Source organism: Watersipora subatra, chromosome 1, assembly GCF_963576615.1.
Source record: "Watersipora subatra chromosome 1, tzWatSuba1.1, whole genome shotgun sequence".
NCBI classification, from domain to species: Eukaryota; Metazoa; Bryozoa; class Gymnolaemata; order Cheilostomatida; family Watersiporidae; genus Watersipora; species Watersipora subatra.
This window is the reverse complement of record NC_088708.1, coordinates 61,510,785-61,647,986: the sequence shown is the minus strand read 5'-3', so window position 1 is coordinate 61,647,986 and position 137,202 is coordinate 61,510,785. Positions and strand designations below refer to the sequence as shown.

Sequence of the window (137,202 nt, the reverse complement as noted above, 5' to 3'; positions counted from 1 at the left end):
GCTAAGTAGCGAGGGATTACTGTACAGTCAAATCTTGACATATGAGCGTAATGCGTTCTGGAAAGGTGCTCATTAGTCAATCTTTTCATATCTCAAAGTAATATTTTATATATAAAACAACTAAAAACAAAATTAATCTGCTTCCATATTATGAAAAACCTCCTAAAAACAATATTACAATGGAAAATGTGTTTTTAATTGTTGTAATAACGACTTGCGCTCATAAAGTAACAGATACCAATTTAGTGGTTATGATCTGCAATAAAATGTAACATCACTATGTACAGTACTGTATGGAGGTGCTACCTTCGAGACAGAGACTTTCAAGAAAGACCTTGCGAGCGAGTCTTTACAGCCCACTTTCGGTACGCTAGATACGCTACATAACGCTACCTAACATAGCATAAACTTTAAATTTAACTGAAATGAATTTAGCTTACTAAGTATGCGCTTAAAGTTAAGTTTTAATCTTCTACAAAACTTGACTCTTAAAGACACATACATACTCTAGGCGATACTATCGCGGGCGTCATGAGGAGCGCAGAGAGTTTGCTGGCGTGTGCCCAGACACAATTGGGCGATTCACCAGTGAGCTATAACGCGGGCATGCTTGCAAACAGCCAATAAAATGCTGTATCAACAGTTTTTTCGGAGCTGTTAATAAATTTAAGTAAATATGGCGCCTTCTAGACAACGGCGTAAACAATTTCTGTTTCCTTTATTAGGCCTGTTTCACTTTCATGAACTGCACACTACAAGAAGACATGAAAAATGACTCTTAAATTTTTAACAATAATATTAATAACTTTATATAAAATTTACTTTATAGTAGTTTTTAATCTTTAATATAATAACTATTTACAATTTTCAAAATGGTCAACTTTCACAAAGCTTGACCCCAAACGTTGGTTTTTAACTGGATATCTTTGTGATGTTTGTGTGTTGTGTCGTACAGGACTGGGTACGCTCTTATTAAATATATGAACTAATCAGTGTTCATTTTGATGATGTTTCGATAGTAACAAAATATCAAAATGTTGTTGATATACATTGGTAAACATTGACAAGAAATAATTAACAGCCAGAATATTGCATTCCGGGAAAAACAACCAATCGAAATGCACCTCCTGCGCGAGAAAGCTCTGATCGAGCGAGTCTAGCGTTATCGCTCAGCATCAGTTCACCCAGAGGAATCTAGCTCAGACTGGCACTGCGCAGCAAGTTATCATACTAAATATCACCTAATGTGTTTGCGCCTCTATTTTATCTTCATCTTAGCTTTCGCCTTATCTTTTTTCAGCTTTGGACTTTGTGTCTCACTTTCGCTATGACTGTTAGCTGATCTTATTTCAAACTGATTCAAAGAGAATGACCAAGTGATGCTGTTCTCAAAAGCAGTCTCTCACATACTTGACCATTTAGTGGGCTGCATCAAGAATCGGCTCATATTCTCATGTCTCAATGATTTTTGTATCTCAAAGCAGAAACTTGCTCAAAATTTTGCAAATATCTCAAATTTTCTCGTACATTAGGGCAATTGTATGTCGAGGTATAAACCGTACAGTAAATGGTCCTACAACGTAAATAATCCATTCCAGAAACGTTTACGCTATAAGGATTTTACATTATACGAACAATAAAATACATGTAAATAGCCTAATCCGTTCCGATATCTTTCCAAATTGACTCCTTTGGCCATACAGCATGAAAAAACTAGACTTAAATTTTTAATTTGTTGGCTGTATCGCAACTGTAATATTATTAGTTTGCATCAACAATTTGTCTTCTTTTTCTGATCAATTTCACTGGTTTTATAGACTTTGATTGTGGTAATTTTACAATAAGTTGACAGGGAATGCACATATTCGATGTCCATTTACAACGATGTTTTTATTTTTTTAGACAGCATAGTCTATTCTTCAAAGCTAAACTCACAGCACATTTTATACGTCTACAACAAAGCAAAACAATAAAATATTTTACTACAAAAAGAGCTGTGCATACCTTTTCGTCGTCTATCTGTATTCAGGGGTCAAGGTTAAGGTAAAAGATAACTTTTGGCAATACTTTTAACTCGTGACATTCAGATTGGTAGACCGACGCTGTAACGCCTACCCAAATTGGTCACCTTCAAGTACGTACACCTTTTATTAGCAATCACGCAGCATACCTGTAGCACTATACAGGTATGCTAGATAGCACTACAGCACTGCTTGCTCTGGTAGCACTGATTGTTGTGGAAGTTGTAGTAACATGGAAGTTGTATCTAAAATATAACTCTATTTGTAGGTCATTTTCGTTGCACAATTGCGGCGAGATATGTTACCATTTAAATCAAACTTGAGAAGTTGCCTCTACTTGCCACTTTACGTCATCTGGAATTTTTTACGTAGTACAAAGCAAAAACTACATAAATTTTTACACTATCTAGAATTTACGTTATAGGAGATATTTGTTATAGGATTGTCTAATGTACTTGCGGGCCATACTTTGGTCTGACCATACTTTCATCTTGTATTACTGCCTTGAACTCTTTTTATAAAGGTTAACGTAAACTGCTCTCTATCACTTAGGCACATACCATCCTGTACCTTGTCAGGGAATGCTGAGATTAATATTGACAGTGTTCATGTCCTTCTATCAGCCACAGATGAGCTGAGCCATCCAGCATCCGCAAAACCCATATAACTCTTCATCATGGCTGGTAGTATTAACCACCTGCTCCAACTTTTCACAAAGGCTATTAGCACAAACCACTTGCTCCAACTTTTCACATTGTTATAAGCACAAACCGAATTAACCAGCACTAACAAGGCTGCTGCATACCACAGCAAAGTATTAATCTTAGAAAATGCTGCTTTGGAACAAGATGTGTGCAATTTATAAATAGTGATATTTTTGGACTGATTTTATAGTTAAACGTTTATATTTTTATTGCAAGCATTCCAGAGCAGTACAACGTGCCAATATATCAGTAGTAATATAATACATATATAACAACCTGCTCAATATTCTGTCTGTTTTGGTAGAATAATTATCATGATTAGTTTCCAACTCAGGAAAGAGACAGAGTAGGAAATCTACAATAGTGCGCTGTCTCAGCGTAGAGTGTTATGTGAATCGTTAGTGTCTGCAGTACTCATTGTGTATAATCTAATGTGTTTAGTTCATACCATGACATTGTCATTGTGAATGAGAGGTGTACTACAACCATTGTTACAGTTCGAGTTATTTGTGTATCAACTGGTAAGACTCTAGTCACAAATTTCTTGGTCTGAATACTGGCATTTCAAATAAAAACTTTTTTAAATTATGTCATGCAAGTATCAATCAAACAAGTAAATAGTTTAACATAAAGTGTTTAAAGTACTTTTCTATGTTAGGAGAATGGATATTAGATTGTTAAAGGAGCTAACAATAATATTTATAATACTAGAAATTCCACTGTCATACAGCCCACGACCAAAGTGATACTGGAAAAAGGAAAGGGTACTGATGGTTGAGAAATGCAATATTAGCAGTCAAATGGCACTGCAGTGCAACAGGATAACTGCAATGGTAGCTGTAATGTACTGGGTATTATAATGTACAACAAACAGCAATTATGAAAGGAAAAGATTCTATGTTTATATCTCTCCCGCTGCAATAGGAGAAATGCAATATTAGAAGTAAAGTGCACTGATATTATTAGAATAACACAATATTATTAATATAGTATAATACAGTAATAATAAAAAACCAATGCACAATTTTGTTTACATTTCAAAACATCGTAGCTAACAATATCAAGAAGTTGGGATATTTTTATAGATTTTTAGAAAATCTATTTAACAAAACTATTTAGAAAAAATAATAACAGTAACGTATTTCCCAACATCGGTCACTATATACTTCGATCTTGTAAATTCGAATGCTTATTCTTATAATTAAATCTTATAAAATCGAATAATTGTTCTTATACTTGAATATTGTAATAATCTCGTAAGAATCGTTAAAAAAATATCATCGTCATTTCCTTTACTTTCACTGCTTTGGACATCAGTTGGAATACCAAAGTATTCATAAATGTCCAAAAAGTCAGTTACTTTGAAATCGGCAAAAAAAGCGATTGCTTTTTCAGTACTTCTACGTTAGCTACAGAAACCTTCGGCAATTCGACAATACTATAGACTGGTGAAATGTGCACATTTTTTTTTCGTGAATGGCGCACGACTTAATGGTTCTATTCTCTGTTGCTCGGCGTTTCATTTGCCGGTCTTAATTTTGATAAAAATAAGGCTTGTCAAGTTTTAATAACGATTTCAGGCCAAATTAATCTGTCTGTTTTTGTATAATCCAATCAGATGGGCAAGGTTTAGGAAATTTTCTACGAATAATAAAGAGTTGGTAACATATTTAAACAGGTTTATATGTGTTTTGTATCGTTATTATACTTAAACGACTCCATAGAAAAATGGTTTAAATTCCTTGATGAGATTTTGGTACAAGAGTTTGCGATGTCCGTTGATGAATAAGTTTCGTGAGTTGTGTGCACATATGCATTTATCATAAATCTCCCAAACAATTGCTTCGCTCGTGTTTGGTCGTGGGATCATAACCTCATCATAGTTTCAGGTTGCTGACTTTTGTGTGCAAGCATCTTAGGGCTATCATGACTGGCTTTTCTAGAGTATGTTGTACTTTTATTGGCTGCTTCAACAGTTAGATTTTCAACAACAACAGCCTGCATTGCATCACTCCATTATTAACTGCTATTGTTGTTTACATTGTTTATGACATTTGCGTTCCTTAAAAATGCCAGCGCATAGAGTTTTCAGTATTTTATCCATTAGTGTAATTACTCCTTGAGAAACTGATCGCTTTATTCAGGCCTTGCACTTGCCTTGCAATGAGTCACTAAGCTAGAGCTGAGAGGTTCATTGATTGAGCATTGAATCTCCCCTCCCTCATACACAAACTGGATGCATTAAACTTTGTTCAAATTTCTCTTGCCCTCAGGAAGTTATGTTCACATGCACGTTCCTTTTACAGTTTTCTAGTGCTCGTACTAATCCAGTCTACAAGTATCATGACATGGTCATATGGTCAGAGCATGAGAAACAATTGATGGCATAGTGGATGTAGGGCCAATGATGAGTTGTAAAGTGCTGATATTAAATGTGTAAATCGATTGATATGATCTTGTGAAGAGATCTTACATGTCTCATAACTCTTACTAGTATACATGTGTGATGTCAGTTCAGTGAGGTAGTCCAGTCCACAGCGTGTGAATAAAAGGGTTACCTCAATCATCAGCAACATAATCACTGAGTGTCCACACTATAAATCCACTTCGCTATAGTAGCTGTTAATAAGTAATTATCATAAGTGGATTTCATTATAGTCAGTGAAGGTTATATATACACTGTAACTTAATTTTGGTTTGTTGCAAGCTGAAGTTAAAGTACGCTAATAGACCAATAAACTGTTCAGCCAAATTTTCAAGATTTGTGACATAATCTGGCAGTTATTAACATTATTGACATTTAAAGTTATTTCTGTTTTAAACTTTTATAGTAGTTGCTGTTTTCAAGTTCGATTTTTATTTAAAATCGGGTTGAATTGGTTTTTTCCCATAGCAAATGGACATAAATGGCTCACACCATGTAAAATTTATTTAGGATGATCCATTCTTAAAAGAATAGACATAAAAAAATCAAGTCCTTAGGGCCTGTAATTTTACACATTTTTAACACTTGATACATGTAGATGCGAACAAAAAAAAAACTTTTTTGTCTCACGGAAACGCATTGGAATAAGTGCTTGCAGGAGTATTAATGAGTCAAATGATCAGATTACAACTAGATGATTAGACCAAGCTGAAACAAAACTGTAAAGTAGCGAGCATCTATATTTAATGAGGGCTTTCCGGTAGAACCCGAAGGGTTTGTCATAAACTAGTGCTTCGAGGCATTTTATATTGAGCTTTCTATTGACCTTTCATTTCACGTGATAACATAACGTGTCAAAACAATAACCAGGTCGAGTTGAGTATATCATCAAAATAAAGAGATTCGAATCTACGACGGTTTTATGATGGCCGCGATTAACTGTTCGTTTTTTAGCTTTTATGAGCTTGTATTCACATTTCCACATATTTTGCATCTACAACACAGCAGAGTAAGGCATGGTAAACCTTTTGATACCAGATAACTGTAATGTGAATTTTGTTGCAAGTAAACCTTTAAGTAAGAAGACGACATCGGATTATCTTTTTTTCTTATATTTTTGGGTAAGGATAAAACAAGCACAGTTATGGCTAATAGATCTACCAAAATATACTGTTTTGTACAAAGAAAAGACTTGGAATGTTTCTAGTACAGCTGTTTTGTACTATCTTATGGCTCAAGCTGAGAATGAGGCAGTAAGATGAAAGTTTTGTGGAGTTTACTCCCTTGTAACCTCTCCTTGAGACTACCTAGTAATACTAACTATGGATGGAGACTACTCGTTGTTGAGTTGGTTGTCTTCACCTCAATTCAGGTTACCAAATGGTTTGCAAACATGTGCTATTGGTACTAAATGTAGCATAAGCATCTTGTATGACCATCTTCATTTAGGAATGACTGCGTACACGGGTTTATTCAGATACATAGACTTTATAGTATTGTACAGCAGGATTTTCTAAGAACTTGAAACTGCCATGATTCGCTGTGGGTATTTACTAGTTACACACATAATTAAAGATATACATTTACATACTAAACAGTAGGAACAGTTGTTGCACATATAGGGTACTCAGTTAAATTAGAGATAAACCTCATAAGTCAGAAGACAAACACTGACAGGTGATATGTATAGTGAGTGGCTGACCACATCTAAAGATTACTTTTTAATAACTTTGCTGATGTAATTGAATTAGAAGTTGCATGCCAGAGATAATAGAGTAAGTTTCGTATTACTTCATTTTTTGTGCAATTTAATTACTGTTACGAAAGTGCTCTCAGAGTCCTTACTACATGGGGTACCCATAATTTATGGTAAAAAATACTAAGATGCAATCATCTTGCTAAATTAGCTTTTTTGTGTAGCCATTTTTGTGTAACCATCTGATCGACCACGAAATAATGATACAAAGATGACACATATTATAGACAAAGAAATACTGGCAGAGTATCAAAACAATGGAATGGACAGTCGTTAGTACTGTTAGCTCATATCTTTAGGTGTCCACTTTTTTCTATTTTTCTGCATGTTCCTCTACACATATATTTTTAGGGTTTGTTACTTGGCAACATTATTACATCAGATTTCTAATGCTATTCCAATTGCATAGAGCGACCATCATCTGTAGAGGCCCTGTTGGCAGTGCAGTCATAGGAAGATGTTGGTGCACTTAGGTATATTTGTGTTTCCATTAGACTGGTATTTGAGACAAAATGCTAGCATATTCTCTGTCATGAGAACAGAATATTCCTATGCACATAAATGATATGGTTCAATAATAATCAAGGAAGACAACTCTTGCTCTTATTATCAACATTATCAGTTTCTAGACTGCTCCTGTTTACCACTATATGCTCTATTATGGTGATATTATTTACTACACTAGAATATTCATACTTCTTATAGTTGCCACTATTCTTGTAATGTCCCTCTTGCTATTGATGCTAGCTAAAAGAACTACATATATTAACGATAAATACAGCCTAATGAATTAATCGGTATCTTCAGTAAGGAAAATGAATTGACCTATTTTCCTGACAGACCCATTGCTGAAAATGGGAGTAGAAGTAAAGCTTGAACTTCTAGATCTGCTCATGACCTGCTTAGCCATAAGTTAGTAGGTCAGCACATTGAACATGAGGGAAATATAGCCTAAGGTAGTCTAGGTAGTCTATTAGGTTGGGTATTAGCTAAGATTTACATATGGATAATCTTGTGCCTAACAGTAGGCCTGCTGATACCAGAGATCTCATGAGACACAAGAAAAGCAAGCTGACCAGATGAATGTATTTCAAGATATAGTGTGACTGTATGCTCTGTTCTGGCCATTGGAATGTTGAAATGTAAAAAATAATGTTTTGATTGCTGATGGCCAATATTTCATGCGAGGGCATATGAGTGCATATCGTAAAAAATACATTGTTTTTACATTTGTGCTCTGACTAAGAGCAGAGATACAGCAAAACCACTATTTGAACACCATGGCACTCTATTTTTCAAACCTTCTCTTGTAGTGGGGGTTTATCAGAGGTGACATTCAAATAGAGGATGTCGTTGTATTTTTCAAGGAGTTCGTTAGAACGTTAGAATTTTGGAAGCTAAATGTAACTCATTTACAGGAGAAGCGAATGTCACCTACATTTTGCACTCCCCTTCGAATGCCACTACATTAACCCTTTTTGGGTGCGATGAATATGCTATAACTTACCTCCAACTTGTGGTAGATCTCTAAATAAATATACAATAGAAAGCTGAGAAATATCTCTATCAGTTGATATATATTGTTTACAGTTAACCTACGATGGTTTTATAGCCTGCGTTGCATCTTTTGGAGCTTCAAATTTTTTTATTTCGATCCAAATTTAAAAGCATAATATTTTTATTTTATAACTATATTTAATAATGTTGCATTAAAGCTCATTGCACCCATAGATATGTTTACTACAGTTTGGGACCAAAACTGGTTTTCTATGTGCGATTGAAGAAGAGTTATGGGCGTCGACCCATTGTAAGCCAAGTTTAGATAACCGCTATGATGTTATCAAATAAGATGCTGTAAGTCTACAAATTTATAAACTGTATAATAATAATCTAGCAAATGCTACAAATATATATTCAAGAACAAGTGACATAATCAAACCATAATTACAATACATGCAGAAACAAAAATATCTGCATCGTTTGTTCGGCAGGTTGCATTCTGGTTGTTGCTGTTGTATAGAACCATTTCATTTTCTGGTTGTTCATTACCTTCCACAGTGTCTGCTGACCACGAATCCTCTGCGCTACTGAACTAGTCGATACCCTTATCCTATAGTGGCAGTCAAATAGAGGTGGCATTCAAACAAATGTGGTGCTAAAATAGAGGTTTTATGGTATTTTGTGAGTTGTGGTTTAAATTTGCATATATAATAAAATATAAAAATCAAAACTATACCAAAACTATATTAAACGTTACTCGGGTTTCATTCATCGAATTATTGATATATTATTGCATGTATTGATTGACAGCCATCTGAAATAGCCTTAAAATTCTTAGCGATGGCTATCACAAGAAATATGTGACATCACAATGAACTAATAATTATAGTCGGGATAAAGTTGGTTTTAATGACTGTTATGATATCGTAGGCCATACATTCAAGACCTCTCTACCAGGAACCGATTAGCTAACTGGTTATGAAAGCTTTTTACTTGAGTGCACAATGCTTCACGTTTGCATGGTTTTCTTGTGTGGCTATTGTGAAGGATCCATATGAATAGAGGGGCCAAATAAATGGTTGTCAGTCTGCAATGGTGGCTCTACAATAAAGCACACCCAGTTTTCCTTTTACAATTTTTATGAACACAACAGCCACCAATACTAGTCTATCTTAAACATGAATTTGCACGAAATTTTTAGTGGATTTTATCAGAAATTGTCGGTATTTTTTATAATTAGCGATTACTTTTAATGTTTGAGGTGATCTGACTGCCAGGATGTTTCAAGATGAAAACCGACAAAACTTGATCTTGGTTAAATCATTCAGACTCAAGCAAAGTGCAATTATGACATCCATAGTTGTGCAAAGGGTCCGACAGAATAGAGATGTGTAACTCTGCTACTTGAACACAACAGCTTATATCAATAATGAGATATACAGGCAGCCACACAAATAGTAACGTAATTTCTGTGTGTATTTTCCTTTTAAGTGTTATAACTATGATCAAGTTCTGTTGATTTTAATCTTGAAACATCCTGGCTGTTAGATCATCTCAAATATAAAAAACAATCAAAAATGATAGAAAAATGTGGATACTTTTTGATAAAATCTACTCGAATTTTGTGTAAGTTCATCTTTAGACAAAGTTCACCAAAATAATACCTCGTCCAGAACAGTAAAAGTTTCAATAGTTATAATAATAAGATTTTGTGTCTCTTATGGACCTGCATTCCTGCTTGTGCCCAACCGTAGTTAACAATCGTTTTGTGGAAAAACTCACTCTTGATCATAATAAAGTTATCTATATCAACTGTTTTCTTATAATGCATAAAATTTGCAGCCGTAACTCTTTCCTACAATGCATGATTGCAGTAATGATAGCACTGAGCTGATTTGCTGTGTTCAATTGAGCACTAAACCAACCAACTTGGTAGTTTGGAAATTCCATGATTCGTTTACCCTTACTAAACAAATTATCTGAATTTACATGTAATGATTGAGCTGTTTTGTTTTGTTTTATTTCATCAAAATATATGAAAACAGAAAAACAACAAAAGAAATAATTTTGAGTCCCAAACTGCGCAGTAGCATTGCTAGTCAAGGCGCTGGGCCACAAGTTAAAAGCGAGCAGCCAGAAACTATTTAGTCACCGCTCAACAAGTACAGCTTGAGGGCACGTTTAAAAGTGGGCCTACTCACAACCCTACGCACGCAGTTCATCAGGCAGAGCGTTCCATTGTGCTGACTGCTGTTGCAACCAACTTTGGTCATGCTGCACGATAATAATACTAACCATCATTATTACTATTATTATAATAAATGAAAGCCAATATACTCACTGCTAGTTATACTATAGCTGTTAATGGTCATTAGTGTTTATGTCATTCTCACTGGTTGGTGCTATGTGTTTGGTGAATTGTTATTTTTTCCAGTTATTCTGTAGTATTCTATCATTTACTATGAGCAAGCTGTTCCATGTTCTGTGAATATAAGTACTGTGGCACAAATGATTTAGAATTATAAAATATTAATAAAACCTTGTATATTCTCATTGTTCATAGCGTGCACCTCGAGAGATGCAACACGTCAAGCCGCTAGCGCAATTCACAGAAAAAGTAATAAACTGATCAACGTGAGACAGTTCACAATAGCTGAAAGCAAAACAGAATTGTACGGGAATTTATGGACATTTTTAGTTTTAATTCCTACCGTATTTGTGACTAATTCACATGTTCATGCTTTGAAAATATCCTTTGTGAGAGTTGATATCCCTTTCAGGAAATAAATACAGTAGGTAGGCTTTCAAACAATCATCATAAGTAACCAGATTTCAAGAACTTCAGATGATTATCATGCTGAAACCACAGTTGGTTTGCTAATTGACAAACTGCACTGAGCATTTGACATGGTAGTAAGCTTTTCCTGATTGTTTACCGCAAACGATGTTCAATGTACATGAGTTATTTTAATCGTTATCGATATTTCAAAGCTTGGTAGTTATGAATTTTAATAGTTTATTTGATTTATTATGAATTTAAACAAACTAAAACTGTTATAGATTGTGATGTGAGAACTGACATGAATGATTTCAATACCGTTTGTGGCAGCTGATCCTCTTTGAAAAGTATCCTTCTTTAAAACAAAATTGCATTATTAAAGCTGCTGTTAAAGGGCCAGATATTAGAAGGTTTGTAATTCTATGTATCTCCGGAGGGTACATATAGCTGCAAGCTTCACTAGCAAAATATATACATGCAGTTATATATGGTGCTAGTAAAGCTTGAACCTACTTCTGCCAAACACTCACATAACTTGTAGAGTTGAAGTGGTCTGGTCCTAACGAGGAGCAATGCTATTTGTAAACATTAGAGAAGAGAGCTTAATAAGCTTTTAGTTTTATGTGTCTATATGACACTCAAATAGATAAATCTTTACTTACGTATATCATTCTCAAAGCTACTCACATTATAGCACAGAACACAAACCAAGAATTTGTAAATACAGTTTGATTACATATTGACATATCATAGTATTTTTTAGGAAGTTTGCAATTCAGTTTGCTTTGTCTGTATTAATATCATGTGAAATTGTGCAGCTTATGCTGAGTTGTTTGGATACATTTATGCTTTACTGAACCATTTGCTTTACCATTTTACTTGTAGTGAACCCAACCAAACAACTTTTAAAATGCCAGGAATCATTATTCATATTAACAAATAATTTTCTGTTGTCAAAAACACAACATGTAATATTATCTTGTCAAACCTTGTCAACGCAATAACAAAATCAGCTTGCTAACGGCTATAATTTTCACTACTAATAACTGTCTTCTCAATTAATATCCAGTAGCAAAACTAGTATGCGCCACGGCAACAGATTAGTTGTCTTGAATACTTTTATGTGATTATATTTGCTAAAGTCATTGATCAACGAGCTGGGTGAAACCATTGAACTAAAGACCTCTGAAATGACCAAAGTCATTCGAGAGTACGGAAATCCGCCGGCGCCATGTTGAGTTAATCATGGGTAAATTTTATTGTGTTCAATCTGAGAAAAGAAATCTAGTTTTTCTATGAAGGATCAGAATACACCTCTAAATCGAAGAGACAAACTACTGAGACTACCACTAATAATTTATGCAATAGACAGAAGGATGTAGGTGCACAGTGCTATTACATCAACTGCAAAAACCACAGGAATGCACTTTCAAAAGAAAAGGGCATAACATTTCACAAGTGAGTCATTTCTACTGCTAGTTCTATTTCTATTGCTACTGCTAAAGTCTACTATTACTACTACTACTAGTAGTTAGTAAGTTACTAGTTAGTGCTACCACTAGTTAGTTATATTACACTAGTCAGTGGGTGAGTCAGAGTCGAATAGTGTCTCTGCTGAGTGTGCGAGTGTGACTGTATGTTGTCAGTGATTAGATGAATTTATCTTCTTCCCCTTCTAGAACGAAGGTTTTTTATTATTTAAATTAAACTTTTTTATTATAATATTAAGGCACTACAAACCATCACATTATTTTTAAATCAATGTATGAAAAGAATGTTTGTAGTGCCTATAATATTATTAATTGTTGTACCTGGATATAGCTAGCTAGCTAGCTAGCAGTAAGGAGGTAAGTGTAATAATACTACTGCTATGACTACTGCTGCTAATTACTACAGTTCCATTTTACTTCCTAGATTTCTAAACAAAGTAGGCCTAACTGCGAACTCTTGTTATTTACCATGGAATAGCAAATGCAGAAGAGTGAATAAGCCTGGTCCTTGGGCACTGGTCTGTAGAGTGAACATTTCAACGATCCATGTTTTGACAGAACAGGTCAAAATGTTCGACTGAAACCAGATGCTGTGCCCACACTGTTTACACTGCCCAGTCATTTAAAGGTTTTTTTTTAATGTTGAATAGTGCTTTTCAATGATTGAATTCAAAACAATATTGTCAAGCACAGTGCTGCTAGGTTGTTCAACTTAAAGTAGATGTATCTAAATTTCTTTTAAAAACCTCAAACAGCACTCAAAACAGCGGCAGCTGCCACAGCAAGTGCTTATGATTATAATGTCTGCAGCTTAGCAGAAGATGTTGATGTGAATGTCTCTAGTGATGCATCTTTGGTAATGATTGGTACTTCTTTGCAGGATTTCTGCAATTTGTTTGTTGTCATTTCTGTTGAAATAATTTCATTGATGCAAATCCATTTGCATGCTTGATAAAGAAATTTCTATTAATTATGTGTGTGGATGACTTCCAGTAAAAATTGCCACATTTTCATTTTACAGAGCGATATGGTAGCATTTAGCCCTATTTTATTTTCAGGATCATGACTACAGTTTTCAGCTGTAGTCATGACCATAGCTGTATTGATTTATCTTAATTGCACTATGTTCTACGTGAATGAGACATTCAATTTTGTTGATTCTATGTAATTGTTATAATTGATTCTTTTGTTTAGGTGGTCTGAATAATAATCTTAATGTTACCCAGTTTAAGGCTACCTTTCGCAAACTTATCAGCAGATGTGGTGCAGAATCAGATGCTGGTAAGCCAGGTAATGTTACTGCTCAATATGAAATTCTCATGATACAGGCTACTCCAGAAGTTGATCAGTTTGTGGAGCACACAATGATTTCAGACGTCAAAACTTCTCTTATAGGTAACAGTATAGCCTATATGGCTGGCTACATTGTGTGAAAGCTAACTAAAGTGCTGTCATGTGACACTTGCCACCAATCGCTGGTTACCACTAAGTCAAGCATCCAGTACCGACATCTCTATACTCTACTTGAGCTACAAAACAATGGAGGATTTGTGCATCCATCAGACGGTGTCATCCGGATCCTTCTAGCTGCCGATCGATACTTTCGTATTAATGCAAAGCCAGATCCATTCCATTGTGCAGTGTATGTTATCAGTAGTGTAGGATCTAGTGATGTGCTATGCCTTGGGAAACACCTTATGGACATAGCAGATGGCATATTCAACCACTGTGCTTCATTGATGAGAAACCTCATTCAGTCGTTTTATGATCTCCAACGGTGTCATTATGCTAAAAATTGTGCATTCAAATTGCAAGGTGCATCTTTTCGGCATAAGAATACTAATTCAGTACGTTTTAAAAGACAGTAACAATGTAATCACTTTGATATTCACCTGTAGCTGTTGTTGTGCCGCTATTTCTAATCTGATTTAGTTCTAAGAAACTCTGAAGCACCTGGTTCAATATCCAGCGATATACAAATATCTTTTTAATAGATTTAATCATTTGATTACTCTAATTCCTGCAGTTTCTTGTTTGCATTATTTTTATTGTCCTCTATTACAACTGTTTTTAATTTTTGTTTTAGTTGTTGCAAAATGTCTTTTACAGATATACTGTATTATACGCTACATATCATACATTGATAAGCTATTATCACTTAAATCTTGAAAACAGTTTCTGTTTTCGCAGTACATGTGTATGTGTTGTTTTTATCGAATTACTTAATGTGCTAAGTTTTTCCATTACGGTTTATGCGTCTGGAATATAATCTGTAATATAATGGAACAATTTTTATTTGCCTGAATACATCATTTACTGGGTTTATGCATCTGTAATACAAATTATAGCGTGTATAAATAGTATGGTCTACTAAAACCTCATTTACGCCCACTTATCATTTATTATATCCTACTCCATTTGTTATAAATAAGTTTTCTTCTATCAGGTACTCTAAACATTGTGTAGGAGGAGTGGTCATTAACAAACAAGGGAATAATAACCATTCAACACTTACATGTACATTCCTGTCATTTTCACAGTTTGTTTACATACGTAGCTAGTACAAAATTAACTCTCCAATATGGCGCATGCATTACTTATCGCTATCAGTGTAAAAGTCACGTGCTCGCCATTCCAGGAGTTTTGAGAGGGTGAAACAGTGTAAGAATAAATAAATCTGGAAACTTATTCCAAACCAAGGCTGCCAAACACAAATGTAGATTAGGTGTAGTTTGTTACTTATAAGTACAATGTTAAGTCAAGGACATCATTGACACCTAATAGTAGCTGCCAGGTATTATTAGGTCATATGTTTTGTAATTGTACATGAAATTCAGTAACAACTGTTTACTGTAAAACCACACAACTATAATTACTTATCCTATTTTGCTGTTGATATTCTAGAAGACATTTCATGATGACTTAGTGTTAGGGAGAAGCTCATGATTCTGAACTTCTTTGTTTCAGGTATGTATTCAGATCATGAGTGTGCTCTAAGTTAGATGACCTTATCAATGAAGTTCGTGGAGTTGCAATACATTCCTGTGCACCTGTGGATATTGAAACTGTGTGTCAGACTGAATTGCACAAGGGTGGAATTCCTTTGCCCATTAGTGTCTATCGGCGTATATAGTAAGACCAATATAGGGCATAAATGTGGCATGATTCTTCAGCTATGACTACCATTTCAAATATCATTGCATTTTCCCTCTACATTTCGTGTTAAACCGGTCTATAGGACTTGGCTAGCCTAGAAACCATTTTCAAGCTTTTAGAAGACCAATGCAAGGAGATTTAATTATTCTTACTGAAGACGTCAGTCAGGCCACAAACCTACCGCAAAAACCGAATGGAAATGACAACATATTTAGCACGGATAAACATAAGCCTGCTAGTGTAATCAGTTGATGAGCTTGTCACAAAAAATCACAATTATGACTAGCCGCTCAGTTCCTTATTGAGTAGCTCCATAAGCTTTGACCAACAGAAGGAAAAGTGGGTCAAAATCTTTTTTAGAGTTAGATTTTTATCATAACAAGTTTAACTTAGCTAGTATAAATAATCTAAAAATAAATTAAATTTATTTAATAGCAGACAAAAAATTATTGTTAAAATCTTTAACTTATCAAAAACTATCAAATAATATCTTTCACAAGTATGAACGTTTTCTCCGGTAAATCTTGAAATACGGCCGTCTTGGGTATAACAGTATTCATTAGAGAATTCAATAAATGCGTTGAACTGAGGAAGTGAAACAGGTAGCGTGGTGTTACTACTTTCCCGTACGCTGGCAACTTGCGCAGACAATCTACTGGCAACCGGGCTATATTACATGTATTTAGACTGCTGATAATTCTGACTTGATGGATTATTACTCTTTTCGACTGAACTTCAAGGTAGGTTATATTAGTCAAACTAAACTTGAGCAACTCAGATTCGGGAGGTTGCTCATGGTTCACAAAATACTATGCATTACACTCTGTGATGTGCCGTGTCAGTTTACTGGGCTGTGTGCCCGTTGCGTATCGTGGACTAGAGTAATAGTATAAGAAACAGACGCTTATTTGCGTCCTTTGCGTTTGTTAAATTTGAAAAAGTAAAGAAGTACTGTTTTATCCACGTGATGTGATCTTAAAACGAGGTTTAACTGTTTTAGTTCACATACTATAATCTGCATCAAAATAGACAAGCTCATTTATGAACAAAGGTTTCATGTATGTTAGCTTCCTGCATTTACATTCATTTCAGTTAAAAGACTAATTACTAATTTGAGGTGGAAACTGTACTAGAAGGCTGTAGAAAGAGTTAATCAACATCTAGGTGACTTAATAAATAGCGTAATAAAATGAAATTTCTTAAAGACTCTTGCTCGAAATTTAATACAACCAGACGTTAATGAAATGGTCATATTTGGAATAGTGAAGTACTCCGCAAGAGATGACTCCTGACTACAACTCTTTCGCAAAAATTTATCCAATTAAGGCAACCGCTGTAGTTAATGGCAACAGTATTAATATAATAGACATATAATATTGCTACTTTGCTAAAGAACGATAATTTAATAAATTGGTTAGAGTTTCCTGGACATATATACGTGCCATGTTGACATCATAACCTTGCACCAATGTCTATAAGGTTTAATAGATCAATCAACTTGTACTTTTATCTATGTTCAGGAGAGTCATGCAAGTTCAAGTGTACAATGAATATTGATACATGGATCTATGTGCCAACTTTTTTCCCATATATGTAATGTAGTCATGGTTGTTTATGTGTACAATGGAGATGAAATTTGGTATCAACCCATGTACTAACTTCTACTCACATATCTGCTCAAGGGTTTGTTGTGCGTACAATAACAAAACAGGTTGATACATCAATCCACATATCAACTTATACTCTCATATATGTTCAAGAAGTCATGCATGTCTGTGTGTATAACATACAATGTACTCCCAGACTTTGTACCACATCTTAATGCATGTGTTGTAGCTATTGCCACAATCGTTGTGTTGTTGTGTTGTTGCGCTGTGGTTAAAATAATTAATAAGCCACTTCTTTGACTTGCCATAAATCACATCTAATTGTTAGTGTTGTAGCATTACTGGTTACTCTGTTCAGAATGTTTCTTCAGTATTATTAAACAAACTGAACTTCAGATTCACCTATCCTCCTCTGACTGTTCAGACATCATGTTACATCTTATTGTTATTGTTATAAGGTTTACTCTGCCTAAATTAACTCATTTCAGGAATATTAAACAAGTCACCTTTTAAATTCACTGATACTTTTCTAGCTGTTTGTAGCTGTAGTAGTGTTAATAGTTACTCTGTTCAAAATGTTTCCTCAGGAATATTGAACAAAATTGTTTTCAAATTCATCAATTCTCCATTGACAGGTGATTGTATTATGAGCCTACATTCTATTAATAGCTACCACTGTTATGTGGAGTATGCATTCCTTAGTCGGGAAATCCTACATGGTGAAAAACTTCATTTTGTGTGTAAAGCTTTGATCGAACATTGTGCCTGACAAGATGGAGCTATTGCTGCCATCAACTGTGAATTACGATCTGCTCTAGCTTATTTGCTATATCAGTGCAGTAGATAGCTTTTTTGATTAGTAGATAAAGGTAAATAATCTATTTTGGGAACCTTTACGTTATATAAGGATTTTACGTCATACGAATAGTAAAATACCTGAAGGCTCTTAAATTGCTTAATCCGTTCTAGGATCTTCGTAAAGTTACTCCTTTGGCCATTCTAAAAGGAAAAACTAGACTTAACTTTGTTAATTTAAAGACTGCGCGGTAACTGTAGTATTAATGGTTTGTATTAGCGATGCCCCAATTCTAAACTCAACTGGCGATTCAGATACCGATCCGATCTACCGATTCATATTGAAAATTAATCATATTCAGATATCGATTCAGATCTTTTGTGTTGAAAATATAAATATGAATGTATTTATTTGTATTTATTTATTCATGAAATTGGACAATCTTGGTGAATCAATAGCGAATCTTACAATAAATATAAGAGCATTAGTAGTAATAGAATTAATGCTATTAACAGTACATTTAGGTTCTGGATGGTTGAAAATGAATAAAACTCTCTCAGTTATATTTACTGGCATCTAAACTGAAATAACAACGCAACGGCACTTGCATAAGAACAGCGGTTTTTTAATTTATAGTGAGCCCTGCAATAGTTTACTCACAGAGAATTTGTTCATTAAATGATTTATAGAACCATAATTATTTAGATAAACTTCTAAAGTTAATGTATAAATAAATAAAATAAAAGAGAAAAAACAGATTACCATCACAACCAAACCAAATGAGATCAACCCAACAAACTATTCATAGTCAGGACTAACAGAGAGATAGATAACTTTATGGATCGTCTGCTCAAATTACTTTTATAACGCAAGGAAATAAAAATATTCCACTGCATTCTTGTTACGTTCTTTGTTACCTTGGTCATGAATGGCTGTAATAAATCCCATAGCTGTAATTAGGAAATATCACACTTTTTTATTACTTCCTGACTAAAGCAAGGGCTTCTCAGCTGTTTTCATGTTGATCAGGCTATGGACATGAAATAAATAGTGTGGTAGGTCTGGAATTAATTGTGTAAGAGTAAGGAACTTTCAGTTGGTGATCTTTATTAGTGTAGCTAAAATACTATTTTCTGCTAAATAGTTGAACTTTAAAAAGTATCTGAAGTTTCAGATTTTTTAAAGTAAAGATTGTCCGATCCAGATACTAAACACCCATATCGACATTGATATCAAAATCAGGGCAACTCTAGTTTGTATTGACAAGTCTTGTTACTTTGTCTAATCAATTTCACTCAGTTTATTGCTCATGACTATGGTAATTTCACAGTAAATTAAAAAGAGCGCACACCTGCAATGTTAATTTATATCAGGTTTTTCATTTTTTCTAGAGAGCAAAGTCTCTTCTGCAAAAGAAAAGAATTGAAAAATATTTGATATGGCTAAAATAAAGTGAAACACAAATATATCTTTACGATAAGTATTAAGAGCAGTGCTTGATATTAGGATAAGAGATAACTTTTGGCGAGACTAAAACTCGTGACATTCAGCTTGGTATATCGGCACTCCAACGACTGTACTACTAGATCACCTTAAGTATTTCTGAATTATCGTGTGGCTACTTGTTTTTTGTGCTTTGTCGACACACCTGATGACCTCTAACAGCAAACTAGATTGCCTTGGTACTAATATAAATGCATAGGAGAACGAGCCTTATATAGGGAGTTTTCTCTCCCGAGTACGGTAAGAGAGAAACCGATATTTTTAAAGCTAGGTATGAGATTCTCGTGATTCAAATCACATTTGAGAATTTGCTCCGTTTTGACCCTTTATACGTTGTATGGAATTTTTTATGCAGTACGAAGCAAGAATTTTACATAAATTCTTTACATTACATGTATGTGGAATTTACATTATAGGAAGTACAGTCGTACCTCAACATATGAGCCTAATGCGTTCTGGGACTGAACTGTAATACAATTTACTAGCATCTCATGGCGCTATTTCCTATCTAAAATCATTAAGTACAAATTAATCTGTTACCATAATATGAAAACATTACCTAAACAGGATATTACAGTGGAAAAACATTTTTTAATTGTAATTAAGTACTTACAATACTAGTTTAGTTGTTATGATCTGCAATAATATGTAACATTATTATGTATACCACTATATGGAGTTTTACCTTCGAGACAGATGTTGTGGATAACGGCTGTCTGAGAAAGACTTGAGTTTAATCCACTAAACTTTTGTGACCCTACGTAATAGAAACTTTGAATTTAGCTTCAACGAAATTACATGTAAGTTACTAAACACACACTTGAAGCTAAGTTTTAATCTTTTACAAGACTCTAATTTTATTGTCGTATTTTTAGTATCGGTTTCCGGTTGAGCAGTTTTTGCGTCCCATTCACTATAACTTTTAGCCAACTTTTTAAAAACTTTTTTCTAATTGTCAAACTGATTTAAGAAGAAAGACCGAGCGATGCTGTTCTCCAAAGTGGCCTCGCGCACACTTGGTCATATAGTGTAGTAGCCATCGAGAACCGGCTCGTATGATCATATCTCAAAGATTACTTGTATCCCAAGAAAGAAACTTGCTAGAAAATCGGCTTGTATCTCGAGTTTCTCATATATTGGGGCACTCATATGTTGGGGCACTCGTATGTTGGAGCACTCGAATGTTGGGGCACTCGTATGTAGAGGTATGACTGTAAACGCTATCGGAGTATCCTGTATCATGAATCTTTGCTTACAGCCAAAATTATGAATACAAAATTAAGTTTTTCTAAACTGAATTTTAATCAAAAGAGCGAATGTTGCTTTATTCCTTACATGACTTCCTTTTTGATGTTAACACAATCTGGTTCAAGCTAAAAGGCAGTGCATGCTAAGTATGTACCAGTGATCTATTTTCTACCAAAGTATGCTTATAGACAGTCATCAGCATGGTATAGTTTGGCACCAAATATATATCCTACATTCTCTGTAGAGCAAACTTTAAAATCGAACAGCAACTCAATATACCAGCTGAACTGAAAACAACCCTGATATATGCATCTACTAATTATGTTAATCAACAATGTCTACTTGCACACTGATATCATCTTTGATTTCCAGGTTTATTCCTAAACTTTCTTATCTGAAGGTGCCTTCTATCCAAAGAACTATGTTGTGGTTATTGTTATCTCTTCTCCCAGCTGTCTCTGGTGGTAAGATCCTACAGTATTTGCTTGTTGTATATCAATTGGTTACTGTATGTTTTAGGTCATCTGATTGTCCAATCACGTTATTAGTGTTTCACGATCTTTATGTTAGTTAGTGTTGGTAGTTCAGATTGACTATGCTAACTGGTCTACTGTGTATCAATACAGCTGATAATTGTACTAATTGGCTCCATATATGTTGATCGAACCATTGTATCACTATATTTGGTTTTAGTTGTTCAATTCTCTATTGTTCCTTTATTCGATAAACAACTATATGTTGTAAGTATTAAAGTGTTACAAGTTTATTTATGTAAAATTGTTTCTCCTTTAATTTTAAACAATCTCATCCTGAAATTAATCTTTTCTTCACTAATTGTTCAGACATAGTACACATAATTGTTAGTATTGTAGCTACTCGTTACTCTTTTTAAAATGTTTCACCCAGTAATATGGTTCACCGAGTAAACCTATTTTGAAATTCACATCGACTTCCCTAACTGTTCATTGTATAATTCTACCATGTCCATCGATAATTATTACTGTTATATGGAACTAGTAGGTAGCAGCGTGTTCCTCTGAGCTACTTAATAGAAAGTTTTTCCATAGCATAAGGGGTGACTCTATATTTTTCTTAAACACATTAGTAAGTTTTTGCTGACATTTCTGCACGAGTGTCCTTAGAATGGTTTCAAAACGTGAGATAAAGCGACGACGAAGTGGATTGACCTATATTCATTGGCAACAAATTATACAATCATCAATCTACTTTAACATGATACCTTTAGAAAATGTAAAAAAAGATATATTTTGCACATCACTAAGCGTCGTGCTCCAATGGAAAGTGTGCAAAAAGTATGAAATTAAAATTACAAAAATTAAGCAGGAAAAGATCACATATTACTATAATGAACAAAATACTTGCTTTTAATTTTGTCTAATTTTATCAATTTTACTTATCAAAGTAAAGCATAGCGTGGTGACCTTGAGGGTTTTACTTGAGTGTTTCAACAAATGAAAATTTTCCTAAATTTTACTGTATTTGAAGTTAAATGCATTTTTATAGTCAGAGTTAGCTAGACTATGCAAAATCAATCAGCCACTCCATCACCATCTTGATAATTCCTTCAATATGAATTTTTTGGAGGTTTTCCATAGATTAGCCAATCAGCAGACTTCACACTTGATAATTAGTTTCGCTCAAACATCTATTTTGTTGAGTCGGGGTAAGCATTATTTTCAATATGACTTAAAGCTTGCTAATGTGTTTATACTTTACAACATGAAGGGGTGCATACGAATTATTGGACGCTCAATGAATTAAAAACGTTCTTGTTTTAAATGCCAGTTCTAAAACGTAGAAACCTTAAACGACCTCAAGTTTTTATACCTGCCGTAAATCCTTGTGTATAATTCAGACCCCAAACTTTGAAGGTTTGAAGGTATTTGGAGCTACTGGTATATAGCAAGTTAAGCCACACATTCCATTTTTCCATTCGTTTAACGCACATAATTCAACCTAGTGAGTCATTCTCCAAATCTACTGTCTCTGTTTGTCGCCCACACACATTGGCTGATGAGGTGGCAATTCACCAATGAGTATTCTCACCTTTATCAGAAAAGAGTTAAGCCTTCAGCAAACCACGGGAGTCAAGTACCAAATCAGTTAGCAAATTTTGTATCTGCAAAATTTGTATTTTGTATTGTATAAAGCTGCATTTAAATTGAAAGTTGTAAAGGTAGCTTTGGAAACTAACTACCGATGAATGCTACAAAACTACCATGAACGAAATGCCTCTGCAGTTTTCGGTATTAAGGAAAAGCAAGTTAGTCAGTGGACAAAGCTCAGAATAGTTTAACCCTTTAGCGACCGCAGGCTTACGGCTGGAAATTCCCCAGCGTACCAGTGCATTTACTGTAGCGATTTGAGCCTTCGACACCACTGCGTAAAAACTGCATCAATTTTCTTCAAACTTGAGGTAGTTACATAAATTAACATGCATCGGAATTCTGAGAAATTTCTCTACAAGCTGATACTTTTTTAATGTAGTTAGCTTGCATTTGCTTACCTGCAAGAGTCGCAATTCGTTGAAGCTACGAGTTTTTTGCGTTAGTACGTCATTTTCAATTGTATTTTATATTCACTGAAAGCAATTGGCAATGTGGTATAAGTAATTCTTGCATGAATTCATATGTTCACAACAATTTGCAAAAAGATTTAGTCGTCCAAGAGCATTGAAAGCGGAGTTATGAGCTCCGATGTATAGCGGGAGCGCCATTGGAAAAGCTCGAGACGCCATGTCCATAAGCAGCGCAAGACAGTCATCCGACAAGGTTGCTCCAACTTTCGTGCAAATTGGTACAAAACTGCAAATGAATATGCATCTGGAAGCTGAGACTTTTTCCTGCAGAATGAGATTTTTTCCTCTACAGTTTGCAAAAACTTTGCAGCTAGACATCTATATATGCGCAGTTACAATTTTTTGCTCTGAATTTTTATGCATTTCTTGAGACTAGATTTATGTAAAAAATTTGCATCTAAAGTCATTGCACAGATTTATGTGTGCTGCAGCAAAGATTAACTGGATGTGTGCAAGAAGAATTGAGTCGTGAGCCTATATTCACACATTTGGTGAAGCAGCAAAAGACAGGAAGCAACATTTATGAGCAGAAACAGCAAATCATGGACTGCTAGATTGCAGAACAAGATGAGAACTGAACTATTTGATTAGACTGCTGCTCTGAAGATGGCAGTGTGGAACAAATACAGCACATCAATGCACAAATAATACAATAGATTAGCAAATGTATGTACAAAAGCTAGCAATACAAATCAGTGAAGCATTTGCAGAAACTAAATAAAATACCATTTCTAAATAAATTTAGCTAGCATGGTAAGGATCAAAACATGACTCGCACAGAGATATTCCAAAAGTGACTCCGCTGCCAGTGCATTCAGCTTGCTCATCGACAATGTATACAGACAATTGGTGCACATAGCCAGAGACAGCAACGGAAAGCAAATAACATAATTCCAAATTTAGATCTTTTAAATGGAATATGCTGTCTGAAGCTGAGCCAGCCTTTCCATGCCAACAAGCTTTCATCTACAAATATAAATTTATCAGATAGAAAAACAGGATAGAACCAGTCGCATGTCATGGCAAAAACATTTTTTAATTTGAACAATTTATTGCCAGCAGGGTCTTCAAAATTGTCAATAAAGTGTAAACTTGCTTCTAATTTTCTTTCAATTTATAAACTGATTAAAAATCAGCATAGATAATAAAGGAATGTGGACCAGTAAGGCAATAGAGTAGGCTTTTTGAAAATACCTATATGCAAAACTAAACAAGCAACTCGCCAAATATTTATCATCAACAGGCTCCGAAGCATCGCAATGTTTTTGAAGGCCATATTTATTCGTTTCGTTAAATAAAACATTTATCATGGCCGATGTTTAAAAAGCTTTGAATAATAAAAACACTTACCTGTTTAAGAATTCAAACTTGTACTCCTGCCAGGCTGTCAGCAAAATGTAATTCTTTTGGTTTTAAATCAGCTCCTCTTTGATATTCGCCATTATTCGCCGTTTCAATGCCGGCCGTTTCAGTCTCACTTTCGCAATCCAAATCATTCTGTTGATTTTCTTTTTTACTTTCATCGTCTTCCTCACATTTTTCTGGTCTAAAATCCTCTTCTTCACTTTCAAACCAGTCGGTATCTTCTTGTAAACGAATCTTTTTAGCAGCGCCTCAAATATCGCGTCCGTTCATGATGATCAGCTTTTCATAAAAAACGTTCAACTTCTAACAACGTGTTCTTTTTGCACATGCGTAGAAGGGACTAATTATTGCCTCAAAATAGTAGTGTGATATCTTTTAAAACTCCTAAAAATATTAATTAAAAATTTAAGTGCCATTTTTAAAATAAATAAATGAATTTAAAAAATACGTATCAAAGACTCAGGTCTGACGGGCAATTACGGGTTTGGTACGCTGAGACTGCGCTCTCAGCCCGTCAGATTACGGGAACGGTATTCAAAAGGTTAAAGATGATTCCACGATTTAAGTGTGCGAGAAGAAAAACAATGTCAGTAGCTAAAACTAGGAGCTTCTTTAGCTTTTTTGGTAACGGAACAAAGAAATGTGGTTTCATGATCACCAGGAACATCATTCGAATCGGTGCTATGAAGTGGTCCAAGAAGAATTGTGAGTTAAGTCAAAATTTCAAAACGTCTCGCGATTGGCAGAGCAGATTTAGTTTTGCATCAAAAATCGAAAGTTGCTCCAAAGTTGCTCCAAAGCTACCCAAAGACTTGGAATGTGACACTAGTTCCTTTCAACAATTCATCATAAAACATTGCAAGTGGCACAATTTATCTCTCAACAATGTTGGAAACATGGATGAAACTCCAATGTTTTTTAATATGGCTAGGAACAAGCTGGTCAACAAAGTCAGAGAAAAAAACCTTCGGGAAATCAACAGGACATGAGAAGCAGCACTTTACGTAATTTTTGTGTGTTCAGACAATGTAACCAAGTTAAAGATAAACTTACACAAAATTTTAGTAGATTTTATCAAATAGTATCGGTATGTTTCTATCGTTTGCGATTGTTTTTGACATTTGAGGTAATCTGACTGCCAGGATGTTTCAAGATTAAAATCGACAAAACTTTAGCTAAATGTTTCACTAAATAATCCCTACAGAGATAGACTGCGAGCAAAGTAGAAAGACTGGATGATATCTGGAGACCACCCAGTTACTCATGGCGGACACCTCAAAGCTCCTTCTTTAGCCACCGTGTGTCAATAGATCCTGCAGGCCTGGAAGGGTTCGAAACCAGATATGATTGCAAACTCCTTCAAGAAATGTTGCATCAGCACTGCAATGGACGGGAGCAGATAAGGATGTTTTATGGGAGCATTAAAATGAAGCTATCTTTTGATTCCGAGGACTTTGATGCGTATAACGACACAATTCTACCTGACGAATGGACTCAAATGTTGGAGATGTAGCATGACAGTGATAATGACTAAGGAAATAATCACGTGAATATAGTAGTACTGCATATTTCCTAGTGTTTTATTGTTGAATAAATTATTGTTAGAAGTTGCTTGCGCATGCTTAAAGGTATTCTAACCCTGAACATAGTGAGAAGTTTACAGGTGTGTATAACTGGCATCCCAAGAAAACACAACTCTAAAACTAAAATTTACTATGAAAACTAAGGATATTTCAACGTGCCCCATAGGGTGTTTCAACTAATTGAAAAGACAAGACAGACAGAAATAATTCATCTGTCAACATGCCCTACCAGGGCATGTTGACAAACCAATTATGCAATTAATACTTTTGTGATATTTTCCAAAGTATACAACCAGCAGAATTGGCATTTGGCACATTTATGTAAAACATATTTCTGCATCCTTTATGATTATCTACATTCCAATATTTTAGGAAAACGTTATACCCAAAAATGCATTTTTTGTTGCAAATTCTCCAGCCTCCCCTACTACATAACCTACCTTGACCTGATGTTATAGAAACCCTCAATTGTGAGTGAGTGTCTTATTATTGCATCAGCTTGCAATCATTTCCTGAAGAATTCAGTCTCAGTCTATGCCTTATTATTATTATCATTATTATTATTATAGTTAGTTAGCTCAGCATGGTTTTAAGCTGTTGCTGGTATCTTTGGAACTCAGATCAGAACAACTAACCTGGGAGATCTAAGACCTTCCTTAGTATTCTAGCCGATCCCAGCAGTGCAGCAAATTGTACTTTTGAAATTTCCTTCTTGTCAACATTAGGTTCGATCAGCTCTTCTTCCAGAAATGATGTTGCATGATAATGTTCTCTTTACATGGCATTGTTTTATGTCATCTGCCTCCATAATTATTATTATTATTATTATTATTATTATTGTTAGTTAGATCAGCGTGGTTTGAAGCTGGTATCTTTGGAACTCGGGTCAGAACAACTAACCTGGGAGATCTAAGACCTTCCTTAGTATTCTAGCCGATCCTAGCAATGCAGCAAATTGCACTTTTGGAATTACATGTACTTTGTCAACATTAGGTTTGGTCAGCTCTTCTTCCAGATTTTTGACTGCACGTAATGCCCCAGCCACGATAGGGATGGGGCACTTAATGCCCCAGCCACTATAGGGGTGGGGCACCTAATGCCCCAACCACGATAGGTACCATCAGCACAGCTGTCTTCTAGATCTTCCTCAACTCTCTCCAGCTTTTCTTACTTCTTCCTTTTCTTCATACTTCTCCACCTTTTCCTGTTCTTTGTCTTTCACTCTCCCATCTCCTGGTACAACCATATAAATCAGCCATGGGTGGTCTAGCTCCTTATCCTGTAATACTATATCTGGTCTTATAGCTTGTGTCACATGATCTGTTTGAATGCTCATCCCATAATAATTTTGCTTTCCCATTCTCTATAACTGTTTTTGGTGGTCGTACCACTTCATAGATGTTTTGAACCCACACTGTCTAGATAGATTCCGATGCACTATTCTTGCTACTCCATTGTGTCATTTCTTGTGCACTGTTGCCGCTATCTTCCCATTTAACAATTTTATATTCCTAGAAAATTTGAGGGAGATTCCGAAAAATTCTAGAGACGTTTTATTGCATCGTTGTCACAATATAATTTGTAAAGACCTTTTAACGTCCCAGCAACGTTGTAGGAAATCCATTGCTGGATCATCCAGCAAATTATCTTGTTGAACATTCCCACCATAGTGGAAGAATGTTACATGATATTCCACAAACACTCCTTCCATGATGTTGCTTCAAAGATATTAGCTAACATTTCAAGAACTTTACATGCAGAAGATAAGTGGGATGTAAATGTGGAGACACTTAAACATTCTGATTATGTTTCACAGAATTCTCCTCTAGTGAATTAAGTACAACATTACTATAATGTCCCGAGCATAACCTTTCTACAACACTTCTTCCTCAAGCTGTACTGTTAGTAAATGCACAAATGGTAGCATGATATAACGACAAGAATAATAATATAGAGAGCAGTTAAAACACGTGTATAGCTATAAAAATCCTTTGTGATTTATAACAAAAGCACTAATGAAACCTAGTCATTAATGGAGTTTCAATAAAGTTTACCTTCGTTGTAACCTAGTTTTCAATGAATTGCTAAAATTGAAATTTGTAATGACCTTTATTTTTCTTTATATATATCGTTTAAAATTAACATAATTTGTCCTAAATTATTTTGCTTAAATATGTATTTGTAATAAAACATAAATAAAACTTTTAATTTGCTTGATTTCATCCAATTTAAAATAATCTTTCATTATCAAAGGGCGACAACTTCAAAAAAGGTCCTATGTTTCTGGCAAAAGTAGTAAAACTAAAGTTAACTTATTTTCTTAAAGATTTGTTGCCAGTGTATTTATTAAGCTATCGAGAGCAGTTCTAAAAGAGCCAGCTAACTAGCAAAATTAAAAGGTTACAATAGAAATGCTATTAAACTACATTAATGGGAAAAGATCGTCAGAAAAATTTTATATTATTCATTTGAGGGTAGAAATTATGTTGCACGATAATGTTCTCTTTACATTGCAAATCACTGTTATTTGGTACATCCATGTAGCAGTGACTTAGATTCTCAAACAGATTCTCAAACAGGTAACAGATTTTTAAACATTAAAAATAACTTTGCTGTAACATTACTGTGACATTCAGTTAAAGGTGAAAATGATGTCGCACCTCATGTTCCCTTTACATTGGATTGTAAGTCAATGTTATATGGATGTTTACACTCCAACATTCCAAAGTAAATTTCCTGTAACTTTGCCTAGACATTAATTTGAGGGTAGAAATGATGCTGCACGATAATGTTCCAGTTACATTGCATGTCAATGTTATATGCACATTTATGCTAAAAAATTCCAAAGTAACTTCATGGAATAATGCTCAGACATTCAATAGCAAAGTTCTTTAAAATCTTTCTGCGAGGTTGTTTTAACAAAATGCAATAGTAATAACCAGATAACATTTATGGAACATTATGAAAAAGTTTTCTTAGAATGTTATTTTACGCTCATTGTTACAGAACATCCCAGTACTATTGTTGTATGTTGGTTACTTTATAAAAAGATAGAAAAAAGTTTCTTCCTTCTTTCCGCATAGTCTACACAATGCGGTGTCTTTCTGCTTTCAATACGTTTCCTTCTTCATCGATTTGATAGTTGGAGAATAATAATAATCATTATTATTATTATTATTTTATTATTATGATTTGTGAATAATAGTTTTGGAACATTTACTGTTGTGCAATTAATTACTGTACTTAAAAACTTCTTGAACCAATGTAATACTATATAATACTTTGTAATACATGTTATAATGTAATGTAATACATGCTTTGCAACGTAATACTGTTTAGTACTTAAAAATATCTTGAACCAGCATGTTTGTTCTTTACAAATATGGAAGCCTGGCACTTTTCAATTTAGTTTGAGTGTATAAATGGTCTAAGTTTTATCATTTCTACAAATATCATTTAGTCATAAATTATTATGTAGGAGCTATTGGAAGATAATAGCAAAAATATTGAGTTGATGAGACATGGAACACCTACAAGCTATGAGTCAATCAATTGAGGGTGGAGACAACTAATTGAATTTTTAAAGCTCATCTGTCATGTTTTCTTTAAAATGATATTAATATTTAGCTATAACATATATTTGGGAGAGTCTTTAATATAATCATTCAAATAATTGTTTTGATGTTAGAGTGTTTGCATGTACTTTGGCTATGACATTTGGCGTACCTTTAAAACATATTATAACCTCACTGTAAGAAGTCGTTCGATGATATCTATATACTTAAACAATAACTGCCATGTACAACTTCTATCGTATATACTAGATAGATTAGACACGCTGATTCCGATTTTGCACTCAAAATAAAGATTGATCCACTAACTTTCAAAGTAATAAAGGCTTTTTTACAGCGTTTTAATATCGGTTTCGAAAACAACACAATCGGGACAACAAGCTCCACCCATAAATATGTGACACATGCTAGCTTTTTAGGAACGGAAGTTAGGGATGTTTAGTCCGATTTAGAATGATATAGAAGGGTATCTTAAAACCCATTATTATCTAATTTCAGCTTTCAAAATAATCTCAGTCTTTTCTGAAAGGTAGATAAGCTATTTAACACTGCATATTTAAAAATGAGCTCAAAAAGTGCGATAACAATGCTAGCTTGTGATAAAATCGAGCTTTTTTGAGCTCATGTTTCTCGGCATTCAGCCTATTAAACATCCTGTAACAAGCTACGAGCAATTATAAATAGTTCATCTACCTTTCATAGAAGACTGAGAAGATTTTGAATGCCGAATTTAAATAGTGATGGATTTTAAGACACCCATCTCTATCATTCTAAATCGGACTAAACATCCCTAACCTCCGTTCCTAAAAAGCTAGCGTACGTTCCATATTTATGGGCTGAGCTTGTTGTGCTGATTGTGTTGTTTTCGAGACCGATATTGAAACGCTGTAAAAAGCCTGCATGACTTTGAAAGTTAGTGGATCAATCTTTATTTTGAGTACAAAATCGGAATCAGCGTGTGTGATTTACCTAGGAGATACGATAAAAGATGTATGTGTCAGTGATGGTTTAATAATAATCGCATTCACATTGCCAACCAGATGTAGAAACTGCTGAGTCAGCAATCCATCATCAATCTATTCTTGTTATTCTACAATAGTTCCTGCTGCCCCTACGGGACTGTCTGTGGACAATAGGACAAGTACAACTGTACGATTGATATGGACTCCCCCTGTCCTGACAGATGCTGACAGCCAAATCACAAACTACCTGGTGATTAATTTACGATAAAAGCCTTTATTGCTATTTTACTCAGTTGTGCTTACAAATGTCTGCTTAATAGAATAAATAATATGCAACAGCGTTATAAAGATACCAACTGTTTTTATGTTTCTCATAACAACTTCAAATATCTTTTCTGTTAACTGGAGGAGCATCGACAAAGAACTATAATACATGTTTGCATATTGAGACAAATTGTTCCAAAATTTCTTTTAAAGTTTTTGCTAATATTTATTTTTATATAATTTTGTTCACAACAATATTTTAAAAACTTAATATCTTCTAATTGTTTTTTGCACAAAAGGTTGTTATCATACACTTTATTAGCCTCTTGCTAGATTGAATGGTAAAAACTAATAACAAAACCATGTCATGTTTACAATATTGATGAGTTGGATATTACAACTTATTAACTCTATCTATATTATTGATCAGTGTACCAAATGATTAGCAAAATTGATAACAAATGGAAAGTGATAAAGAGCAAACCACCCATGTGCAGTTGAAGCGCTTGAAGTATCCGACATGATGTTTGTGATAATATTGATAATTAATGCCTTGAAACTATATGAGCAAGTCAATGATGTTTAATTTTACATTTTAATTAAAATGTTTTAATTTTAAAACATTTTAAATGTTTTATTTAAAATTGTTTCAAATGCAGTATTTTAAGTTTATTCTGTTCAGATAATACATCAAGTATGGTGATGGGCAAAATAGTTTGGACACGATTGTTCACTAGACTAATTCAGACCAAATTTGTTATCTCAACATATTTGTTGTCTCTCATCCGGATACTATGGATACTTATATATCAATGAAATGCTTAGACTCTAAAGAATCCAAATCACCTAGTTTCACAAGAAAATTTGTACCTGCTTAGGGATTTTAGAGAGCTTAAGGAGAATATTTTTTTGTAACTCACATTTCTAGAGGATTGCCAAGTCACTTGCTGGAGGAATGGTTCATTTCGGAGACTCCCTTTCTTAATTTTAATGAACTTAATTTTTTTTTATTTTACCCATGGCATACCGTTTATGATTGTTGCACAACTTGACTACTCGAGTCTGTCAGTTGTGTATAAATTGGCTGTAAACATGCAGTTAATAGAAATAAATGTTGTTCGCAACGGAAACACTTCAAAAAGTTCATGATAGAAAAAAAAACTCAAACAGAGCTGTGCGTTTGAGTATAACTGTATAACCCATGTTAACAACCTTACAGCTATATTTTACTCACTTTGGTTATCAATAATGTTTCTTGTTATACTTGTCTAGCTCTGCTTTTGATACATATCCATAATTAATATACACGCAATGTATGTCTGGTACCTTACATGCACTCACATTATATTGTAGATACCATGTCAGGTCATAAATGATACATACTATCATTCAGCTGGAGTAGATGCTGGACCAGATGAAAGAACAAATGCATCATCAGTAACCCTTGAATCACTGTCCCCTCAAGTACAATACAAATGTTATGTACAGGCATACACATTACAAGAGTATGGAGAGCGGTCTAGTCCTGCCATCTTTTGGACTAAACCAGACAGTAAGTCTCTAGTTGTGAAATACATGTATAAGACTGGCATTTGTAGAGTAACTAAAGGTTTATCCATCATTCTGACTTGCTCAGTCTTGTGTGACTTTTTCAGGCATTACGTGGAGCTACTTAGAATGGCCAACAGTTAGTGACAGGTCGGTGACTTTAACCCTACCAACAGTTACTTACCCCTCCTCACTATCAGGATATGAGAGTATACTAATAGCTGTTCAGATGTCCTCTACCCTCAGTAGTAAACTTACCAGCACTGACATAGAGACCAGTGATGACTCATACATCACAGCTGAGCTTCTTGTTAGTAGACTCTCTGATAAGTTCACAGTTGGAGACAGCATTACATATGGTGGATACATGAACAGACCACTATACATGGGAAGCTATACGTTCTATATTGGACTAAAACCAGTAACTGAGGAGGTGGTTGATTTTATTTCATCTTCCAAGTGGCAGGTCACTATAGGTTAGTTTATATGGAGTACCTTCATTGATCCATGTAATATTTGCCATTTACTAATTATTCATTGATAAGAATGCATCTTTACTATAAGAGCCATTTCCATCCACCCGTCGGTCTGAAACCACTGAGGGCGTTAGGAAGAAAGACTTCACCGTACAGAAATCAAACCCGGGCATTTGTATTTGAAGTTAAGCTCACTACCATCTGTGTGACTCGATCACCTATTCAAGTATAAGAATAATTGTGGAGATACGTATTACTTATTATGCGTGACGAATGGGACTGCCAGCATGATAGTATTGAGTAATTCAGCTTTTCTACGTGCAAATAGATAACATGGCATATGTGAATACATTCTATAAGGTAATTTACTCACGCAATAATTTATGAAGTACTTAGTATACAAGCATTCTGATATACAGTGGACCCCTTCATACGACATTAATTCATTAAGACGAATATGTCATATAGAGAAGTATAGAAACCCATAGCAATTATCTAATGCAAATACCCCTGGTGAAAAAACATCAACATTTCATATACATACTGTACATATTAAAAATTAGTAACAGAACGGTGTATTAACCTTAGTAACTATAGTTACCTACAGTAACTTTAGTGTATTTAGTGGTTATGATCTGCTTATGATTATGATTCTTACCGCTACCTTTAACGTCGTTATTAATTTTAGGACTTGTGGATAATGAATTAAAGTTGTATAGTTTTACAGTGCACCCTCGAGATACGATGTTAATCCGTTCCAAGGTTGGCATCGTATAGTGAAAAAATCGTATGTAGGGGTATAGAAGCCATTGTAATTACACAATGCAAAGAAAAATGGTGAAAATCGTCCAATATTTTATAAAAATGTTGTACATATTATAAATTAGTAACAAAATAATATGTTAATTTTAGTAGCTATAGTTACCTACAGTAGCTGCATTGTATTAAGTGCGCCTAGTGATTATAATCTGCAAAACTGTAAAATGCAATATCATGTGTGTTCGAAATGCAGTATGCACGGTAACGAGTTCTTACTATCAAGACGTACGTACAGCATAAGCTTTTAATTCACTTCAAATATGTTTATCTTACTAAACACACATTCAAAGCTAATTAAAGCTGAGTTTCAGTATGTATTTTTAACTATTTCATTAAATTTTAACTTTTCATCACTAAAATCTTTTCGCTTCCCAGCTTTTACTATAGCCTTTAGCGAGTCTGGTTAAAACCTTTTTAAACCTAACTTGACCGTAAAAGCCGTGCGTTGCAATTCTCAAAAGCGGCCTCTCGTACACTTGACCAAATAATGGTCATCAAAAAATGAAATTTTATTTACTATACAGTAGTGTTCGCGCATACCTTTGGAGTAACGTGACTTGAGCTGTTGATCTAGTTTATTATTTTTGAGTCGTGAAAAGCAGAAATTGCCAGGAAGACACAACTTTGCTGCTGGTACAGAGAGTGCTCGAAGAAAATAAACTAACTTAGTGCGGATTATTACTTATTGAGGATGACGCTTGCTCGTGCACTGTAAATGCTGGTGCAGTGCAGAAAATTGCTAGCTAGCTAAAATTTGTAAAATGATTCAGAGAATGTTGTACAGTAGTTTGTCTTGAATGAAACGTCCACAAAAATCAATGTGCCCATACATACAGAGGTTTGTACGTATTTATACCCTAAACGGCATGGTTTTAGCATCTTCTAGAAAGTAATATGGATGCGTCAACTATCTTTAGTAGCCAGTTATATATGAGTTACATACATACGATGATTTGTATTTACGTAGTAAAAAACAGGCCCATCTGCAAAGACATGGTTAAACAAGAAAATAAAACATGAATTCAAAAATAAATAAATAAAACATAAAATGGATTGAATAAAGCACGAAAAAAAATGCCAAACAAAGAAGATATATAATTATATTCATTGTACAGTAATGTTTTTATGTACCAGTTCGCATCGGTAAATTAACACTTCACACTTTTCTGTCGATGTAGGTTTTTATGTCTCTTCTCTCGTGTGTTGCTTTCAACTCCTTCAAGTCGTCAGTCGTAAGCTCCTCCTTGTGCTTGCTTGCTTTAACGAATTTCTTATTTTTAATAATTGCAATTGTTGACTGGTTGCGAACATATTCCTTGGCAATATTAACAATACAGGTGTCTTCTTCCTATTTTTATTTATGACCTCCAACTCTTTTGTCATGGAAATCATTTTTCCTTTGTCTTGTAGAGGGATTATAACGCTAAAAATGGATACTCGCTCTCGATTATGTACTTTTCACAAAATTTCCCACGTGGATCTCTGACCTGAGAGAAGTCAGTCATCTTGTCTCTTCCAAACGTTGTGAAATGTTTTCGGCAAACCACATTTCGGTGTCTTTGTTATTTCGACCTGCGTTATGAGCACACCGACCGCCAAATTTTAACTCGGGCGAAACTTTTCTCAAATTCGTATGGTGAAATAAAATTTGTATAGCAAGGTGAAGATCTCGCGATGTTCAACTTCGTAAGGTGAAAAAATCGTATATCAGGGTAATCGTATCTCGAAAGTGCACTGTATAGTTATATTTGTATAATGACTTAAAGTTTATAATATATATTATATTAAGCGCTAAAATGTACAATAAATTTTCACTTTCACTTTTCAATAATTTTCGTTTCACCCAATATCAAGCACTTACGAAGTACAAAGAATGCTGAACTGAGAGAGCGAGCATCATATCTCTTTCAGGCAATGTGGGAGGGATTTCAGCAAATAGCATATTTGAGTTTTCGTTATTCCAATGTATTCAGTACACCGACCACTAAATTTGAAATTCGAGAGACATTGTTGTTGTCATATAGCGAAAAATGTGCTTTAAGGAGATGAAAAAACGTCGTGTTCCACATTGTAAGGTGAAAACATCGTCAAACCGGAACGCCGTAACCTGGGGTTGTACACTACATCAGGTTTTTGTAATATATGTTTTTATACAATATAGAGTTATTATAAGAATAATTTTCGCATTGTATAACTTCAAGTAAACCCTTACAGAATTGGTTTTTGCAGCAGCTGCGATCATTATAGACCATCTTATATGACTGTCAAAACTTTGTTGAAGTTAACAACATACTAGTAATGAACCCTTATTTAGGTCATTGTTAAAGTTGTTTATACAGGTATATGAGAATCATTCTTTTTACCACTCATGATACTCTATCTTAGTTCCTGGTCCTCCTACGGGACTGTCTGTACAAGCTCGAGACAGTATCTCAGTCAGACTGACTTGGATTCCTCCAATATGGACAGACGCTACTAATCCCATTACAGGATATGAGGTGATTAACTTTATTTGTATAAGAAACGCTATTACATTATTTCATTTAAAAAATGTTCCTTCTATGATCATGTGCCTGTGATTATTTGAAGTTTATATCAAAGCTGCAAAAACTCATTTGTTGCTAATGCTCTGTTTATAAAAGGCCTAAATTTCTAATGAGTCAGTTCAAAAGAATCCATTCTGAATATATGTAATCCATTTTGACTGTGCTGTGTATTTGTTTGTTGCTCTTTTGACATTCCTCAGTAGATTTCCGTGCTGCTGTAGGGTGTCACAAAATTGCAGGCTCGAAGTAAAATCTTTATTTTTTAAAATAGGGAAAAGCTTTTTTTCACTTTATAAAAAACATGATGTTGTTAACCAGTTAATTTTTCGGTGCAGCTATATTATCATTAGACCTGTAGTGTCCCCCGTAGTTTACCATTGAATACATCAAATTAATTAGAAGTTTGACAAGCCATACACCTGAAACATGCCAAATGAAGTAAGCATCGATTATTAGTCAAGGGAACAGGTGAGGAAATCTTGAGAACGCTTACTTCATGAGGCTTTTGGTTCTCACAAGTTGTTATGACCCGAAGATCTCTCAAACATAAAATAAGTTTTTAGCTTTTGTATTTTATTTTTTATGGAAATGTGAGCAGCACATAAAATTTGGAGTTCATGTCTATGATCAGAGTTGTACAATCTTTTAAGCTCACTAATTAAAAAGTCTAAATGTGAAAATAAATAATTTAGCATGATTATGGTTGTTATTTTGTATGATAATGGTCTTTTGATTGTGTTTCATCAATTATTGCATGAGATTATGCCTTGATAGTTGTGTTTAGCAGTAGTGAAGCTGAAAGCTTATTTTTAGTCAGTATGAAATCAAAAATTTTATTTATAACCTTTTGTGGCAGTGCAGGAACAAGGCACAGTCAAACTTCTTCTGTTTTCAAAAAATTGTGGAAGCGATAATTTAGCAAGTTTTTACAACACTGTTAAAAGCTTTATCCATACGTTGTATTTCATGATTGGGAGACTACTATGTAGTGATCTTTTCTTTTTCTTTTTTTTACAACCCATTTACTGTGAAACCTCTATTTCAAAGCCATGGCGCTCAACCTTTCCTCTATAGTGGCATTTAATTAGAGGTAGCGCTCAATTAAATAAAGGTGACCTTCAGATAGAGGTTTTATGGTAAATGCACTCTTTGTTACATGATTGTGTGATTGTATTTCTAGTTTACTTTTCTAAACCCAGAGCCTATCTGCTACAAATTGTACACCCATAATGTGCACATTAGCCAAGTCTTATGATTTACCTTTACAATATTTATTACAGATATCATGCACTGTCACGAACAGTACATACAATTCATCTGCTAAACCTAAATATTTTCGATCAAGCCAACCTCCAACAACCCTCACACCACTCTCCTATCAAGTTCAGTATAAGTGTTATGTAAAAGTATCATCACCGGGTGGTTCAAACAAATGGTCTAATCCTCTTGCTTTTTGGACCAAACCAGCTGGTAATTTACTCACACTTCATCTACAGCTTCTAATCTAACTTTTTGTTGAAGCTTTTGTAGGTCACAAACTACTAATATCAATATTGGTGTGTGATGGTAACTTTTGTCTAGCGTGGTACTGCCTCTACATGTAATCATACTATGCATGTAATTCCCCAATGTATGTACTACTTATACTTTGCATATTCCATAGCTAAAATACTGTTCTCTCTCCTCTTTCTCTCCTCTCTCTCTCTCTCTCTCTCTCTCTCTCCTATCTCTCCTATCTCTCCTCTCTTTCCTCTCTCTCCTCTCTCTTTCTCGCTCTCCTCTCTCTCTCTCACTCTCCTCCTTCTCTCTCTCTCTTCTCTCTCTCCTCTCCTTTCTTCTCTTTCTCCTCTCTTCTCTATGGCTCTCCTCTCCTCTCTTTCGCTTTCCTTTCCTCTCTCTCGCTCTCCTCTCTTTCGCTCTCCTCTCTCTCGCTCTCCTCTCTTTCGCTCTCCTCTCCTCTCTCTCGCTCTCCTCTCTCTCGCTCTCCTCTCTCTCTCTCGCTCTCCTCTCTCTCGCTCTCCTCTCTCTCGCTCTCCTCTCTCTCGCTCTCCTCTCTCTCGCTCTCCTCTCTCTCGCTCTCCTCTCTCTCGCTCTCCTCTCTCTCGCTCTCCTCTCTCTCGCTCTTCTCTCCTCTCTCTCTCGCTCTTCTCTCCTCTCTCTCGCTCTCCTCTCGCTCTCTCTCGCTCTCCTCTCGCTCTCTCTCGCTCTCCTCTCTCTCGCTCTCCTCTCTCTCGCTCTCCTCTCTCTCGCTCTCCTCTCTCTCTCTCTCTCGCTCTCCTCTCTCTCTCTCTCTCGCTCTCCTCTCTCTCGCTCTCCTCTCTCTCGCTCTCCTCTCTCTCGCTCTCCTCTCTCTCGCTCTCCTCTCTCTCGCTCTCCTCTCTCTCGCTCTCCTCTCTCTCGCTCTCCTCTCTCTCGTTCTCCTCTCTCTCGCTCTCCTCTCTCTCGCTCTCCTCTCTCTCGCTCTCCTCTCTCTCGCTCTCCTCTTTCTCGCTCTCCTCTCTCTCGCTCTCCTCTCTCTCGCTCTCCTCTCTCTCGCTCTCCTCTCTCTCGCTCTCCTCTCTCTCGCTCTCCTCTCTTCTCTTTCGCTCTCCTCTCTTTCGCTCTCCTCTCTTTCGCTCTCCTTTCTTTCGCTCTCCTCTCTCTCTCTCTCTCTCTCTCTCTCTCTCTCTCTCTCTCTCTCTCTCTCTCTCTCTCGCTCTCCTCTCTCTGGCTCTTCTCTCTCGCTCTCCTCTCTCTCTCCTCTCTCTCGCTCTCCTCTTTCTCTGTCTCTCTCGCTCTCCTCATTCTCTCTCTCTTTCTCGCTCTCTTTTCTCTCTCGCTCTCCTCTCTCTCTAAGATCACTGCAACAAATTTATTTCATTAATTACTTTGCTTTGTGAAGACTCATTGCTACCTGATGCAGCTATACAGTTAGAATATAATAAGGTTTATAACCAGTAAGATTTAGCTGCTGACTTGGTGGATGCTGAAAAAAACAAGAGAATATTCTTGCAGTACATCGTATAAAGTATAATGAAATTGTTTCGCAATTCACCTGATGAGGGACTTAAGATGGCAACAAGCAGCACTTTTCAAATTTGTAAATATAACTTCTTCCTTGGTTTTTCTTTTATTTACTTTTCTTGTTAATTAATCACTTTTTTATTCTAGAATTTAAGTGGAGCTTTTCTAATGAGAACTCCAAAGTTAGTGAGAGGCTAGTAACTCTAACCTTACCAACACCTCTTCAACGCTACTCACTAGCAGGATATGAGAGTTTGTTAATAGCTGCTCAGATGTCTTCTAGCATCAGTAGTAAACTTACCAGCTCTGACATTGGGACCCGCGATGACTCATACATCACAGCTGAGCTTCCTGTTAGTGAACTCTCTGAAAAGTTCACAGTTGGAGACAGCATTACATATGGTGGATACGTGAACAGACCTCTACACATGGGCAACTACACATTCTACATTGGACTGAAACCAGTTACTGAGGAGGTGTTTGATTTTACTTCATCTCTCAAATGGCAGGTAGAGATAGGTTAGTATGCATATAGGATATTGTCATTGCTATGACTAGTTCTGGTTCTATTATAAACTTACACTTTTCATGAGAATTGTTGTCATTAATTATAACCCAGCTTGTACACATTCTTTTGGATAACATAAGGTAGGTAAACACATTTAATCATAGCAATATTTAAATCAGTCTATACACAGACTTTTCAGCATATGAATTTGTATATATTCATTACCTACAAAGAAACATTTATCTGTTTACTAAATATTGTTTAGAACCCAATGGTCGATCGTATAAACCAAATTTATGAACCTAATTACTTTCACTACTGCATATTGTTAGACAGGTTCAGATACGGAGTACTCGCTGCTGCCATTACAAACAATCTCATTGCAATGTTGTTATTGTTGAAAACTAATAACTGTGCAGTTTTTAAAGCTGTAGCAGCTATGTTTATGTATTTATATTGCAATTTAATATAATATTGTTTGACATGCTTGAGTATGGAAAGTTGTGCACATCTAACATTGTTTCAATTTGTTCTAGTTGAAGGTTGACTTGCAATAAAATTCACATTACAGTTATTTGGTATCAAAAGATTCACCATGTCTTACTCTGTTGTGTTGTAGGTGCTAAACATGTGGAAATGTGATTACAAGCTCTTAAAAGCTAAAAAACGAACAGTTAATCGCAGCCACATGAGACCGCCGTAGTTTGGATTCTCTTTCCAAAACGGCTCAAATGTGACGTAGTTGTGAGAGATGGTTTCTGTTTACACTTTCATGCAACCTTATTCGTCGAAATATTTTCACAAGTATACTTCAATAAAATTCAATTCAATAAAACCATGTCTATTGTTCTTACGCGTCTGTTTTATCGTCATTGTAATGCTGTCACTTTTAGCGGTGATATCTTATAACTTACCATAAAAATTCATTTAATTTTTTTAACCTTACCTCGAAGGAGTACATATCATTGTCTGATAATCATGACGAGCTTATTGGTCACCTGTGATAATTGAAAAGTGCTGCAAAAATTATTTGCGAAGTATTGGGTCACATGATCAGATTACGACTTGCCGATTAGACCAGACCGAAACAAAACTGTAAAATAGCGAGCATCTATATTTGATACGGGGTCTTCATTAAAACCCGAAGTGTTTGTCATAAACTAGTTCTACGATAAGTTATATATGGAGCTTTTTATTGGCCTTTCAATTCACGTGAGAACATACGTGACAAGACAATAACCAAATTTCATGGCTACGTCATCGAAATAAATAGATTCCAATATACGGCGGCTTTTCGTTTTTGAGCTTTTAAGAGCTTGTAATCACATTTCCACATATTTTGCACCTACAACACAACAGAGTAATACATGGTGAATATTTTGATACCAAACAGCTGTAATGTGAATTTTGTTGCAAGGCAACCTTTAAGTAATTATCTTTTCTTTGTAACCAAAAAGTATGATGCTATGGGTAATATATCTTTACTGCATTGATTTCTTTTTAGGCATTTAACGATTTTTGAATAAGTCTATAAGTAATACAAAAAAGTAAAACAAAAGCTTTTCTAGTTTGAACCAATTTAGTAAAATACAAAAGCTGATTTTTTTTACTTTTAACGGCATTTATTTTGGTCTATTACCCCATGTACAATTACAAAAGTTAGTCAAGGGAAATTGAGTGACATTTGAGTTTTATTTAATTTTAAAGGAAGAATATTACGGGCATCTTATATTATTTTTAACACTTAAACACGCATAATACAAAGTAGCCATTTTGTGAAACCTTTACTGTACCCATAGCTTTCATATATGTTCCTACATTGTTTATGGACTCTTCAGTGGATGATTGTCAGGTTTTCCTAGTCAGATAATTAGGCGTTCTTGTTTCTTTTCATGTTTTTATATCCCGGTGCTATAGCTCTATATTTTAATGCATATTTAATGTTTTGTTTCAAGTTGAACATAAAATATTACGATAGAAATTGTGAAGAAAATTTTGATCTATTATAGATGGGCAGAAGGTTCTTGCTCAATAAAATTACTCATTGTTAAGAGACTTTCAGTTGTGTTTTGATAGTCAACAAACTGAATGACTGCTACTGCCCTTTCAATTCATAAGCTTTTGTAGTTAATGGATGACAAATACTTTACCCTACGTATATTTGATTCATTGAAATGAGTGGTTCTCATTAGACTGATTAAAATTTCCATTATAATTCATTTTATCTAAAGTCAGCTTCATTTGAGATTCGTTTAAAGATACTCACGGATTAATCGTAACTAAAAGGTGACTTTCACATCAATGTGAAATCGTTAGGATTGATAAAATGCTCTATGGATGTCAAAGCTGTTTATTTTTGCATAATAATAGCAGTTGTTTTAAATGTTCCAACATTTTGCTAAATTCTGTATGTGAAATTAATAAGGCGGCTAAATCGTTGGCCAGTATGGTGCTTGAATCCATGCCATTCAGATTAATAGACTAATGCTCTAACCAACTGAGCTAATAGACCACGTTATAACATCTTCTGAAGCCTTAGAATAATTGTGCCAATCAGGGTTTTTCTAGCTGGGGCAAAGGGGCAGACCATCCCGACCATTTTTGACCTGTCTTTTCCGATTGCTTTTGAGATAAATGATGAGGTTTTTTGATTGGAGGAGCTAAAATAAAACTATTTAAATAAATTTATTCAGAGTTCATAAGCTTCCGCACTGCTGCTGCAAGTTTCAGTTTCACTGTTTTACCCATGTCACATTTTTTTGAGTTTCTAAGTTCATCTTCACTGTCTTCTAACGTAAAATCTTTTTCATTGCTGAACTAGTTTGTATCAGCATCAAAATTGTATTTGTAGCAGAGCTAGTATTTAATATGGCCTTGTCGATTGGTTTCACGGGAACTAAGGCGATGTGTTATAAATGGGCACTTCATGCGCATACAAGGAACTTGCCGTAATGACAACTTGTAAACTAAAAGGTTTATATATTTTTGAATTGTTTGGAATTGTCTCGAAGGCGCAAGAGGACAACGCCAAAATTTTGCCCCGGCCTAAACTTTCCTCCTCTAGATACAAATTTTCGGTTGAAAACCGTGGTGCCAATCTATATTCGCTGTGCTTTGTGACTGATAAAGCAAATCAATGAATAGACAGACAGGCAATAGCCAATAATAATGTAGATATGTGAGTGACAGCTGATCAATGTCAGCACTAGAAGATTTAAAATTGTGGCTGTTCTGCCTCTTTTCCCCCAAAGTAGTTGGTATGATAAGGTTGACAACTGTTTACTCGTATGTGGTAGAAAGTATTCTCAGCTTTTCATAAAGATTTGTTTGAAGCAAAACTATATTCTTTAAAAGTAATGTCAGTTTGTGACAATTATATTATCAAGACCAAATTTGTGAATTATGTTAACATTTGAGCATTTATTCATAGCAAAGCTAGAACGATTGTAGCATTTTTTTTTAATTCTTCGAGTTCCAAATTGAAAATAACTTCAGTATAGTTTAAACTTGCTTTAGAACTCAATAAATAAGCACCGCACTAATCATCTTATCATTCTACTATAGTTCCTGCTGGACCTACAGATCTGTATGTGCACGCTAGGGGTAGCACAACAGCACTATTAACATGGACACCTTCGACATGGACAGATGTTCACTATCCAATCATAAGTTATCAGGTAATAAACTCAATAATAAATTGCCTTTATTGATATCTTCTTTGATTGTTTATACAAGTTTAGGCAATATTATTTACGGCGATATACTTTTTAGAAGCTGTATTTTCTTGCATTTCCATGGACCATTATTCACGGAGGAACACATTGGCGAATAAATTAATCCATGAATCCAGCAAGCAATAGAGTGCAAAATCTTCACATGCGGATAGCACTTTTTCAACTTTCTATATGACATTTTTATTCTATACGTAAACGTATCTGCAAATTAAATCATATACATAGCGTAATGTCTAAATCAGAATCATCATTCTCAATGTCATCAACTTCAATATTAGAAGTTTTTGGAGGTGATTTCATAACTGCAAGAGCGAATTTTGACAACTTGCTAAATTTTGAAGAAATTGTGACAGCATTGAATAATTTTGTAAAGAATTGTGATACCTTGGCAATAGGTAGAACTTCAACCCTCGGAGATGGTTACAACAGTATTTGGAACTCAACTATGTTTACTGACTACACCTGGTGACTAGCTTTTAGCTTTAGATAATAGTTCTCTTTTTTTTAAAAGCCAACAACCATTTTAACCATTCCTGGAGTTGTCTACCCACGAATTTGTGATTTTTCAACTTCATTGAATAATATCATTCTGTAAGGTAATTCAATGTTTGAAAAATGTGTTCATTGATAATTTAATTTCTGTCAAAGGTTGCTGTCAGAAGAATTTATTAGCTCAAGTATATAACAGAAGCACAATCATAACTTGAAGTTTTTGTTGCAGCTGCTTTAAAATATAGCGACTAGTAAATGTCACATGTTTTTTTTATATTATGGAACAAATTCTCAAATTTTGCATTTAACAACTTGAAAAATGACAAATAATCTATATATAAGTCCCAAAGTTTGCGTGTTTGTGGATCGGTTTGTCCAGCTATAACTATTAAAATCTTAGAGTGAAGAACCCTTAGCGCAAAAGATTTGATCTCAGAACCTCCCGTTTCTCAGACGATACACTAAACCAGTGAGCTACACAAGATTCATGGATTCTTTGAGTTATTTATCTCGCTATGTCGATGAAAAATGTCATTTTATGCTTGCTCTCACGGCTCCTATTAGTAAGTTTAGCAATAGGTTACTGACTTACTCAACTTAGCCATTGGCAGTGTGCCAGGCTAATGAGAAGTGGCAGGCAACTACATTACCTGTCACTGTTTATAAGCTGATTTTTAATATCCGTGCAACGCTGGATAATCCGCTAGTTTTATATACAAAAGAGTTTGCTAGCTCTCAAGTTTTGTATTGTATTAGTTTTCAAAAAGACTCACATATTCGTAGTCATTCACATGATATTCTGAACGGTAAGATGTTATAGAAAGCTGGATCAACGAACTTTCTTCCATATTTTTTATCTTCTTTGGTATAATAAACATCATTAAATAGAGACTATTTATAGACAAGTCATTTAAGTGTGAATTTTCCCGTTTCGACTGGGTCAACCATATGCAATGACATTTGTTAAACATAATGTGCCTACTTTCTACTAACAGCCATGTGATTAATCTATCATAAGCTTGATTAATTGATCTAGCCTCTTAAGTGATGACCTTGACCTTTTTATCTTATAGGTATTTCCCATTATGATTCTAGTCTACATATTTATTTACTTTTTGATGTTTCATTTTTCATTATTATTGTGTACCAATAACCAGTTCATTCCTATCTGCTGTATATATACACAACAATTGTATACATAGCCCATGTGTTGCATTATATATGTATTCACATTTTGTTGTAGGTAAAATGTGAAGTTCACAACAGAACATACAATCCTTCAGAGACAAGATATTCTCTTCCTCATTTTAACACAAGTCTATCCTCGATAACTCTCACGTCACTCAACCCTCAAGTCCAGTACGGATGCTATGTACAGGCTGTATTATCACAGGGATACGGTGAATTGTCTAGACCTACCACCTTCTGGACTAAACCAGTTGGTAAGCTTGTAGTTAGGTATGTCTGTTATTCATCTGCTGATAAGATATATTAGCTGCTTCGGTGCTATAGTTTCTAGTCTAAAGATCCTTAGAGACTGATAGAGAAAAGTTTAAATTAGGAAATGCTATTTTTAAGTAATCACATTTTTGTTTTAGAAGTTGAGTGGAGTTTCTCCGAAGAGCTAGTAGTTAATGAAAAGCTAGTAACTTTAACTTTACCAAAAGTTACTTATCCTGACTCACTATCAGGATATGAAAATTTGTTAATAGCTGCTCAGATGTCATCTAGCATCAGTAGTAAACTTACTAGCACTGACATAGAAACCCACGATGACTCATACATCACAGCAGAGCTTCCTGTTAGTAGACTCTCTGATAAGTTCACAGTTGGAGACAGTATTACATATGGTGGATACGTGAACAGACCTCTACATCTGGGCAACTACACATTCTATATTGGACTAAAGCCAGTTACCGAGAAGCTGGTTGATTTTACTTCATCTCTCAACTGGCAGGTAGAGATAGGTTAGTATGTATACATTTTCATATAGCTTGCTATTTCTTTAGATAGCATTGTTTCACCTAATTGCTGGCAGCTATAGATAAACATGTATGTGTCCATGTCAAATTGAAAACCATGATCGCGATCCTAAGGTTTTAGAAAATGCAGTTATTGTGCAAACGATGACTTGGTTCCAAAACAAAGTTTTGGGAAAGTTTATCAGGTAGCCAATTGTTTTTAATCAGCTGAGAAATAATTAAATTAATGTATTTTTGGGAAAGTAGTAAATGCCTTTTGTTTAAACATAATTTATATTCTAGCATACTCACGTACTATGTAGCAACTATATTTCTTGCTAGTTTTTGTTGTATTTTTGTCATTACGAAACCCAATTGTCTTTATTCAGCAAGCAAGGATTTAAAATACAATAAAGGAAACTTCTGGTCTCATTTACTCTCCACAAGACAGTCAAGCAACAACTCTGAGTGTTAAACTCTTATGAAATACATACTGAAATAAATAATATACATCAGTGCACATGTAAGATTGATCATAAACCATATGTAAACATGAAGAGTGTGTGCATACAACTCTGCCTTAACGATCGTTTTGTGCTACTTTTATATCGTTTCTTTCTTTTTAGGCTCCGCCCCTTTTCCTTTGCTCTGCATTCGGTTTTTATTACGGTTTTCTTAGTGACCGAACCTTCTCCTGTGGCCGGAAGGCCCGGCTCTGTGACCATGGTGGTCAGGAGGTTGATCGTTACGGCCTTAGTCATGGCGCTCTGCCATAATAATACTATGGGGAGAATTTTAAACATTTTCATTAGCAAACCCCTTATAAAAATTATTTGTACACTTGCGAGGACTGTCATTCTTGCTATTTTTTGTGTTGGCTAGTCCCTACAGAACGTTTGATAGCACCTGTAACATTAAGAAGTCCAGACTCAGCACTTTTGAAGTGGACAAAACCTGATCAGCTAAAGAGAAACTATTCTGTCATTGGCTATGAGGTAGGGCCATTCTTAGTACCATAGGTCTTTCAGATTTATTCATCTTATTGTGTTTTATATGAACTTACTCTCACACCTTTAGAATTGTCATTTACCCATGTTAAACCAAGTTAATATTTATAAAAGCGTTTCCTTATCTAGTGCTACGAGACGTTTTATATTGAGCTTTTTATTGGCCTTTCAATTCACGTGATAACATAATGTGTCAAAACAATAACCGCGTCGAGTTGAGTATACTATTGAAATAAAGGGATTCTAACCTACGTCGTTTTCGTGATGGCTGCAATTAACTGTTCATTTTTGGGCTTTCAAGAGCAAGTAATCACGTTTTCACATATTTTACACCTACAACACAGCATAGTAAGACATGGTGAATATTTTGATACCAAATAACTGTAATGGGAGTTTTGTTGCAAGTCAACATTTAAAGTTTTCAAGCTAGTGCAAGTTTGCATGATGTACATCATTTGTTTATTACTACAGAAATTTACTTTACTTACTGTATATTGCTAGTCTAAAGCAATACTTCTATTTACCAGGTCAGGTTATGTTTTTCACTGTAGGCTGGTTATTCAATAAATTTTGGTCAGTTGTGAGAGAAAATTATAAGTTCATCAATATTTGACATGAGTAGAAGAAATGCTCACCTTCCTTGCAGTGTTAGTATATAATTTTTAAATTAATGATAGAAACCTAAGGTTGTTTTCAAGTTTTACTCTTGTTGCATGCTTTCAACTAAATTTAGTGCCACTTCTCCATCTGTGAGTTTGGTAATATATTTGACAGATTTTATGCTTCATCAGAAACAGTACATACAATCCTGCTGCTAACCGTGCAAGTTTGTATGTGACTGAAAATAACTTGTCAGCAAATGTCACATCACTATCTCCTCAAGTTCAGTACAGTTGTCATGTGAGAGCACATTTTTCGAATGGATATAGACAGTGGTCTGGATATACTGTCTTTTGGACTAAACCAGCAGGTAAAATTTACTATGTACTTCATATATAAAACAATATTAAATAATTTTACACAAAAACGCTTTTCATGCAGTTTTTAAAAATTAGGTAACTTGAATGCGTGCACACTCTTACATTGTGTAATGGTCGCCAGGACAGCTTCCTTCAAAGCTGCTTCCGATCGATTACCACATTTTACTATCAATTATGCTGACTACCAAGTCCACTTATGCAGTCCGGACAATGACCCTACTAATCTAACGTAGTTTGGTTCTGTGTCCTTGAAACAGATAACGGGCCAAGTCCAAGTAGTTTTCGGGTAATCAGGTTCAGTGAATAAGACTGTTTGTTGCGACTAGAATATGTGTATTCATTGTACCAAGGTCCAAAACACAACTGCCATCCATAGAATTTGGGCTCCTTATATCTACAGTCACTACCAGCTAAAGCTCAGGTAAAACTTGCCCCGACACAGATAAAACTAACTAGCGGCTGTGCCAACCATAGTTCATGTTTTGGGTAAAGCACAGTACTACCGTTAATACGATATACAAAAAATAAAGTCTATATAACTTTTTGAGCACAATTTAACATCAATAAACTCAATATACTACTGTTATAGTCAAACAAATACAACACAAATCAAACACTAAAACGAAACTGTCATTGTTTGTTCTTTGACTACGGTTCTTTTTCTTAAATCGGCAGCTATCAGAGTCCACTACAATTGTATATGCATTACAAGACTGTATATTCTTATATCAGCAGCTATCAGAGTCCACTACAATTGTATATGCATTACAAGACTGTATATTCTTATATCAGCAGCTATCAGAGTACACTACAGTTGTATATGCATTACAAGACTGTATATTCTTATATCAGCAGCTATCAGAGTCCACTACAATTGTATATGCATTACAAGACTGTATATTCTTATATCAGCAGCTATCAGAGTCCACTACAATTGTATATGCATTACAAGACTGTATATTCTTATATCAGCAGCTATCAGAGTCCACTACAATTGTATATGCATTACAAGACTGTATATTCTTATATCAGCAGCTATCAGAGTCCACTACAATTGTATATGCATTACAAGACTGTATATTCTTATATCAGCAGCTATCAGAGTCCACTACAGTTGTATATGCATTACAAGACTATATATTCTTAAATCAGCAGCTATCAGAGTCCACTACAATTGTATATGCATTACAAGACTGTATATTCTTATATCAGCAGCTATCAGAGTCCACTACAATTGTATATGCATTACAAGACTGTATATTCTTATATCAGCAGCTATCAGAGTCCACTACAATTGTATATGCATTACAAGACTGTATATTCTTATATCAGCAGCTATCAGAGTCCACTACAATTGTATATGCATTACAAGACTGTATATTCTTATATCAGCAGCTATCAGAGTCCACTACAATTGTATATGCATTACAAGACTGTATATTCTTATATCAGCAGCTATCAGAGTCCACTACAATTGTATATGCATTACAAGACTGTATATTCTTATATCAGCAGCTATCAGAGTCCACTACAATTGTATATGCATTACAAGACTGTATATTCTTATATCAGCAGCTATCAGAGTCCACTACAATTGTATATGCATTACAAGACTGTATATTCTTATATCAGCAGCTATCAGAGTCCACTACAATTGTATATGCATTACAAGACTGTATATTCTTATATCAGCAGCTATCAGAGTCCACTACAGTTGTATATGCATTACAAGACTATATATTCTTAAATCAGCAGCTATCAGAGTCCACTACAATTGTATATGCATTACAAGACTGTATATTCTTATATCAGCAGCTATCAGAGTCCACTACAATTGTATATGCATTACAAGACTGTATATTCTTATATCAGCAGCTATCAGAGTTCACTACAATTGTATATGCATTACAAGACTGTATATTCTTATATCAGCAGCTATCAGAGTCCACTACAATTGTATATGCATTACAAGACTGTATATTCTTATATCAGCAGCTATCAGAGTCCACTACAATTGTATATGCATTACAAGACTGTATATTCTTATATCAGCAGCTATCAGAGTCCACTACAATTGTATATGCATTACAAGACTGTATATTCTTATATCAGCAGCTATCAGAGTCCACTACAATTGTATATGCATTACAAGACTGTATATTCTTATATTAGCAGCTATCAGAGTACACTACAATTGTATATGCATTACAAGACTATATAATCTTATATCAGCAGCTATCAGAGTCCAATACAATTGTATATGCATAACAAGACTGTATATTCTTATATCAGCAGCTATCAGAGTCCACTACAATTGTATATGCATTACAAGACTGTATATTCTTATATCAGCAGCTATCAGAGTACACTACAATTGTATATGCATTACAAGACTGTATATTATTTTTTTCTACAATAAACCTTTACCATTTTTAACAAAGAAGATTTTGGTGCAAAGGCATATTTAGTGCGTTAGCTAGCTCAGCGTGGGTCCTTAGTCAAAGGCATAGGTGGGACAAGCTTTGACACTGGCTTGTCAGATTTGATGCTCACCCACCCTTGTGCGTACTATAAAGTTCCCATCCAATGACACATGCTCTGATGGCCGTTGTCCTGAATAAAGTACCTTCTAACAATATATTCGCTCTCCAAGGCATAAATAGAGTTAAGTTGTTTACTTTTCTGTTGAACCAGTTGATGTTATCTAGCCAAGCCAGTCTGATTGACCTGTTTAAGAAAAAAAAATTTGCTACTCAGTTCATCACATGATAGCCAGTATTACCGCCCAACATAAGTTACATCTATTTATTGAAATTTTCTCATCTGAAAACACAAAAGTGATTTAGAGCGTGCACTGATTTACATACTTCAATTCTTGTTGTTAGTTTTTCAGATTCGTGTACAAATACTATACGTAGAGCTCTCACATATTTTATCAGGTGTCGGGACATTTTATAATTTTAGCAATTGATTGGAGCTTCTCTGAGCAAAAGCCAGTAGTTGATGACACACTAGTAACTCTAGCCCTACCAAAACAACCTTCTACTCTCAACCGCCAATCACCTCCAGGATATGAGAGTTTGTTAATAGCTGTTCAGAAGAAATCCAGGGTCAAGAGGGAGCTGAGCAGTGCTGACATAGAGACCAATGAGGACTACTACATTACAGCAGAGTTACCCGTTTCAAGCTGGTCCAATATATTCACAATAGGAGATAAAAACACATATGGCAGCTACATAAACAAGCCTTTACAATTTGGCAACTATACATTCTATATTGGATTAAAACCAGTTACTGAAGAGGTAGCTGATTTTACTACGTCTCCCTACTGGCAGATTGAAATAGGTGAGTTTTTACCTTTGGTATGGTTAACTTTATACAATATTGTGCTATCAACAGTCAACAGCAGTGTGCACAAATGTGTTACAGCTGCATCAACTATTCCTTACAGTTTCTAGAACTTTTCTTGTATCAGTCTTTAAAATTTTTGCATCAAGCGAGTAGATCTTAGTGAAACCAGTTTTTGCATTAGATGTAAACAGGTATCATTATTAAGTTGTTATCATTTGTTGTTAATTTTTAGTGGCTCCACCTGCAAACTCATTTCAAAATGCAGTTTTCATTGGAGGCACAGGCGGAGGTTTTGCCATTATTCTACTTATTGCTGTCATTCTAGTTGTTTTGCTTCTCCGGAAGCGCTCAAGGTAAGCTGATTAATCTGATATAAAAAGATAAGTTTTCTCTGCTCTTCTTTTAATATTCAGTTTTGAGATGCATACCAGTTTTCACATGCTTGTAATACTTGTTTACATGCTACATTAGGTCACTCGACCGCCTATGCTTCAGCCAAAAATGAATTGTGAACTATTGGTGTTGCTGTGTATCTGATGGTATTACACAATAAGCACTATATGTCAGCGCTGCTGTGTATCTGATGGTATTACACAATACGCACTGTATGTCAGCGCTGCTGTGTATCTGATGGTATTACACAATAAGCACTGTATGTCAGTGCTGCTGTGTATCTGATGGTATTACACAATAGGCACTGCATGTCAGCACTGCTGTGTATCTGATGGTATTACACAATAGGCACTGCATGTCAGCACTGCTGTGTATCTGATGGTATTACACAATAAGCACTGTATGTCAGTGCTGCTGTGTATCTGATGGTATTACACAATAGGCACTGTATGCCAGCGCTGCTGTGTATCTGATGGTATTACACAATAGGCACTGTATGTCAGCGCTGCTGTGTATCTGATGGTATTACACAACAGGCACTGTATGTCAGCGCTGCTGTGTATCTGATGGTATTACACAATAGGCACTGTATGTCAGCACTTCTGTGTATCTGATGGTATTACACAATAGGCACTGTATGTCAGCACTGCTGTGTATCTGATGGTATTACACAATAGGCACTGTATGTCAGCGCTGCTGTGTATCTGATGGTATTACATAATAGGCACTGTAATCAGCGCTGCTGTGTATCTGATGGTATTACACAATAGGCACTGTATGTCAGCGCTGCTGTGTATCTGATGGTATTACACAATAGGCACTGTATGTCAGCGCTGCTGTGTATCTGATGGTATTACACAATAGGCACTGTATGTCAGCGCTGCTGTACATAAACATGATGCACATCTGATGTTGGCAAAATGTGTGATGCATTCAAACTATTATGCAACCCTCCTTAACATCAATCTATTATTATATTGATTTAATCAACTAGCTACAATTTTATTAAACTTTTGCTGTTTTATATTATATTAGGAAGGGAAGTGAAAAGGCAGTTGGGGCACAACATACTGGCCTAGAAATGAGCTCGGCCAATGGTGAGTGCTGAGTTTTTATTATTACCTGTTGTTACCTGTTATTTATATAATTAGTTTCACTGAAAAATCTTTGTCATTTGTCTTTTATCTTATTTATTTCTGGCAACGATGCAGTATCTGACTGAGTAAATAGCCATCATAATTTGTGGTAACTCGGAGTTTTCGGCCCTGTCGTAATGGTAAAGCAATAGATAAGACCTGTATAACCTGTGTAAAGGATCACTCTTTTGTTAGTTCAAAGTTCAGAATGTTAACCAACTCTTAGGCTTGTATAGAGTTATTATTTTTAGTCAAATTGGGGCACAAATGTGTGTTAACAGTCTTCAATCATAGTCTTTATGTGAAAACTCACTTGCCAAAATAACTGACTCTCTGGAGAGATTTGTATTGTGAATACAGAAACGCTCAACACCAATTAACTGTAAAACAAAGCAATTATTACATTATTGTTTAGAACGATATATTTTTGAGCTCTGAAAGAACTTTTATGGGTATGATATAGCGGATGACCACCTTGATATATGGAACTTAGACTGTTTAATGATTGCACTGTTTTACAGCTATGAGGCGGTCCCGTCATATTGAAGAAGAAGCTGCTGAACCTCTACTTCATGCTAATGAGGATAAGAATCTCTATGACAATGTTGGTTTAGGGACTCCCAATACCCCTCCTATCCTTGTCTCTCAACTTCATCTGGTGGTTCAGCAGGCTAAGGAAGACAACCCTGACTCCCCGTTTAATGATGAATTTTCAGTAAGTCGTGGGGGACCTTCAGACAAAGTTTTCAAATATACCTTAACATGATAATAAGGGTTAATTGATATATGCCATGTTAATGTCAGATTTTATATGTCGCTTCAAATGTACTTGAGGTTCACAGATGAGTGTAACTCAAAATTATCTCTATCTAGACAACAAAAGAACATATTAAATACATTAACTATACCCTTCTAATGCCAACTTAACTCAACAGCTTGTAATTACGTCTGATCGAATATATTTTTATTACCAAGAGAGTTTTGCCCATTTGATATTTATTGGTCATTTGTAAGTTTTTTTCATCCGAAGTACCGGATTAACACAGGTTTTTTCTTTTAGAAAATAGGCCATCCAAATATGGCCTGTAACGATGGGAAAAAGACTGAGAATGTGAAAAAGAATCGATTTAAAAACATCATGGCACGTGAGTCCATATTTTTCCGTATCCTCTTTGATTACTAAACATGTATATGCGTGACATCATATAGCATTGCTTGAACCCATGATCTTTGTCACCATGGCTTTCCCCACTGTGTATACCATATTTTATGTTACTTCTCATCTTGAACGTAAAAATTGCTTCTACCGTAACAGACTTGTATATGCATATGGTTCTGGGGAGTTTGCTCATTCTTGTTCAATGGTGCAACATATTAGTTAACCATTATCTTCTGTTATGTGTGACTGTCATACTTAATTTAGTAATGCTGATATCTCTCTCCTCCATGGCTACTTTTATATCTTACTCTCTCTAGTTTTACTTTCCATATCAGTCCCATCTCTTCATATACCTACTCTGTTATTTCTATTTAGAGTGACCTACCCTGTAACACTAGTTTTACCAGGTTTTTGATTTTATCTTAGACATTCTGTTATCCGTCTATGGGATGTTCTTGCTGTGTGTTCATTTTAATGTCTATTCATCACAGTGTATTTATTCAGAATGTAATAGCTCACACATCTGCTCAGCTAAAACTTTTCAACTTTAATTTGATTCAAGCTTACACATTTTATTTCATATTTTAAAGATGAACTTCACACAATTTTAGTAAATTTCATCAGAACACATCAGTATATTTACATCATTTGTGATTGTTTTTGATATTTGAGTTGGTCTGATTGCCAGGATATCTTAAGATTAAGATAGATAAAACCTAATCACGGTTAGAACACTCAGATGAAGTGACAGTGTGATAATGATGTCTATATTTGTAAAGAGACCAACAGAATAGAGACTCATAATGCTGCAACATGAATGCAATAGCCAATATTAACTATCGCAATGATAACAAGAAGTGACATTATTTCACATGGATTTTTCTCCTGAGCGTTTGAATTGTGATCAAGTTTTGTTGGTTTCAATCTTGAAACATCCTGCCATTCAGACCACCTCAAACATAAAAAACAACTGTGAATGATAGAAAAGTACTGATACTTTCTGATAGAATCTACTAAAATTGTGAATAAGTTCATCCTTGAGGTCATGTTCAGTCTATTATTTATCTGGTCGAATTTATTCCTGTTTAACTTTTGTTTACAGCAATATGACTAGTAACAACGCTGGGCTATGTAGCATGTGAAGTTTTTATTTGTGTGTTATCTCTCTATAGTAAAATGTAATTTTCTCACGTTTGAGTGTTTAGTAGGTTTATTGCACGAGTTGGTTGTCACTAGTTGTAAACTCTGGCCTTTCTGCGATTTTTTTGGACACTCCCACTCGGGTGAATCACTTGAAATAAAATACCAGTGCAGAGCACAGTTGTTGTTGGTTTTAAGACTAGATATTAGCCTAACCAACATTATTGTTAGTTGTCCCACTACTGACATAACTATAAAATGGTTTATACTGATCTACTCATCGCTATTAACCTGTTTAATGTAAGAGCGTGTTTTTATATCTCGGGGCTTGTGTGTCAGAATAACCATAGCACTAATGTAAAGGATCTCGTGTGACCCTTCACTCCTCCACACTAAAAGAACCAGCCACTTTGAGTTGTAATGAGCACATATATTCAACTTGTATAATAATAAAATATAATGTAGAGCATGGTAAAATCAACACAATAGTCTGGCTTGAGTGCGCCTTAGATAGCGCCAGGAGTGAGAATCTCGCAAGTTTCTCTTTTAACCTTAAGTCTACCCCTCTGGCTCAGATTGGGCTGGCTGGTCACCTTTCCCCTGGCCGAGTTTTGGCTGGTTGGGCCTTCTCTCGGTTCGGCTAGACTAAAGTCGAGGGATGGTCGGGGTTCGTTATATCGGTCCAAGTCTAAGGCTGGCTGGCATTCGTTATACTAGCATTCCTTTCCATGTTTCTCAAGTATGATAACATATCAGCCTATCGGCATATCGAGGCCTTATGTTGCACAGCAAATCTCTGTGGCATGAGGCTCACCAACTTGTGTTCACTTCAAACTTCATAGCGAATGATCTCTAAAGTTCTGTAAGAACAGTATGTGTAGCCACAGCTAGCCTACAAATTACAAATTGATATGTAGCACAATTTATTTTTATGATGTTTACTTTTAATTGTTTTGTTGCATAGGCTGTTAGGATGTTATAACATCATTTTTCTAAGTCCTTTTTAATGGTTTTGGAGCTCCATAGCCAATAATATCCAGGTTCCATTGCGACTACACAGTTTGCAAATATGGGAATACCTTGAGACTTTAGTTGTCTAAAGAAAAATGAAAAAGCTGCATGTCTTGCATTTAGCACCCTGGTATCGTTGTTAAATAAGTGTGATCCCCATGTGCCACCTGTCATGATTGTGCGAAGAGTATTGAGTAGCCTTGGATACTTTGATGTAGAACCAGACAATGTTTTCCGATGCAATGCTTGTGTGCTTTTCATGTCAAAGGTCTGCTTGAGTTTTTATGTTTGTCGAACAACTGGTTTGCCATTCGTTTCTTCTCACTACCTTCTTCCTGTAGCACGCAGTTCAACTTCTGCACAATGTTATTTCACAGCTCAGAGATCATTTACAACACCTTCATAAATGCTGCGGGTAGTTACACATCACAGTAAAACAAAAGCCGTATCTAAAATTAAATTGATATTTTTTCTTTGGTGCTTCACCTAAGAGACATGTGAACAGAGGTTTTTTCTCAATGATATGTGACTTTAGAGCTAAATATTCTGCGTACTCTATTCTAAATTAAACTTGGTTAAGTTTTAACAAATTATATATGTTTTTGCTATTTACATATTTTTACGCCATAAGTTTTTACTAATTTTTTTTCACTTAAGACATTGTAATAGTTCCAGGGTTTTCAAACCTTTTAAGTTGGAATTACAGCCGGTATGGAACCACATATATGTATTTGCTCATATTTTACATCTTATGTTAGAGACTTCATATGTTGAGGTAATCATTAGTAGAGGTTAGACTGTATATATGCGTACTTGGGTAATCCATAATACTGAGCTGAAATTCTATGAAAACTATTTTCATATTCACCTTCTCTATTTGTTTTGAAGTGTTTAGTCACTCAGGACTCTATCTCTGACATGGTAAAACATCATTTTATTGCCATGTGTTACAGCTGACACTACTAGAGTAAAGCTGACTATAGCCGATGACTCAGACACAGATTATATCAACGCTAACTACATTCAGGTATTATGGTAGACTATTAAAGCTCACTATCCTTATATGGCCAGCTTTTCTAATAACTTATTAGGGATGAGCAGATAGCTCATACAATTTCATAACCTGGTTTTTATGCCTTTACTGAGACTTCACAGGTGAAGAGAGATGAGCGCATTCCTACACAATACAAGTAGTTGTGGGTTCATAAAATCTGATATAACTACCAAGTAGTATGAACCTTGCCGAAACGTGTCATTACAGCCTTTTTAAACCACCAAACCTATGTAAGACATGTGGAAAGCTTATAAACTCTGTAATATTTTTGCTCTACAGTGGTATGATATAAAAACTGTACCGTGATAGTTTCTGTACTTTTACTGTACCCTTGCAGAAACTGTTTAATTCCTTACACAGTTTTCTGTACTTGTTGATTCTGCTTCATCTGTTGCTACTAATACTGCCATTATATCAGATTTCATGATCTGCTCAAGCGTTTTTGATTATCAATGTTTTATATTATATCCTATGTTTTGTCATAAAAAGCTTCCAAAGCTACGTACATTGTCATCTCCTCATGAACTGTAAATAGAAACAATGAGTGTGAAATATTATAGTTTTAGTATATTTCTGTGATTATTTTTATTTATAAGCCTTTTGATTGGACCCTTTCAAAATGGTGACAGTTTTTCTCTAGAGTTGCGCCCTCCTAACAGTAGAGGTGACATAATTTCTAAATTTGCTTTAATGTACGCCATAGTTGTCTGCTAACTTAAAGCTATCAACCGTTTCTATATGATTGCAGGATGCCAAGAAGAGAAATAAATTCATAGCATGCCAAGGTACCCTATCAATTTTAAGCAATATGATTCTTTCCCATATATGTTTGCACATATGTCACACATATCAGATTTGACATTTTACCTCTTATAAAGCATTCTCATGAACTCAATAATATGATATTGACTTGCATTCATTCTACAGCCAAACCTTCATTTTCGACCATAATACATTCCAAAAGCCTGTTTGAAAAGCAAATTGTTCAAAATAAAAAACTATTTTTTTTCGTATTATTTTGTATATAAACTAAATGTATTGGTTCCATTCATCAAGTGCTTTCTTTTTAATGGCAGCCATAATTACATTGGTGTCCGTATATTATTATATTGTTACCAATGAGCTAATATAGTGCTAGCCACTATTGTATTGGTGTCCATATACTATTATATTGTTACCAATAAGCTAATGTAGTACTAGCCACTATTGTATTGGTGACCATATACTATTATATTGTTACCAATGAGCTAATATAGTGCTAGCCACTATTGTATTGGTGTCCATATACTATTATATTGTTACCAAGGAGCTAATTTAGTGCTAGTCACTATTATATGGGTGTCCATATACTATTATATTGTTACCAAGGAGCTAATTTAGTGCTAGTCACTATTATATTGGTGTCCATATACTATTATATTGTTACCAAGGAGCTAATGTAGTACTAGTCACTATTGTATTGGTGTCCATATACTATTATATTGTTACCAAGGAGCTAATATAGTACTAGCCACTATTGTATTGGTGTCCGTATACTATTATATTGTTACCAAGGAGCTAATTTAGTGCTAGTCACTATTGTATTGGTGTCCATATACTACTATATTGTTACCAATGAGCTAATATAGTGCTAACCACTCTTGTATTGGTGTCCATATACTATTATATTGTTACCAATAAGCTAATATAGTACTAGCCACTATTGTATTGGTGTCCATATACTATTATATTGTTACCAATGAGCTAATGTAGTGCTAGTCACTATTGTATTGGTGTCCATATACTATTATATTGTTACCAATAAGCTAATATAGTACTAGCCACTATTGTATTGGTGTCCATATACTATTATATTGTTACCAAGGAGCTAATTTAGTGCTAGTCACTATTGTATTGGTGTCCATATACTACTATATTATTACCAATGAGCTAATATAGTGCTAACCACTCTTGTATTGGTGTCCATATACTATTATATTGTTACCAATAAGCTAATATAGTACTAGCCACTATTGTATTGGTGTCCATATAATATTATATTGTTACCAATGAGCTAATGTAGTACTAGCCACTATTGTATTGGTGTCCATATAATATTATATTGTTACCAATGAGCTAATGTAGTACTAGCCACTATTGTATTGGTGTCCATATACTACTATATTGTTACCAATGAGCTAATATAGTGCTAACCACTCTTGTATTGGTGTCCATATACTATTATATTGTTACCAATAAGCTAATATAGTACTAGCCACTATTGTATTGGTGTCCATATACTATTATATTGTTACCAATGAGCTAATGTAGTGCTAGTCACTATTGTATTGGTATCCATATACTATTATATTGTTACCAATGAGCTAATATAGTACTAGCCACTATTGTATTGGTGTCCATATACTACTATATTGTTACCAATAAGCTAATATAGTACTAGCCACTATTGTATTGGTGTCCATATACTACTATATTGTTACCAATAAGCTAATATAGTACTAGCCACTATTGTATTGGTGTCCATATACTATTATATTGTTACCAATGAGCTAATGTAGTGCTAGTCACTATTGTATTGGTATCCATATACTATTATATTGTTACCAATGAGCTAATATAGTACTAGCCACTATTGTATTGGTGTCCATATATTATTATATTGTTACCAATGAGCTAATGTAGTACTAGCCACTATTGTATTGGTGTCCATATACTATTATATTCTTACCAATGAGCTAATATAGTACTAGCCACTATTGTATTGATGACCATATACTATTATATATTGTTACCAATGAGCTAATGTAGTACTGCTAGCCAATATTGCATTGGCGTCCATATACTATTATATTGTTACCAATGAGCTAATATAGTACTAGCCACTATTGTATTGGTGTCCGTATACTATTATATTGTTACCGATGAGCTAATATAGTACTAGTCACTATTGTATTGGTGTCCATATACTATTATATTGTTACCAATGAGCTAATGTAGTGCTAGCCACTATTTTATTGGTGTCCATATACTATTATATTGTTACCAATGAGCTAATATAGTGCTAGCCACTATTGCATTGGTGTCCATATACTATTATATTGTTACCAATGAGCTAATGTAGTACTAGCCACTATTGAATTGATGACCATATACTATTATATTGTTACCAATGAGCTAATGTAGTAGTGCTAGCCAATATTGTATTCATGTTCATATACTATTATATTGTTACCAATGAGCTAATATAGTACTAGCCACTATTGTATTGGTATCCATATACTATTATATTGTTACCAATGAGCTAATATAGTGCTAGCCACTATTGTATTGGTGACCATATACTATTATATTGTTACCAATGAGCTAATATAGTACTAGCCACTATTGTATCGGTATCCATATACTATTATATTATTACCAATGAGCTAATGTAGTACTAACCACATGTTATTGTATTGGTGTCGATGTAGTGTTTTTGTTAACTATGTGATGTCGTAATTCCGCTCACTCTCTATTATGCTGTTATCTCAACAGCAGGATATGCAGTCAATGACATTTGTTTCTCTTATTTTAGTGATTGTGTTTACACATTTGTGAAACACTTGAATTTAAATGTTGATCAATGTTTCAAAAGCTTGTTTATGTACATAACTTTAGTAGTTGTTTCTCTTGCATGTATTGGCTTCTCTGGTCATCTTACCAGGTCCAATTGACCAGACTATTGAAGACATGTGGAGGATGATTCATGATACCAATTCTTCTACTATTGTTATGTTGACGAATCTAGTGGAGACCAACAAGGTAAGACAGGCAACCTTCAGAATATGCTTTAATTACTGTAGATGAATAATTGGCGTTGCATGTGTAATAAAAAGGTTTTTGCATGGAAAATTATTTTTTATTTAACATACAGCATTTGCCATACTACTGTTTATATGAAGGCATTGGAGCTAGCTGACACATACTATATTGTCATTTCCACACCATCATGAAGTAAACAAATGGCGTCTTATGCATTTTTTAAAAGTGGTGGCTTCAGTAGACATATCAACCCCCAAAATTCCATACAATGTGTAATATCTCAAAGGACTTGATTTTTGTATATGAATTTTGTTATATTAAAGTATAAATCCTTTAAAGTTTTGTATCATGAGAAAGGTGTTTTGCGCAGTTCAAAAAATATACAGAAAAAATAAGACAATAGTCAATGTGTTTAAACGTCAAACAATTAGCAGGCAATGACTAGATCAAGTTTTTTCTACTACAATGATTGCAATAAAAATATTTGATACTGAATAAAAATCATGAATATGCAAAATGAATTAATAGTAATAATCAGTAGGTAGAAGTGTGCGTATAAAAATGATTACTGTTGCTGTAGAGACTATCCAATAAAATTTTGAATGTAGCGATACTGGTACAAATGTAAAAATGAGGTATCGGAATAAAATACATCATTGAGACATGCGAGAGTAACCGATGTTCTTGGTGTGGCCGAGTGAAGAGATAATGTAAATCACAAATTCGTGGAATTTGAAAAAAATGGTGTGAACGAATACATAAAACAAATTCTATTACAAGCTTTTATGATGAACAAACGCAAAGAACTCGATACTCGTCAGTTTAGGAAAGGAAGTTGTGCCTGTTATTGTACTATATCCATATTAGATTAAAAATGGCATTATTTATACAAACAACCATGTTTTAAATGAAATGGGAATATTTATACGAACAACCATGTTTTAAATGAAATGACAATATTTATACAAACAGCCATGTTTTAAATAAAACAACAATATTTATACAAACAACCACGTTTTAAATGAAACGGCAATATTTATACAAACAACCATGTTTTAAATGAAACGGCAATATTTATAGAAACAACCATGTTTTAAATGAAATGGCAATATTTATACAAACAACCATGTTTTAAATGAAATGGCAATATTTATACAAACAACCATGTTTTAAATGAAATGGCAATATTTATACAAACAACCATGTTTTAAATGAAACGGCAATATTTATACAAACAACCATGTTTTAAATGAAATGGCAATATTTATACAAACAACCATGTTTTAAATGAAATGGCAATATTTATACAAACAACCATGTTTTAAATGAAACGGCAATATTTATACAAACAACCATGTTTTAAATGAAATGGCAATATTTATACAAACAACCATGTTTTAAATAAAATGGCAATATTTATACAAACAACCATGTTTTAAATGAAATGGCAATATTTATACAAACAACCATGTTTTAAATGAAACGGCAATATTTATACAAACAACCATGTTTTAAATGAAATGGCAATATTTATACAAACAACCATGTTTTAAATGAAACTGATTAAAGATAGTTATAAAGAAAACTAGTTTTAATTAAAGTAAATAAAGAAATTATGTAAAAGCTGTAGACCTGAATAAAGAAAAGAGGCGAAGTTCTGTTTGTAATCAATGATTGTGGCACGCGAGCTAAGATCCAGGAGTGCTGGTATTTTTGCAAGCGCAGCACAAGTATGTGGCCAAATAAGTCGTGGCACAGCAACCTGGAGGCTCCAAATTCAAATCCTTGTGATGGGCATTTTTAGTTCCTAAGACTTTATGGCTACAGCTTGACAGACGAATGACAGATAAACACTGATATATATATATATATATATATATATATATATATATAGGTATCTTGATAATAAATGGAATGAAACTAGATGAGTGTTTCTTCATAAGTTTTGCTTTGCTGCAATTTAGAGACAACTTGTGTCAAGCCATCGAGAGTAATTGAGTAATATGTTTTTTTCTTTCTGGAATAGCCCAAATGCTCTATCTACTACCCAGAGGGAAAGATTTCTTGTGAAGTATTTGGGAGGTTTGAGGTGAGGCTGGTGGAAGAACAAAGGTTTGCTGAGTACACCATCAGAAAACTCGAATACACTTTTGGAGAAGTAGGTGCCACCGGTCCATTCCCTACTACATCTTAAGCCTGTGTCTCATAGTGTGTTCGGTCGTTCTCTTTTCGCGCTTACGTAAATTCTAGCCTAATAATAAATTCCTGATATATATTTCTCTTCTCATGAAGCCGAGTATATATTGAAATATTTACCTTACAAACAGCAATAATAATTTCTTTGAAACTTTTTTATCCTTACCACTTTTTGCGCAGAATATGTTCAATGAAATGTTTCCAAAATAGAAATACAGGTAATTGCCTAGGAGTGAAAATGAGACTTCTAGGTTGATATACTTAGTTGATTTAGGGTAACAGGTTGTCTGGTGCTAGACGACTAATAATTGCACAAGGGTGCAAACTGCTTTATTTTATGTCTATCTCAAATGTCTCTGCCAAAGTTTTTCTTTACGCTATATTTTGTTTGTCATTCTAACCTTTATCATTGTTTCAGTATAACTTACAGCACTTGCTATTTCAAAGTGACAATTTGATTAACGGTGATGTCTTGCCTTTACATAATAAAACTAACAGAAAGATTAGATGAATCTATAGGTGTATAATGATAACAGTACAGCCATTTTCATCTTTTGCAACTACTGTAGTTATATAGAGCTGCAGTTTGTGAGTTTTTATTTTGGTTACAAGTTCAAACAGGTTAATTTGTCATTTTGTGAATACCTTCTAAAGGAAATGGCTCACTGCGACAATATTTATTGAGTACTTGCATGACATTTTAAGGTTGTATAATTATGCACAACGAATATTATTACAACAAAATATTGAAAAGGTAGGTACAACTGCTTCCAAACTAATCAAATTGAGCTAAATAGATTCAGATGACGGTTACAACAAGGGAAGTCTAAAAGTCTAAAAAAGGTCTCAAGTTCTAGAAAATGACAGAAGATCAGTAGCGTACAGATCATGCTTTTCTCAAAGCAAAATACATTCAACAAGTTGTTTTGGTGTACAACAGCCTGACATGCCGAGCAATTATGTCTTTAGAGAACAAGGACAATCCGACTTTTTCACTTTACCGCATGGCCTGATCATGGAGTTCCAACTACTGCTGGGTTACTGGACTTCAGGCACAGAGTCAAACAGGAAATGGCTATTAACGCGGGTCCTACAATAGTACACTGCAGGTGAGTACGTGTACTAGTACTTTACTAGTCATATCCATCCTCAATATCTTCCTTTTCCACCTGCTGCTAAACTAGTTTACGAACTTGATCTGCTTTTAACCTTTTACCCTCAGAATAAAGCATTTAATTATTTCTAAGGCGCTGTCCACAATCTTAATGTAATCTAATGTAATTCTACTCATATATCTGCTTTTAGTGCTGGTGTTGGAAGAACTGGGACATTCATTGCTTTAGATCTACTGATTGAAGAGGCAATGAACCAATCTAAGAAATCAGAATCAAAAGTGAATGTGGTGGCTTGTGTTCATAGAATAAGATTGCAGAGGCCTAAAATGATACAAACTGCGGTATGGTTTTTCGGAGAACTGAGATGACAATTTTTTTAGTATGGTCAAAAAATATTTGGGGTAATGTGGGGATATATATTGATCACCTCTGGCCAGTTTCAGCATTAGTACCTGCCTACTTGGTTCAACATTAAGACCAGTTACCTTGTGCAAACCTTCATAAGTGTCCCATTTCATTCCTGTCTTTAGGTCTGTAATCACCCAGAATGTCATTCAGACAGTGACATGTCCACCAATTGTAAAATTTGAAAGTGCATAAAACACAGTTAGTCAAGTTTGAGAGTTTTACAAGTGGTATCAGGTGTCAAGGTTAAGGGAAATTAAAAAGTGATTTAGGGTCAAAAAATGATATTTGTTAAAAAATAGTTATTTGTCAACTTTTTATCCTATTTGTTATTATAGCTTAGTCAAGTTCAGTAGTAAGCCAGAGAATTTTATGTCTTACAATTGCAGAATTCATCTAGAATACTTTTCGTTTGAGAGATGCTGTTGTATGATTAGTTAGACTGTTTATTTCATTGCTTGTCATGTTTCACTGTTTTAGCATAATTTAATATTTGCATTGTTTATTTATGGATATCTCTGTGGGTATGTTTTAGGAGCAATACATGTTTCTCTATGAGGTGCTGGTAGAAGCTCTTGTCTGTGGAGAAACTGCTGTAACTTGTGCTCAATTTGATGAGAAACTGGTCAAGTGGAGGAATGTAAGTTTCCAAGCTAAACCCAGTTCACTAATAGCAAATGCTGCTTCCTATAGTTAGAAATTGAGGATGTAGGTGGTGAGTGAATGGGCGTATATACAATACTTCAACGGCAAGACGTGTGATTGGGAAGTTCAACTCTAAAAAAAGAGGAGGCGCATAGGCATAAAGGGTACTTGTAGATCTGAAAATGAGTCAGTGTGCATTGCATTAGGCAGCGTACGACCATACCATGTAGGTGTAAATTTTGACTAGTCAATCCATTTAACTGGTTTCTTTCACAGAGAAATGGTAAGGAGAAATGCACATTGGAACTGATGTTTGATAGAAGCAAGATTACATGCTCTCCCATTACCGATGACCAGTTCTCCGCAGGAAAGGCTCTCGAGAACAGATATCGAAATAGGGATCCGGGCGTGCTACCACGTATGTCAACTCTCACGTTTGTTGTCTATAGTAGTTCTATGTCATCCCTGTTTGTTTGCTTTTAGGTATTCTATTTCCAAAAGAATTAATAGTATTTTTTCATCACTAGCGGTTTATTACTACGAGGGTTGGCGTTTTATTCAGTGCTAATGTAAGTTCATAGTAGTGAGTATGCTAGTAGACCGAAGTGATAGCAGGTTTATGAAAGAGTTCCCGTTTTTCACTGCGTATATAAGTCAACTGTATCTGTCAGCCAGAAACTTTCACCTTTAGAAGTTACTAGGTGAATGCCTGGCGTTGCTCGGGTAATAAAAATCGTTGCACAGAAAACTTATTTTTATTTAACATATCACAGCAGTTACCATTCCGACTTTTAAACTCCATATCATAAGAAAAGTGTTTTTTGCAGTTTAAATAAATTAAGAGCAAAAATAAAATAACTGTAAAGGTTTTCAAACTTTGTCAAACAATCGAAACTTTCCAACTTCATATCATGAGGAAAATTTTTTGTGCAGGTCAAATACTTGTAAGTTAAGAAACAAAATAACAAAACTATAAAAGTGTTTAAATTTAAATGTGAAATAATTGGCAAGTATTAGCTAAGTTGAGTCTGTTTTGCCACGATTACAATAAAATATGATTTGTTAATGATACAATTAATACGAACTGAAAAAACAAAATAGAAATCCTGAAAAGGTTGAACTAATAATAACAATTTGTTTCATAGAAGTGTGTGTATATAAAAAAGGTTACTGTTCCAGCAGAAGATATCAATCAAAATTTTGAATACGACGATACCTGTACCTTTCGATACTGGTACAAATGAGATATTGGCCTGTCTTTGTCTGACCGAACAGAGAGAGAATGTAGAGGCTATTCCTACTTGAGGTAATACAATTGTTCACGTGCAAAGTATTGGCCTTTACCGATTGAGAAACTGAACCTTACGGAAAACCAGAAATAGAAGTTCACAAAAGCCGAAAAAGCATCGTGTTTCATAGAGTTCATAGAGTTTAAATTGATAATTTTATGAAAATGTATCGTGTTTCATAGAGTTTATAGTTTTGATTATTACGTCATTTAGCCTGTAAAATTGGGAAATGGGTGTATAAAGCATATAGTAAAAGCTAGGAATCATAAGATCCTTCATGGGCTCGTGGATAGACAATAGGATTACAAACTCGAGGTTGCAATCGCCGTGAGTTTAAATCTAGCGGGATGCGACATAATTCCAAGATTTTAATAACTACAACTGGACAGACAATCAAACAGACAAAAACAGGCAGACGTCAAACTTTGAGAAATATATATATATATATAGATTGCTGATATTATGGTTTCATTAGCGGAGCAAATGATACATTTGTAACTTCTTGTTTTATGGTTTTGCTGATTTAGAAAATTACATGTACATGAAAAAAGAAACAGTCTACATCCATACCTACAACGTAAATAATTCATTCCGCAAGTGCTTACATTATGCTAAACAATACGAAAAATACTAAACAAGATAGTTGGCATTCTCATTTCTAGTATTAGAGTTTACCATTTTATCTAGTACCACATAAATTTACTAGTCTAATTTGCTGCTTGGAATATTCATTGTAACATGTCCTGGTATTAATAATGGCAAATGGCTCTAAAACCAAATTTTAAAGTATTTTTACTACAGCATGTTTTCAATATGCCGTAGTTATTATTACTTGTAATTGGTTTTCTATTTTAAATACTTTTGTATTAATTAATCAAGTTGTGTGACAGTAAGTTAGGATTATCATCTAAAGGTGCGCTTTTCAGTTTTCAATTAAAAGGGGATGAGCGTATGAGGGACTTGCGAGGCATTCAGATTTCAACTTACCATGCCTCACAACTGCAGAAAAATTGTCGTCGGTTTTTGTAACAACTGAGGGATTTATTTGCAGAGAGTGTATGCCTCAGTAGGTAGCATTAAAACTATAGCTTAAAATCTTTGTAAACCACTAATATTAGTAGTTTGAAATAACTGGTGTGTTCATGGATCATTTAATTATAATTCTGATGTCATTGAAAGTGACATACAAAGGAAAACTCTAACTTGAGGGGTATGTATAGGCGTCAAAAGTTGCTCATCACATAACATATTTAATGGTGTAAATTTTTAACTGCACCTTGAAAGGTTAAAGGCAATACATTTGAAGCCCCCATAAAAGTAGAGGCCAAAATAGTTTGTACTGGTTAGCCCAGTGTATAATGTTGTTCGAATGTTTATGATTGTTGCAAAACTTTGTCATGATTCGTCTACTAAAGTATACAGCCAGGCAGATAGCAATGCAGTTGATAAGACAACTCTATAGTTGTTCAGGTGGAGACAGTTTAGTAGACTCGATTTAGATGAGGGTTTACATGATTTAATGACTGTTTGTTGAACTCTGTTACAGTTGAGTCTCACAGAATCATGTTGCCAGAGAGTCAGATTAACAGAACAGGATATATTAATGCTATCAGTTGTAATGTAAGTGAGCTTTTTGTCTATATATACTATATTACTCTTTAGTCTGTATACTGTATAGTAGCTGTAATATAAGTGACTATCTTGTCTATATACAGTATATTACTCTTTATTCCGTATACTGTATAGTAACTGTAATATAAGGGACCACCTTGTCTATATACTGTATATTACTCTTTAGTCTGTATACTGTATAGTAGCTGTGATATTAGTGACTATCTTGTCTATACACAGTATATTACTTTTCAGTCTGTATACTGTATAGTAGCTGTGATATTAGTGACTATCTTGTCTATACACAGTATATTACTTTTCAGTCTGTATACTGTATAGTAGCTGTAATATATGTGACTATCTTGTCTACATACAGTATATTACTCTTAAGTCTGTATACTGTATAGTAGGTGTAATATAAGAGACTTTCATGTCTATATACATTATATTACTCTTAAGTCTGTATACTGTATAGTAGGTTTAATATAAGTGACCATTTTGTGTACGTACAATACAGCATATCATTCTTTAGTGTGTGTACTGTATAACTTCAAACATGTGAACTAAGTTTTTATATTCTAAATTAATGTTAGGAGAAGGACAGATGTCCTGATATGCATGTAAAAGCTGAAAGCCGCATCTAAATATTGAAATGTATCGAAGCTTCCATTGATTGAGGTTGACCATTGTCCCATGTTTTAAATTTGTTGAAGGTAATCCTTTTCCGGCAAACCTTTTTTCAACCAATAATATCATAAAAAATACTACAAAGAGGTTTATTTTTTGTAGTGCAATTACTATGAGCAATATTCAAGTGAGTTACACAATTGATGTGCCTCAATGTGTACACTTCAGCCTCGTCATTACATTTTAGTTTTCCTAATTTATACTTTTTTTCATTTTGTTTTCGTGTTTCTTAAAAAATGTGGTTGCTGCAAAAGTCTATCACATCTCTTGAGATTCCACTAACTTTTTATCAATAGTTTCCTGTGTACGTCAATTCATTGCAGATTATTTATCCTTTCATTCTAGTAAATAATTTTATTTGCGACCAGTCTAATTTTTTCCTCTTACCATATAGTGAAAATATACACTTTAAATAATACCTGTTTTTGTTCGTTACTGTTCGAGGCTGGCATACCTTCAACATTTTCTTTAACTCTATCAAGGTCAATATCTGTATCATTGTATTTTTTGATGAATCACTAATAGAAAAGTTTTAGGAATTATTTTATGGATTCTTATACAGTTCATCCGTGATTTTACATTACAAACCGTTACGGAAGGCTGTGTGACAACCAAATTTTTCGAATTCCGAAACAATTTTTTTCCATTAAAAACATTTTAAATAATATTAATTTATTTCACAGCTATAAAATAGCTTATAAAAATTTTTTGCATTAATTTATATCAAGGGCATATTAAAAAACCGTCTAATACATAAAGTACACCAATTCTCCTATAAATCTTTTTCCTATGGGGAAGGTTAGGGATGTATTAACACATCTGTAGCCACTTGTATTCTAAAGAATTTTGAGTAAAGTTATTGTAGAATAGTTTATGCATTATATTTTATTAAAATCTAAAACGTTACGCCAATCCACCATGCAAAACACAATTTTTAGTCAACATGTCCTACACTACCGCAAGCATGTCTGTTATATACCGTATTTTATCAAATATAACCAGAGTGTCAATTGGCCACCGGTGATCATTATTGGGCATTTTCAGTTTATTCTATTAATGTTTGTGTCAGAGTTTTTTAAACAGCCAGAACAAAAAATCTTTGAACTTTTTTTCAGTTTTCTATTGCTCAAAATTTATGGAATTCAAAAAGCAATGTGAGATTTTAGTTGGTATTAACACAGAAAAGTTTGTATTTTTGCCGAAGAGGTTAGGTCCAAAGCACTTAACTACAATGCTTGATGCTTTTTAACTTTAACATTTAGTTCATGATTTTACTGCAAATCTGCTAAAATTTGTTTGCCAAACAATATTCAAGACAGGCAATCAAATAGACAGTTTTTAGAATGAGAAGACATCTTTTGGCTCATGATACATAGTGATGTTGCTATGGTTGAGAGGGTGTGGTTAATTTCTAGCTAGATCAAGTTTTATATTTTTGATCAAGTTGTTTGTTAAGTTACGTAGATTGAAGTTTGGTTTTTTTTGTTACGGGCTCTGAATTGGTAGGCCTATTTTATTTTTTTTATTTTAGTATTTTACTTATCTTAAGTTTTATTCTGTATAGGCTCACACATTCCTAACTATACAACTGTGGTCGTGTAAACCACAAAAATTACTAGGCATGTGTTTATCACATTGTGCTATGCTTTTATGTGTTACACTATGCTGCTGTATGCGCAGAGGGTATTATTCTTATTGTGTGAAACCCACATCTTCTGTTATATTGTGGTTGTGTTCATCTAAACTTCATGCATTTCACGAAATGAGATGAGCTCAGCATGAAATTTGGTGGTTATGTATTTTCTTGAACTTTTGTCACAGGTTTACCATACAAAGTCTGGTCTCATTGTCACACAGACACCCCTCGCCCATACGCAGCACGACTTTTGGAATATGCTACTCATGAGAGAGTCTGCTGTAATAGTCCACCTTAACAACAATGTGGTAAACTTTTTTAAAGATAATTGATTGAGCTTGGTTTAAACACACTTAAAATGCTCCTATGATGGTAGTTTCTTGTGCTAATAAACATACTAAATGTTCTATGTTTACTAAACTGGTCAGACATCTGATCACATATAGTTTTTAGTATTGTAGTTAAGCGTTACTCTTTTTAAACGCTTCACCCAGTAATACAAAACAAATTCCTTTATAGATACACAATTATTCCTCTCACTGACCATCATATATTTCACTTTTCATCACTGAACTAAAACTGTACATGTATAAACAGGTGTAGAGATGAATATCTATAGATTATAAACATGTGTAGAGATGAATATCTAGAGACTATAAACAGGTGTAGAGATGAATATCTAGAGACTATAAACATGAGTAGGGATGAATGTGTAGAGACTATAAACAGGTGTAGAGATGAATATATAGAGACTATAAACAGGTGTAGAGATGAATATCTGGAGACTATAAAAAGGTGTAGAGATGAATATCTAGAGACTATAAACAGGTGTAGAGGTGAATACCTATAGATTATAAACAGGTGTAGAGATGATTATCTATAGATTATAAGCAGGTGTAGAAATGAATATCTAGAGACTATAAGCAAGAGTAGAGATGAATTTTAAGAGACTATAAACAGGTGTAGAGATGAATATCTAGAGACGATAAACAGGAGTAGAGATGAATATCTAGAGACTATAAACAGGTATAGAGATGAATATCTAGAGACTATAAACAGGTATAGAGATGAATATCTAGCGACTATAAACAGGTGTAGATATGAATATCTAGAGAGTATAAACAGGTGTAGAGATGAATAGCTAGAGACTATAAACAGGTGTAGAGATGAATATTTAGAGACTATAAACATGTGTAGAGATGAATATCTAGAGACTATAAACAGGTGTAGAGATGAGTATCTAGAGAATATAAGCAGGTGTAGAGATGAATATCTAGAGACTATAAACGCGTGTAGAGATGAATATTTGGAGATCATAACCACGTTTAGAGATAAATTCAGTTTAAATTTTTTATAGTTCAGATCATTTCTACTAAAGATGTTAATGGGTAGCTATCATAGTAGGCTAATTTAGTATTCAGTCAATTTTTCACACAGTGCCAACATCTTGGATTGCTTAAAAGTGATTCCAATGAACAACTTTATTACATTGTTAAACTTTATGTGAAATATTAAATATGATCTATACTTTACTTGTTACGACAGCTTTTACTTATTTTGTTCACTACCCCAAGTAGTGAACAAAATAAGTAAAAGTGAATAACATTTTCTCGAGTTTTTTTTCATAATTTTCAATCATCATTTTTTAAAGCACATAAATTACATAATTCTTTTATTGTACATTTCAATACATCAGAGTCTTGGCTTTTGAATGAGGTATTGTTTGCCATGGTGAGACAGACATTGGTTGGTGTTTATAGGATTTCCCCAGAGCTCTACCGCAGAAATGTTTACTGGCATAGGTTCGGAAATTGTGACATCACAATTTTCATATACCAATGAAGATGGCAAAGGACTCAGTGTCATTAGTTCTCCTGGTACAGATTATTTCTATGATAAATAACTCAGATATCAAGCACCATACTATGTTTTCTCGATGATATTATGCACTAGCCTTCTCATTTTATTGTGATGTTGAGGGTCACGACTGAGACTAAGTAGTTTCCAGCATTGCGTGATCTCGCGAAAGTGCGATTGACATATAGTCCTAGGGCCACGCAACTGCAGGTCACAATTTAATCAATGTGATTTCATTACCTTTATCAACGACAGTATATTTATTGAAGTATGATTAATTAACCCAGAACATGTGTTGGTATTGGTCGGGCGTTAGCACGATCCCGGGCATTGTTGATTATTTAGAATCCTAGTTTATTATTAGCGCTCTCTGGGTTTAACAGCACCGATTGTCACAGGAAAGCGCAGCCTCAATGGCAGCGAAAGGGATCGACTACCTAAGGCTAAATAATAATTGTGACATACCATTTTGAGAACCTGAACCTAGTGGTTTTTTGCAGGACATACATTTGACACCTTGTTTTTCATAGTTCTATTATTCTTTGTGTATTGAATATAGGCTCATTCGAAAGCCAAGACTCTGATGTATTGAAATACAGTGAAACATGGATAACTCGCCCTCGGATATAGCGAACACATGGTTAACTCGACTGGATTTGCTTGGTCCGTTCCCACGCAATGATAAATGGCTCTATATAACTCGAATTCAACACTGTTATAACGAACTGTTTTTTGCCCAACGGCTACCGAAACGGTTGCTATCGCTTTAGAAAATCACTTTATTCCATGCCATAGAGGTAAACCTCAACTTTTCGTAATTCATAAGCGTCGTTATTACCTCCATCGGCAAAATATTTTTGTCAACGACTGTTCTAAAGGTTTAGTGAAATTTGATTTATACTGCTATACGATGAATAGCGCGGACTGGCCCGGCCACGGGCGCAAGGATTTTCGCCACGCACATACAAAACAAAAATCGCATGTTGTTTTGTATGTGCGTGGCGAAAATCCTTGAGTGCGTGACCCGGCTAGCCCGTGACGAATATTTTTCCGAAGTTGATTCCGTGTTGAATCAGCGTCGGAATGTTGAATGTTTAATACGTCTTAAAATTTGTTTTTATTAAACGTATACGTTTTCTTAGCTAAAAAAACTATTCATCGTTTGACCTAAACACAGAATACGTGTGTACATTCAATAAGTATCCATTCAAAAAGCGTGAGTGATATACAATGTACTGTTAAACCTCGTAAAACTTTTAATTGAACTGCCTCGGAGTGTTGCTCTTAACGAATCCCAGGTAAAGTAAGGTAATCTTTCCATAAACTTCAAGAAAGATCGGCAAAATTGATCGTGGGTAAAACGCTCAAAAGAAAAAGATGTCTTTTCTTTGAGCATTTCAGCAACGATCAAGTTTTGCCAATGTCAATCTAAAAAACGTCCTGGCAATAACATCACCTCAAACAACAAACCAATCTCAAGTGATAGAAAAATCTCTATACTTTTTGATAAAAACGTTTTAAACTTTACATTATAAGCATTTAATTTGAAACAAGCCATTTGTGCTTTTGATTTATATTATAGTTTGTATATGTTCATGTATCTACTAATAAATAAGTGAATACATGGACTTGTGACAGTGCTCTGATAACTTGAACACTCTGATAATTCGAACACTTTTGCTCGGTCCCTTGAAGGTTGAGTTATCCGAGTTTCACTGTATATAATAACAAAATTATGTTATTTATGTGCTTTAAAGAGGAAAACTTTAAAATTTAGAAATGGGGTAAGAATGAAATAACACTCTACTTTTTTACAAACATGAACAATAGCTTTTGCATATGTTACCATACCATCTCCTGCATTTTTAGGATGAGCAAGCGTATTGGCCATATAAACCAGGAACCCAGACCGCTATCAGAGACATAACTGTGCAATGTGTAGACCGCATTTTAGGAGCTGATGGCTGTTCAGAAACAGAACTCTGTGTTATGCAACAAAGAGTAAGTTTTTTGGCATTCATAAAGAGATATGGCATTATGGAATTAGAGTTTGTGGGCGGAGTCTCTTATTTGTAGAACACTACTTCAACCTTTCAGTTGTATACAACTTGTGGATTTTACTCCGGAACTACAGGCACTATGATGTTTAAGTTGGCTCCTTTTAACACTGCAGAAGTTAGAATTTCTAAGTAGGTCCCACTTTGAAAGACATTAAAGATCTTGTTCTAGAACCTTAAAGACTCTTTCACAACATTTTGATATGTTATATACCATTTAGATACAAGTTTCATTGCAAGAGTTTGCCTAAATATTAGGTCTGTTATCAAATTACCGGTAAGGACTGACAGTCACTGGTGTCCATTTTATATTGTTTATGGACCTTCATCACTAACATCTACTTCCTTCACTGACTCCTCCCTAATTTTATTTTTACTACTCCTTCCCTCATGTTTATTTATTCTATTTGCTAACCATTTCTTACCTATTCTACTATTTTTTTATAAAGTCTACCATTCTCATTTCTTTACTGACTTCGAGCTTTTTCATTCACTTTTCTATAGATTTTTCTCCGAAACTCTTCTTCCTGACAAAGTCTTCCATGACCTTTTCTATTTATTTTTCTTTAGATTGTCGCTTACCAATGAGCGCAAGCTTTTTGCATTTCTTTTTGTCATTATCGTTTATTTTAATTTGATCTTTCTACTGTGAATGTTTGTTCGATGTTTCTAAAGTGTGCAGATGAGCTTTGAGCAGTTCATTTCACTCTTACTGACTTTGCGTAGATTTTAAGTTTAGCTCTGATTAAACCAGTATTTTGGACTCAACCAGGCACCTTATTTTCCACTCTTGAATGTGTCATAATCGTCTCTCAGCACCCAAAATATTTCATAATACCTGTTGTGTACCATAAATCATTATTTTTAATGAAATTACAGAAGTTTTTTGATGTCCAGCTAATTGAATTGCAAGTGCCAAATGGAGAGCTGCCTAACACCACTCAGCTATTAACCCTGTGTCGCAAGATTGAGAGATATGCTTCCTCTTCTCGATATACTATAACTGTACAGTGCAGGTATTTAACTAGTTCATTCCTTACTCATTACTATACAGTGCAGGTATTTTACTAGTTCATTCCTTACTCATAACTATACAGTGCAGATCTTTTACTAGTTCATTCTTTACTCATTACTATACAGTGCAGGTATTTTACTAGTTCATTCTTTACTCATTACTATACAGTGCAGGTATTTTACTAGTTTATTTCTTACTCATTACTATTCAGTGTAGGTATTTACTAGTTCAGTCCTTACTCATTACTATGCAGTGCAGGTATTTCACTAGTTCATTCTTTACTCATTACTATACAGTGCAGGTATTTTACTAGTTCATTCCTTACTCATTACTATACAGTGCAGGTATTTTACTAGTTCATTCTTTACTCATTACTATACAGTGCAGGTATTTTATTAGTTCAATCCTTACTCATTACTATACAGTGCAGGTATTTTACTAGTTCATTCCTTACTCATTACTATACAGTGCAGGTATTTTACTAGTTCATTCTTTACTCATTACTATACAGTGCAGGTATTTTACTAGTTTATTTCTTACTCATTACTATACACTGCAGGTATTTTACTAGTTCATTCCTTACTCATAACTATACAGTGTAGGTATTTACTAGTTCAGTCCTTACTCATTACTATACAGTGCAGGTATTTTACTAGTTCATTCCTTACTCATAACTATACAGTGTAGGTATTTTACTAGTTCAGTCCTTACTCATTACTATGCAGTGCAGGTATTTCACTAGTTCATTCTTTACTCATTACTATACAGTGCAGGTATTTTACTAGTTCATTTCTTACTCATTACTATACAGTGCAGGTATTTACTAGTTCAGTCCTTACTCATTACTATGCAGTGCAGGTATTTCACTAGTTCATTCTTTACTCATTACTATACAGTGCAGGTATTTTACTAGTTCATTCCTTACTCAATACTATACAGTGCAGGTATTTTACTAGTTCAATTCTTATTCAGTACTATACAGTGCAGGCATTTTACTAGTTCATTCCTTACTCATAACTATATAGTGCAGGTATTTTACTAGTTACTTCCTTATTCATAACTCTACAGTGCAGGTATTTTACTAGTTACTTCCTTATTCATAACTCTACAGTGCAGGTATTTTACTAGTTCATTCCTTACTCATAACTATATAGTGCAGGCATTTTACTAGTTCATTCCTTGCTCATAACTATACAGTGAAGGTATTTTACTAGTTACTTCCTTATTCATAACTCTACAGTGCAGATATTTTACTAGTTCATTCCTTACTCATTACTATACAGTGCAGGTATTTCACTAGTTCAATTCTTACTCAGTACTATACAGTGTAGGTATTTTACTAGTTCATTCCTTACTTATCACTACACAGTGTAGGTATTTTACTAGTTCATTTCTTCCTCATAACTATACAGTGCAGATATTTTACTAGTTCATTCCTTACTCATTACTATACAGTGCAAGTATTTCACTAGTTCATTCTTTAATTCAGCTCTAAAAAGTGCTGGTAATTAACTTAGGTCTTCTTCATTTCAAACAATTACTAGTGTTAACATCCCATATCTATTACATAGTAACAGAATCATCAATTTGTATTTTAGCAATGGTAACAGATTGAGTGGCCTGTTTGTGGTAGCCATGAATCTTTTCTTGAGGGCTCGCATTGAACATGAAGTAGATATTGTTCTGGAAGTTAAGTTAGCTCGGCGGAGTCGACCACAGTTCATAAATGACTTTGTGAGTACCAAATATATTATTTGCCTAATGCAATAATAGAATGCTGTACACAAAACTTATCGTAACGTAATTTTATTTCAGCAAATTAATCTCCCAATGCATCAAGAGAATTTTTGCAAAATAATTGGAGAACCCGTAAAATGTTTTCAATTAAAAAGACTAGCTGGTTTACTGTCTGACTCGTATTCAATGTCATTGACTGGTTCAAAAACCTTCAAATAAATTGTAGGTAAAAATGAACTATTTTTTCTACATTTCAACCTTTAGTTTAAGTGTCGCTGTATGGTGATACCCAAGGACATACTTGCTGTATTGTAAATTCATCTCTCCAACAGTTTAAGTTGTACAGCACATGTGATACACTCTTGAGATTGTTGTCTGATATATTGTTATTGCTGGTCTCATTGTAAATAATTCTTTACTACCTTAAGAACTTTCAAAATGTGTTAAATGTATAACCTTGAATTTGAGTATTACATCTCAAGAAAGACCTATAAATCATTGCATGTATGGTAATTTGCTCGTGTTAACAATTTGCTAAATGTATGAATAGCAATATACTTATTCAGATATGGTAAAAAAAATTTTGCACTCTCCAGCCTGTGCTTTATATCCTGACTTAGAAGTCCTGACTTAGAAGTACAAAATTCACTTACTTGTCATTCACGTCTGTTGCTCTTCTCTACTTCAGGCATCTTTCAACCTCCTCCATGAGTTTGTTACAACTTATCTCTCAGAGTTCAGCGAGTATTCCAACTTTAAATAACATGAGGACATCTAGCCCCTGCTTATAGATGTCAAAGCACTATTATTCCACTTGTATGTGGCACCATTGTACACTTTTGCTTTTTTGTATTTTCCACAAATTGTTGCTGTGTTTTATGGTCATAAATGTGCTCATAATCAGAACTGACTTCTAATAGTGAATATGCATATGAAACAGCAACATGAATAAAATGCTGCTATTTATGCCAATTATCTTCTTACGATCTTTACTAGCAATTTTTAAACCTGTTATGTAGTTCTTGATTTTTATCTAAACGTTCAACTATATATTAGTTAGTTAATTAATAGTCTTACATTAATTAAAATATAGCTATGCATGTCATGCTCATACTCATAGTGTCAATAAATGCCAATGGTGACTAGCTTTATTTGAGAAAGTTTGCAACTTGATTGTAAATAATAAAGTCAGTCGCTGCAGTGAAAATCACTTCTTCTTATGTTATTTAACCATCATAACTTGAAGTATGACATTAAGCATAACAAATTAAATAACATCCTCTATTTATGGAATCTGTCAAACGTCATAAGTTATTTGTGTCAGTTTTGTTTGAATTAAGTTCTAGGTAGTTCACTTTTCTGATTGAGATATTTGTTCATGCAAGCTCAGTGAATATGTTTAGGTTGCACATGTGTTGCAACCTGTGCACATGTGCACAGGTTGCATGTGTAGTGCACTTCACCTTGATCCTGTTTCAGCTCTGACATCAATTGTACTCCTCAGAACTTTCTCAAAAGTTGTGAGAAGTTGTCTGCACAATAAAGCTAACTGCCTTAGCATATTTCAGGTAACCCCGTAAATGTTATTTTCAAACATTTCTATTCCAACGGTTTTCTTTGGCTGTGATGGCTGCGCCAACTGAATAAAGTTGATAACAATGGTTGGATGATATATGTATGTGTACATGTATGTGCCTTGTGGAGCACACTCTACAAATGTATATTAGCGAGAAAGAACAACTAACAGCATAGAAGACATAACTGCTGGTTGGCAGGTTCTGAAATGTTAACTGAGAGGAATTTAAAATCACATCTATTTATAACAATTTACTTATAATATTTATCTTTTTCGCAATGATGTTGATTTAAAAAAAACATAAAACCAGTTTAGGAGACAAAAACACACGTCATACAATCATCAAACAGTGACATAAGGCAGTCATTATTTCAGTCAAACAGGCGTACAGTAAGCAATGTTAATGCTTACGATTGACCTCAGCGTGAGTGTGAGCCAAAAGCGCGCCTGCTGGCTGCCATTCTTATACATGTGTTTTTTTATTTGTGCCTTGCTACATTGTTATGATTACACAACATGACCGGTAATTATAAGGCATACTTGAAGAAGATTGCACAAATACTAAAAAGGTCATATTTATACGTCAAGCCCTAATTTTTAAGCAATGGTTTTAGAATCACACTGATTGGCTTTTGTGAACATCTTATCCGGTGCTCTAGCAAAAAATTTTTCCTTCACAAAAATTTCAAAGTTTATAAAGATTTTCATGCAAATTTGCTATTTCTGAAGTCATATGCTAAAAAACCTTTTAAAGCGTGCTCTACTTTTAAGAATAAAGATTTTGATTACACATGGTTTTTATATAACCTAGTTTAGAAGACAAGTGATTTTAATATAGTTATATAGCATCATAGCGGTTTCTGATCCAAGTATTGCAAAGATCATGTATCCTTCTTTTTATTTTAACAACTTGCAAATGTTGGTAAAATGTCGTACTCGGTTGAAATCACCCTCAATATTATTGAAACGCCAAAATGTAACACTATTTGCTGCTGTCAATGCAATAACATTGGTGCTGCCAGTTAACCTTTAAGACAGCAAGTTCATCTAACTAGAAGAAAAATGTATCTCAAAATTTGAATTTAGCTGATGATGTCATTATCACTGGTAAAATAGAACAGATATGTTAGACTTCGAATTACAGAAATACTAGGATGTAAGAAGGTCAGTTGAAGAATGTCAAGTGAGCAGACATTTATTCACAGGAAACACCGTAAAACCTCTTATTGAACGTCATGGCACTCTATTTTTTTACCCATCCTTTGTAGTGGTGGTCAAATAGAAATGGCATTTGTATAGAGGCTGGAGTTAAATTTTTCAAATGGCTTGTCAGAATTTTGAAAAGATATGGCCCGTTTACGGGCGACGAGAATGTTGCCTATAATTTGCCTTCTTTTTCTGGTGGACCGGCATCAATCTTTTTGGATGCAATAAATCTGCTAACTTATTCCAAACCTCTCAAAGTTCTCTTAATAAATATGCATCGAGAAGCCAAGAAATATCTCTAACAGGTGATAGCTATTGCTTGCAATTAACCTGTGATGATATTATAGCCTGTGTTCTATTTCGCAACTTGTTGGAGCTTTCAATAATTTTTACTTCAATCTAAATTTGAAAAAATACTTTTATTTTTGTACCTATATTTAATTAGGTTGCATAAAAGCCAATTGAACTCATGGATATCTTTGCTCCAGTTTGCAACCAAAGCTTTTTATGGGCAATAGAAGAGGAGTTGCGAGAATCGATCCATTGTAAGATCAGTTTACCACAATGATGCTATCAAATAATATGCTATAAATCTGCAAACTTATAAATTATATAGCAATAATCTATCAAATGCTACAAATATATATTCACGAACAAGTGACATAAACGAATCGTACTTACAATACATGCAGAAACAAAATCAATGTTTTGAAACAAAAATATTCGCATTGTTTGTTCGGCCAGTTGCGTTCTGATTGTTGCTTTCAATGGAGTGAACATCTTCAAGTTGTTCAATACCTTTCACAATATCTTTTCACCTAAACCTTTTTCTGCACTGATGAACTAGTCAATATTAGCGTCCAAACAATTTTTTCTATCAGAGCAAAGCTTTTATTACATTTTGCACAAATACATGTAATGATAAACTTTTCGCTGGCATGCTTGTTAAACACAAGGTTTAGCCTAAAACTAGTCGTTTATATACCATCGTAAACGTAAATTGTTTTCATAGATGTACTTCAAAATATCAAGACTGCATTCAACATGGAACTACTATTAACCTGATACAGTTATTAATTATTTTTATGATGCTGCTTTCAAAGTTTTATCAAAAAAAAAGAAAAAGTGTTGGAGTTGGACAACGAGAGAATTAATTGTTATTGATGTAAATGGTTAATTATTAATACAATTCTTGAGGAAACTTTTCTACTGCTCATTTGCTATTATTGGTTCATAAAGATCAAATGATGTCAAACTGGTGGTCAAATTGAGGCGGCGTTCAATTAAAGGCTGGTGCTCTATATTTTCAACCTTTCTCCCATAGGAGCGGTCAAATAGAGATGGCGTTCAAATAGATGAGGCATTAATTTACAGGTTTTATGGCATGCTCTTTCTTCAGTAATTACTTTGAAAAGCAGCCATCCGAAGACCTTGGTGGCCATTTCAAGTTATTGAATAAAGGTGTTTAATGAAGGAAGTAAATAGGTAGTTCTATGCTACTATATGCTGATTGGAGACATCTTGCATATAACAACTAGTAACAGCTAGCTTATACAGACTGCTGAGTGTTCACATATAGTGGGTTATCATCCTAAGAAAATAAACTTCAAGGTAGCTTATATTTTTCATAAACATGTAGATTTATCTTACTAAGATTCATGAGCTTGCTCATGGTTCACTATGGTTCACATTCAGTATTACCCTGTTTCAGGTCATGGTAGTCACATAAGGCTGGTACATCTAGTAGACTTATGCTGGTCGGTCCGCATTTAGTCGTAAGATGCAATATGGCATACACTGCCTGCTGTAGTTACTGACCAGGCTGTGATGCGCCGAGTCAGTTTACAGAGTTGTGTATAGTAGACCAGAGCAATGATATAGGAAACCTATGCATCTTGGATTCTGTTAGGTTTGAAAAAGTAAAGAAGGGATGTTTTTTTCTTCAAGGCTTTATCAAAAATCAAGGTTTAAGCATATCTTTATAAATATCTATTTTAAATAGACACATATTAGCAAAGAAAGATTCAGCACATGGTAGTTTTTTGCTTTTGTGTTTGTTTTACTTTAAAACACTAACTGCTTATCTGAGTTAGTAACTGTATTAAAAAGCCATAGGAAGAGTTCATCAACATCTATGCGGTAGAATAAATGTTATAATAAAACAAAATTGTTAGAAAACTTTTGTTTGAACATTTGATGCAACTTAATAATAATAATTAGACATTCTCTGGTATGACTGTTATACTGCTGTACCCCACAAGAAGTAACTTTGATTAAATAACTATTGGACGGGAAAAGGAAGTGAGCATATGAGTGAACTATAATGCATTTATCCTTTTCATGCATCAGCTGTAGATTGATGTAAAGGCATGACATGGTGCATCGTCAGCCTATTATACCAATGAAAATTAAGGTTAATACGTCAATATATGTGCTAACCTCTGCTCCCTTATATGTTCAAAGCAGTGTATGTCTATGTGTACAATGATTATAAGGTTTAATACATTTATTCATGTACCAGATTGTTCTCTTTTATAAACTCAGGGCAGTCAGTCATCTTGTTTGGGTATACAATAAGAGAAAGGCCTGATGCATCAGTTCATGCAAAAATTTGCACACTCAGTCTGCATACGAGAACAAAGTGCTAGTGTTGTAACATTACTACTTACCCTGTTCAAAACAGTTTCTCTTGAGAGTATAAAATAGCCATATTAGAATTCACTTATACTTTTCTAATTGTTCGGACATCATATCTATTCTGTAGAGCTACTAATTACATTCTTAAAAGTAATTCTCTCTGCAAAACTAAGCCAACACATCTTGCAGATATACCTTCATGTATGCGCCTCTAACTGTTCAGACATTGTATCACATGTAATTGTTGGTGTCGTAGATTCTAACTGTTCAGACATTGTATCACATATAATTGTTGGTGTCATAGACTCTAACTGTTCAGACATTGTATCACATATAATTGTTGGTGTCATAGACTCTAACTGTTCAGACATTGTATCGCATATAATTGTTGGTGTCGTAGACTCTAGCTGTTCAGACATTGTATCACATATAATTGTTGGTGTCATAGACTCTAACTGTTCAGACATTGTATCACATATAATTGTTGGTGTCGTAGACTCTAACTGTTCAGACATTGTATCACATATAATTGTTGGTGTCATAGACTCTAACTGTTCAGACATTGTATCACATATAATTGTTGGTGTCGTAGACTCTAGCTGTTCAGACATTGTATCACATATAATTGTTGGTGTCATAGACTCTAACTGTTCAGACATTGTATCACATATAATTGTTGGTGTCATAGTCTCTAACTGTTCAGACATTGTATCACATATAATTGTTGGTGTCGTAGACTCTAACTGTTCAGACATTGTATCACATATAATTGTTGGTGTCATAGACTCTAACTGTTCAGACATTGTATCACATATAATTGTTGGTGTCGTAGACTCTAACCGTTCAGACATTGTATCACATATAATTGTTGGTGTCATAGACTCTAACTGTTCAGACATTGTTTCAAATATAATTGTTGGTGTCATAGACTCTAACTGTTCAGACATTGTATCACATATAATTGTTGGTGTCGTAGACTCTAACTGTTCAGACATTGTATCACATATAATTGTTGGTGTCATAGACTCTAACTGTTCAGACATTGTATCACATATAATTGTTGGTGTCGCAGACTCTAGCTGTTCAGACATTGTATCACATATAATTGTTGGTGTCATAGACTCTAGCTGTTCAGACATTGTATCACATATAATTGTTGGTGTCGTAGACTCTATCTGTTCAGACATTGTATCACATATAAATGTTGGTGTCGTAGGCTCTAACTGTTCAGACATTGTATCACATATAATTGTTGGTGTCGTAGACTCTAACTGTTCAGACATTGTATCACATATAATTGTTGGTGTCGTAGACTCTAACTGTTCAGACATTGTATCAAATATAATTGTTGGTGTCATAGACTCTAACTGTTCAGACATTGTATCACATATAATTGTTGGTGTCGTAGACTCTAACTGTTCAGACATTGTATCACATATAATTGTTGGTGTCGTAGGCTCTAACTGTTCAGACATTGTATCACATATAATTGTTGGTGTCGTAGACTCTAACTGTTCAGACATTGCATCACATATAATTGTTGGTGTCATAGACTCTAACTGTTCAGACATTGTATCACATATAATTGTTGGTGTTGTAGACTCTAACCGTTCAGACATTGTATCACATATAATTGTTGCTGTCATAGACTCTAGCTGTTCAGACATTGTATCACATATAATTGTTGCTGTCATAGACTCTAGCTGTTCAGACATTGTATCACATATAATTGTTGGTGTCATAGACTCTAACTGTTCAGACATTGTATCACATATAATTGTTGGTGTCGTAGACTCTAACTGTTCAGACATTGTATCACATATAATTGTTGGTGTCGTAGACTCTAGCTGTTCAGACATTGTATCACATATAATTGTTGGTGTCATAGACTCTAACTGTTCAGACATTGTATCACATATAATTGTTGGTGTCGTAGACTCTAACTGTTCAGACATTGTATCACATATAATTGTTGGTGTTGTAGACTCTAACCGTTCAGACATTGTATCACATATAATTGTTGCTGTCATAGACTCTAACTGTTCAGACATTGTATCACATATAATTGTTGGGGTCATAGACTCTAACTGTTCAGACATTGTATCACATATAATTGTTGGTGTCGTAGACTCTAACTGTTCAGACATTGTATCGCATATAATTGTTGGTGTCGTAGACTCTAACTGTTCAGACATTGTATCACATATAATTGTTGGGGTCATAGACTCTAACTGTTCAGACATTGTATCACATATAATTGTTGGTGTCGTAGACTCTAACTGTTCAGACATTGTATCGCATATAATTGTTGGTGTCGTAGACTCTAACTGTTCAGACATTGTATCACATATAATTTTTGGTGTCGTAGATACTGATTATTCTGTTCAAGTTGATCTCTCACTAGAATTAAATTGATCTTTCACTAGTATTAAAGAAACTCATCTCAAGAGTCACCTTAAGCTACCAAACTGTTCAAACATCCCATATAATAGTCTGTGCTGTAATGTCACTAGTTACTCTGTTTAAAATGTTTCCTTACTAATATGAAACAAACTCATTCATACTCTTTTAACAGTTCATGTTTGATATATTCCATCAACAGCTACCATTGTTACATTGAGTATGGTTGCCATAGTCGGATAATCCAACGTAGGGAAAAGCTTCATTTTATTTCTAAAATCTTATGCGTGACAAAATATAACCACTACTACCAGAAACATATCAAATTGTGAACTGCTCTGCTCTACTTTGACTTCTATAACAGTGAACTAGGAGAGCTTTTGTTTCTCTTTCATCTTTAGCATCATCAACATTTGTTTTTAGCCAAGCTTATGAATGCTAAATGAATTTTTCTTTAAAGTTTTACTTGCTATAATATATAAATTATATATTTATATATATATATATACATGTATATATATATATATATATATATATATATATATATATATATATATATGAAGTTTATTAAAAACTACAGGTTAAAATCATTATTACTATTAGTTTCATGCAATCGCGTTGCAATCTTCAGGTAGAATGACTAAAATGTATAATGTACAAGCTATAAAATTAATTTATAAAGCTGAACGCTCAATACTATTGTGTGATATATATATATATATATATATATATATATATATATATAGTATACAACAAATATGTAGTCAAATTATGCTATTGAGATGATTAGGTGTTTTCTAGCATGACGGCATGTGGATATCAGCTCACTTCAAGTGTTAAGGCTGGCTAACTTCGGTTCGAATATGATGAAGTACTTTTCCCATAGACATAACTGGCAAGATTTTGTTGATGTGTTGTATGACCGCGCTCTTCTGATGATCTTCCAGGTTATATTATAACGAATGTTCTTGTCTTTTATGTCCCATATGTATTTACTCAATTCTGTTTGTAGCCCTTTAGTAGGATATTTAAAAGATGTTTTGTGGTTGGCTAATCTTGTTTTGAAAGTTGTTTCAGTGAGGCCTACATACGTTTGTGTCTCTTGCGCATCGTGATCTCCAGACTCTACAGTTGCCAGATATACTATGCAGCTTGAAAGGCATTCTCCATTTAGAGGGCAATTTTCCCGATTTTGCAGTTGCATTTCCGGTCGATGTTGAGGGGTTGCGATAGTACTTGTTTATTGTGCCCGCTAATTATGTGGTTGATATTTGAAGTACAGCAATAACTTACTGTAGTTTTACAGAGTTTTTGTTGAAGATTTTGTGTTAGTTGTGTTCTAGTGAAAATTCACTCTCCAGAATCTTGAAAAATTGTTTACCGATCTTGGTGTTAACAGCTTTGTTGTATGGGGAGTTGTACCATATTGTTTGGCGTTTCCTGTTTCTGGGTTGATTTTTTTCTTTGTCGGGGTTGCTGCTCTGGTATTTTAAAGAGAAGTATTTACTGTTAGAAAGTGCATTTTGAAATGGGGCTTTTGTTTCTTCAAAGAGTTGCTTGTTTGACGAAATGTTGGTGAGTCTTTAGTTGATGGATTCAGGTATGTTTCTTATGATTGATGGTGGATGATTTGAGTCTTTGTGTACATATGTGGTTGTATTGTTAGGTTTACTATATGGTTTTAAGCTGTTGTTGTTAAGGTCCAAAGTTACGTCTAAGAAGTTTACTACTTTCTTATTTGCTTCGATGGTGATACGTAAGCTGTGTTTACGGAAGATTTCACATAGTTCTTTCTTAGTGCGCTCAATGTTTCATGCAGTATCTTTCAGTAGTCCTAGGCTATCGTACTGGTATAAGCCAAAGTTTTTGCCAAGCTTCTCATTGATAAGGTGTAGCATGAAGATTCCGACAAGTTGGCAGCTTTCTGCTCCGTCATAAGAGCCCATTGTTATGTCATACAAGTTTGCAGTTGATCTCTTACCCCATGGTTCATTACCGTTGTAAAGTATAGATTTTTTTGTGTGGTGTATTATACACTTGTCCAAGTCAGATATATTTGTGTATTTAGATGCAAACATTAAAGCTTTGTTAACTAGATCTTCCGTTATCGAGGGATAAAATTCAACAACATCAAATACAATGAAAGAGTGCTGGGATTTGTTAGTGATGTTTTTAAACCATGTTAGCACCGATGTTGTGTTTTTCCACATATTTAAGTTCAGTTGGTTGAGTATTTCTCGGTTGATGCGATTGGCGATTTGTTTACTGATTATGCCTATCTTAGATTTGCTAGGATTAATGAGCTGGCAAGTTGGTTTCTCGGGGATGTTTGCCTTGTGGTCTTTAATAGTGATAAATGCTTCTTGCTCACTAGTTTTATATATGCGGTCTGCGGTATTAAGTTTGTCTGCTATAGCCTTTGTTTCTAAATTGCTGTCATGCTAGAAATGTTGTCATTAATGCCATGTCATCATTTTTAATTTTTAATTTTTCAATTCAATGTCATGTCATCAAAATGTCATGCTGTCATTCTAAACTGCCGTCATGCTAGAAAACACCTAATTAGCTCAATAACATAATTTGACTACATATTTGCTGTAGACTATATATATATATATATATATATATATATATATATATATATATATATATATATATCACGCAATAGTATTGAGCCCTCAGCTTTATAAAGTAATTTTAAAGCTTGTACATTAAAAATTTTAGTCATTCTACCTGAAGATTGCAACACGATTGCATGAAACTAATAGTAGTCATGATTTTAAACTGTAGTTTTAATAAACTTCATACACAGCTCTAATTGACTCAATTATTGAACACTACTTTACAGTGTAAACCCACATTTACTATATATATATCTTGACAAACTGTCTTGACAAACTTGTTTTTGCGAAGTTTTCCTTCTGTCGAGCAGGCGAGCAACACAACAGCTTGTCACAAGACGTACATCACCTGATGCATCAGCTGCACTTATAGGGAGTTGTTCTCTTTCGTCTATGCGGCTTGGTTGTGATATGTTATGTCAGTCGCTCCATTGGTAATCATAACGAAATTCGCGTAAAAATTTATGTAGAAAAAAAAAATTACAATGTTTAACCAGCGACAGTCTCTGCGGTAAAATTTAGTAGAACCTGAGAACTTAGGCAACAACAGCGACTAAACATGTCGTTATTTGTGCGCTCAGTCAGTTTTATTTCTATTTTTGTATCAGTTAGTTTTATTTGTTCTTATGAATTTCATTTTCAATTTATTTTATTCTCAAGTTCTACTAAAGTTTACAACAGAGACTGGTCTTTAGTTAAACGTTGTAATCTTATTTTTTTCTACATAAATTTTTGCGCGAAATCCGTTATGATTACCAATGGAGCAACCGCCATAACATCGCAGCCAAGCCCCATAGATGGAAGAGAACAACTCCTTATAAGTGCAGCTAATGCATCAAGTGCAGTACATCTTGTGACAAGCTGTTGTGTTGCTTGCTCGCTCAACGGGGGGGGGGGGGGGGGGGGGGGGGGGGGAACAACTCCGCAAAAACAACAGTTTGTCAAGAAAGGCTAAACACTAGCTTAATCAAATTAGCCATTGGCAATGTTCCAGGCTAATGGCAAACAACTACATAACCTGTCACTGCCTATAAGCTAATTTTTAATACCCGTGCAACGCCAGCCATTTTGTTAGTGTATTACTAAATGTAGCATGAGCATTTTGTATGACCATCCTCACTTAGGAATGACTGCGTACACGGGTTTATTCAGGTACATAGAGTTTATAGCATTGTATAGTGAGATTTTCAAAGAACTTGAAATTGCCATGACTGTAGTTGGTATTAATTAGGTACACACATGGTTAAGGATATGCATTTACATACTAAACAGTAGGAACAGTTGTTGCACATATAACGTGCTCAGTTAACCCCATAGCACAACAACTTACAACAACCTACAATCCGAAAGATAATCCTAGGATGAAATTATTGTGCCAAATTAGCAAGTTTGTGTAACCATCCATCGACCAGTAAATAATGATATAAAGACAACCCATACAAACAATAAAATACTGGCAGCGTATCAAAACAAAGAGATGGACAGTTGTAAGTACTGTTAGCTCATATTCATCCTCATATAGCTCATATCAGCTGTTCTTCTACACATATATCTTTAGGGTTTGTTACTTGGCAACATTATTACAGCAGATTTTTAACGTTTTCCAATTGCATACAGCCACCATCATCTGTAGAGGCCCTGTTGGCACTGCAGTCATAGAAGGATGTTGATGCACTTGGGCATATTTATTTATTCCCATCAGACTGGTGTTCGATGCAAAATGCTAGCATATACTATGCCATTAGAACATAATATTCCTACACACACATAAATGATATGGTTCAATAATAATCAAGGGATACAACTCTTGCTCTTATTATCAACACTATCAGTTTTAGTCTGCTCCTGTTTACCACTATATGCACTAGTATGGCGCTATTATTTACTACACTAGAATATCCATACTTCTTATAGTTGTCACTATTCTTGTAATGTCCCTCTTGCTATTGATGCTAGCTAAAAGAGCAACATAAATTAACAATAAATACAGCCTGACGGAGGCATCAGTATTTTCAGTAAAGAAACAAAATAGATATGTTTTCCAGAAACACTCTATTCCTTATAAAAATGTACCAGAGAGTTACACAAAAATCTGTATAATTCAATAAATAGCTCAGTTTCAGTAGGATATGTATCCTTTGAACATGCTGTGTCACCAGTGTTCAAAAGGAGCAAGTTCTTCTCATCACTGAACTATCCAAAGAAGCTTGCTATGATCAGTAGTTGCTGAAAGAGCAAGCACTGAAAATGGGAGTAGAAGTGAAGCTTGAACTTCCAGATCTGCTCATGACCTGATTAGTCATAAATTAACAGAGCAGCGCATTGAGCATGAGGAAAATGTAGCCGTCAATTTTCATTGTAGTCTAGGTAGTCTAAGGCCAGGTATAAGCTAAGATTTACATATTGACAATCTTGTACCTTACAGTAGGCCTGCTGATACCAAAGATCTCATGAGACACAAGAAAAGCATGCTGACCATGTTAATTGTATTTCAAGATATAGTGTGTCCACATGCTCTGTGCTGGCCATTGGAATGTTGAATGCTGAAAATAATGTGTTTTGATTGCTGATGGCACAATACTTCATGTGAGTGCATATCGTAAAAAATTACAAGTTTTTACATATGTACTCTGACTCGGAGCAGATATACAGCAAAACCACTATTTGAACACCGTGGCACTCTATTTCTCAACCCTTCTCCTTTAGTGATGGTTTATTAAAGGTGACATTCAAATAGAGGATGCCGTAGTATTTTTTAAGGAGTTCGTTAGAATTTTGGAAACTAAATGTAACCCATTTATCCTAGGTCGCCTACATTTTGCACTCTCCTTCGAACGCCGCTACATTAACCATTTTGGGTCCAAGAAATATGCTATAACTTACCTCCAACTTGTTGTAGATCTTTAAATATATAAACATTGGGAAGCTGAAAAATGATCTGTTGACATCTATTGCTTACAATTATGTTGCAATAAAGCTCATTGCACTCATTGATATGTTGGCTACAGTTTGCAGCCAAAACTGGTTTTTTATGTGCAATTGAAGAGGAGTTATGGGCGTCGATCCATTGTAAGCTGAGTTTAGATAACTGCTATGATGTTATCAAATAATATGCTGTAAGTCTGCAAATTTATAAGTTGTATAATAATAATCTAGCAAATGCTACAAACATATACTCAAGAAAGAGTGAAATAAACAAACCATATTTACAATAGATGCAGAAACAAAAATATTTGCACAGTTTGCTCGGCAGGTTGCATCCTGATTGTTGCTTTTGAATAGAATCATTTCATCTTCTTCTGGCTGTTCAATACCTTCCACAGTGTCTTCTGACAACGAATCCTCTGCACTACTGAACTAGTCGATTTTAGAGTCCAAACCATGTTTTTAGTAGAGCAGAACCTTTACGCATTGCATTTTGAAAAACCTTTCACGAAAAAATAATGATAACTTTTAGACGCATGAGCCCTTAGAACAAGTTATAGTCTGAAAATAGTAGCACAGATTCCATCATAAATGTAAACTGTTTTTCACATACTTTGAAATATCAAGACAGCGTTAAACAAGAAACTACTATTAGCTTGATACAGTTATTAATTATTGCTATGACGTTGGTTTCAAAGTTTTAAAGAAAAAGCTGTAAGCTTTGGAGTTGGAAACAAGAAATCCATACGAACAGCAACCGTGAAAGAATTAATTGTTACTGATGTAACCAAGTCATTGTTAGCATGATCTTGTGAACACTTTTCTACTGATCACTTTCTATTATGGGTTTGTAAAGATCAAAGAATGTCAAGTGACAGTCAAATAGAGGTAGTTTTCAATTAAAGGATGGCGCTCTATTTTTCAAACTTTCTCCTATAGTGGCGGCCAAATAGAGGTGGGCTTCAAACAAAGGCTGCGTTAAAATTGAGGTTTAACAGTATTTTCTGAGTTGTGGTTTAAATTTAAATATATAATAATGTAAAATAACAAAAGTCTTTATATCTATATCCAAATATGTTGGCTGAAAAAGTTATATTATTTTATCTATTCCACAACAGCGATCAATACTAGTTTATCTTAAACATGAATTTGCAAAAACCTTTTGGTGGATTTTATCAGAAATTTTCGATATTTTTTATAATTGGCGATTACTTTTGATGTTTGAGGTGATCTGACTGCCAGGATATTTCAAAATGAAAACCAATAAAACTTGATCACAATTCAATCATTCAAATTAAAGTAAAGTGTAATTATAGTGTCTATAGTTGCACTTGGGCAAAGTGATGGACAGAATAGAGATGTGTAACGCTGCAACTTGAACACAACAGCTGATATCAATAAAGAGAGAGACAGGCAGTCACTCAAATAGTGTTGTAACTTTGGTATGTATTTTCCTTTTGAGTTTTGTAACTGCTATCAAATTTTGTTGATTTTAATCCTGAAACATCCTGGCAGTCAGATCACCTCAAATATCAAAAACAATCGCAAATGACAAAATGATAGAAAAATGCGGATACTTTTTGATAAAATCTACTTAAATTTTGTGTAAGTTCATCTTTAGACAAAGTTCTCCAAAATAATACCTTGTCTGGAACAGTAAAAGTTTCAACAGTTATAATAACAAGATTTCATGTTTCTCATGGACCTGCATTCCTGCTTGTGCCCAACTGTACTTAACAACTGTTTTGTAGGAAAACTCACTCTCGATCATAATAAAGTTATCTATCTCATAACTGTTTTCTTATAATGCATAAAATTTGCAGCCGTCACTCTTTCCTACAAGGCATGATTGCAGTAATGACAGCTCTGAGCTGATTTGCTTAGTCCAATTGAACACTGAAACAACCAACTTGGTAGTTTGGAAATTCCATGATTTGTTTATTCTTACTAAACAGATTATCTGAATTTGCACGCAATGAATGAGCTGTTGCCAACAAATTTGGTCATGTTGCACGATAGTAATACTAACCATCATTATTACTATTATTTTAATAAATGAAAGCCAATATACTCGCTACTAGTTATACTATAGCTGTTAATGGTCACTAGTGTTTATGTCATTTTCACTGGTTGGTGCTATGTTTTGTTGAATTGTGATTTTTGCAGTTATTCTGTAGTATTCTATCATTTACTATGAGCAAGCTGTTCCATGTTCTGTAAACATAAGTGCTGTTGCATGATTGTTTTCAAAATTGTAGAATATTAAAATATTTATAAAACCTTTTATATTCTTAATGTTTATAGCGTGCACCTCGGGAGATGCAACACGCAAGCGCAATTCACAGAAAAAAGTAATAAATCAATAAACGTGAGACAGTTCACAATAGCTAAAAGGAAAACAGAATTGTATAGGATTTTTTGGAAATTTTTAGTTTTAATTTCTATCGTATTTGTGACTAGTTCACATGTTCTTGCTTTGAAGATATCCTTTGTGAGAGTTGATATCTTTTTCAAGAAATAAATAGGTAGGCTTTCAAAAATGCTGAATACACAGTTGGTTTGCTAATAGACAAACTGCAATGAGTATTTGACAGGGTAGTAAACCTTTCCTGGTTGTTTATTGCTAAGGATGTTCAATATCCATGATTTCCTTTAGACGGGATCAATGTTTCAAAGCTTTGTAGTTATGAATTTTAATAGTTTACTTGATTTATTATGGCATTAAGCAAACTAAAAACTGATATAGATTGTGATGCGAGAGCTGACATGAATGATTTTAAATACAGTTTGTGGCAGCTGATCTCCTTCGAAAAGTATCCTTCTATAAAGCAAAAATGCTTTAGAAAAGCTGTTGTTAAAGGGTCGGATATTGGAAGGATTGTATTTCTAAGCATCTCCGGAGGGGAAATAGGTGCAAGTTCTACTACCAGCATATATACATACAGTTATATATGCTGTAAAAACCATGTAATATCATCTTGGCAAACCTTGTCAACTCAATAACAAAATCAGCTTGCTAACAGCTTTAATTTTCACTACCAATACCTGTCTTCTAAACAACTGTAGTATCAAATAGCAAAGCTAGTATGTGCAACGGATTTGTTGTCTTGAATACTTTTATGTGATTATATTGATAAAGTCATTTATAAATGTGATACATGAGACAACGGAGGAATAAATAAATCAAGAAGCTTATTCCAAACTTAGGCTACATAACACAAACTTTGGCTAAGTGTAGTTTGTTACGTATCAGTACCAGTAAGAATAATGATACCTCCTAAGCAGTGGTCTTTCAAAAGCTTGAAAATGACTTCTAAGCTAGCCAGGTGCTATAGGCTGGTTCAACACCGAATGTAGAGGGAAATGCCATGACATTTGAAATGGTAGTCATAGCTGAATAATCATGTCACACTTATGCCCTATATTGATCTTGCTATATATGCTGATAGACACTAATGGGCAAAGGATTTTCCACTCTTGTGCAATTCAGTCTGACACATAGTTTCAAAATCCAGAGGTGCACAGGAATGTATTGTAACTCCACGAACTTCATTGATAAGGTCATCTAACCTAGAGCACACTCATGATCTGAATACATATCTGAGAAAAAGAAGTTCCAAATCATGAGCCCCTCTCCAAGGCTATGTCGTAATGAAATGTCTGTGGGAATATCAACAGCAAAATAGGATAAGTAATAGTTGTGTGGTTTTACAGTAAACAGTTGTTACCGAATTTAATGTCTAATTAAAAAACATATGACCTAATAATACTTGGGTCAATCAGGTACAAAACTACCACAAAAACTGAATAGAAATGACAACATATTTAGCACAGATAAACGTAAGCCAGCTAGTGTAATCAGTCGATCAGCTAGTCACACAAAAGTCACGATTATGACTAGCTGCTAGTTCCTTGTTGAGTAACTCCAGAAGCTCTGACCAACAGAAAGAAAATTGTGTAAAATTTTTAATTTTTTTAGAGTTACATCTCTATTATAGCAAGTTTAACCTAGCTAGTAAAAATTTCTACAAAATATAACATTGAATTAATAATACATGTAAAATTATTGTTAAAAATTTTAACTTATCAGATAACATTTTTCACATGTTTCAACATTTTCGCGGGGGCAATAGTGAAAAACAGCCGTCTCGAGACACAACAGTCTTCATTAGACAATTCATTAAATGTGTTGAATGGAAGAAGTGAATAGGTAGCGTGGTGTTACTACTTGCTGTTCACTGGCAACTTACGCGGACAATCTACTGGTAACCGATACATTACATGTATTTAGACTGCTGATAATTCTGACTTGATGGATTATTACTCTTGTCGACTGAACTTCAAGGTAGGTTATATTAGTCAAACTAAACTTGAGCAACTCAGATTCAGGAGGTTGCTCATGGTTCACAAAATGCTAGGAATCATGCTAAGCATTACCTTGTTTCAGGTCACGGTAGCAGCATATGGTTGATACAGCTGTCAGATTTGTATGGGTCTGTCATTATTTAATTGTACGATGTGATATGATATCCACTAATATTCTCTATAGTTACTGACTAGGCTGTGATGTTCCGTGTAAGTTTACTGGGTTGTGTGCCCACTCTGTGCCGTGGACTAGAGCAGTGGTATAAGAAACGACACAAATCTCTGCTTTGTCTGTTAGGTTTGAAAAAGTAAAGAAGTACTTTTTTATCCGCGTGACGTGATCTTAAAACGAGGTTTAACTGTTTTAGTTCACATAGCTACTATAATCTGCATCAAAATAGAAAAGCCCATTTATAAACAGAGGTTTCATGCATGTTAGTTTTTTGCATTTACATTCATTTCAATCAAAAGACTAATTAATAATTTGAGGTGGAAACGGTACTAGAAAGCTGTAGAAAGAGTTAATCAACATCTAGGCGACTGAATAAATAGTGTGATAAAATGAAATTGTTTAAAGACTCTTTGAACATTTAATACAACCTAAAGTTAATGAAATGGTGATCTTTGGGATAGTGCAGTACTCCACAAGAGACGCCTCTGACTACAACTCTTTCGCAATAATTTATCCAATTAAGGCAATTGCTTTAGTTAATGGTAACAGTATTAATATAATAGACAACAATATTGCTACTTTGCTAAACAATAAGAATTTAATAAATTGGTTAGAGTTTCCTGGACAAAGATGGATGTCAAGTTGACATCATCATAACCTTGCACCCATGTCTATAAGGTTTGATATATCAATCCATCTACCAAGGTCTACTTGTATCTATGGTCATGAGAGTCATCCAAGTTCACGTGTACGCACAATGAATATTGATACATGGATCTATGTGCCAACTTTTCTCCAATATATGTAGTGTAGTCATGGTTGTTTATGTTTACAATGAAGTTTGGTATCAATCCATATATTAACTTCTACTCATATATCTGTTCAAGGGATTGTTGTGCGTACAATAACAAAACAGGTTGATACATCAATCCATATATCAACTTATACTCTCATATATGTTCAAGAAGTCATGCATGTCTGTGTGTATAATGTACAATGTACTCCCAGAATTCATATAACATCTTATCGCATGTGCTGTAGCATAGACCTATTAACTATACTATTAAGTGTAGTTGATAAGTATAAACCGTAGTGTCGTTGTGCTGTTGTTAAAATCACCAATAGGCTACTTTTCTGATTTTTCATCAATCCCTGCTAATTGTTAGTGTTGTAGCATTACTGGTTACTCTGTTCAAAATGTTTCTTCAGTATTATTAAACAAATTAAACTTCAGATTCACCTATTCTCCTCTGACTGTTCAGACATTGATAATATGTTATAGTAATAACATGTAATTGATATTGTTGCAATGTTTACTCTGCCAAAAATAACTCATTTCAGAAATATTAAACAAGTCATGCATTAGATTTACTGATACTCTTCTAGCTGTTCAGACTTCATTTCACATTTATTTGTTAGTGTTTCAGTGTTAATAGTTACTCTGTTTAAAATGTTTCCCAAAGAATATTATTGAACAAACTTGTTTTCAAATTGTTCTATTCTCCATTGACAGGTTATTGTATTATGAGCCTACATTCTACTAACAGCTACTATTGTTATATGGAGTGTGTGTTCCTTAGTTGGATAATCCTATATGGTGAAAAACTTCATTTTATTTCTAAACTCTTGAACGAACATTGTGTCTAATAAGATGGAGCTATTACCGCCATCAACTGTGAATTACGATCTGCTCTAGCTTATTTGCTATATCAGTAAAGTAGATAACTTTTTAAATTCTTATTTAGTACAGTAAATAAATGTAAATAATTCATTCAGGAAACGTTTACGTTAATGTTTATGTTATAGGGATTTTACATTATATAAACAGTAGAATACCTGTGGGCTTCTAAATTGCCTAATCTGTTCTAGGAACTTTCCCAACTCACTCCTTTGGTCCTTTTAAAAGCAAAAACTAAACTTAACTTTGTTAATTTAAAGACTGCGCGGTAACTATAGTATTAATGGTTTGAATTAGTGATGCCTCGATTCTAACTTTGACGAACGATTCAGATACTAATCTGATGTACCAATTCATATTGAAAATCCTATTCAGATACCGATTCAGGTCTTTTGTGTTGAAAATATAAAAATGAATGTATTTATTTGTATTTATTTATTTATGAAAGTGGACAATCTTGGTAAATCAATAGCGAATCTTACAGTAAATAAACGTGCATTAGTAGTAATAGAATTAATGCTATTAACAGTACATTTAAGTTCTGGATGTTTAAAAAATAAATAAAACTCACTCAGTTATATTTACTGGCATCTAAGCTGAGATAACAACGCAGCAGTGCTTACACAAAAACAGCGGATTTTAATTTATAATAAGCCCTGCAATAGTTTACCAACAGAAAATTTTTTCATTAACTGATTTCTTGGACCAGAATTATTTAGATAAACTTCAAAAGTTGATGTATAAATAAATGATAACACATAGCTGTAATTTGGAAATATCACACGTTTTGATTACTTCCTGGCTAAAGCAAAGGCTTCTCAGCTGTGTTGATGTTGATCAGGCTATGGACATGAAATAAATAGTTTGGCAGGTCCGGAATTCATAAGATAAAAGTAAGGAACTTGTAGTTGGTGATCTTTATTAGTGTAGCTAAAATACTATTTTCTGCTAAATAGCTAAACTTTGAAAAGTATCTGAAGTTTCAGATCTTTTAAAGTTAAGATTGTCCAATCCAGATACTAAACACCCATATCGGCACTAATACCAAATTCGGGGCAACTCTAGTTTATATTGACAAGTTTTGTTACTTTGTCTAATCAATTTCACTCAGTTTATTGCTCATGACTACAGTAATTTTACAGTAAGTTAAAGGGAGCGCACACCTACAATGTTAATTTACATCGGTTTTTTTCATTTTATTCTAGACAGCAGACTTTTCTGCAAACAAAAACTGTTGCAAAATATTTTATATGGCTGAAATGAAGTGAAACTAAAATATATTTTTACGATAAGTATTAAGAGCAGCGCTCGATATTAGATAAGAGATAACTTTTGATGAGACTGACTAAAACATGTGACATTCATCTTGGTATATTGACACTCCAATGATTGCACTACTAGATCACCTTTAAGTATTTCTGAACTATTGTGTGGCTACTGGTTTTTGTACTTTTTCGACACACCTGACGATCTCTAATGGCAAACTAGATTGCTTGGGTACTAGTATATATTCGTAATATAGGGAGCCCTCTAAGGCGTTTTCTCTCCTGAGTACGGTAAGTGAAAACACCACCTAAATAGAATATTACAGTGGAACAACATGTTTTTCATTGTAAGTCAGTACTAACGATACCAATTTAGTTGTTATGATCTGCAATAATATGTAACATCGTTATGTACACTACTGAATGAAGTTTTTACCTTCGAGGCAAACTTTGTGGATAATGGCTGTCTGAGAGAGACTTGAGTTTGATCCACTAAACTTTTGTGACCATACGTAATAAAAACTTTGAAATTAGCTTCAATGAATTTAGGTTACTAAATACACACTTGAAGCTGAGTTTTAATTTTTTACAAGAGTTTAATTTATCGTCGTATTTTTTAGTGTCGATTTCCGTTTAAGTGATTTTTGCCTCGCATTCATTATAACTTTTAGCCGACCTTTTAATACCGTTTTTCAAACTTCTACACTGATTTGAGGAGAAAGACCAAGCGGTGCTATTCTCTAAAGTGACCTGACTCATACTTGGCCATATAATGTTGTGGCCATCGAAAACTGGCTCGATGATTGAGTCTCAAAGATGACTTTTATCTCAAGGAAGAAACTTGCTAAAAAGTCATCTCGTATCTCAAGTTTCTTGTATATTGGGGCCATAGACCTATTAACTATACAGTTAATAGGTCTATGATTGAGACACTCGTATGTATAGGTACTATTGTATATGTTATCAGATGGTCTACTGTATCTTGAATCTTTGCTTACAGCCAAACTTATGAATACAAAATGAAGTTCTTCTAAACTGAGTTTTAACAAAAAGAGCAAAAGCGAATGTTGCTTTATTTCTTGTATGACTTCCTTTTTGATGTTCATACAATCTGGTTCAAGCTAAAAGGCTGTGTATGCTAAGTACGTACCAGCGATCTATTTTCTACCAAAGTATGCTTATAGACAGTCACCAACCTGGTATAGCTTGGCAACAAATATATACTGTACACTCTGTGTAGAGCGAACATTAAAATCGAACAGCAACTCAACATACTAGCTGAACTGAAGATGACCCTGATATATGAATCTACCAGTTGTATTAATCAACAATATCTACTTTGCACACTGATATCATCTTTGATTTCTAGGTTTATTCCTAAACTTGCTTATCTGAAGGTGCCTTCTATCCAAAGAACTATGCTGTGGTTATTGCTATCTCTTCTCCCAGCTGTCTCTGGTGGTAAGATCCTACAGTATTTGCTTGTCTCATATCATTACTTTATGTTTTAGGTCATCTGATTGTTCAATCATGTGGTCAGTGTTTTACCATTTTTATGGTAGTAGGTGTTGGTAGTCCGGAGTGACTATGCTAACTGGTCTAATGTGTATCAATACATCTGATAATTGTACTATTGGCTCCATATATGGTCACTGAACTATTGTATCGCTATATTCAAATTTAAGTGGAACTTCTCTATTGTTCCTTTATTCGATAAACAACTATATGTTGTCAGTATTAAAGTGTTAGGAGTTTATCTGTGTCAATATTAAACAACCTCATCCTGAATGTCATTGTTGCTTCACAATTATTCAGACAAAGTACATGTAATTGTTAGTATTGTAGCTACTCGTTACTCTTTTTAAAATGTTTCACCCAGTAATACTGTTCACCGAGTAAACTTATTTTGAGATTGACATCTACTTCCCTAACTGTTCTTTGTATAATTCTACCACATCTTTCAATAATTATTATTTTTATATAGAATTAAGCAGAAAAAGATCGCATATTACTATAAAGAACATAATACTTTGCTTTTTATTTTGCCTAATTTTATCAATTTCTTAACTAAGCAAAGCAAAGCGTGGTGGCCAGTCATTGTCAAACTTCAATGTTTCAACAAGTGAACAATTCCCTAAAATTTGTTGTATTCCAATTTAAATGCATTTTGTTGTCAAAATTAGGTAGACCATGAAAAATCAATCGGCTTCTCCATCACCATTTGATAATCCTTTCAATATTAATTTTTTGTAAGTTTTCTATAGATTAGCCAATCAGCAGAATTTATGCTTGATAAGTTTCACATGAACATTTTTTAGGGTCGGGTAAGCATTGTTCTCAAAATGACTTAAAACTTGCTAATGTGTAAAATATACTTTACAACATGAAGGTGGTGCATATGAATGATCGAACAATCAGTGAACAAAAAAAATTTTTGTTTCAAGTCCCAAGTCCAATATACATGTATACAACTTTACACGGCCTCAAGTTTTATACTTGCCATAACTCCTCATGTATAAGCCATACGCCAAATTTAGAAGGTTCGAAGGTATTTGGAGCTACTGGTGTATAGCGAGTATAAGCCGCAGTTGCCAGTTTTTTCTTTTGTGTAACAGACATAATTTAATCTAGCCATATGAGTCATTCGCCAAATCTACTGTCTCTGTCTGTCATCCCACACGCATTGGCTGACAAAGTGGCAATCTACCAATAGAGTTTTCACTGTTATCAGAAAAGAGTTAGGCTTTCAGCAAACCACGCTAATCAAGTACTAAATCAGTTAGCAAATTTTGTAAACCATCTCATCAATAATGGCAAAATACAAAGCTGCGTTTGATTAAAGCTGTAAAGGTAGCTTTGGAAACTACCAACCAAAATGCTGCAGTTTTTGGTATAAAGTAAAAGCAAGTTAGTCAGTGGATAAAAGATCAAATTAGTTTAAAGATGATTCCACGATCAATGCATGCGGGAAAAAAAAACGATGCCAATAGCTTAAACTAAGAGCTTCCTTAGTTTATTTTGTAATGAAACAAAAAAATTCAGGTTTCATCGTCACCAGGAACAGCATTCGAATCGGGGCTATGAAGTGGTCCAAGAAGAATTGTGAGTTAAGCCAAAATTTCAAAGCGAGCCGTGGTTGGCAGAGCAGATTTAGTTTTACATCAAAAGTCGAAAGTTGCTCTAAAGCTACCTAAAGACTCAGAACGTGATGGTAGTTTGTTTCACCAGTTCATCATAAACCATTGCAAGTGTCACAATTACTCTCTCAGCAATGTTGGAAACATGGATGATACTCCGATGTTTTTCAATATGGCTGGGAACAAGCCGGTCAAAAAAGTCAGAGAAAAAACCATGCGTGAAATCAACAAGACATGAGATGCAACACTTTACTGTGTTTTCATTTGTTTAGACAATGTAACCGAGTTAGAGATGAACTTACACAAAGTTTCAGTAGGTCTTATCTGAAAGTGTTGATATGTTTCTATTGTTTGCGATTGTTTTTGATGTTTGAGGTAATCAGACTGCCAGAGTGTTTCAAGATTAAAATCAACAAAACTTTAGCTAAACATTTCACTAAATAATTCCTGCAAAGATAGACTGCGAGCAAAGTAGAAAGAGTGGATGATATCTGGAGATCACCCGGTTACTCATGGCGGAAACCTTAAAACCGCTTCCTTAGCCACCGCGTGTCAATGGATCCTGCAGGCCTGAAAGGATTTGAAACTAGACACAATTGTCAAGTCCTTCAAGAAATGTTGCATCAGCAATGCAATGAATATAATTCCACCTGACCAATGGAGTTGGGCAAGGCCAAGCATAGTGCCACACACACAAACAATTTTTTTCTCCAACTTTTGCAATCATAATTTTTTGTCAATTAGCGAGTAAACATGCTCTGACATACAGAACCGTAAAAATTTTCATAATGAAATTTTTTCTCATGATGATATAAGGCATAGAAGTAGATTTTCCGGTATGGTGCGTGACGCGCGTTACAATCGGTCATTTTCTCTTAAACTTTGCTATTCTTTTTGAAATAAATTTTGCTTTCATTTTATAATTAATACAAAAGTAGATTTTTTATCCTAGGTGTTTTTTCCTAGCAAATGCAACTTTTCTTTACCATTCAGGCGAGCAAAGAACAGTTTGTCCCGCGCATCAAAATTTTAGTGTATGTAGTTGCAGCCTGTTCTTCCTAAGCTATCTGAGGTAAAAACTATTACCATATGTGTAGTTCTATTTTGGGCTGCTATGCCTAAGGCAAACTCCCCAATTTGATGAAAATACAGCACATTTCTGTTTTATAAGCATGTGGAAGTATTTGTGACCCGCGGGGCATTTTTAATAATATTATGAGGTCTGCCTTTTGTTTGGGATTTCGCTTTGATACTCTGGCATGCCAAAGCAATGCTGAATATTCCAAGTCTAAAAAGGCAGTTTTTTTGAAAGAAATGAAAAATTGGAATTAATTTGTAAGGTTTTGTAACTCAGAACTTGAAGTTTGTCAAGATTGCCCTACTGATACACACACCTAGCGTGATGCCGCCAAATCATGAGATAATCTTTGACCCATATGCATGTTTTTGAAGTACGGTTACAAAAATTACATCGCATGGCAAAGGTGCAATAGATGGTATTGAAGGAAAGCATCAAACAACAGGTTCTAATGACAATATACCAAAAAAGGTATGTCATAAACTCGCCAATGTTATTTGCAGAAGCTGCAACAACAATAACTTCCAAATCAGCAAAACCAATAAAGCTATTTTACATCTCAGAAGATATGTTTACTGAAAACAGCGCGGATCTGCAAAGAATGCTAGTCTACCGTGCCTCTAATTCATCAATAGTGCCATCACATAGTAATTAAAGAAGATAGTGATGTTGATGGAATGGTGTCCTTCTTCTTGGCAGCCAATTCCACACACACACAGAGCAGCAAACCTAATCAAGAGGTAGCCACAGAAAATATTTCACAAACATTGACACAGTTTTCACCACAAATGTTGGTCACATTGGCCTAAGACTCTTAAGTTAACATTGAAGAAATTCTCACAGCAAGCCAATGAAAGCAGCTACACTATAAAGTGCATGCACCGTGCATGCAAGAGGTTCATGTGGCCAAACCCCAATGACAAAAGAACCACCACAGGAACTGTTTTCTTAAAGCATCTCCAATTATTGCCCCCGTGAGAACTATCAGGTCACTGACATACTTTTTACTAGAAAAAGAGGAGATAATAATAATGACAGAATATGCCAATTTAAAAAAAAACGGTTTATTGCATGAGTCTAAAAATCTTTTAATCGTATGTGTTTTATATTTTACATTTAAATAAAATAAGTAAAATATATGCTAAATTTAAATTATTGGTTGGTTTACTACATGTATATCGATGTTGTAACTCTAAATCATGACAATTTGTTGTTTAACAACTGCATGCAAGATGTAAAAAAATGCTGTATGTTTTGTTTGCATTTTTCGTGGACTTTCGACAAAATGTTATTTTTGTCTCCACGTCACAGTCTCCCGCGTCACAGGTGGTTGTCTTGTTTCAAATCTCACAGAATCATCAAACTTGCGCCTGAAAACAAAACAGTATGTATTCCTGGAAGGAAGGTAGCAGAGATAAGAGCTTGTCAAACAATAATGTCATGAGTCAAAAACTTCAGAAGATTTTCGCAATTGATCACAGAGTAGTGTTTCATGCTAAATAATAGTCTGGCGCATCACACCAGCTTTAATATTTAGTAGTAGTATGTAGAGAGCAGATCTACACAAAAAAGTGACGGATCCAGCGGGGGGATAGAAAAAGGGGGTTGCGAATTAAATTGGCTAGGGGTGTAGATTGAATTGGGTGGAGTTGAATGAGATGTTGGGGTTTGGGGGGAAATTGTGGTGTAGAGTAGGGGGTTGAATTCGAGGGGGTATGGATCCGCTCCCGGCGTAATCGGCGGATTATCTGTGGATGAGTCATCCGATTAGTGGGGGATGAGTCATCCGATTAAACGTGGATTATTGCGGGATTAGTCGGGGGAATCGTTGCGGATTAGTCGGCCGAATCGTCGCGGATTATCGGTGGATTAGTTGGGGGGTGAATATCTGGGACATCGAGGGCTGGTTGGTTTTCCGGAGTGGATCTCGCGGATTATCGAGGAGAGCGAGAGATTACCGGATGAGTGAGGGGGTTAATATCTGGGACACCGAGGGGTTGATTTTCCGGAGACTGTTATATATTTGAAACATTGAATATATATGAGAAAGTGTTTATGTACAAAGTTATTTTTTGAAGTTTTGATGATTTTGTAATGTTGAAGCTCTTGAATGGTTAAGAATTTTAAGGAATTTATTTTCGGATTTTTTTTTGTATTTTTTTGTATGTAAGATTGAAATTTGTTGGAGAAATTAATATGTTGAATGAAAGATAGGTTTTATTACAAAATTATTCACTTTAAAAGATATATTTATATGTATTATTCATTATTTCCATCATCATTTTGTTTCAATAAAAATAAAATAGTTTATGTTTAACTTGAAATATATGAAAATGTTCAAGTAGATAGGACACAATAAAGATAATATAGTATAAATGAAACATTGAATATATACATAAGAAAATGTTCATGTACAATCTTTATAACGAAGTTTGTATCGAGTTGTTTATCATTCACTCATCGTCATCGGAAATATCTATGATAGCAGATTCCTTTTTGCATTGTGAACTCTCGTAAAATCTGCTTGCTTCTTCATGTCCCATGACTACTACATCGTAGTATTCGCAAGTATTGTGAGATGTTACTAGTCTCTTGTATATAATGATACCCGGATAATTTTCTTTCAACGAAAGGGCATATCTCGAAGGCATCGTTAAAGTTCCTTGAACTTCCTCTCCATCAACTTTGGTTGAAAATGCTACAGTTGGTACCACATTCACCTTGCCTTCAGCATCTTTGTATTCACTTGTTCCAACATTGTGATAGTAGAAAATAGATGGTGCTTTGAACTCCTTGAGATGACGAGTCTCGAAAAGTTGTATAAGTTTTTCAACTCTCTTCGTTCTCAGATTGGCTAGAGTGCGTTTCATGTCCAAGGGAGTTGAGGCTCCTTCTGTTACTCGTCTTAAGTCATGGTAACTTCCCTGTCCATTACTCTTAGGTTTTAATCCAAGATATACCATAATACTTGGATAAGACAGCGATTCATCTAGAAATCGTTTTGGAGCAAATACAGCAGTAGATTTAGTAATCCCATTTTCCACATAGTTGAAGTGAATGATACAGCACGCTCCATGGATCGAATGAGCTTCTTCCGTTTTTGTCACCTCCACAATCAATCCTACTGAAAGGTCTGTCATTTTCTGCAGTGATTTTGCCTCCATTAAAGTATCCTTACTTAATGTTCTTAACTTGTCTGCCACATCTTTTGCCCTTTGCTCCAAATTTGTTTCGATTTGGTTGGATTTCTTCTTCTTCGTTGAAGGAGTCGTGTTAGAAAGAGTTACAGGTGAAATTCTCTTTTTCGTCATCTTCACTGAACTATTCGATCCAGGTTTTATCACTCCAGATTGAGTATTATCCTCCATAGTTGTGTAGTGTGTTAATTCTCTGAGTTTGAATGAAGAACTGATATCGTTTTAGTAAAATTCTGCTGGTTATATACAATTCTCCTCATCAAATGATTAATGAGTTTTGATAAATTTAGCTGCATCATCCATAATATCAGAAGACTTTTCGCGAAATTGAAAATCGCGAAATTCAATTTCGCGAAAGTTGACTATATAATATATATAATGTGTAATTTCGCGAAATCCAATTTCGCGAAATTCACTTTCGCGAAATTCACTTTCGCGAAAGTTGACTATATAATATATATGTGTAATTTCGCGAAATTGGATTTCGCGAAATTCACTTTTCGCGAAATTCAATTTCGCGAAAGTTGACTATATAATATATATAATGTATAATTTCGCGAAATCCAATTTCGCGAAATTCACTTTCGCGAAATTCAATTTCGCGAAAGTTGACTATATAATATATAATGTGTAATTTCGCGAAATCCAATTTCGCGAAATTCACTTTCGCGAAATTCAATTTTCACGAAAGTTGAGTGAGACAAGATGGATTAGAAGAGATTTATAACTTTTGTCCGGGTTCCACCTCCTTGAACTTGACTAGTATAATTACAGCTAAGTTTGATGGGCTCACCATTATCGAGACTTTTTTCCTGGAGTTATTATACATGAAATTCTCAGATCTTCGAACTATTTCTTTACCTAACTGGATTATATATCTCACAAAAGTTTGGATTAATTCTACATTTTGGATATCTACGTATAATCTTCTCTCAGAACTTTGGATTATATTTCTCCGAACTAACTGGATTATATATCTCACAAAAGTTTGGATTAATTCTACAATTTGGATATCTACGTATAATCTTCTCTCAGAACTTTGGATTATATTTCTCCGAACTAACTGGATTATATATCGCACAAAAGTTTGGATTAATTCTACAATTTGGATATCTATGTATAATCTTCTCTCAGAACTTTGGATTATCTCTGTTTCACTGGATTATATATCTCCGAAATTTGAATACATCAAGGAAATGTATCCGGCATCTTCCCATTCAGAAGGAGACTGGAGCAAATCTGATGAGGTGAGTTGATTTACAATAATTGGTGGAAAAAAATTTTTAATGAATGAATAAATGTAGAGAGAATAGTAAAATGAGATTTTTAATTCTTGGCAGCTGGAAATCTTCCTCAAAGATGTTCAAGCTTTCACGAGAGCATAATTTAATTTCATCGGAAAATTCTGCTCCTTCCACTTCAATTGATAATAGAGAAAGAAGCAGAAGAAGGGAAAGAAGTGTATCATCCGTTTCAGCTAATAAATATATCTGCTTAGAATGTTCGACTTCATTTAACAAAAAATCAATCCTCAAAAGACATGTTAAACACATTCATCTCCAATCGAATGAAAGTTCAGAATCGTTTACAACATCAACTAATGATTCTTCGGAACAATATCACGAATATGATGATGATGATGATGCCTCGATTATTATACAAGTTTCCAATCCCCCTTTCATTTTCAAAAAAGTAAAGATTGTTTCTCATCATTCTTCATTTCGTTCTGCTTCAACTCAAATTGGAAGAGGAGATCTTAGTCGATGTAAGATAACAGTAACTCCTATTACTCGAAATCTTGCTGATGATGAATCCGATGAATCAGATGTATCAGAAGAAGAAAATACAATGAAATCGAAGAAAATAGATATTTATCTGATCAACCTACAAATCAATTCGAAAGAAACGAAAATGAAGTGGACGCTGATGATGACAATTTAGTTGGTATTAATGATAGAGTCGAGCCCATCGTTCCTATCGAAAATGAAAGAGAACAAGTTAATCAGGATATCATTCCTGTTAATGATGATGAGGCATGGGATGAGTTAATAAGAAGATATTGGAATGCTATGAAAACAAAAAGACGACGAGGAAGAGTTGTTGAAACGTTAAACGTAAATTTATGGAATGGAAATATTCCTCAAGCAGAACTTCCAACTCCAAACCATTCGGAAAGAATATGGAACGAAATGATGACAACTTGGAATGGGATACAAACAAGAGCTAAATTAAATTGTAGTGTGGGATGCATTCTTGAACATAAAGCCTCAGGAGAATTAAGATATTTTCATGCTTCATCGAATAATGCTACAATTTTCAAAAAAGCAAAACTGATTACAACAAGACAGGAACTACAGAATTTTTTTGAAGAATTGACAAGACAAGATCTTGCTGCTATAGCGATTCGAGAACGCCCGAATACAGCTTGGAAATTGAATGTAATTACCAATATTTCATTCTATTTCTATAAATTGATTGGAATGGGGCAAATAGGAGTGGCTTCAGATCTTCCGTCTCACATTCTTAACAATCGACATGTAATCACTATGAGCCGCACTCCTTACACAGACAATCTCTGTTTCTTCAGATGTTTAGCATTGAAGGAGATGTGTGAGTGTTTAAAGCGATGTAGTTGCACCAGACAAAGACCAAAACAGCATCTTGTGAAGATGCTATTTCAAAAGTACTCGAAACAAATTTCTTCTCCTTCCTCATCCTCCAAAGATCTGATGAAGAATTTTCCTGGAATTGAGTTAGGAGACTTAATTTCTCTTGAGAAGTGTTTTGACATCCGTATAACCGTATTATCTCTGAATGCTGATGAAACCTCAACAGTCATCTGGACATCGACCCAAAAAGAGGGAAAGGAACTCTTCCTCGATTTGCAGAACTCTCATTTCAGTTTCATCAAGGATGTTAATGCTTATACTAAAGGGTTTAGTTGTCCTTCCTGTGAAGTGAGCTTTACAAAAAGAGGAAATTTCAAGAGACATAAATGTAGTCAAGAAACAGTAACAAACTTCATCTTCGAAGGAGGAAAGTTTAAGGCAACACCTACAATTTTCGAACAACTGAAACGAGAGATAGGAATATCCGTGGCTGAGGAAGATACTTATTATCCTTTTTTAATCACCTATGATATCGAGTGTTATCTTCCAAAATCCGACCTTCCACCAAATTCCAATTCGGTTACATTCACATCGAGACACGAATTGATGAGTATATCAGTTTGTTCAAATGTACCCGGATTTAAGGATCCAAAGTGTTTTGTAAGTGAGGGAGATACTGATTCTTGTATATCTTTTTTTGTTCAGTATATTTCCCAAATTGCTGATGAAGCCCGGGATATCCTTGAAAAAAAACTTTACTACATTAGACAGATGATGAAGGCAAAAGCTGAAAAGCAAGGAAAAGTTGAAGAAAGATTTAAATTCTGCAAATTTTCCAATCCTCGAGTATACCATTCAAGAGAGGGATTTCGTCATTTATTTGAACGTTTCGACAAATTCATCTCATGTATTCCGATTCTAGGATTTAATTCACAAAACTATGACCTGAATGTGATGAAAGGACCTCTACTTCGATGTCTTCAAGACACAGAAGATGAAGATTTTGATTTTGTAGTGAAAAGAACAAACAAGATGAGCTGTATTCAATCAAGAAGATTCAAATTCTTGGATATTTCCAACTTCATTGCTCCAGGATTTTCCTATGCAAAGTATCTCAAAGCTTTCAAATGTTCTCAACAAAAAGGATTCTATCCTTATGAATATATGGATGATCTTGAGAAGTTGAAACAACCGTTTCTACCACCTAAAGAATGCTTTTACAGTTCTTTGAGAGATGAACATATTTCGGATGCTGATTATGAAATCTGTTTAAACATTTGGAAACAAGAGAAGATGAAAACGTTAAAAGATTTTCTAGTATGGTACAACAATCTCGATGTAGTACCATTTGTTGAAGCTGTAGAAAAACAAAAAAAAGTTTACAGAACCATGGGAATCGATATGTTGAAAGATGCCATTTCACTTCCTGGATTGGCGGTAAAATGGATGTTGAAACTTTCAGATTCACCTCCTCATCCTATGAGTTCTCATCATCAGACAATCTCATCACATCATTTCAAAACTTGTCAACCTGTCTGTCTGATCAAGGAAAACGATAAAGATATTTACTTTACCATCAAGGACAATATCGTAGGTGGACCTAGCATTATTTTTCACAGACTTCATGAGTCGAAGAAAACACTGATTCGAGAAAGAAAGTTTGGAAAGGAATCCAAACTTTGTGAACTTATTCTAGGAGTTGATGCAAATGCATTATATTTGTGGAGTATGATGCAAGAAATGCCTACTGGAAACCCTAGAATAAGGCGAATCGAAAATGGATTTGCATACACTCATCCTCGAAAAAATAGCAAGGCTGCTCATGGATGGTTACAATTTTTGACTTGGAAGGACAATATTCAAATCTTACATGAAAACAATGATAAAGAATTTAGAATTGGACAACATAATCTTCCTGTTGATGGATATTGTGAAGAATCGAATACAGTGTTTCAATTTCATGGATGTTTCTGGCATGGACATAACTGTAACAAGACCAAAGGAATAAGTATACATCCATATAAGAATCGACCCATGAGTGAAGTTCTGGAGGAAACGAAAAAGAAGGAAGAATATGTTAAAGAACTTGGATATCGTTTAGTAAGAATCTGGGAGTGTGAATGGGACAAGATGGTTGAGGATAACACCAAGATTAAGAACTTTATTAGTATCTTCAACGAAGAGTTTTATCCTTCCAATTCCTTTGCCACCGAGGATGAGATTATTCAGCAGATTATAAAAGGGGAGATATATGGATTCATTGAATGCGATATATCTGTTCCTGAAAACTTATACGAAAAGTTTTCAGAAATGAGCCCCGTTTTCAAGAATACATCTTTGAATAGAAATTATCTTAGTGAAAGTATGAAAGAATTTGCTGAAAAGGAAGGAATGCTACCTCAAGAACAACGAACTTTGGTGGGGAGTATGTTTGGAGAAAAAATTTTACTACTCACCACTTTAGCAAAATGGTATCTTAATCATGGATTGATTATAACCAAAATATATCAAGTCATAGAATACACCCCTAGAAGAGTTTTCCAGTCATTTGGAGAATCTGTCTCAAATGCTAGAAGAGCTGGTGACAAAGATCCTGACCAAGAGTTGATAGCCACAACCAATAAACTCATCGGAAATTCATCGTACGGGAAAACAATCACTGAGAAATTAAAACATCGAAATGTCAAGTATATTCAAGGAGATTATGAAGCATCCTTGAGAATACGATCACACAGATTTGAATCTTTGGAGGAAATCGATGATAGCTTCTATGAGTTGACTCAACACAAGTCTTTGGTTAGTAGTATATATTTATTATCTTATTGATATAATTGAATCATAATGAAAAATTTACTTGGAGTAATATATGTAAAGGAATCTAATAAGACTGTATATATATATTTATTCAGATGAAGATGGATATACCTGTACATATCGGATTCTCCATATTACAACTGGCTAAACTTCGGATGTTGGAGTTCTACTATGACTTCATGGATAGGTAAGTAATCTTATTTGTATCTTCTAGAAAAAATATGTATAATGGTATTCATTTGAATGATAAATTTTTGAAATGAGAGTATTATAATACTAAGATAACAAGAATTAAGGATTGAAATTTTTTTATTTTAGATACTTCGACAGAAAGGACTTCCAGTATGTGGCGATGGATACAGATAGTGCCTACATGGCTCTTTCAGCACCTATGGATAATATCGTTAGAAAAGAGATCGCTGATATATACTACAAAGAATATGGAAAATGGTTTCCTAGGATGTATTGCGAACGACACGCGGATGATTTCCAACTCTGTAAATCTGATCCTACAAAGTTGTGGGAATTACAAAATTGTTGCAAAGAAGTATATCAATATGATATAAGGACTCCTGGTTTATTCAAAGTAGAATTTTCAGGTCATGGAATAGTAGCCTTAAATTCTAAGACTTACTTTTGCTGGAATGATGAAACTCATTCTACAAAGCATAGCAGTAAAGGATTAAGTAAAACTACGAATAGTTTTACAAAAGACACTTTTTTAAAAGTATTACAATCAAGATTTCCTAAGGAAGGGATAAACAAAGGCTTTGTAAAAAAAGACAATAGAGTGTTCTCATAAACTCAACTTAGAACAGGATTAACATATTTTTATTCAAAAAGAAGAGTATGTAACGATGGAGTGAGCACAGAATATATTTTAGCATAATTTTTAGAAGTGATTTTGTTGCTAAGTATATATGATAGTAGAGTTTTGCTCCACGATGTATTATTACTATACAATTTTATTTTCTTCATTGACTCTTCTTTTTGTATATACAATATCAATAATATATAACTAAGCTCATATAAATTTAATATACTATCCAATGTAAAATCATTTCGAATGTAGACTTTCTCATAGTAACATGGCTCAAAACATTCTGATTAAAGATTTTGTTCCATTCGAGGTTGCAGAAATAATCCCGGATAACATCTTGGTTCAACTTGACGAAAATGAACAAATTCGTACACATCTCACCGAGGAATGTTTATACTACATTCTAAGAACAGCTGCTTTTAGAAAAGTTGTGTCATTGAAAAGATTAAAGTCCAACTGTGTCTGCAGTGCGATGGAATGCAGGGAATGTTTGGAATCAACAATATCTGTAAAAGAAATATCGATAACACCTTCAGATTTGAGGCTGATCTTTGAATGGGTTGATCTTGAAGCTACCATTCGAGAAGGTAAAATTGGAAAAGAGGTTGATTTAGAATGGATTAACAGATTTATCGCGATCGATTTTAAAACGATGGAAAAAAAGATTTTTGAAACCATGCTTTGGAATAGAATTCGGCACTACATGACTCATCCTACACAACGTGAAGAAACGAAACAACTGCTTTTCAGAAGACTCCTTCATATAGCACAATTTCCATTAATCGGAGAAAGACTGGAAGAGGAAATCGAGCATGAAATTGATGATGTAATTATAGATGAAAAAACTGTTGGATGAAAATAATAAAAGATTCGGAATGTTATTAAGTCTACTCCTCTAGAATTCTCCACCATTCTTCAATTTAGCTCTGACGGTGAAGGAACCAAAAACGAAGAAAACAGAAACAATGTCGGTTATATTTCTAGAGGAGTTTATTCCAGCTCATCTTAAGGATGGACAATTATCAAGAGTGGTTGTAAAGAAAAACACAAAAAAATTCATCAGAAGAGTTACTGAAGAAACTTTTTACTATGTTATCGGATTCTATATCTATAAACGGTTCGTAACATATTTAGAAAGTCAGTGTAGATGCTTCGAGGGAGCTCAAGGATGTCAACATTGTATTAGAATAATGCAAGTACGATATGGAAATGAAGGATTGACTCGACAAGAACTTCATGAGACTTTTGCCGAACTCGATATTGGAACGTGTTTGGAATCTGCTCAAATCGGACCAAGGAGTGACAAAGTCCAACTATCATTATTATCCTCACTTGATTGGAACACACCTTCAAACATAATATTAACCGAATCAAGACTTTATCCATATTTGAGAGGAGAAGCCAATGATCAACAAGTTACAAATCATTACTTCAGTGAACTCCTACATATCAATGGGAAGAATTGATAAACATCACAGTTAGACTTTGCATAATTCTTTATATTTATTCACTTCATTTCCAAGAAGGATTGAGTCATCAAACAGAATTGAATAACTTTTTTGTATACTATTTCAAGATAATTTTGAAGAATGAACTATATATATTATATCGACATACTTTTTATTCATTTTCTTTGCCTACTTCAGTCAAGAGAGTAGTATTTTAAAAAGACACTATGACTATAATGAATTTGCACATTATAATATTTCTCATTTTACGGTTTACGGGAATAATAAATGGAAATCAAAGAATTCAATATGTTACCGATGCGAATAGCTGCTTAAGCAGAACACTCAATGAATTTGAAGTTTCATTACTACTTCCATTCGAAGAAACTACTTTATATCACAAGAATAATGAAACATGTGGAAGAATATTTCCATCAGACTACTTTCATTGTGATTATCCATTACCAGGCAATCACAGATTTGCATGTAAAGAACTACTAAATGAAGATGAAACAGATGGAGAAAACCTATACCTTAATCCTATAGTGTCAGCTTCATCGGAACAAGTTCTAACATATTCTGAATGTGAATATTCAGTTCCAAATTCCACAATCGATATTCTAATTGATTTCAAATTATTCTACAGAGGAGAATTATGTGGATATAACTCTACTCTTTCAATGTTGCAATGTCCTCCAGGATCGAATTTTCAAGATATTGACTTTATCTGTAATCTTCAGCCTATTTCAAATTCTACTACACCTAAAGATACCTTCATTTATGATAATATTGGAAAAAATGAAGGGTTAGATTTGTTACTTCCTGTTCAGTTTCTCAATTCTTTGGGAAAATCAACTCTTATTTTAGTTATTCGATGTGACACAGAAATTGATGAAAGATGTATTCCAAAACTTTCCTTTTTAAAACGAATGACAGAATGATTTTTGAATTTTTTTGTAACATTTATAGTTTATATTTTATAATAAAAACTTATCTCTCATTCAACCAAATATATAACATTCTCCTCTCGCTCTCCTCGATAATCCGCGAGATCCACTCCGGAAAACCAACCAGCCCTCGATGTCCCAGATATTCACCCCCCACTAATCCACCGATAATCCGCGACGATTCGGCCGACTAATCCGCAACGATTCCCCCGACTAATCCCGCGATAATCCACGTTTAATCGGATGACTCATCCTCCACTAATCGGATGACTCATCCACAGATAATCCGCCGATTACGCCGGGAGCGGATCCATACCCCCTCGAATTCAACCCCCTACTCTACACCACAATTTCCCCCCAAACCCCAACATCTCATTCAACTCCACCCAATTCAATCTACACCCCTAGCCAATTTAATTCGCAACCCCCTTTTTCTATCCCCCCGCTGGATCCGTCACTTTTTTGTGTAGATCTGCTCTCTACATACTACTTTTAGTAATTCTTCAATGCATTGCATGAAAAGGATAAAATCTCATTCAGTGATAGTTGGTGTCAAGTGCTACTTAAACAGGAGAAATGACAGCAAAATTTCACATCTGAGCTAAAAATATATGCGAGGAAGCATTCAAATGTCTCACGCGTAACAATCATGCCAATAATTACCTTGCCCAATTAAATGTTGAAGATGTTGCATAGAAGTGATTATGACTAATGACATAACTACATGAGTATGGTACTGTATATTTCCTAGTGTTTTATTGTTGAATAAATTATTGTTAGCTGTTGCACATGCTTAACGGTATCCTAACCCCAAATGTAGTGAGAAGTTTTTAAGTATACATTTTAGACATTTTACATAAGCCCCACCCCAAACTTTCAAACAAGATTTTAGGTTTACAGGTTTATCATATATACCAGAATTAATGGTACAGTAGATGCTTTTACAACGTAAACAATATATTCTAGGTATGTTTCTGTTATAGGGATTTTGCGTTATACGAACAGTAAAATACATGTAAAATGCCTAATCTGTTCCAAGGTCTTCCCAATCTGGCCACTATGGTCCTTCAAAAAAAAAAAAAAACCAGATTTACTTTTTAATGTAATGACTGGGCTATAACTGTAGTATTATTGGTTAGTATTGTCAGCTTCTATTATTTTTCAGTTATGTTCATGGTTCATGGTTCATGGTTCATGGTTCATGGTTCATGGTTCATGGTTCATGGTTCATGGTTCATGGTTCATGGTTCATGGTTCATGGTTCATGGTTCATGGTTCATGGTTCATGGTTCATAATTGCAGTAATTTCACAGTGAGTTGGGAGAATGCACGCCTTCAATGTCATTTTACTTCAACTGTTTTTTTTGTTCTAGACAGCAAGATTTATTTTTCAACAAAAAAACAATAAAACATGTTTTTATGTCTAAAATAAAGTGAAACAAAATTATAATTTTACTATAAAAAAGGGTGTCTATCTGTTCGTCCGCCTATCCGTCGAAAAGGTTCAAGATCATGATAAAAAATAGCTTTTAGATACTCTTACTCGTGATAATCAGATAGATAAACAGATACACTAACACATGATATTCAGATAGGTAGACCGATACTCTAATACGTGATATTCAGATGGGTAGACCGATACTCTAACACGTGATATTCAGATAGGTAGACTGATACTCTAACACATGATATTCAGATAACTAGACCGATACTCCAACACATGATATTCAGATAAGTAGACCGATACTTCAACTCGTGATAATCAGATAGGTAGACTGATACTCTAACACATGATATTCAGATAGATAGACCGATACTCTAACATGTGAAATTCAGATAGGTAGACCAATACTCTAACACATGATATTCAGATAAGTAGACTGATACTCTAACACATGATATTCAGATAGGTAGACCGATACTCTAATACGTGATATTCAGATGGGTAGACCGATACTCTAACATGTGATATTCAGATAGGTAGACTGATACTCTAACACATGATATTCAGATAACTAGACCGATACTCCAACATATGATATTCAGATAAGTAGACCGATACTTCAACTCGTGATATTCAGATAGGTAGACCGATACTCTAACACATGATATTCAGATAGGTAGACCGATACTCTAACATGTGAAATTCAGATAGGTAGACCAATACTCTAACACATGATATTCAGATAGATAGACTGATACTCTAGCTCGTGATATTCAGATAAGTGGACCAATACTCTAACACATTATATTCAGATAGGTAGACCAATACTCTAACACATGATATTCAGATAGGTAGACTAATACTCTAACCCATGATATTCAGATAGGTAGACTGATACTCTAACACATGATACTCAGATAGGTAGACTGATACTCTTACACATGAAATTCAGATAGGTAGACCGGTACTCCAACACATGATATTCAGATAAGTAGACTGATACTCTAACACGTGATATTAAGATAGGTAGACTGATACTCTAACACGTGTTATTCAGATAGGTAGATCAATACTCTAACACATGATATTCAGATAGGCAAGTAAATACTTTACGTCATGTAGAATTTACTTTATAGGAGATATACGTTATAGGAGCATCTACTGTATATGTAAACATTTTGCTATCCACATCCCTAAAAGTTCAGCCAAAAGCCTACTAGGGCAGGTGCCATTCGTAGTTCATCCTCTTTTGTTTGACCTTGAAATTCTAGTCAGCTAGTCATGCACTCGTTAGAAGGATGGGCATGTTAAAAGTGAATCTATTTATCTACCAGCTATCTATTTTTGTCGTTCAACATATTCTTAGGTACAGACTAGTCTGGCCCCAGACTGTTTGGTATCTTTGCCATGGTTGAGTATTTGACCAAATGTTTAATACAAATATTTGCCCATAAAAACAAGATAACCACGTTTAAAGTCTATTCACCTTATCTGAGGCTTTTCCTTATTTTCCAAATAAAATTATAAGTTTAAGTGGGTCACTCTCAAGATCGCTGGGTTTTGGGACAACAGTTAAAAAACTCGAAAGCTCGTAATCCAACGCTAAAGCAATTGTAATAAAGTTGTAAAGTTAAGGCAATGTTTACAATTGCTAGTTATACATGCTAACCTAATTTTATAATTTCATCTTAGAAGTTTAGTATTTACTTTAAATACCGTAAATCCTTTATTTGAATGCCATGGCGCAAGATTTTTGAACCCTTTCAGTGTAGTAGCATTTTATTAAACGTGATGTTTAAATATCGATTGGCGCTGTATTTTTTGACTTGCTCATCAGAATTTTTGGAAGATAAATTTAACTCTTTTTCAAGCGAATGCTAATGTCTCCTATATTTTGCAATTTTTTTCCGGTGGACCGGCATTAATGATGTCAGCCTCAGCATTTTTGTTAAACTGTGTTTCATTTACGTCAAAGTATCAGATTTAGTTAAACAAGGAACTGCTATTAGCCGGATGCAGTTATTAATTATTACGATGGTGTCCCTTTTAATGTTTAAAAAATAACCATAAAACTTTTAGAGTAAGGAAATGGACTTTGATATACCATAACAATAGCTGCTATTACGCCGTAAGGTGCTTCTGGTAAGTTTTCTTTTCGTTCATTAAAATGTATCAAACGTAAAAGTCTTCAGGACAGTTTGTAAACCACATTATGAAAGAATCTAAAGACAATGGATTGGATTTAGACCTTAGTGACTTCCAGTAGGATTGTAGCTCTGATAAATGTGACAATGGCTCTTCTCAGGTGCACTGTCCCTAAAACCTTGGAAGTCTCTACTGCGTCAACAAAATAATTAATTGTAATTGATGTAACGTTATTAGTAAGTTACATTGTTGTAAGTATTGTTATAATTATTACAACAATATTAGTCATTATTAGTACCATTTTATGAACACTTTTCTACTGATCACTGTCTATTATGGCATCATAAAGATCAAAGAATGTCAGATTGGTAGGCAAATAGAGGTGGCATTCAATTAAAGGGTTGCGCTCTATTTTTCAACCCCTCTTCTATAGTGACGTTCTGTTAGAGGTGGCGTTCAAATAAAGGTGGCTTTCAAATAGAGGTTTTACGGTATATTTATACCATTTGCTTTGTTTCTATTATTCCTGAAATGAAACTTAAAGCAACGTAAGATATACATACTTTCATGCTTGTTGCGCTTATAAATTATTGGCAAATTTCAGATCAAAATGAAACATGCAACCGAACAATCTCTGTTCTTATCATTCATTTCATTTTACCATAGTTACTGCTGCACTCATGAATTCATATAAAAATGGTAGTTCAACAACACAATTAGGTCCTGAGATGCCCCCAACATCAACATTTGCTGCTATTCATTGCAAACTATATGCAAAATCTGCAAACTACATTCATGTAATCTTAATTTTTCAATTTGTTGTCCACAAATGTACATCCAAAAATGTACAACTACAAATGTCCTCTACCTTATGTAAAGATAATAATTATGAGCTCACTACTAATAGTACGACAGCATTATTGACTGGGACTCCCTAACATCTACAGTTGCTGTTAGTCCAACTTAATTCTTACAGAAATTTACTAAGGGATCTACCTTTTCCTGATGTCATAGTAGCTTTTAATTGTGAGTGTTTTATTATTGCATCAGCTTGCCTTCGTTTCCTGAAGAATTCAGACTCAGTCTCTGCCTTATTATTATTATTATTATTATTAGTTAGCTCAGCATGGTTTTAAGCTGTTGTTGGTATCTTTGGAACTCGGGCCAGAACAACTAACCTGGGAGATGTAAGACCTTCCTAAGTGTTCTAGCCGATCCCAGCAGCCGATCCCATTTGAAATTTCCCTCTTGTCGACATTAGGTTTAATCAGCTATTTTTCCAGATTTTTGACTGCACCTGATGCCCCAACCACTATAGGTACAGTCAGCACAGCTGTCTTCTAGATCTTACTCAACTCTCTCTACCTTTTCTTACTTCTCCTTCCTTTTCTTACTTCTCCTTCCTTTTCTTCATACTTCTCCACATTTTCCTGTTCTTTGTCTTTTACTCTTCCATCTCCTGATACAGCCATATAGATCAGCCATGGTGGTCTAGTTCCTTATCCTCAATATTATATCTGGTCATCTAGCTTGTGTCACGTGATTTGTTTGAATGCTCAAACCCCATAATAATTTTGCTTTCTCATTCTCTAAGACGGTTTTTGTCTGGTGGTCACACCACTTCGTAGATGTTTTGAACCCACACTATCTAGACAGATTCCAATGCACTATTCTTGCTACTCCATTGTGTCGTTTCTTGTGCACCTTTGCCGCTATCTTCCCATTCAACAATTTTATATTCTTAGAAAATTTCAGGGATATTCCGGAAAATTCCAAGATAATTTGTAAGATACCTTTTAACGTCCCAGCAACGTTGTGGGAAATCCATTGCTGGATCGTTCAGCAAATGGTCTCCTACAACGTTCCCACAATAGTGTAAGAATGTTACATAATATTCCACAAACATTCCTTACATGATGTTAATTCAAAGATATTAGCTAACATTCCAGGAACATTATGTGTAGAAAATAAGTGGGATGTAAATGTGGAGACACTTTTAACTGTTCTGGTTACGTTTCACAGAATTCTCCTCTAGTGAATTAAGTACAATTTAATTATAATATGCCAAGAGCATAACCTTTCTACAGCATTTCTTTCTCAAGCTGTGCTGTTAGTAAATGCACAAATGGTAGCATGATATAACAACAAGAATAATATTATAGAACACAATTAAGACGCGTGTATAGCTATAAAAATCCCTTGTGATCTACAACAAAAGCACTAATGGAACCTATTCGTTAAAAAAATTTCAATGAAATTTCCCTTCATTGAAATCTAGTTTTCAATAAAATGCATAAATTTAAATTTGTAATGGCCTTTATTTTTCTTTATATAAATAATTTAAAGTTAAAATAATTTGTCTTACATTATTTTGCTTAAATATATTTGTAATAAGAAATAAATAAAACTTTTAATTTGCTTCATTTCATCCAATTTAAAATAATTTTTCATTATCAAAGAGCGACAACTTCAAAAAAAGGTCCTATGTTTCTGGCAAAAGTAGTAAAACTAAAGTTAACTTAGTTTTTTAAAAGTTTACTGCCGGTGTATTTATTAGGCTATCAAGAAAAGTTCTAAAAGAGCCAGCTAGCTAGAGTAAAATGTTAATATGGAAATGCTGTTAAACTACATTATAGGAAAAATGTGGTCATAAAAATGTTATACGATTCATTGGAGGGTAGGCATTTAACAACAAATGATGTTGCATGATAATGTTCTCTTTACATGACAAGTCACTGTTATTTGTTACATCTATATAGCAGTGACTTGGATTCTCAAACAGATTCTCAAACAAGTAACAGATTTTTAAACATTAAAAATCGATTTTCTGTAATATTACTGCAACATGCAGTTAAAGGTGAAAATCATGTTACACCATGATGTTTCCTTTACGTTGTAAGTCCATGTTATATGGATGTTTACACTTCAACATTCTAAAGTAATTTTCCTGTAACATTGCCTAGACATTCATTTGAAGGTAAAATAATGTTGCAGCATAACATTACAGTTACATCGCATGTCAATGTTATATGCACATGTATGCTCAAACATTCCAAAGTAACCTTCATGGAATAATGCTCGGACATTTAATAACAATGTTCTCCAACAGCGCTATGACAACGTTAGCAAATTTTATTCCTGTAACATTATAGAAAACGTTACGATAATATTTTTGCACAACATTCTGCAAAATGTTCCTGCGGCAGCGTTGTAACATAATTCAATAGTAATCAACAGATAACATTTATGGAACATTATGAAAGCGTTTGCTTGAAATGTTATTTTGCGCGTAATACTACAGATCATTCTAGTACTGTTGCTGTTAGTTGGGTTACTGCATTGACTTGAATTATGGAATAAAATTTCTTCCTTCTCTCTGCATACTCTACACAATGCCATGTCTATCTGCTTTCAATATGTTTCCTTTTCTATCTATTAGGTATATGTCGAAGGAAGGGAAAATAGTAATTATTGTCATTATTTTTATTATTATGACTTGTGGTTAATAATTCAGGAGCATTTACAGTTGTAACTTATTACTATTTAGAACTTAGAGATATTATGAAGAAGTATGTTTGTTTTTTACAAATATGAAAGTCTGGCACTTTTTAATTTAGTTCAAATGTGGAAGCAGTCTAAGTATTATTATTTCTACAAATATCACTCAGTCCTATCTTGTTACATGTATATAGAAACTATTGGAAAATAATTGCAAAAATATTGAGTTGATAGGACATAGTACACCTACAAACCAAGTGTCAATCAATTGAGTACAGAGACAACTTATTGAATTTTTAAAGCTCATCTGTCATGTTTTTTTTAAAAATAATATCAAAATTTGGCTACAACATAAATTTGGGAGAGTCTTTAATAAAATCATTTTACTAATTGTCTTGACGTTGGAGTTTTTGCAGATACTTTGGCTATGACATTTGATGTACCTTTAAAACCTATTATAACCTCGCTGTAAGAAGTAGCTCTATGATATCTATACTTATTAATAATTGTACTTGACATTATCAACAAGACATAGAAACTGCTGAGCCAGTAATCTATCATCAACCTACATTCTTGTTATTCTACAATAGTTCCTGCTGCCCTTACGGAACTGTCTGTGGACAACAGGACAAGCTCATCTGTACGATTGACATGGACTCCCCCTGTACTGACAGATGCTGATAGCCCAATCACAAGCTACCTGGTGATTAATTTACAAATATCTGTTGGAATTGAGATATAGAATGAAGAATATGCATACCAATAATTTTTTATATATAGTTTATCATAAAAGTGTTATTTCTGTTCACAGAAAGAGCATTGGCAAACAATTTTTATGCAAATTTGCATATCGAAACTAAGTATTTAATTTTTTTTAAATTGCTTCTAACTATATATTATAAATTTGATATCTTATTATTTATTAATTTTTATATGAAAGGTTGTTTGCATACTCCTTATTAACCTCTTGCTATATTGAATAGTAAAAAATCATAACAAAATCATGTCATGTTTTCAGAACTGATGAATTGGCCAATATAACTTATTAACTTTATTTATACTATTGAGCAATTGTACCAAATTATTGTGAAATTGATGAAGATAACTAATGAAAACTGATAAAGAGTGAACCACCTATGTGATGTTGAAATGCTTGAATTTTATAAAATGCTCTGTTTGTAAAAGGCCTAAATTTTTAATAAACCAGTTCAACAGGAGCCATGTTGGATGTCATTCATTTTGACTTTTTTATTTTGATTTTTTCATTTTGGTTTTCATTTTTGACTTCAATTAATTTATAAGTAGTTCATTTTGACTGTGCTGTAGATTACTTTGTTGTTCTTTTGAATAGTCTTCCTTACCTAAAATAAACTGAAAAGAGCTTTCTGAAAGTACCACCAATTATATTTAATAACCTTATATTTTGTACATGACTCATACGCGAATATAGTCTGATCTGGTTCTTTGATGGTCTTTTCAAATACCGGAAAGGCTCATTTTGAACACTAGACACTCTACTAACTCATTAATCTGTAAGGCTTTGATAGTGGTATTTATCATCAGGCTTTTTTCTTTGTGTTATTTTACTGGAACTACACGTAATCTTATCCTCTCTGTGTTTATCATCCACCTCCAAGCAAGACCGCTGGGCTGACTGAGTAAAGACTTGTTACAATTTTTGTGGTCACCTTTTTTAGGGGACTCTCGTGCTGCTGTAGAGTGTGTCAAAATTGCAGATTCAAAGTAAAATATTTATTTCTTAAAATATGGAAAAGCTTTTTTCACTTTATAAAAATATGATGTCACCAAGTAATTAATTTGTGGGTGCAGCTATATTATCATTAGACCTGTGGTGGCCCCATAGTTTACCCTTTGAATACATCACATAAATTAGATTTTTGACTAGCCATAGACATGAAACATGCTGAATGAAGTAAGCATCGATTATTAGTCAAGGGAACAACTGAGACAATCTTAAGAAAGCGTATTTCATGAGCTTTTGGTTTTTAGAAGTTGTTGGGATCACGAAGATCTCTCAAACCTAAAATAATTTATAGCTTTTTAATAGATTTTTGTTGGAGATGTGAGCAGCGCGTATAATTTGGAATTCATGTCTCCTATCAGAGGTGCACATTTTTTTAAGCTTACCACCTAAGCAGTTTATGGAAATCAATGTTGTTTGCAACGGCAATACTTCAAAATAGTACATGGTACAAAGAAGATAACTCCAACTTTATAATATAAATTAAGTGTTTGTTTGTTGAACTGTCGTATGTCTAGTTATAGGGATAAAATACCCACACTTGCAGCACTTGCTAGGGTTAGGAACAAAAAGACCACTTTGCCCCGGAATTGAACTCGGAAAAATTGTGCTGAAAAAACACTGTTTCCGCTTACTGTTGTTTAAACAGACTGAATTCAGTTATTAACATACAAGTATAATTCACATTGACAGCCTTACAGCAATATGTTACGAACCAAATTCTTGCATTTAGCAAGAATTTGGTTTGTAATATTTTGCATTTAGCAATATTTGCATTGCTGAATGCAAAATATTTGCATTTTGCATTCAGCAAAATGCAAAATGCATTTAGCAATGCAAAATGCTAAATTTTGCATTGCTAAATGCGAAATTGAATTTGCATTTAGCAATGCATTAATCCCTAAATTGCTAAATGCAAAATCGCTCAAATTTTGCATTTAGCAACTCAAAAAATGACAATTAATTTTATATTTAAAGGAGTTTGCTAGCTTTCAAGTTTCGTGTCGTATTAGTTTTCGAAAAGACTCACATATTCGTAGTCATTCGCATGGTATTCTGATTAGTGAAAGATTATAGAAAATCGGCTTGACAAACTTTCCTCCATTTTTTATTATTTTTATTGGTATAATAAGCATAATTAAATAAAGAATATTTTCAGACAAGTTGTCACAATGTGAGTTTTCCTTTTCTGACTGGGAACTGGGTCAACCATATGCAATGACATTTGTTAAACATATTGTGCGTACTGTTTTACTAACAGCCATGTGATTAATCTCGTTCAATTGATCTAGCCTTTTTAGTGATGGCCTTGAACTTTTTATCTTGTAGGTATTTCCCATTATGATTCTAGTCTACATATTTATATTCTTTTTGATGTTTCATTTTTCATTATTGTTGTGCACCAATAATTAGTTCATTGTTATTGCTGTACATATACACAACTATTGTATACATAGCCCATGTTTTACATTATATATGTATTCACATTTTGTTGTAGCTATTATGTGGCATGTACGACAACACGTACAATCCTTCAGAGACAAGATATTCTCTTTCTCTTTTTAACACAAGTCTAACCTCAATAACTCTCACATCACTCAACCCTCAAGTAGAGTACAGATGCTTTGTACAGGCTGCATTATTACAGGGTTATGGTGAAGTATCCATACTAAATTTCTGGACTAAACCAGTTGGTAAGCATGTAGTTCGGTATAACAGTTATCATCTGCTGATAAGATATATTAGCTCCTGCCGTGCTATAGTTTCTAGTCTAAAGACTCCTAGAGATTGATAGAGAAAAGTTTAGATTAGGAAATGCTATTTTTAAGTAACCACAGTTTTTTTTCTAGAGGTTGAGTGGAGTTTCTCCGAGGAGCTGGTAGTTAACGACAAGCTAGTAACCTTAACCCTGCCAAAGGTTACTTACCCTGACTCACTATCAGGATATGAGAGTTTGTTAATAGCTGTTCAGATGTCCTCTAGCATGAGTAGTAAATTTACTAGCTCTGACATTGGGACCCGTGATGACTCATACATCACAGCAGAGCTTCTTGTTAGTAAACTCTCTGATAAGTTCACAGTTGGAGACAATAATACATATGGTGGATACGTGAACAGACCACTCCACATGGGCAGCTACACATTCTATATTGGACTGAAGCCAGTTACTGAGGAGGTGTTTGATTTTACTTCATCTCCCAAATGGCAGGTAGAGATAGGTTAGTATGCATGTAGGATGTTGTCATTGCTATACCTAGTTCTCGTTTTATTATAGACTTACACTTTTCATGATAAGTGCTGTCATTACTTATAACCTAGCTTGTACACATTCTTGTCGATAACATAAGGTAGGCAAACACATTTAATCATTGTAATATTTAAGTCAGTCTGTAAACAGACTTTTCAGCATATGAATTAGTTTTTATTCATTATTTAAAAAGAAACATTTTTCTGTTTACTAAATATTGTTTAGGTCACAATGGTTGATCATATAAACCAAATTTATGAACCTGATTACTTTCACTACTGATTATTGTTAGACAGGTTCAGATACAGAGTACTCGCTGCTGCCATTATAAACAATTTTATTGCAAAATTATTATTGTTGAAAACTAATAACTGTGCAGTTTTTAAAGCTGTAGCGGCTATGTCTATATATTTATATTGCAATTTAATATAATATTGTTGGACATGCTTGTGTATGGAAAGTTGTGCACATCTAACATTGTTTTAATTTGTTCTAGTTATGTAACTATCTTCTCTTTGTAACCAAAAAACTTGATGCTATGGGTAATATATCTTTACTGCATTGATTTCTTTTGGGGCATTTAACGATTTTTGAACAAGTTTATACATGTAATTGGTATAAAAAAGTAAAACAAAAGCTTTTCTAGTTTGATCCGATTTAGTAAAATACAAAAGCTGATTTTTTTTCACTTTAAGCGATATTTATTTTGGTCTATTACCCCATGTATAATTACAAAAGTTACTCAAGGGAAGTTGAGTGACATTTAAATTTTATTTAATTTTAAAGGAAGAATATTACAGGCATCTTATATTATTTTAACACTTGAAAGCTCATCATATAAAGTAGCCATTTTGTGAAACCTTTACTGTACCCATAGCTTTTATACATGTTCCTACATTGTTTATGGACTCTTCAGTGAATGATTGTCAGGTTTTTGGAGTCAGATAAGGAAGTGTTCTTGTTTCTTTTTATGCTTTTATATTTCGGCGCTATAGCTCCATATTTTAATGCATATTTAATGTTTTGTGGTAAGTTGGACAAAAAAGTATAACAATAGAATTTGTGAAGAAAGTTTTGATCTACAATATTTTAGATGGGCGGTAGGTTCTTGCTCAATAAAATTACTCATTGTTAGGAGATTTTCAGTCGTGTTTTGATATTCAACAAACTGAATGACTGCTACTGCTCTTTCTATTTATAAGCGTTTGTAATTGATGAATGACAAAAACTTTACCCTATGTATATTTGATTCATTGAAATGAGTGGTTCCTATTTGACTGATTAAAATTTCTATTATAATTCAATTTATCTAAAGTCAGCTTCATTTGAGATTCGTTTAAAGGTACTCACTGATTAATTAATTTAAAGGTTGACTTGCAACAAAATTCAATTTACAGTTATTAGGTATCAAAAGGTTCATCATGTCTTACTTTGCTGTGTTGTAAGTGCAAAGTATGTGGAGATGTGAATACAAGCTCATAAAAGCTCAAAAACGAACAATTAATCGCAGCCATCACGAAAACGCCGTAGGTTAGAATCCCTTTATTTCGATGGTGTACTCAGCTCGACATGGTTATTGTTTTGACACGCTATGTTATCACGTGAATTAAAAGGCTAATAAAAGGCTCAATATACACTGTCTCGTAGCACTAGTTTTTAACAAACGCTTTGGGTTCTACCGGAAAGCCCTTATCAAATATAGATGCTCGCTACTCTACAGTTTCGTTGCAGCTCTGCCTAATCATCTAGTCGTAATCTGATCATGTGACTCATACTTTCTGCCCAGTTCGCAAAACAATTTTGCAGCACTTTTTGACTACCACAAGTGACCAACAGGTTCCTCATGTTTATTAGAGGATGATATGCACTCCTTCGAGCTAAGGTTAAAAAATTAAACTAATTTATAGCCTAGGTTTTGATATATCAGTACTCAAAGTGACAGCATTACAATGATGATGAAATAGATGTGTAAGGACAATAGACATGGTTGTATTGAATGTATTAATTATATTTGTGAAAAATTTTTGATGAATGAGGTTGCATGAATGTGTAAACCGAAGCACATCGTGTTCAACTACGCCCCATTTGAGCCGTTTTGGAGAGGGATTCCAACCTACGACGTTTTTGTGATGGCTGTGATTAACTGTTCATTTTTGAGCTCTTAAGAGCTTGTAATCACATTGCCACATGTTTTGCACCTACAAAACAGCAGAGTAAGACATGGTGAACCTTTTGATACCAAATAACTGTAATTTGAGTTTTGTTGCAAGTCAACCTTCAAGGGACTCACAGATTATTCGTAACTAAAAAGTGACTTTCACATCAATGTGAAATTGTTAGAAATGATAAAGTGTCGTATAGATGTCAAAGCTGTTTATTTTTGCCTTGCAATAGCATTTGTTTGAAGTCAGTCAACCTTTTCACTGAAGTCTGTATTTGAAATAAATAAGACAACTAAATCGCTGGCCAGTATGGTGCTTGAATCCATGATTCAGATTATCAGACTAATGCTCTAACCAACTGAGCTAACAGACGAAGTTATAACACCTTCCGAAGCCTTAGAATAATTGTGCCAATCAGGGTTTTTCCAGCTTGGGCAGAAAGGCAGACTGTTCCAAAGATTTTCGTCCTGTTCTATCTGATTACTTTTGGAGACAAATGATAATGTTTTTTGATCACAGGAGCCAAAATAGAATCATTTGAGTAAATCTTTTCAGAGTTCATTAGCTTCCGCGCTGCTGCTACAAATTTTAGTTTCACTGACCTTTTTACCCACTTCTCCTTTTTTAGGTTTCTAAGTTCATCTTCAATGTTTGCTAACCTAAAATCTTTTCCACTGATGAACTAGTTGGTATCAGCATCAAAATTATATTTGTAGCAGAGCTAGTATTTAATTTAGCCTTGTCGAGTAAATTCGTGGAAAAAATGGTGAGCTGTTATAAATGGGCACATCACACTTGCAAGTAACTCGCTGTAATGACAACTTGTAAACTATCTAAAGGGTTATATAATCCTGAATTGTTTGGAAATGCTTTAAATGCATGAGAGGACAATCCAAATCTCTACTCCAGCCTAAAACTTTTCTACCCTAAATCATCATTATCAGGGAGAACCTTGGTGCCAATCTATAATATTTGCTGTGCTTTGTGACAGATAAAGCAAATTGATGAATAGACAGCCAGACAATAGCTAATAATGATGTAGATATGTGAGTGACAGCTGATCTATGTCAGCATTAGAATGATTAAAATTGTGGCTTTTTTGCCTCGTTTTCCCCAAAGTAGTCGGTATGATAAGGTTGACAACTGTTTACTCGAGTGTGGTGGAAAATATTCTCAGTTCTCCAGTTGTGCTTGTTTAAAGGAAGGGAATATTTTTTAGAAGTAACATCAGTTTGTGACAATTATATTGCTAAAATTAAATTTAAAAGTCATGTTAGCACGTGAGCATTTGTTAATAGCAAAGCTAAAACAATTGCTGCATCTTTTGAAAATACTTTGATTTCCAAGTTGCTTAAAAACTCAATAAACAAGCACTATGCCAATCATTCCTATTATTCTACTATAGTTCCTGCTGGACCTACAGATCTGTCTGTGCACACTAGGAGTAGCACAACAGCACAATTATCATGGACAGCTCCGACATGGACAGATGTTGATCATCCAATCATAAATTATCAGGTAATAACCTCATTAATAAATTGCCTTTATTGATATCTTCTTTGATTCTTTCTACAAATGTAACCAATATTATTCAAGGAGCTATATTTTACAGCTGCTGTTACTGTTTGCATTTTCACTGACCATTATTTGCAGAGAAACACGAACAAATTGATTCATGAATCAGGCAAGCAATACAGTGTAAAACCTTCACATGCGGATAGCATGTTTTTAACTTTCTATATGACTTTTTATTCTATATGTAAACGTCTCTGAAAACCAAAATATCTACATACCTTAATGATGTCTACGGTAAATCAGAATCATCATTGTCATTTATTCCATTTTGTCATATCCTGCTCAAAATACCAACAGCTCTAAGTATTCGCCGATTTTAATGATTTGCAGTATTGTCTGCCCTCAAATTTGCAAATTTTTAAATCCATGGAATAATATTATCCTGTAAAGTCAATGTTTAAAAAATGTGTATATTGTAAAGATATTTTTCTGTCAAATGTTGCTGTCAGAAGAATTTATTAGCTCAAGTATATAATATAAGCACAATCATAACTTAAAGTTTTTGTTTCAGCTGCTTGAAAATATAGCCACTAGTAAATGTCACATGTTTTCTTATATTACGAACCAAATTCTCAAAATTTGCATTTAACAACTCAAAGAATGACAATTAATTTTATGTTTAAAGGAGTTTGCTAGCTTTTAAGTTTCGTGTCGTATTAGTTTTCGAAAAGACTCACATATTCGTAGTCATTCGCATGGTATTCTGATTAGTAAAGGATTATAGAAAATTGGCTTGACAAACTTTCCTCCATATTTTTATTATTTGTATTGGTATAATAAACATAATTAAATAGAGAATATTTTCAGACAAGTTGTCACAATGTGAGTTTTCTTTTTCTGACTGGGGACTGGGTCAATCATATGCAATGACTTTTGTTAAACATATCGCGCGTAATGTTTTACCAACAGCCATGTGATTAATCTCGTTCGATTGATATAGCCTTTTTAGTGATGGCCTTGACCTTTTCATCCTGTAGGCATTTCCCTTTATGATTCTGGTCTACATATTCCTTTGCTTTTTGATGTTTCACTTTTCATTATTGTTGTCTACCAATAGCCAGTTCATTCTTATTGCTGTATATACACAACTAATGTATACATAGCCCATGTGTTACATTTCATATGTATCCACATTGTGTTGTAGCTAATCTGTAATATTAACAACAACACATACAACCCTTCAGAGACCAGATTTTCTCTTCCTTATTTTAACACAAGTCTACCCTCAATAACTCTCACATCACTCAGCCCTCAATTACAGTATGGATGCTATGTACAGGCTGTATTATCACAGGGATATGGTGAAGTATCCAGATTTATCACCTTTTGGACTAAACCAGTTGGTAAGCTTGTAATTAGGTATGTCTGTTATTCATCTGCTGCTAAGATATATTAGCTCCTTTGGTGCTATAGTTTCTAGTCTAAAGATTCTTAGACTGATAGAGAAAAGTTTAGATTAGGAAATGCTATTTTTAAGTAACCACTGTTTTTGTTTCAGAGGTTGTGTGGAGTTTGTTTAAGGAGCTGGTAGTTGATGACAAGCTAGTAACCTTAACTCTACCAAAAGTTACTTACCCTTCCTCACTAGCAGGATATGAGAGTATACTGATAGCTGCTCAGAGGTCCTCTACCATCAGAAGTAAACTTACTAGCACTGACATTGAGACCAGTGATGACTCATACATCACAGCAAAGCTTCCTGTTAGTAAACTCTCTGATAAGTTCACAATTGGAGACAATAATACATATGGTGGGTACGTGAACAGACCTCTACATCTGGGCAACTACTACACATTCTATGTTGGACTGAAGCCAGTTACTGAGGAGGTGGTTGATTTTACTTCAATTTCCTACTGGCGGGCAGAGATAGGTTAGTATGCATATAAGATTGGTTTGCCTAGTTCTAGTTCTATTATAAACCTACACCTTTCGTGATAAGTACTGTCATTACTTATAACCCAACTTGTACACATCTTACTGGGTAGCATAGGTAGGCAAACATATTTAATCATAGTAATATTTAAATCACTCTATACACAGACTTTTAAACAGATGAATTAGTTTTTATTCATTATTTTAAAAGCTATTTCTCTGTTTACTAAATATTGTTTAGAACACAATGGTTGATCATATAAACCAATTTTATGAACCTTATTACTTGTGCTACTGATTGTTGTTAGACAGGTTCAGATACAGAGTACTCGCTGCCACCATTACAAAATATCTTACTCCAAAATTGGTAATATTGAAAACTAATGACTGTGCAGTTTTTAAAGCTGTAGCAGCTATGTCTATGTATTTATATTTGAATTTAATATAATATTGTTGGACATGCTTATGTATGGAAAGTTGTGCACATCTAACATTGTTTCAATTTGTTCTAGCTATGTAACTATGTTCTTTTTGTAACCAAAAAACTTGATGCTATGGGTAATGTATCTTTACTGCACTGATTTCTTTTTAGGTAGTTAACAATTTTTGAATAAGCCTATAATTGGTACAAAAAAGTAAAACAAAAGCTTTTCTAGTTTGAACCGATTTAGTAAAATACAAAAGCTGATTTTTTCCAATTTCAATGGTCTTCATATTGGTCTATTACCAAATGTACAATTACAAAAGTTAGTCAAGACTAATGTTGACTTACATTTAAATGTCATTTAATTTCAGTGGAAGAATATTACGGGCATCTTATACTATTTTAACAATTGAACACTCATCATACAAAATAGTCATTTTGTGACACCTTTACTGTACTCATAACTTTTATACATGTTGCTTCATTTTTATGGACTCTTCAGTGAATGATTGTCAGGTTTTCCGAATTGGATAATTAATTGTTCTTTTTCGTGTTTTTATATTTCGCTGCTCAAGCTCTATATTTTAACGCATGTGTAATGTTTTGTTTCAAGTTTAGCATAAAGTATTACGATAGAAATTGTGAAGAAAGTTTTGATCTATTTTAGATGGGCATTAGGTTCTTGCTCAATAAAATTACTCATTGTTAGGAGATTTTCAGTCATGTTTTGATAGCCAACAAACTGAATGACTGCTACTGCCCTCTCCATTCATAAGCTTTTGTAGTTAATGAATGACAAATACTTTACCCTACGTATATTTGATTCATTGAAATGAGTGGATCTCATTAGACTGATTAACATTTCCATGATAGTTCATGTTATCTAAAGTCCGCTTCATTTGAGATTTGTTTAAGGGGACTTACGGATTAATCGTAACTAAAAAGTGACTTTCACATCAATGTGAAATTGTTTAAAAAGATGCAGCACTGTATGGATGTCAAAGCTGTTTATTTTAGCGTTACAATAGCAGTTGTTTCAAATGTGCCAACTTTTTTGCTAACTTCTGTATATGAAACTAATACAACAACTAAAGTTTTGGCCACTATGACGCTTGAATACATGCCATTCAGATTCTTAGACTAATGTTCTAACCCACTGAGCTAATCAACCAGGTTATAATACCTTCCGAAGCCTTAGAATAATTAGCCATTCAGGGTTCCTTCAGCTGGGGCGCAGGGACAGACTGCCCCAACCATTTTTGGCTTGTCTCTTTTGATAGCTTTGGAGACAAATGATGAGGTCTTTTGATTGCAGGAGCTAAAATAAAACTATTTAAATAAATTTAGTCAGAGTTTATTAGCTTCCACGTTGCTGCTACAAATTTCAGTTTCACTGATTTACCCACTTCAACCTTTTTTGGGTTTCTAAGTTCATCTTCACTGTCTTTTGACCTAAGATCTTTTCCATTGTTGAATTAGTTGATATCAGCATCAAAATTACATTTGTAGCATAGCTAGTATTTAATTTGGCCTTGTCGAATAGTTTCACGAAAACGAAGGTGATCTGTTATAAATGGGCACTTGACGCACGCGCAAGTAACTTGCTGTAATGAAAACTTGTAAACTACATGTATCTAAAGGTTTTTATAATCCCAAATTTTTTGAAAGTTTTGAAGGCACGAGAGGACAACCCCAAAATTCTGCTCCAGCTCAAAACTTTCTTCTCCTAGATCATAATTTTTAGTGAGAACTCTGGTGCCAATCTATATTTGCTGTGCTTTGTGACAGATAAAGCAAATCAATGAATAGACAGACAGACAATAGCCAATAATGATGTAGATATGCGAGTTACAGCAGATCTATGTCAGCACTAGGTTTAAAATTGTGACTGTTTTGCCTCTTTTCCCCCCCAAAGGAGTCGGTATGACAAGGTTAACAACTGTTTATTCATATCTGGTGAAAAGTATTCTCAGCTCTCCATATGCACTTGTTTGAAAGAAGAGAATATTCTTTAAAAGTAATGTCAGTTTGTGGCAAGTATATTGTAAAAACCGAGTTTATGAATCATGTTAGCATTTGAGCATTTGAGCATTTGTTAATAGCAAAGCTAAAACATTAGCTTTACTTTTTTAAGTTCTTTGAGTTCCAAATTGAAAATAACTTCAGTATCGCATAAACTTGCTTCAAAGCTCAATAAATAAGCACTGCACTGATCATTCTTATCATTCTACTATAGTTCCTGCTGGACCTACAGATATGTCTGTAAACACTAGGAGTAGCACAACAGCACAATTATCATGGACAGCTCCAACATGGACAGATGTTGATCATCCAATCATAAGTTATTAGGTAATAACCTTATTAATAACTTGCCTTCTTGATATCTTTTTTGATATTTTATATAAATGTAACCAATATTATTCAAGGAGGTATACTTTGTAGAAGTTGTCTTTTTGTGCATTTCCGGGGACCATTATTCACGGAGGAACACATACACGAATAAATTAATCCATGAATCCAGCTAGCAGTAGAGTGCAAAACTTTCACATGCGTATAGCATGTTTTTAACTTTCTATATGAGATTTTTATTCTATATGTAAATGTATCTACAAATCAAAACATATGCATGCCAAAATGATGTTTACGGTAAATCAGAATCATCATTGTCAAATATTCCATATTGTCATATCATGCTCAAAATACCAACAGCTCTGAGTATTTGCCGATTTTAATGATTCACAGTATTGTCTGTCCTCAAATTTGTGAATTTTTAAATCCATGGAATAGTATTATTCTGTAGGGTATATCAATGTTTAAAAAATGTGTACATTGACAAAATATTTTCTGTCAAATGTTGCTGTTAGAAGACTTTATTAGTTCAAGTATATAATATAAGCACAATTATAACTTAAAGTTTTTGTTTCAGCTGCTTGAAAATATAGCCACTAGTAAATGTCACATGTTTTTTATATTATGGAACAAATTCTCAAATTTTACATTTTACAACTCGAAAAATGGCAATTAATTTTATATTTAAAGGAGTTTGCTAGCTTTTAAGCTTTGTGTCATATTAGTTTTCAACAAAACTCACATATTTGTAGTCATTTGCATAGTATTCTGATTAGTGAAAGATTATAGAAAATTGAATTGACAATCTTTCTTCCATATTTTTATTACCTTTGGTATAATAAACATAATTAAATAGAGAATATTTTCAGACTAGTGATCAAATTGTGAGTTTTCCTTTTCTGACTGGGGACTGGATCAACCATATGCAATGACATTTGTTAAATGTATCGTGCATACTGTTTTACCAACAACCATGCGATTTATCTATTATAAGTTTGATCAATTGATCTAGCCTTTTTAGTGATGACCTTGACCTTTTCATCTTGTAAGTATTTCCCATTATGATTCCAGTCAACATATTCCTTTGCTTTCTGGTGTTGCATTTTTCATTATTATTGTGTACCAATAACCGGTTCATTCTTACCTGCTGTTTATATACAAAACTAATGTATACATAGCCCATGTGTTACATTATATATGTATTCATATTGTGTTGTAGCTATTATGTGTCGTTTACAACAGAACATACAATCCTTCAGAGACAAGATATGATCTTCCTTTTTTTAACACAAGTCTACTCTCAATAACTCTCACATCACTCAACCCTCAAGTACAGTACATTTGGTTTGTATGGGCTGTATTATCACAGATATATGGTCAATCCTCCAAACCTACCACCTTCTGGACTAAACCATCAGGTAACCTTGTAGCTAGGTATGACAGTTATTCATCTGCTGCTAAGATATATTAGCTCCTTTGGTGCTATAGTTTCTAGTCTAAAGATTCTTAGAGACTAATAGAGAAAAGTTTAGATAAGGAAATGCTATTTTTAAGTAACCACGTTTTTTGTTCCAGAAGTTGAGTGGAGTTTCTCCGAGGAGCAGGTAGTTAATGACAAACTGGTAACCTTAACCCTACCAGAAGTTACTTACCCTGACTCACTATCAGGATATGAGAGTTTGTTAATAGCTGCTCAGATGTCCTCTAGCATCAGTAGTAAACTTACTAGCGCTGACATTGGGACCCGCGATGACTCATACATCACAGCAGAGCTTCATGTTAGTAGACTTTCTGATAAGTTTACAGTTGGAGACAATAATGCATATGGTAGATTCGTGAACATACCTCTACATCTGGGCAACTATACATTCTATATTGGACTGAAGCCAGTTACTGAGGAGGTGGTTGATTTTACCTCAATTTCCTACTGGCAGGCAGAGATAGGTTAGTATGCGTATAAGATTGCTTTGCCTAGTTCCAGTTCTATTATAAACCTACACTTTTCGTGATAAGTGCTGTCATTACCTGTAACCCAGCTTGTACACATTCTTGTCGATAACATAAGGTAGGTAAACACATTTAATCATAGCAATATTTAAATCAGTCTATACACAGACTTTTCAGCATATGAATTTGTATATATTCATTATCTAAAAAGAAACATTTATCTGTTTACTAAATATTGTTTAGAACACAATGGTCAATCATATGAACCAAATTTATGAACCTAATTACTTTCACTACTAATTATTGTTAAACAGGTTCAGAGACAGAGTATTCCCTGCTGCCATTACAAACAATCTTACTCCAAAATTGTTATAGTTAAAAACTAATAACTGTGCAGTTTTTAAAGCTGTAGCAGCTATGTCTATGTATTTATATTTCAATTTAATGTAATATTGTTTCACATGCTTGTGTATGGAAAGTTGTGCACATCTAACATTGTTTCAATTTATTCTAGTTAAGTGATTATCTTTTTTGTAACCAAAAAACCTGATGCTATGGATAATATATCTTTACTGCATTGATTTCTTTTTAGGCATTTAACGATCTTTGAACAAGCTTATAATAGCTACAAAAAGTAAAACAAAAGCTTTTCTACTTTGAACCGATTTAGTAAAATACAAAAGCTGTTTTTTTCTATTTTTAACGGCATTTATTTTGGCCTATTACCAAATGTACAATTACAAAAGTTTGTCAAGGGAAGTTGAGTGACATTTAAATTTTATTTTAGTTTAAAGGAAGAATATTACAAGCATTTTATACTATTTTAACACTTGAACACACATCATATAAAGTCGTCATTTTGTGACACTTTTACTGTATCCATAGCTTTTATACATGGTCCTACATTGTTTATGGGCTCTTCAGTGAATGGTTGTCAGGTTTTTCAAATTGGATAATGAATTATTCTTGTTTTTTTTCGTGTTTTTATATTTTGGTGCTCTAGCTCTAAAATTTAATGCATATTTAATGTTTTGTTTCAAGTTGAAAATAAAGTATTACGATAGAAATTGTGAAGAAAATTTTGACCTATTTCAGATGGGCGGTAGGTTCTTGCTCAATAAAATTACTCATTGTTAGGAGATTTTCAGTCGTGTTTTGATAACCAACCAACTGAATGACTGC

The 137,202-nt window shown here is 34.2% G+C and overlaps 2 protein-coding genes and 1 long non-coding RNA gene across 3 annotated transcripts; 2 read left to right on the top strand and 1 right to left on the bottom strand.

Annotated features, from left to right (window-relative positions):
* The first annotated feature begins 16,502 nt into the window (after positions 1-16,502).
* Positions 16,503-26,221, top strand: LOC137392665 (uncharacterized). The gene is made up of 3 exons (XR_010978232.1): positions 16,503-16,571; positions 21,358-21,449; positions 26,154-26,221. It is a non-coding gene; the product is annotated as an uncharacterized lncRNA (long non-coding RNA).
* A 3,010-nt stretch (positions 26,222-29,231) lies between these two features.
* On the top strand, positions 29,232-78,862 carry LOC137389957 (receptor-type tyrosine-protein phosphatase T-like). Its single transcript, XM_068076161.1, has 31 exons — positions 29,232-29,259; positions 31,204-31,316; positions 32,684-32,882; positions 32,986-33,354; positions 36,559-36,671; positions 38,000-38,189; positions 39,870-40,241; positions 43,795-43,907; positions 45,700-45,898; positions 46,055-46,423; positions 47,300-47,412; positions 48,199-48,394; positions 51,369-51,749; positions 51,988-52,108; positions 53,184-53,245; positions 53,806-53,999; positions 54,345-54,429; positions 57,548-57,621; positions 58,397-58,433; positions 61,352-61,449; positions 63,476-63,607; positions 64,615-64,754; positions 64,951-65,101; positions 65,701-65,805; positions 66,087-66,228; positions 68,646-68,719; positions 71,219-71,341; positions 74,760-74,891; positions 75,827-75,963; positions 77,561-77,696; positions 78,388-78,862. The coding sequence occupies exons 1-31, from the start codon at positions 29,232-29,234 to the stop codon at positions 78,460-78,462; spliced, it is 4,773 nt and encodes a 1,590-aa protein (XP_067932262.1). The 3' UTR covers positions 78,463-78,862.
* Positions 78,863-83,315: 4,453 nt separating this feature from the next.
* Positions 83,316-85,457, bottom strand: LOC137389949 (mucin-2-like). Its single transcript, XM_068076149.1, has one exon. The coding sequence runs from the start codon at positions 85,455-85,457 to the stop codon at positions 83,316-83,318; it is 2,142 nt and encodes a 713-aa protein (XP_067932250.1).
* Positions 85,458-137,202: the final 51,745 nt, after the last annotated feature.

Bases quoted from the DNA above. Each gene is read 5' to 3' on its own strand.
- LOC137389957 (XM_068076161.1), top strand. From the start codon at position 29,232: ATGGATGTTTACACTCCAACATTCCAAA. The intron at 58,434-61,351 runs GTACCCTATCAA...TCATCTTACCAG, and splicing joins TAAATTCATAGCATGCCAAG to GTCCAATTGACCAGACTATT. The intron at 74,892-75,826 runs GTAAGTTTTTTG...ATGAAATTACAG, and splicing joins TCTGTGTTATGCAACAAAGA to AAGTTTTTTGATGTCCAGCT.
- LOC137389949 (XM_068076149.1), bottom strand. From the start codon at position 85,457: ATGTCTGAACAGTTAGAGTCTACGACACCAACAATTATATGCGATACA.